Below are 113445 nucleotides of genomic sequence, written 5' to 3'. Positions count from 1 at the left end.
CCGTACGGACAGCCGGCGCAAGACGCCGGAGGCGTGGTGTCTCCGCCGCCTCCGCCGGCTCCGCCGCCTCCGCCGCCACAGGCCGAGGGGGTGCGCGCCCCTTCGAGGGCACGGAGCGCAGACGCTGCACCTGGTAGGAGGGCCGGCCCGTCAAGAGCACAAAAAGCTCCCGCAGAACAACGAAAGGGCCAGAATGCGGGCAACTCTTAGCCGACTAGTAGCGCTTACACTCGCGCCCCTAATAATGCACTGTTGAGCGGTTGAAGCGGTTGAGAGTTGCCTGACATTAGCATCAAACCGTTACTTACTCCATCGTGGTAATTCGTCTCGATATGAACGTTTTGAACGAATTTTTGCGCGCGCGTCATCGAATTATGTTCTGGAATTTTATATATTTCATGTTTCATGTGTTCTGCAAGCAACCCACCGGTTATCCGAATGACAACTTGTGCGTTTGATGTTCGCGTGCTTAGCGATTTGTGCGGCCAACTGGATGCCGACCTGTTAGAAAATATACTAATAGTTCCGCTACCAAGCTCGTGTATATACTCTTAAGCTTTAGATATCTATAGCACAATTAACGTACAGCGAACAGTCAGCATTCAGTCCGTGCATCACGCCGGAGAAAGTAGATTATGCGTTAAAGAATGAACCAGATGCGTTTATATTCTGCTTCGAACGGGCCCAATGGTAGTAACAGTGGCCAGAAAGCTTCCTTATGCCTGTTTGCTGAATTGCTCATCCAATCTTGGTCTTAACTTAAATTAAGTACTAATTAAAAACTCCAGAATACAAGGTGTACTGTGTTCCTTTGAATCCTGTGATACCTGTGAGACTGTGCCGTTGAGCGAACAGGATCATGTCCTTACACACCCGCATGAAGCAGCGCAAATTCGGGTCGGTATGTACAGGCGCACAGCCGCATAGCGGCGCCATGTTTGCGGTGCACGTAGCAGACGAACTCCTGCTCCGCATGTTTTCTTCGCGTGTCGCATTCAGACTGCCACTTTGAATCCGCGTGCATCGGAGAATCGGCCGGCAGACGCCGAGTAATGGAGCTGCACGCAACTACGTCGTAAACGAACACCACTTCTATTGGGCAGCTGCGTTTGTTAGCGGTCCTCAAGTTGGTCGAGAAACGGGAGCAGCAACGAAAGTTGGTCGCGGGTTTGGTTGCTCTCGATTCTGCGATCTAAGCTCAGATAGTGGTCAGTGACAACAGCGCTTCTGTGAAACCAGAGCGAGCAGTATGTGGCTCGGGAATATTCACGCAGAAGAGATCGGTGGCCCGGTCACTGGACAGTTGCAGCCCGTCCTTGCATAACTGTGGACAGCGTAACTACGCACAGACCTTGATTTCCGAGCTCTAATACGTGCGTCACCATGACATATGTGCCTCAGATTTTAATCTTAGGGTGACCTACGAACCTTTTGTTCGAAATGCATCCGAAAAAAGCGCAGGACGGCCACCAATTGAAATTAGCTTAAAAGTTGAATCTTTAAATTTTTTGGATATCCGCTCCGTTTTCCGGTGGAGTCATGGCCACCCAGGTTTGCCTTTTAATCGTGAACGATGTGAAATCTGTGCTTGCATCAGGGTGATACTGCAAGCTCGCGAGCTCCAGCGGCCACCTTGATCCTTAACAAAACAGCAATTTCCGGTCCATGTGCGGTGCTGTCAGAAGCCGACATGAAAAAGAGACACGACATTGACGAAGCGCGGAAAGTGTCAGCTATCAGGCACTCGCGTGTCGAACTTTTAACACGGCTCACAGTGCAAAAGTGAACAACTACCTAGCCCAGTTTGCTGCCTTATGAGTGGCCATCGTGACAATATACTTCCAGCTCTGTGAAAAAAGAAAGACTGCTCCAATTTGGTTACTCCCCGCTTACCCAAGGCCACACAACGCTGTGTTTACCACTTACACAACGCCAAAATGCTTTCTATCGCGGCGTAACCTGGTATTCACGACGGCCACGACCATGGTGAATGATATTTGTCTAACAAGAGTAATAAAAAGTCCCTTCGGTGACAGGGCCTTAGGTAGTGCCGCTCCTTTTCTGGGCTTCACAGAATAAGCCCCAGGGGTGGGCCCATGGGTTGGCAGCAGCGGTTGTGTTGATGTCTCGTTCTCCAGTTCGTGACCCCAGAACGTCGCAGTTAGCAGCGTGGTCTGGCACTAGTAGAATGCATCCACATCCCCATTTATATGGTGCGCCTTGGCGGTTGCCACTCAGAGAGCAGCTCTGCGGCATGGTAGTAGGCGTAAATATCTCTTTAAGACATAGGACCTTCACCGCCATCGATAAATATTTATGCCAGCCGAACGCCTCTCCCCGTATCGTGCAGTTCCTACTTCGTCATCGCTGGCTCTTCTCAAGTGCGGCATGTGCGTGTGGTTGGCTTCGGTGGCAGCTGAGGGGTTGAGGAATCACTACTCTATAGACCTTCCCCCTCTGTGACAAGCTTGCCCAGCGCCTCTTAATTTGGAATTTGGTGACCGCATCTCTTACTAAACTCCGCTCTTCTGGTAGCAGAAATCACTCATCTGCTTTCATATGTGAAGCTATCACACAGAGCTGAACGTCAGCCTCATCAACCCGCCTACAGAATTTCACGACGCTGGCCTGAGATAATGATTCCTCTCTCACTCTGTTCCTTCACTGTGGTTAATATTTTATTTTGCGTTTGCAAAGCAGTACCGAAAAGGCGACTTTCAGCGAAGCATAGGACGTCTTCGGAGGTCGTCTGCGTGAAACTCTTCCCACAGCAAAGGGCTGGGGAAGGTCAACGAGCGGGTACTCCTGCGCCTGCTCACCAACACGATGTTGTGCCCGGCAATTCTACAGCATTTCGATCCTAAATTCGACGGGCGGTGCTCACACTGTGGGGAGGTGTCTGACACCTACCACATGGTGTGGGCCTGCCAGCAGAACCCATCCCTACCCCCTATCCCGAACCCCACCCGAGAGGACTGGGAGGCGACCCTGTCCGGTTGCTGCACCCTCGAGGCCCAAAGGGCCTTAACGCAGCGCGCCCGGGCTGCGGCAAACGCCAATGGTGTGCCTGACTAGGCATCCCACCTAGTGGTTGTAAGGGCGTGACCCTTCAGGTCACGACCCCCAACACCTCTCTCTATGATTAATAAATGTTTTCACCACCACCACCACCACCACCACCTCAGGGGGCCTTGCGGGATGCCCTTTGTGAACGATTGCTTGAATTTGCCCCATTCTGTCCTCGTAATCCGTATTTTGTATTTGTCTTCCCTTCAGAGCTGGCGCATGATAGGCCGATAAATGAACAGGGGGGTTATGTTTTAACCCGCAGTTTCGTTCATCGTGAAATATTCTGAGAATCAAAATCGCAGTGGGACCACTGCCGGCTTGCCTGGTGGGTTCTTTCCATCGTCTATGCTCTTCCACTGTCGACGGACTAATCGACCTTTTTCTTCGGTATACTTCACAGCACCTCGCCTTTATTCTGGCAGCGGAAGGCGGGCGTACCGTTTCCGTGAAAATGAAAACAATTTGTGCTTTTGAGCTCGTATCGAGTTTATTATATTCAGCATTATTCGAAGTACTACGTTAGTTCGTTTTTGGCACTATAGATGACGTTCTGAGGGCGTTCTGTTGTCCGGGTCGTGACGCTGTATGTATCGATATCGGCTGTATCGGTATTTCCCTTCCGGGCAGGGTGATCACTTCTTCTTGCGTAGATACTCCTTGCTTTTCCAAAGCTGCATGTACAGCAAGAGGAGCATCACGGCAAAGGTGAGCAGCAGGAGCAGCAGGAACGTGGGTGAAAGTGAGTCGAGGCAGGCGATGAGGCTGCTCCTAAGTGTTCTACGTCTTGCAGGTGGACGGTCGGGTGATTCTGCAAAGAGCCAAGAAGAAAGGATGACTTTTTGAGGTTATTCCATACCTCCTAGCACGCGTCATCTCCGCTCGCACAGGTGGCAAGGTCGTGTTGTTCAACTGCGAAGCCAAGAAGTCCTCTCAGTGCAGTGTATCTGACAATACTCAAACACGCATCCACGTCAGGCATACCACAAAAAGAACGCAAGCAAGAATTTTGTAGACAGTGTAGCCAATAAACATTACTGCAAGGGCCATGATGGTCGGATCGAGCTATAAAATAGCGCAAAACAGCGTGGCGATGTCTATCATTCCGGGTTCTCAGCACACCAGTTTGCTGTTGAGCGATGTTAATGTTATGGGGAACACTATTTTGAACCTTGTATAAAGTTAGCGACCATATAAGTGCCAAATGCTTGCAAAAGCTATTGAATGACCAGTAAATGTAGCGCAGCGGTGGTTTTATATTCACCTCTCGGTTTCAGCTTTTGCTGATCTGAAAATGACACACTTGCTTATGCAACGTCATCGTTCTGCGCGTTCTACAGCGTAACCTTGCCTCGCACAAGTATTTCTAATAATTCGGCTTAGTTTCCTCGGTTCCGAATACCGGTAGAGGGGTGCACGCTTGTTCGTCTCATTCTGGCTCGCAGGTACGAATTAAGATTTGTACTATCTGCAAGAAATGAAACGCGAACAGGGGTGCACGCTTGTTCGTCTCATTCTGGCTCGCAGGTAAGAACTTAAGATTTGTACTATCTGCAAGAAATGAAACGCGAACAAGAGAGTTGAGACACGAACAGGAAAATAAGGTCTTAGCCAGGGGAAGGCTCAATACTTGCTCAGGTTATTATAACTTTGAAGGCGCAAAGATTCTGCTCCAGAAGTTTTAACCTTGCCAATCATTTCCCCTCCAGGAAATTATATGCTGGTGTTTTTGTGTTGCCACCTCAGATTTCTCCGCGTTTCATTCGTTGTTGATAGTACCTGCTCTACCCACATTCGAGAAGATATCCTGTAGAGGCTTTGGTGCTTTAAAGATATATTGTAGCTGTCGTATAGTACAGACACAACATTGCAACCAGCTCGCAGAAGAATGTATGCAATAGAAAACTCCATTCACTATGGCGTATCAAGCGCGGCACCCAACCAGTCTCGGCCTTACGGAATCTGAGGGTAGGAAGACTGCTGGCTGTCACGATGACGACACAGGGGTAAGGGAATTAGCCTTACAGTGGCCTGTCATCCGCAGAAGAGCCTTATTTTCGAGGACACTTCATTGGCAATAATAATAAAGGCCATAAAGAAGCCCAGGAAGAGAACACTGCAGAATATTACACTGAATTTAGTTTTAAATTGCATTTCTCATTTTATCACGTACCTCATTTTTCTTATCTACTCCCACTAGCGCATTATATACATAATGTGCAGGTGTGTTCTGGGAAGATTGATATCGCAGCAGTCTCATCACGGTTGTATGATATAGCCAGGCGGCACATTAGCAGTGTGCTCATAGCGACGCCGCAGCTAAGCTTCCTCACATATATAGAAGTGCCAATGCATGTCAGTGCACGCTAAAGAATCCCAGGGGGTCGAAATTATCCGGAGCCCTCCAATACGGAGTCCCTCATAGCCCGAGTCTCTTTAGGACGCTAAACCCCGGTAACAAACAAACAAACAAACAAACAAACAAACAAACAAACAAACAAACAAACAAACAAACAAACAAACAAACAAACAAACAAACAAACAAACAAACAAACAAACAAACAAACAAACAAACAAACAAACAAACAAACAAACAAACAAAACACACAAAAAACAAAGTCCCCCTACGGCTCTTTGCAGGCGAATGCAGGGGATTCGCAGGGTCTAAATACAGGGGAATATACCGAGGAGTCCGAAGAATAGGTAAGATTAAAAGAACACGTGAACGGAGCCTACAGCTGGGAATTGCAATGCGGCGTATGGCTCAATTTGCTGACAATATACCCTCAATGACAACAACCGTGCGTCTGCGTGGTAACTTAATATTATCCGCGTGACCCTAAATAACAAATGTGGTCTCGCCTTGCTCTCCCACAGCAGCATGTTCGCGTGACTCCGCTTCTCCCGTGGGCCGCGCAGTGTTGCCGTTGAGCCGGCTGCCGCGCAAGGCACCGCTTTCGGCCGAGGAGGGCAGAGCGGCCGACCCGTCGACCAGCATCGCGGATGAAGCGTAGGACGACGGCTCGAACTCCCCGGAGCCCATTTCGACGGAGCACGGCTCCTGCTCTTCAGGGAGGACAGAGCGGTTAGCGTCCATGTGACGCTCCGAGATTGGCGGCTTGGACCAGGGTCACTGCCTCTCACTGCGACGACCTGTGGCCGAAGGTCGCCATTTAAGACAGTCATAAGACTGCTGCCATTGAGTTAGTAAAAACGACTGCTGGCTCACGTGCTGACCAGGGGGCGTTTATGAGAACGGAGGTCTTGCTTCCATCACCACGAAACTACAGCCGCAGCAGCACTACCGATCAACTGTGCTGTGTTTTCTTCTGCGTCTTCTTTCAAAACAGCACTTGGAGTAAAATTTTTTTTCTCGTAAGTAAGACTCGTGCGTGACTTTTGGACCAATAGATCTGGACAGCGAGGTGCGATAGAAGAGGTATGCGCTAGGAGTAAAAGTTTGAAGCCACAGTAATGGTGAATTTTTTTTTATATATCGAGACCGTTGCCGTACCCCGAAAATCCGGCAGCAGATGTTAGCTGCTATGAATCCTTCTGTCGTGCCTCAAGCTCTGAGCTTATTGAGCCACTTTCATAAACTGGTAGCAAGTAGCGATCTGTGGTAATAGGAGAGCCCGCACTGATGATATGCTCTACTAAAAGAAAGGGTTGCTAAAAGACGCTCTTTTTGGTGATCGCGATGGAAGAAGTGCAGGAATCGAATTTTTTTTTCTACGAACCAAGTCTCTAATGTTGTGACTTGCCTCCCGGGATCTGAAGGCGCGCCTTTGCCACTTTGGCCTATGACCAGATAAACGCCTGTGCTAACGGCTGCCTCGTCTCATCTGCTGGTGCTGCTCATCATCATGATCATCATCATCAACAGCAGCAACAGCACCACCACCATCATCACAACCATCACCATCGTCATCAATTCACTAGTTTTGCTTGACGCTTTCCACCTTATCTGGCATTCCTTTCGTTGAAAATAAAATTGTTGTGATAATGGGTGACATTAAGTCTTCTAGATGACAGCAACAGTAATGTCATTGAATATACTAACTGTTTCCGTACGTTTGGATGCGAATCACTTCCATCTATTCTCACTCGTGTACCCGGAGGTTCATGCACACTAATCGATTAAGCCCTCTCCAACTTCGTTCCAATAGAAGATTCCGGCACCCTAGAGGTGAAAATCGCACATCAGTATCGAGCGTGGCCATTCATTCCTAAAGGCACCAGCTAAAGAAGAATTTGTCATGAGCATAGGTAACCTAGAATGGACTCATCTGACAACATTGACTGACTCTTCTGTTGCTCTTCATTATTTCACATGCGCAATAAGAAAGTGTTTAGACCAATACCCCAGAACTAAGAAATGCCAGACGTACTCAGCTCCTCGTAATCCCTGGGTTACGACTAGCCTATTAAATTTGATGAGGAAAAAAGAAAACCTTTATAAAAAAACTAAAGAACCCTTTTAATCTTCGTCATAAAACACGGTATTCTATTTCCTGCAAGTTCTGAATAAACTGCTAAAATAAGGCAAAAGAAAGTATTATGAAAATATAGACTTAATAAAGCTGGTAACAATATGAAATGAAAATGGAAATCTTTCAACTCGCTTTTGAAAACATTCCATTGACAGCTCATTTTTGAACACGTTACATGAGCCACTGCGGGTGGTGCAGCGGAAAACGGACGCAAGACGAAGAAGAAGTAGCGAAAAATCACGAGCATGACTTTGGCAGGTGGTCCCCAGAGGCAGATGGGCCACCTAGGTCGCGTGACCTTGTGGCGTCATCATAACCTGCCTACCGAGCAGTGAGCAAAGTGCCCAACGTGGCAGGTGGCAGTTATTGATTGGTTGCTCGATAAGACCAACCAGTGCCACACAAGGCCCACCACTGGGAGAACTGCCCTGCCCTCGCAGGGCAGTGACTCATTTGCTTAACCGCTGCCCCACTCAGCCACGGTCGACCTTTAAGCAGATCAACACATATCTTAAAAGCACCATCTTAAGATGTTAGTTGATCTTCAAGCCTGTAGGCCATTTCTGTTTCCAAAACATTGATGCAAGGGGGATCCCTCAGAAGTGTCAGGATTGTTAGTAACCGAAGCAGTTTTTTTTTATACTCTGTTCCTTTGATGCCGTAACCAGACATGTAGCTTTGGCCGTCTGCACCTTGCTCGCCTAACAGGTTTTGTTGTCCAATCGTATAAATGAAGTCACGTCAGAAACAGCGACAGCAAATGCTTAAAGAGAAATCAGAACGACGAAAGCAGCATTTTTGTTATGTATTTTAATTACATCCAACCAGCCATCGCGCAACTCTTCAGACAGCACGCATGGAGTGCTTGATCCAAGGCAAGTGCGCGCTGACCCTGTCCCAAAAGGCATCGCTGCCGGAGCCACACAGGCCGCTGGTGCTCATACTGATGACTACCGCGTTGGCGACTCCTTGAACGCTCCAAGCGGTGCCGTTCTTCGTGCAGACGAGCGGGCCTCCACTGTCGCCCTGCGAAATGACGTTTTCAGCGGCTGAGGATAACTTGTGTCATTGCTTCGTGTCAAACACCGGCATCACACTTCCTTCCTTATTGAATATTAACCCTAAACAATTCTGGAACATTGTAAGGAGTGCCAATGATCGTAAGACCACCCTAGTTAAAGCATAATACTTTTGCACTCTCCCATAGTTGAGTTAAGTTGTTGTACGCTGCTACAGGTGGAATTAACTAATCCTACACTCACTCAATACCAGCTTTTCCTCCATGCTCTCTCCGGATGGACCCCGTTGTAGAAAAGTTGAGGAAAGTTTTTTTCGTGCAACTGACTGTGCTGAATGTCCAATCGAAGTAGTAATGCATTTGTTATATTTAAAGGTCAACCGTTTTCGCCGGTTCAGCCCATCGCCCCCATGAGACCTGCGCTTATAAAAAAAGCTGTCAGTCAGCTTCCGCTGAATTTAACTACCAACATCGTCTGTGGCAGCGATCATGGTGCAACTTCCTGTGAAGCTCGTCTATGCGCCTGTTGCGTTTGGTGCCACGTCTGTCAGCTACCGTGATCGTCTCTTGCATGTGGCAATGATAGGTGTTTTCATAATCTGACTTTCTGGGTTGGTTACTTAATGGCACTTTGCCTAATATAACCAGACGCTGGTAGCTAAAAACTGTAACGGTTGCTATGACATACGGGTGATTGGCGTCCTGAATCACATTTATGATTAAACTGGTTCCTGAAATTATTCTTCTCTGTAGTACACACCACACCGTGGTTAATTCGAGCCCCCTTAATTCAGAAAACTGGATAATTCAAACACCCCATCGTGTCTCGTCGTCGATACTGCCTATGGCATGAAATTCTCGCTAATATGGAGGAATTCGTCCGCGCCTCGGTTAATTCGGACATGGCCCCGGAGGTGAGGTGTGATGAGTGAGCGACTCAGAAGTCTATATAGCTCCAGTGCCGCTGGCAACCTAAACATAAAGCCGTCGTACTCCTCGCTATTATAATATGTCGATAACGCACACCGGAGTGTTTTTTTTTTGTTTTGTGGTGCTCTTTGGCATTTTTTTTTCTCGTTTCGTTTTGCGTGCATTGCGGACCGCGCTGACACCGTTCCTCGTGTTACCGCGGAGACTGCATCCGTTTTACGTTACGTCGTGTGCATGTATGCCCGGTGAGCTTTTTATCGCAAGTTGCGCGCGGGGGTATGTGCGTGTGCGTGCGTGCGCGCGCGCTGTATGTGAGTGTGTTGGTTCATCCGGTGGCTTGCTCGCACTACGCCATTTGCCAGACGCGCGAAAAATGGTTAATTTTCCACACGAAGCAACCAACAATGATATATTTCGTCAAGAAATAAATTTATATTGATTTGGGACACGTTGTCACTATTTTGTTCGGTCCCCTCCGACATTCGGCATTCGATTAATTCTGTCATTTGCTCCGACCAAATGAAAAATGATTTAACGGGGTTTTATATTATAGGAAGGGACTTTGGGAGCCAAAAGTACGAACAGATGTATGGTTGCCAGGAAGAACTCATAAATATCAGCTTTTACCACAAAGTTATATGATGGCATGTGAACTTCACAACTCTGCTGAAATGACATAAAAACATTTTTTTCTACAATTTCTGTCTACCTGTATGTGCGCCTTGACGAAAGCCCAGAATTTGATTTGATCTGATACACAGCGTCACGTCAGTGGATTATCACAATATCCAATAAACTTTCGCTTACGTGGCAAACGCCATTCTCGCCGTTCCGGTCGCCGGCGCAGAAAGTGTAGCGTTCCATGAGATCGAAGTAGTAAATGTCGCTGTCCCTCTTGCATATGGGGAAGGACATCTCGACCATCTCGGCTTGCTTGAGTCTTTCAAAACTTCCGCTTCCTGCACAGAAGATAGCAGAAGAGTGCGCATAAGCAGCCTGCAAATCATCTGAACACTGTTCACTCAATGTGCGATTTATGTGTGAGTCAGCATTAGCAGGGTATGTGCGAGCGGAAATGGCGAGCGCCACCAGTCATCAGCCGTGGCAGGTGCTCCGCGTACTACGGGTGGGTAGGTGGCAACCTGCCCACCAGGATACGAGCGAGCTCACTATGGACTTAGTGTACAACCTCGGATAGAACGAACCTTATTATGCCACTTAAGGTATAACGACCATTCATGTGTTAGCCTCGGATATGACGAACTCTAGTATGCCACCTCGGATATAACGAGCTTTCATGTGTTAACCTCGGATATACCGAACCTCAGCATGTCACCTCGGATATAACGAAATTTCGTGTGTTAACCTTGGATATAACGGACCTAAGTATGTGTCCTCGGAAATACTAAACGTTTATGTGTCAATCTCGAATATAACGAATTTCCATGTGTTACCTCGGATATAACGGACCTAATTATGCAACCTCGGATACGTGTCTGTACCCCGGATGTAACGAACTTAGCGCCTTGACCTTGGATTTAACGAACGCTTCGCTGTTAGCTCATTCGTACGATCCACCCAGGATCGCCTAAAAGTTTATTTAACTCAGTTTTGTGGGACGCCATTATTTCGCAACTTAAGCGATGCTAATTCATCAGACTTAGTACCCTGAATGATAGTAAAGGACTAGTACCAGAAACGGGAAACGCAACGTCATCCTCCTCATTATCATCAGCCAGACTACGCCCACTGCAGGGCAAAAGGCCTCTCCCATGTCTTTCCTATTAACCGTGCCCATTGGCAGTTGCGCCCACCATACACCCGCAACTTCTTAATCTCATCCACCTACCTAACTTTCTGCCGTCCCCCGCTACGCATGCCTTCTATTGGAATCCACTCCGTTACACTTAAAGACCAGCGGTCATCTTGCCTTCAAGGAAAAAAACAAACTCCACCGAAAGCAGAAGACACCGAGCGTTGTTTAGTAGCACCAAACGAGGCGCGCCAGGGTGTGGTTGACGGCAGCGGAAATTTGAAATCTTAACTTCCGTGACGTCACACCAAGCTTCTCTGCACTCCTCTAGTGCTTTTAGGAAAAGCTTAAAATTCAATCGTTGATTACGTCATTGTTTTAAATGCTAGCGCAAAAACACTTGGCAATGCTTTACATACAGCCTGAATAGATTTGAATATTTAAATAGGGCGGAATTCTCAAAAAGTGGCGCAGTTGCCCTTTAAGTCGCGTGGAGCCGTCTGCATAACTCAGCATGCAACCTCTCACCTCTGGTCAGTCCCCATCCAGTCGCGAAGCAACGTCCATGCTTAATCAGGTCATCGTCTTTCTGAGGCAGGCAGATGGGCCGAACTTTATCCGTGAAGTTCACCGGCATGTCGAGCTTCACCAGGGCAATATCGAAGTTCTTTTGCATTGCCGAATAGTTCTGGAGATGGGAAACGGGTGAAATATTAGCCATTTTCCAGCTCATTCCTATGTTTTTAAATGCGAAGGCATTCACTTCGGCGCTTCCCAGCACTTGCGGGGCAGGCAATAGCTCGTGTGAGTAGTGCGGTCTAAACATTGCTCAACTCCTTAAACAACAGCTGGCAAAATTCCACGTAATCGAAAGTGCTTGCACAACCCATGCATCCGTCTTCGGGGATTTCATCACGCCAATCTACGTCAATGCCACTATGTAGAGAGCTATAGCATAGCGGAGGAGTATCTGTTCTCGCTTCGGCGAGCGCGGCTTCGGCCGCTTCTTTTTGAGCAGCGTCCGCTCCGGCGGACGCAGTTGTTGCTGCGACGCGCGTCTTTTCTTTCCTTTTTCTCTTTCCTTTGATCTTTTAACTCTCCTCTATCTGCACGTGGCAGCGGTGGTGGCTTGGCTCGAGCCAGTAGCAGGCCCGTGCAATTTCCTCTTCATCCTTCTCTCAGTCACAACAACAACAACATCCGCGATTCGCTACCGAGATCCGCTTCCGCGAGGTGCCACTGCGCGTGCGCAGAACGCCATGGGGGGCGCCAGATGTCGCCACGTTCCCGTCAGCTGTGTCGGTGTACCTATTGAATGCGTTGTGGTCTCTGACTTATTGAGTTGTGTTAGAGATATGCACTAATGTGTACATGAGTAATTATAAGTATGCGAATTAGAAAGGTAAATAGGCAAAATTGATTGATTGATTGATTGATTGATTATTGATTGATTGATTGATTGATTGATTGGTTGATTGATTCATTGATTGATTGAAATTCAACGACTATCGCGTTCAACTCTCAAAGGTGAAGCTTAAGCATCCCCGAAGTTTGTTTTTTTTTTTAAGCGACCGTGACGTACAGTCATGAACGAGCTGATCTGAAGCGATGAATCGATGAGCAAAACATATCTCGTGGTTGCGGGGTGCAGCCACAAGACCACTGAAGAGAAAAAAGATAAGCACCATCGCAAGAGGAGTAAATACAGACTTTTTTTCGAGTAAGGAGACCCTGTGGGCATGAGCCTGCGAAGGCACATATGCCAGTCCAAGCATTAGAAGCAAAACGTAATTAAAATATTTGGCGACCGTGCTAACGACTCCAGGATCGATCGTAAGAATGCGAAAATTCACAAAAAAAGGACGCAATATCATGTGTAACATCTCCGGCATTCTGTCACTTGCCTAAGGTCAAATATTCTGATCCGGATACACTTGTGCACTCTAGTGCCGGTGTGTTTATCTCGTTCAAGGTTCACGTTCTGTTAGCTGCAAGGCGCCTGTGATAGTTTTTGCACAATGCTCCACCGTTTAGGCTTAACTTGAACACTATTATACTTTACCCTTCAAGACACGGCAAATAAATTTCGCTACTAGGCGAATCTACTAGGCCACATTGACAGGTAAATCAGACTGTTCGTATACGGAACGGTGACGGTATTAGGAAGATGGAAACACATTCACAATGCCTGTTCGTTTCTTGTTTATATAAACCTTTCAAGCGACTGACGATTCACTTGGCAGAAAAAAAGGCAAAAACGAAAAAGATTTTAGCTTCTTACTTACACGGGGTATTAGAAGTGCTTCGGCTTCACGGGTAACGATGTCACTGATGTTTATGAGGCTGTGCGCGCCAATCGTGACAACAACGTCTTTTGCGGCCCGGCTGCAAAATAAATATTTAATAAGAATTTCGGTGCCGTTCAACTTCTTCGCAGTGCTGTACCAGAACGGTCAGCAACTATTTGTATCTGTGGCTGTCTTGCAACAAATTGGTGCCTAAATTGAGGCCTAAAGGAGGAGAGTATTTTGCATAACTAAGCGAAGCCTGCAACAGCACTCGGTCACCCGAAACTGAGCAAAAAACACATGTTCGTGCAACCCATCTTTATTTTTTTTTTTACGGCACGCAGAAGGCAGGCAGATGAGACACTTGACTACACAAAACAAAACGAACTAGAAATGAGGAACAGCCTCACTCCGCTAGCCAACCTTTCGACACGAGGACTTGCGCAGACGGAGACTAGTCCTCTTGTCGAAACGTCGGCTAGTGCACTGAGGCTTTCTCTTGATCCCTGTTTGTTTTATTTTGTGTCATACTTCTCTTTAGTTAGCATTGTTATGCCATATTTTCCAGAAATATTCCTGAAAAGTCGTTCGCGTAAAACTTGTTGGAGCAGGGCTTGATAAGGCCTAGTCCCTACACCCCTTTGCAAACAGAAGTTGAACTCAGTAGTTTGGAGAAAATCGTTTTTCCTTGTATCTCGTAGGGACCAGTAGTGTTCTGGTCTCTGCCACTACCATTCTAGCCTCTGTTTCAATGATATCCTCATCTTTGTTTCTCAGTTCTGTCATCCCTTTGGCATGTACACCCTCAAGTCCTGTACCTCAATGTACAAACCCTCTACGTACTTCTCCAAGCAGTGGGCGGCGGTGAGCACCCACTGGGGAGCGATGAGCGATCCTCCGCAGTAGTGTCCCATCACCTCGTAGCCGGGGTGCCCAAGGCTGACCTGCCAGGGCCACGAGTTTGGGGCCGTCTCCTGTCCTCCGACCAACCGGTCCTCCGGTTCCGTCACCGGAAGGTGCACCGGCGTGCCACAAGGCACCTTCGCGATGTTCTTCAGCACCTTAGCAACTGCGAATGCATTCACGCACGTCAACGCCACCGCCGCAGAACAGAGCTTGCATGCACATTAACTTGCAATGCTAGTCAGGCCACTTTCCTAAGAATATGCATCCTGCTAACCACGAGGGTAGAAGGAAAGCTGGGGCAATAGCTCTACACAGAATGTACAGCCAAAATGAACAAACGATACATGTAGATGCCGTAGAATATCCACAGAAATAAGCGTTCGCACTAGCGGCAGCGGACACGCAAGGCAGGCTCACAGTCTCCGGCTCTACTAAAATGAGATCCTCAGAAACGGCAGAAGAGGCGGCAGAAGAAAATTCTACAAAATTTTTCGTACAAGAAAAAGTTGTTCTAAAGTGCAAAGCTGCTTCGATCTATTTAGTAGAATTATTCACGACTCTGTGGCCTGAACTTTAGCCAGGCGCACATATTGCGGTCAGTGCTTACCATCATCGGGGCACATCTTTTCGTCCGAGCCGTCCACGCAGTTGATGACGCCGTCGCACATTTCCCGGATGGGAATGCACTGTCTGTTCTTGCACTGGTGCTCGCCTTTGGCGCACAGCTCTGCACACAGCGTTTTAGAAATGAGGACATCAACACCGCCAGCAAAACCTTGGGCGCCTTCTTAACCACAATGCTAAAGAAAATGCAAGAGCACTTAGGTTGCCTGCCATGGTGTCTACAATGACTGTCAAATGTTCTTGCGATTTTCCCGCCAAAACTCCGATTGGAACCGGCTTCATTTCCCTTAATGATATGCATGAGTCATCATCTCCCGCAATGTTTGAGCACCTTTAAATGGATTATCTTGTGGGATTATACTAATCCGACTCACTAATCAATCTTAATCCATTTTTTTGAAGTGGGCCTGCTTACTAAATTTTGAGGGCCTTTTCGAACTTTGAGGGGATTGGTCAACTTCAAAATTTCGGGGGTCCTCAGGTTTTGAAATTTGCTGGTGCCCTATGATTCGTCCTCTGGTGGTCACCTGGTGTAGATGACATCCTGATTCTCTCAATCGAATTCATACACTGTGGGGACTCCTATACCCCTCCTGGCGCAGTGGTGCAGCGGTTAAGAGATGCGCCACTGCACCGGCAGGTGGTTGTTTCAAACACAGCCACCGGTGAGGCTGTCGCGAGCCCGTCTAGCCTCGAACCAGTTGACGGGTCAGAGTGCTTTGGCGACCCTGGCGTGTAATATCTTCGATGCCTACCGCTGCGTCGCAATAAAGTTCTGCCTGTTTTTTTTTCGCCAAATTACTGGCAGAAGTACGAAAAAAGACGAAAAAGTCAACGTGTTTAGTTTGGGAGTGATCTGAAACAGAAGCTGTGCGTATATGCCTGAAGTTCTTTCACTATTTGTTTGCTTTTAGGCAAGTACAATTCCTGAGCAGAAAAGGGAACGAAGTGAGGGATTTGTTTTGACATGAACAAGAAGGAAGCCGAAAGTCACCGAAACCAAGGAAAGCTTAGAGGAATGCAGCTTTCTTTAATTTGTGGTCTTGGTCACCGTTCGCTCACGAAAGCCATAACGTGCTAAGTTAAGCAGGTGCCCGTTAGCAATCGTCCTGCCTCTCCCGGTGTGTCATCGAGCAGCACAGAGGGCAGTACGCTTTTAAGCGCACTAGACACACTGGAATCCACTGACTCTAAAGCGCGCACCTTCGGCCGCCTCGGACTCTCAAGTGCGGCTGAATTCGCGCCGCTTCTAGCGCGCTGCAGGATGGACGTTTCTTGCCGGCTATGTATCGACCCGACAGCTGCTGTGCGACGGTTTGCCTCTCATGGATGAAGCTCTAAAGTGGAAGTATTAAAAAGAAATAAATTTGTCTCGAGTGAAAGGTTTTTACAGAAAGCATACCTTTATACTCGGTTGCTTCGCTAAGTGAACAATGATCATTACTTCAGGAGCAATCGAAAAAAAAAAAATGTCTGGGGAACAGATTGAAGAAAATGCGCTTAAAGAGCCTTTTTTTTTCTTGAACATATTTTTTTGGAAATGTACCAATGGCTCAAAGCTATCGGTCTGTGTTCCATAAGCTCGGCCTAATTTACTCGGCAAAAGATTAATAGAGGCACGCAAGCACTGATTTCATGCAGTGATGGGAAGTGCTTCACTGGGGTCTTCATGCAGCATGACTTGGGCTTAAAAACGAAGTTTTTTCGATGAGAAAAGTTAACAAAGGCACTCATTAAAAAGTTATGATGGCAGAAAGACGCAAAAAATTGAACGTCAAGGTTCATAAAACGTTTATAATGCCAGTTTCATGCAAGCAATTGACGCAAAACGCCACCAAGAATCTGTAATGTCGGTCAGATGCAAAACTTAACAGATGCTGCCCTTGTGATTAATATCGAATGCCTCATCATGATTATATCATAACAATATCAGAAATTCAATACCCACTTTTGTAAGAGATTAGAATGAAGTGGAATCTAAACAGGATCGTTGTATTATGCGGAAACAGCAAGAGTTCGCACTACGGCGGCCACGAACACGTCACTGCCGCTGCTGCGAGGACTGACCGTTATTGGTGGAAGCCTGGAAGCGGATCCTGAACCCTCTCCCCGACAGCATGGAGTCGCTTATGAAGACTTATGGCACTCTTGACGTTGCGAGAGACCCACGGTCGGGGCCGGTGCCAGCCGCAGACGTTGTACACTCGGACACTGGTCTCCACTTGAGTCTCCCAAACCTCTAGGCGGTCCGCTTTGCAATGGTGGATTGCGTCCAGATCCACTTCTTCGAAATACAGCTTTATGTACTGGAAAACGCAACGGCGGGGCTGATTGTGCTCGTCAGATATGTTCGGGGTGAGTTTTATTAATTTTTTTTTTTCTGCTGCAACTTCGGGGCGACCTTTTACACCTGCAGTCGCACTGCCGTATTTACTTGAACTTCACACAGTTTTTTTACGCATAGTAAAAGCTGAAAGTCCTTCTTGCGTTGCAATCGAATAAATGTCATTTAAAATGTACTATTCTTTTTTCGTTAGGCGTCAAATAATTAGGCTATAATACTCGCTTTACCTCCAAATAAAAAAAAAAAATACCGAGGACACTTTGGAAATTCTACAGTGTGCTTGGCGAAAGCCTTGTGGTCAACCCACTGCCGCTTCCCCGAAACGCTTGGCGCGGAATCACTGTGGCCGCTTCGGAGCCATGCGTCTCACTCACTCGACTGCAACGAGACATCTGGCGAAGGAGCGCCGGTGCAGCGGCCACCGCGGACGAGCGCGCGCTCGTTCTACCGCTACTGTGTGACGTCACGGTTGATATTTTATTTATTTATTTATTTAGGGCATACTGCAGGCCCAGTGAAGGGCCCTGGCAGGAGGGGCACAATAAACACAATACAAAAAGCACAAAACAAAGTACAAGGCAAGTCAAAAACATCAATGAACGGCCTGTTCAATGGCATCAATGTCAACTGTAGATGATGATGGTAACTGATTCCGCTCGGTAATGGTGCGGGGAAAAAAAGAAAATTTGAATATGTTAGTTCTGGCAAAGTAAGGTTTTAACGATTCAGTGTGCCTGTTTCTTGTTGACCTGGACGTTATCGGTTGGAGATACAAATCGGGAGCCATTGACAGTTTGTTATTTTTCAATAGAAAGAGAAACCTTAACCTTAGTATTCTACGCCGAGTTTCAAGGGACTGTATATTATGTTGAAGCAACAGAGCAGATGGTGAGTCAGTGGTGCGATATTTAGAAAATATAAACCGAACTGCTTTGCGCTGAATTCTTTCAAGGGCATTAATGTTAGTCTTTGTGTGAGGATCCCAAACAGTGCATGCATACTCAAGTTTTGGTCTAATCATAGTGTAATATGCCAATTCCTTAACGTTAGGGGGAGCTTGTTTTAACTTGTGCCTAAGAAAACAGAGATTGCGAAACAAAGAAGAGCATACGGTTTCAATATGTTTATTCCAACTAAGATTACTCGTTAGTGTTATTCCTAGGTACTTGTATTCTTTGACTTCTGAAATGTGCCGAGTGGGAAGATTATATGAAAAAGAATGACTGTTTCTTTTATTAGTGATCCGCATAAATACTGTCTTGTCAGCGTTTAGTTCCATCCCCCATTTAACGCACCATTCACTAACATTCTGTAGGTTATGATTAAGTAAAATCTGGTCGCCTTGAACTTTAACTTCATTAAACAAAACGCAATCGTCGGCAAACAACCGAATTTGAACAGGATGAGAGATGATGTCGGTAATGTCATTAATATATATAAGAAACAGTAATATGGCCCAAGGACACTGCCTTGCGGGACACCTGAAGTGACTGGAAGTTTGTTAGAACAATGACCATCTATACTAACATATTGAAATCGGTTAGATAATTAAGCCGCAACCCAATTAACAATAAAAGATAACAACAATAACAATAACAATGCACAGCTGTACCCTCCACCTGCGCGCCAGTTGCTAAGGAGGGGAGGAGGTTGCGCCGCTGCGCGGAGGAGAGGCCACAGTTGGCACGATTCCAGCGCACGGACGGACACCGCGAGCATGAGCCATTAAAGGCTTTCGCCTTGATAATGTAGCAATGTTTCAGCCTAGCATCCCTCTCTGTAGTAGACATTCTGCCTACCATTAAAGCTAAAGGTTTGTCCGGCTTAGACTCTAACCATATAAGTTACGCCCCTAAAAAGCCGATTCAAGTGCCTTTGTCTTAGGTACAGTTTCGTCGCGCGTAGTCGTACTTTGAAATTTCTGAGCACGTGAAGACTAGGAACGGTGAATGAGAACCGATCACTATTGATAACCTTTAGGCAACTGGAATTTAAAATATTCAGACAGACAAGAACTGTATTGTTTGAACTGAACTGCACTTGTTAGCGTTAATTGGTGCATAAACACCTGCATGTAAATCTATTCATGTGTGCATAAAATTAAATTGTGAGATATAGACGGCGTTTGTCCGACATTTTGATTACACATATCATATAAAAATTAATTAATAAACCTTATCATCAACATGATCATATTAAATGACATTAAATATTGCTTTGCGCCGTGGCTTTTAGCTCCGCCATTCGCCTTTTCTATGCATCAAAGGTACAGTCTGTCAAAAGTTTATGGCCGACGAAGTTTTGCTCCTTGGCCACGCCATGCGGTTCTTGCAAATTTCTTGCTAGTAAGAAGAACCGTGGTCCTCACTCTTAGAATGTTAGGGCTCCCAGGGATGATACAAGAGCCTCACTACACGGCTTAGAAGGATGCCTGCTTATTCTCTAAACTTTTTACAAAGGCTGTGCATCTTCTTTCTCTTCACTTTTTTGTGTGCACATCACACTAAGCGCAACAAATTGGGATTTCATACTTAAACGACAAAAGAGAATTACCCGAAACTAAAACAAAATCGAACCCATACTAAGCCGACCTTGAAAAGGGCAAGCCAAGCCGTGTCCATCTGAAATAACGCATCTCAGCTCGGACGGTGAAAGTAGCGCGTGCAAGAAATGTACCGTACCTTGTTCGGTTCCGCAAACACCAACTCCACGCTTCCGTTAAAATCGTCAGGGTAGTTCGTCTTGTTGGTGAATCCAGGGCTGACCACGTAGCCCTCGGTGGCATCCTTAATAACCAAGCTGGTCCCATCTTGCACCGTGAACACGTTGCTATGCTGCGCAGACAGGCCTGGAAAAAGAAAACGTCTATTTCCAGGACAAAAATAAACCAACAGACACGTACAGCTTGACTAGAGCAACGCGTCTAGACATTTGTAATTAAAATCTTTCATGTACTGCGTAAGCCGTGCTTTAGTACTGTTATATTTTTATTGGTTATTAACCCACTCAACCTACTTGTGGTGCAACATTCCAGGTCTTCGCCTTGCTTTGTCGACCAGATTTCTGAGCTCTCGCGAGAGTGGGTGTCTATCGCAGCTCAGTAAGTTCCAACCTTTGTCGTCTCATGTGCCCGCAAACCAAATGTTGTAAGTTTGTATGTCAGCTTCATCTCTTCTTCCAGGTTATTTTGGCTTTGGCGGATGCCTACGACGCTTCTTCGCTATACCTACCAAAGTACAGCGACGGTACAGCGATGGCAGTACAGGGTGGTACAGCAAATGCTTTTCTTTGCTGTTCCTCATGTAGGCTTCCTCGTACCTCATCGCTGCTGCCTCTTGCAAAGCCGTCTGTGCTGGCGCTCCTCAGAGCTACTCATTAGCTCATCTAGGGTTAGCAAAGCTAACGGGACCTACGAAAACATTCCACGGTGGTAGCGAGTCATAACGTCAATGCGTCGGACGACCACACCCCGGAGCACTGCGGCAGTAACAATAGCAGATGTTGCAGCAAAAAGTCATTTCGAAAACACCGCGTGGTTTTCGCTCATCCCGGCAAGTGGCGCAGGCTGTGAGGGTCGAGAGCACACCGCCAGCTTTTCCACGGTTGTTTGCTTTAGGACAACGCAGTAAGCCTACAGACGTTGACATGCTATTCAAGAGGCTAACTCCTGCAGTCAATGTACTCAGCCCGCTACAACACGTGTTCCCGCAATATTATCTCAACGCATCAGCTGCTTGCACGAACGACACTCGCTGGGATGTCGACGAGAGGCTGTCCCATTTATGCAAGCAGGTGTGGATATAGCTCAGCTACTGGAGGCCAACATTGTTCCAAAAGGGACCAGAAACTATACGAGCTACAGCTCCGCAAAGGTTCCGCTGAGACAATTTTAGTGCATTAGTATATCATAGTCTTCGTTCGGCGGAGAAGCCGTGATTTGTTTGTGTGCTTGCGTGCGTGCGTGTGTGTGTGCACATCCGGGTGCCCACCGGCAAAAATGCATCTCCCACCCACGAGGCTACACCCAGCACCTACCCGCTCACCTCCGTTCCCCACCCGCCTACACCGTCCAAAAGCCCACGAGTCACCGGAACGAAAAGATGACGGCAAAATCAAATACGAAGATGTAATCGAGGCGGTCATTGTAAAATACATACAACGTAAAAGTGAAACGCAAAACAAGTACTGCTAACGAATATTTGCGCATCACATTGTATGATCGCCCGTCAGTTTGTCAGCGGTTTGGTCCCTAAATGGCTAACGTGGTAGCTCTACTACACGCTTGTGCATTCACAACTTCATTACTGTTTACTGATCTGGGGATCAAAGAGGAAAGCTAATCTTGTGAGGCTGGTAACGTCACACAAGAGAGCGATACGATACATCCGCGAAGGCTCTGTGGAAATGGCCCTCGACTGCTGACCTGAAAGCAGGGGGTTCGATCCTGGCCGCGGCAGTGAAATTTCGGTGGGGGCGAAATTTTAGAGGGCTGTGTACTGTTCGATGTCAGTGCATGTTAAAGTACCCTAGATGGTAGAAATTTCCGGAGCCTTTCACTCCAGCGTCCCTCATAGCCTTAGTCGCTTTGGGACGTTAAACCCCCATTAACCATAAACGATAAAACTGAGGTATTCACTCTGCAGTTAAAATGTGCATACGTTCAACAGTTCAGAGCGCTCGGCAAGAAGTTCTTTGACTCACCAATGACGCAGTGGGCGAGAACTACAAGGAGCTTCATCATTGCTGGTGGAATGAGGCCCGAAGCGTGCGCCAGCTGTCTTCGTATTTAACGTCCATTTCGACCGCATGTCGTAAAGGACACGACAAAAACTATCAGCGCAATATGACGCATATGACGTCGATCATTTCCAGATCCCCTCGCCACACAAACCTAAGAGGTAGAAATAAGATAGCGAGCCTGACATCGCCAACCGGGAGCGATAGATTAGCTTCTGCAATGGTGAAATGTGTTCGGTATGCCCTAATTTCTGAACAGGGTGATGTGTCCACGGAACGATGACTTCATGAGCGCCCCGTTGAGAAGAAGATTGGGTGCGATCTGCACCAGCGATTCTGGTGGTTTATGCCCGATGTGCACTAACGCAACCCGCTTCAAGATGCTCGGACAGCCTGCAGGGTGTGGTGCGCCTATCTGCTCCAAGGTAGGCGGCTTCAGCTGGCTGCTGTTGCGGTGTAACTTTAATAAGAGAGCGGGCGAATCACGTCGATATCGCTGCCACATCTCAGTCCAGAAAGAGGAACACCTATACCAGGCCGACGTAGTCTCTGTTTGCCGCTAAATGTACGTATAAAAAGATAAAATGTTTTACTCGCATTTCACAGCTGCGGGAATTTGGCAAACGAAAGCTGCCAAGTAACTTTTACAATTTAAGATGCGTTTGTCCATTGTCTTGTCGGCACAGGGCTATAATCTGACGTTGAATCAAATAAGTGCAGAGCAGCAGACGCCATTTTACTTGTTTCCGCGAAATAGCCTTCATTGACCTCAATCAGACAGCAGCATGAGTACGTGAGTACTAAAGGCAGATATCGAGGGCATTGTTCTTCTTCAGAATATTGGTGAGTCAGACCAGCACGCATTCGTTTGAGGGCCTTGTTTGATTCATTGTCTAAGGCACTACTTTTAGACTCTCCAGAGTTAGCCCATTTCAACCTCACTGCAGCTCCGATTGATGATTACTGCCTTTATCTACACATTGTTCGCTGCACGTCGAGTCACGTGTTCTGGACGTTACGAAAGCACAGTATCGCCCTAGTGCCTTGTTTCTGCCCCAACTTTGTCCTCGCCAACGCATGCAGCCAACATTTCGCTGTCACTACCGCCACATAGCGCAGAGCGCGAATATTAGTTTGATAGCAGTACAAGTTGGTGAAGAAGGCGGTGTGCAATGCACAGCGCGAGATTGTATCGCAGTTTAACACGAGGCATGTTCGGCTGCGGGTACCTTCAACGGGGTGGGTATGCGAAATCGAAGGCGCCAATATCAACTTACGCACCTCTTCCAAAGAGGGGGCGTCAGTGTAGTTGCCATCCAGAAAACGAAGTTATCTTCTAACGAGGAGACGGAATATACTCTCAATCCGTTTTTGAATAAACATAATTGTCAGCCACTCGAAAGGCCTCTGCGGAGGATGTTTGCTTTTCCTCAAAACAGATTGAATATATCCCACCCCTCGTGTAGCACAGATGGCGAGGGGCGCCTTGTATGCTGCGACCTTGATATTTTAAGTGAAGAGTGGCGGGTGACTTGTGTGCATGCGCCTGTTAATCAACGAGAAAGAAGGGTTTTCTTTATGTCGTTGGGTAACTTTCTGCGCACGGATCGCAAAATCATATTGCTTGGTGATTTCGATCGTGTCTGCAATGATGAGGTGCGATCAGAGCTACGTGTGCGTAAGGACCCTAGTTTTGCTATTTTAACAGATTTGCTCTGCGAACACAACCTTGTTGAAATTGGGCGACAGAAATGCGATATGATTCATTTCACGCATTTGCAATCGTCCTCATACGCTTGGCTAGACAGGAAATATTTTTCTTCTGGACTGTTACCTAATGTACACGGCTACTGGGTACGGCCGATTTTCTTTAGTGATCATTGCATGGTGTCTGCTCAGATAAGAAGATGCAGCCGTCGCATTCTCTAGCCTCGGTGGGAGTTCTGGAAGCTCAATAACGCTCTCCTGAAAGATGAAATATATCAGAGTGCTGTCACTTCTTGATTAAAAAATGCATGAGCCCTTGGGGATCTTTTGGTCTTTCAAAAGTGGGATCTATTCAAGCAGGAGGCCAAAGATTTGGCAATCGAAGCGTTAGCACGAATCGCATTTCTGAAGCATCATCACCTACGTGAGCTTGGACAAACCTTATGGGACCTGCATGAGCTAGAAAGCATTAATCAGGGAGCTTATGTTGATGACAAACAGCACTAAAGCCCAGTCGCAGCAGTTTACCCCAGAAAAATATCAGGGGGTCTTAAATAGATCTCGGACGCGTACGCTCCTTGAAGAGCAACGATCTGGACGGGAACTAAGTGATGAAAGGCAGGCTGTCTTTGCAAAGAAGGTATTAGAGATTCAGTACAATGACTTATAGTGACACCCCGGGGATTCTCGGTGTTTTTTATGACTGTTATACGTGTCTTTTTGGAAGCGGTTGTAGCCAGACTCGTGGGTCAGACTTCAGTCGCTTCTATGATGCGTTTCCTCGACTTGTCCAAGAGTAACAAAGTATGTTCAAGGGTCCTGTTTGTTTGGACGAAGTGAAATTGGCTATTTCCGCTCTGCAGGGGCAGAAGTCTCCTGGCACGGATGGCTTCAGCAGCGAATTCTACAAAATGATTTCGCCTTGCTTGGCGCCTGTCTTGTTGGAAGTCTTCAGAGTTGCTTACGATGCTGGCCTTTTGTCTCCCACTTTTTATGCTGGCCATATGATACTCATTCCGAAAAGCACAGATCAGAGCCAGTTGAGGACTATCGAAGGGTACCGTCCAATTTCATTATGTAATGTAGACTATAAAATATTTACAAAAATCCTTCTTTCCCACTTGCAGATTGTGGTGCTGGATTTAATTAGCTCAAATCAAGCATGTGACATTCGAGGCCGCGGTATTTTCTTGGTTGCAATGCTCGTCTATGCGTTGCAAGTGATGCACTGTGCGAGTAGGAAGGTACAAGCGCTGAACGGACTATTCCCGACCTTCATTTGGCGCTCTCAACGGGACAATTTGTTTCTTTCTCTCGAGTCCGGAGTAGTTGGCCTTCTTCACTTGTTGGTTCACAAACTTGCTTCATGGTTTGTCTTCTTCAAACCTGCAAACCACCCATTTCTGCTAGCTGTGCTTAGAAGGCGACAAAGAGTTCGCTTGCCTTATCTGTTTGCTTCGACTGGTCATGGCCGAGAGGGCTTTGTGGGGTTTCCTGAAGGTGGTTGCTGATACCTTTCATTTCCTGACTCTTCGCTTCTCGTTGCAATATTTATTTTACTTCTGAAGGAGGCAGATGACAAAAATACTAATAGAATCTCTATTCCCTGTGCCAGTATAGCGGTAGCTTTACTTTGGTTTTATGCATTCGTGTGTATTTAAGCGAGTTCAGCGAATGTATATTCAACCTGCTTCAAAATTCTTCTTTCTTATACTCTACACTTCGGTTCTACCCGTCAAGGTCTGGCTTCGCACTAAGGAGGCTTTTATGCCATAGTCGGTGAACTGTCGCCTGTGTGCCCAACCAGTGACGATCTACCGCTCCTTTGTGTGGTGCCGTGATGCAGTGTTTTTCTTGGATGTACTACAGCGGACATTCAAAAAGGATACTGAGATCTCACCTTACAGTATACGGTTGTTGCCTGTCCTGAAAGACTGCGGGATTCCGTGTGATCTGTTATTGCTGATTGGACTTTTTAGCCGGTGGAAGAGCCGCATGATGGATCAACACGCAGAACCACCTCGTTCATATAAGTCTCGGTTCAGTGAACAGTGCACCTTGGTGCGAGGGGGTCTATGCTGTGCAGGACCGGCCGCCTGAATGGTTGGCGCTTCTTGACGCATGTGTATGCCTCCCGCAATTTTGATGTGCTGACGGAGTGCAGTGTACGAAGACATGAGAATGCGTGTCTGCATCGCGGAATAGTATGTGTGCACCAAAAACACTTGGTAGCTGAGCAGGTTTTATTTCCTGCAATAAAGAAAAAAAAAAGCTGCGATGATAGCCTAGTGCTCTCACGCAGTTGCCAGAGAAACTCATCAGTTCGCGCCGCCGCCAGTTCGAATCCTAGTCGCGGATATTTATTTTATTTTTATTTATTTCTTTAACTTGTCACAAACTTATTTATTTATTTATTTCAGTACCCTCAGGGCCCGAGGGCATTACAGAGGGGAATGGGGTACAATATACAAAATGACAAAAGAACAGCAGTCACAAGTAACACAAAATGTGAACAAAATATGGCTCGCGCAAATCAGTAGGTTACAGCAAATACAATCAAACAAATTAACAGTCATTTAACACGAAATTATGAGCAAAGAATAAAAGTAAGCATACCACGCAAACAAAAAAAAGCACGAGGAAGTTGTTGAAAATGGCAGGAAAACACTGATGCACACATTCTGTTATGCCCTTTAACAGAATTTGTGAAGGGGGAAAAAAAAAGAACACCAGGTCTGTTCGAACTACCACATAAGCTGAAAAGAATAAATGGCAGGGCGCAAGAATTACATGTACTGTTACCATCAAGTTAGTTAAAGCTGATTTAAACACAGAATGGTCACTTATTTTGACGACCGATCGGGGAAGGTGATTCCATTGTGCCGATGTGGTGGGGATGAATGAGTTGTAAAATTGGTTTGTTTGGCATGAAAGAACACCAACTTTATGACGATGATCGATCCGAGCTGAAACGTAGCAAGGTGGCGTTATAAATTTTCTCTTAAGGATGGAGTTATCATAGTAAATCTTACGGAATAGACAAAGGCGGGATATATTTCTACGTTGCGACAGTAGTTTGAGTGATAAGCTTGATTTCATGGCACTGACGCTAGAGTTACGGTGATAATTCGAGAGAATGAAACTCACGAACATCGCAGTATCTTGCCCGGGGTTCACCCATCGGAATATTGCTTTCGCTCTAATATGCACTGTCACTCCCCATGTCGGGCAGGCTCGGTCAATAGAGACCGCAGCGTCCTTGGCTGGACTACTTATTGTTAAATATTGTCATTGTGAATAAAGCGTCGTTATTATTATTATTCCGTGCAGAAGGCACGGAAATCCGCATAGGTAAATACAAAGTCCCGTGCAATAAGAAATGAGACGCAGGCAGAGTGCAACTATCTTAACTGGAGCTGAAGCAGGATTAGCATCAGTGGGAGCGTGTTCTGTCGCCGACCTACTGCTGCAAGGCGCTCCTAGCAACGGGCTTCGTCATTCTGTAGACGCCTATTCTTTAGCTCCGATCATTGTTCGCCTATGACGGAAGAGAGAAAAAGAAGGAGATAGAAATGCATATGTAGAGCAAAAGAAGGGTTTTGCCACTTGACAGCATTGAACGGAATCTTTCTTATCTTTGCTTTCCGATGCGTGAACAGAGAGCTAACCCAAATATACCTTCGGAGATTGCAGAGTGCCGACAGCCTACACAGATAACTCGGTACTCATCCATTTCTCACTGAGGGAGGGGTCCATGGCTTTGGGTTGTTCGGGGTTTAATCTATCTCACTGAAGCAATGGCGCCGCGTGTCCCTTCCCCTACTATCCGTTCCAGGGAACGACTCATCGCGCTGACGACTCAGATGGCGATGTCGCGCGTCGCGGACATAAAAAAATAGTATAATGAAATCTAATGCACTTATGAACAATTTAGGAAGGGAATGGAAGTTTACGATAATCAACGAAAGATTTTAGGTGGTAAGTGAATACATCTATTCAGGGCAGGTAGTGACCACAGATGTGGACCACGAGAGTGAAATAACTAGGCGCATTAAAACGGTATAGATTGCATTTAGCCGGTACTCTTTTACCTGTCAGCATTACAAGCAACGTTGCTGTTACATGTATCTGCCAGTTCTTTGGCCACATACACATTGTGGTCACTGTCATCGTACCTTTACTGGTACACGCACAACCATACGATGAGTACATCTTAATCGAGTTCCTCTAAATACGTGTCCTCTGCGTCTCCGTCCATGTCAGTGGCCCAGATGTCACCAACATCTTCTACCCAATCCGGATACAACCTGCTTGTATTACTAATTCCCGGTTAAGCGAGAAAGGGCGCGACCAGAGCCGTAGTCAAGCCACCTTTTGACGTCATTGCTCCCTCTACCAATCAGGAACTTTGGTGGCTAACGCAAGACATCGCATGATCTGAAGTGCCTCGGTGGTAGGTCGCACTTGAATTGAATTGAATTAATTTAATTGCCACCTGCCGCGATGGGCAGGTTGTGACGACGTCACAAGGTCACGCGATCTTGTGACGTCATTGACTTCTTGGCCAACTAGTCATGATATTGCGGTGACAACCCTCCTTCGACCAACCAGGCAATTCCGTGACAGGCGGCGCCGGGTTTTTCTGCTAATGTGGACTCGAAAGTTATCGTATTAACAAAGGTGCACAGCGGAATAAGAGAGGAGAGAGGAGTTTTTTTTTTTTTGGTATGTATTTTCCTCGCAAACGCCAGCCGACGCGCCTCTATTTAAAGAGCGCGCATGGAGTGCTTGATCCAAGACAGGTGCGCGCTGACCCTGTTCCAGAAGGAGTCGCTGCCGAAGCCACACAGGGTGTAGAGGCCGGTCGTCTTGAGGATGGAGTTGGCGACACCTTGCACGCTCCATGCGGTGCCGTCCTTCGAGCAAAACAGCGGACCGCCGCTGTCCCCCTGCGAAAGAAAGTTATCAGCGCTTTGAAAGAAAAAAAAAACTCATCACAACTTCGTGCTTAATACTGGCATTAAGGCGTAATATAACCTTGACAGGTGCTGCTCCAGGAAACTAGAAGACAAGACTGGTTTCCACAGTTAGTCGAAATTTCCGTAGGCTTTCACTACGGCGCCCCTCATAGCCTGAGTTGCTTGGGACATTGATTATGGGTTATGATGGGTTATGGGGGTTTTTGACATCCCAATGCAACTCAGGCTATGAAGGGCGCCGTAGTGAAGGGCTCCGGAAATTTCGACCACATGGGGTTCTTTAACGTGCAGTGACACCGCGCAGTACACGGGCCTCCAACATTTCGCCTCCATCGAAATTCGACCGCAGCGGCCGGGATCTAACTCGCGTCCTTCGGGTCAGCAGCCGAGCGCCATGACTCAGCGGCCAATCACTACAGAATTATTAGCATCCCCTGCGACAGCGATATAATATTCTGTAACTTCCAGTGAAAGTGACCTATGCGTTTCCTGTGTTTGCCGCGCGTGTCAGCTGGCATCGTTTACTTGTGACATGTGACGATGCTAAAATTTTCATAGCCTGATTTCTTTGCCTTTTTTTTCAGCTTACCAAACACAATGAAACATTGGTCACTAAAAACTATAACTGGTCCTACAGCGAACGGCAGATTTGCGGCCCCGTCCAGGATTGGGTTCTAACTGTATCCTGCATAATTTTATTTCATGGTATGTAGGAAGTCTGTGAGCGAAAAGTACGCAAAGAGATATATTTGCCAAGAATAATTCATAACATTTCACGTCCGCTCATAAACTTGGCTTATGGGCTGTGAACTTCACAATCGAACTGAAATGAAATCAGATAATATTATTAGAATTTCTGTCTACCTGTGTATGCATGCAGCTTGACGAAGGTCCAATGCTTCGTTTGATTTTATTTACGGTGACGTGTAAGTAGATAGTCCAAATATCCTCTCATATTTCACTTACGTGGCAAATGCCGTGTTGGCCTCGTTGATCACCGGCGCAGAAAGTGTCGCTTTCTACGAGGTCCTTGAATGACAGGCTGGTGGCGTTCTTGCATTCCTCGAAATTCATCTCGATCATCTCGGCTTGCTTCAGACTTCCGAAGCTTCCGCTTCCTGCACAGATGAGAGCAGAGTCGGGTGCCATTGCAGTCTGCAAAGCCTTCGAACACCAATCTCTCTACGTGCGGTTTCCTGAGCCCGCCTTTGTGGAGCACCATGATTTCATAACCTCAGCCTTGATGATTCATCGCTTTGATTGCTTTGGCACCCCTTATAACCGCTCAAACGGCAAACGAGAAAGGGAACATGAGAGCACCCCCCCCCCCCCCCCCCCCCCCCCCCCCCGGCACCAGATGGGAGCGGGTTCCGGCGCTGAAAAGGGTTGACTTGATCTTAATGGAAGTGGCCTTTGTCATGCAGATGGTGATGATAACCACGCTCTTGTACACATTGCTGTGGACTCATCGCGACTTTTCGGAGTTTCCATCGCCTCCCATAGCTTGGCGGAAACTAGGAAAATAGTACCAACATAACCACGCTTATCAATGGTTGCAGCACGATCATAGTTTGTTTATTTAATTCAGACACAGGGCATAACCCTTTTCCGAAACCATGTTGATTCTCATTACGCAGACTATTACTCTCAACAAATGTTGGGATATGTTTCATAGTAATGTGTTCCATTGCACGCAGTCGAAGTGAGGGAAATGGGACGATAGGTAGATAGCATTGCAACGTCTCTCAATTTAAAAATAGGAATGATCTTGGCGCCTTCGCATTCTCTAGGCACTTTACCGCATCGCATAGATTTTCTATATATGAGTAATAAATACTGGGACAGCCACTCCGCTCATCTTCTGAAAGAAAAAAAAATGGTTTGTATTTTATCTAGTCCACTTCATTTTTCTCGCATATGTTTATAACAATGGTAGGATACCTGCTTAAGTATGGTGAAATCACCAAGCGCATGGGCGCTACATGGCGCTTGATGGCCATTGTTAGTCATATCATCGATGTCCACGGTAAAGCCTGGTTGAAAATTATGATTAAACTTATTCGTCTCTCTTATAGCAACGCTTGGGGCAAGTTGATGTTTTTACGTGATCGTGGATTTAAAAGTTTCCCCAATTTAAACGCCACTGTTTAGATGAAATTCTCCAAATTAATATGTAAATTTCCTTGCTTGGCTTTCTTAATTGTTATTTGCAGAGTGCTAGACAGTTATCTAATGACAGCGTAACTAGCGAAAGGAAGATACTTTTAAAATTTTCTTAGTTTTGAGATTTCGAGTACAGGTGGAAAATTTCTTGCGAAATCTATGTCCTCGCCTTGCGTATTCCTTTATTTTTTGTGGGCAAGTAAACCGTCATGCAATGTTCGAAAGGAGTCATAAATGTTGCCATTAAGTCACCTAAATAAATTAAAGGATCAAAAAAGCTACTATTAAACTTTGAGTAAGGTCGGTCCAAAAAAATTCACACATCATCGCCTTAACCACAGGCATGTATATCTGCATTTTTTTTTGTAACGCATGTCGCTGTTGGCAGACGGATGCAATATATTGTGCCTTTTTGGTCGGATATGCCGTCAGCTTCTTCGTAGGAAAGATTGTCAACGGGCGTTCTATCGCTCACAAATGTCAAGGCAAGTAAAATGCCACCACTGAGAGTAACACGTTTGGATGAATGACCCGTAGGAACCGGTGCCTGATATCTCTGTTATTTCCTCTTTCCAAAGGCCTATACATCAGGCGAGATCTCCGCCTTCGAAATGTTCGAAAAGTAGCCCCGTGACTAAGCCTGTTTCAAACTGTTTGATATGTCAGAGCTATAGATGTCATCTACAGGTGCTGTCAACGGAGGTAAACCTCACGGCACGAATCACAGTACGCAATATGCTCACGGTACGGAATCACGTTACTTGCTAATGACTAACTCATTAAGGATGACCTCTTCCTTGATCAGGAACTAGATCCGCGCTGCACCATGGTACGGCTAAAAGTCCGCTACAGCGCTGACTATCGATTGAAGCACCTCCACTCTCGGAATGCATCCACTCACCTCTGGTCTGTCCCCAGCCAGTCGCGAAGCACTGGCCGTGTTTAATCAGGTCGTCGCCTCTCCGAGGGAGGCAGATGGGCCGAACTTTGTCCGTGAAGTTGACCGGCATGTCGAGCTTTATCAGAGCAAGGTCGTAGTTCTTATTGAAACGAGAGAACCACTGGAAATGAGGAATAGTGGAGAACGATAAGTGATGCGTTCTAGCTGGGTTCTATGTTTTTAAAGAGAAGGCATTTCTTTCGCTGCTTGTGAATCGCGCGATTAGAGTTTCAAATACACAGCTGAATATTGCTCAGCTCGTTACACAACCTTCCGCAAAAGGCCAAGTAACCGAAAATGTCTTTGTTGTTTATTTATTTAGAATAACAAGGTTTGGATACAAGGACAAAAGGCAGAGGAACTCTACTGTCGAAGCTTAGTATACCCGATACACTGTTTAGGGCATGCGACAAGAGAAAGAAAGCGTAGTACATTATGTTTACTTGCTGACTGCACTGACATATGGAATGTAAACCAAGGAAGAACTAACATACTTGTGCAATAGCAAAATGCATGAGCATAATTATAATGCGAACTATTAATGATGAAGGTAGGACAATTCGAAACATTAATGTTGGTTAAGATGTTAAGCTTAGCGATAGCGCTTGCTGCCGCCCACGCTAATTCGAGAATCATCATCACGGACTCCCGAAAAGCATGTGATCATTACCTGGCAAGGGAGATCTCCCCATTAGCTGCTTGCATTCTAAGACGGACTGCCACTGATCCAACACCGAAAAGAATCATTGGGCTCCTGGCCACAGGGCTTACGAGGTAATGAGGCCGCTGACGCGGCTGCCCGAGCGCTTATTCACCGGGCTCCTCATCCCAGCTCTTCTGGCTCGGAGACTAACCAGCCGCTGCTGCGATTCAGGGAAATATTAACACATTATAGCAACAACCACAGCCTTTTTCCGGCCCCTGCAAAGGGGCTGAGTAAGACGGAGGAGCGAACTTTAAGGCGCCTGCAGACAGGTACTCTACTCTATCCTGCAATCATAAAACATTAGGTGCGGCTTAGCTCTGGTTAAGCCTGAGTGATTGCGAGAGCAATAGCTCCCTGGCTGCGCTTGGCTCTGCTGGTGGTTTGGCATGGCTTCGCCTTTTCTGCAACTAAAAGATTTTCTCTGGACACAACATGGTTTCTATTGTTTGTTTATTCCAATGAACACGCTTTGGTGGTCCGTAAAGTAGTGACTCTTGGTCTGAACACTGGTAATTACATAGTCGTCCGAATGTCTATACATCACCAAGTCTAGACTGCTACCCCATTGGCATACGTCTTTCTTCTTTTAGCAAGCCGTTCTTCTCTCCGGTCCGGTGGCTCTTCTACACGGCGCTTTCTTCTGTGGTAATTATATCTCTCTGCACTACTCATAGACGATTCTTCGGCATTCAGAGAGTCCATGAAACTACTCTCGCTCACTGAACTTGTAGAACGCCGCCGGGCTCGCCATTCTGCGGCATAGGCGCGTTGCTTAGCCAACCGCTCTTGCCTTTCTTCATCTGTCTCCTCGGCACGGCGCCGGCGTTTGCGCGCAGCACGTCGCTCCAGCGGCGCCTCCAGCGCCCTCACGCGGCGGGCCGAGGAGGCCGTCACGTGGTAGCCGCCGCGCCGAGCGAAGGAACGACTACGCCCGAAGAGACGAGTTGGGGCCCCTGCTATCCTCTGGTCGTGACGTCACGCTGTCACGTGGTCGTGCGCCGCAGCTGCGCCGGAGCGAAGGAACGACGTCCACCGACGGCAGAAAAGTGCTAGCAATATTGCTTTCGCAATAAAAAGTGCCGTTGTTGAGGCTTCCGGATTAGTTTTGACCACTGAATATTCTTTACCGCGCACTGACAACGGACACTACACAGGCGTCTCGCATTTGAGATCCGTCGAAACGTGGCCGCCGCGGCAGGGACCTTATGAATGCAGCGACGTTGAACACGCTGCCGAGAACTGTAATAACAGAGGCGACTGAACGTATAATGGCTTTGAAATTCCTCCTCCATGCGGAAAGCAACTGCCGCCACCCGCACGACCAGCGCCGAAGCAGAGCAGTTCGCGCCAGCACGCGCTACACGCAAGGCTGAGGTCTTCGCCTCGGCCGCAGGGTGCCGCCACCGCTGCGTCGACCGTCCTGTCGACGCAACCGCAATAAATGCGGTAGAGGCCGCGCTGTCGCCTGAGACCCGCGTGATGACTCCATCGAGTTAACATAACCAAGCCTGACTCGGCTCGATGCTGCTAACGCTGGTCTCCACACACCAAACTCGACGAAGGCATCCGAACGCGCTCTCGCTGGCTATGAAAAGCTAAGAAAAGTGGCTCATGGCAAAGACTAAAACTCAAGCGCGGCTTCCACCATCTATGAGATGACCTGAAATGGGCTAAGCCTGTTCGACATTGCATTTCAGGCTTACATCTGCTCTCAAAGACAAGATAGACTGCGAATTTTTTGCTCACGCCCCACCATGTCAGTTTAGCTTGCGCGTCACACTGAAATTCCTCGTTCAGGACAATGGTTATGTTTTGCTATCTGTCACGCCGCATTCATAATTTATCCAAGCACTTCGTGCACAGAGTGACCGCGGTATTAAGAAGTTGGTAACTTTCTCGAACTGCGTTTAATTTTGAAAGTAATGCTTTTTAATTAACAGGCGATTAACTTGGCAAAGGTATAGAAAATGAGAAGCTTGTTATCATATATATATATATATATATATATATATATATATATATATATATATATATATATAAGGAAAGTGAACAGACACCGAAATCAAGGAAAGCATAGAAGAATGCCTCTTTCTTTCTTGCAATTTGTGATCTTGATCATTGGAAAATTAATGGTGTAATTGTTCGGATGCAACCGGTGGCATGTGGTTTTTTTCTTATATTTTGTAATCAATTATGTTTCAGCCATAAAATAATAACACCAGTAATATTTCATTGATCAACGCCACAAATTAACAAAAAAAAAGGTTGAAACACTCCCCTATGCTTTTCTTTGCTTCGGTGAATATCCGCTTCCTTTATATGTATGACATGAACTGTGCAGGAAACAGGCAGAAACGAAATAGCTGTTGCCTTCCTACTTACCTCGTGTGTTACAAGTGCTTCAGCTCGACGTGTCACGACGTCACTGACGTTTAGGAGGCTGTGCACTCCAAAACTCACGACAATGTCTTTCGGGCTGCGGCTGCAACAGAAATGTTTGAGCAACATTTGAGTGCACGTCTGCTAATTTAGAGTTCTGTAATTGAAAAGACAGCAACGACCTGCACGGGCTTTACTTGAGGATGGATGCCCCTTTTCACAAGGAGCAGTTTGGGCTTTCAGGATAATAGCAGGAGAGTTTTCACTTTGCAACACAGCTGCCCGCGAAGCCTGCTACAAATTTTGGTCGTAGGAAATGCAATTCATTTGCATTCATTTGGTCGTAGGAAATGCAATTCATTTGCAGAACCATATCCTTAATGTTATTGCTCTGATTATTTGCTTTCTCAGCAGTATCCCGGATGGGTGCCAGGGCTAAAAACTGTTGTAACAACTTATCCGAGGAACCCCATCATTTTGCTGAGGGTAGCTGAACTCAGTAATTCATTAGCTTTAGAATGAAAGTGAACAGACAGTTTGAACAGGAGAAGGATATTTATTGTTACTCAAGCAGTGAAGTTGAAAATATCGTATGCACATTGTCCGTTCGAAGGAAAAATAGTTTAAGGGAAGCAAAAAGTTCTTTTTCATTCAGACTTGTTGAGTAATCATTGGTTTGATCCGCGTAATGTGTTCATGTTGCAGCTGTCTGTACAGTGACAGTTTTCCAGTATTATCTTGTTTGTATCAATAACATTCTCGCCTCTTTCTCACTCAATCCTGTCGTCTCTTTGGTGCACACATTCTCAAGCACTGTACTAAAGGCACGTCTACTCACTTCCTCAAGCAGTGGGCGGCGGTGAGCACCCACTGGGGAGCGATGAGTGATCCTCCGCAGAAGTGTCCCATCACCTCGTATTCGGCGGAGCTGATGCTGACCTGCCAGGGCCACGAGTATGGGGCCGCCTCCTGGCCTCCGACCAACCGGTCTTCCGGCTCCGTCACGGGATGGTGCACCGGTGTGCCACACGGCACCTTCGCGATATTCTTCAGCGCCCTGGAAACTGCACATGAGGCCCTGTGTCAACGCCGCTGCTGCCCGTGCTCTAAATAGCAACTTTCTAAGGTGCGTATGCCATATGTTAAAGGCGTCTTATGCACGATACCTTTAAAAGTGCGTCCTTATAATGCATATCCAACAGTTCGGACAAAAGCATTTTTGAACTAGAAAAATGTATGAACGCAAATGTTTCAGATATTGTAAAAGTTCACTATAATATTAAACAATATATCCGCAGATCTGCCGTCGGCAGGCTTCCTTTCTTTTTTTTTTATTAACGTTTTTGCCATCGTCAAAAGCGTTGCCCATTGGTTTTCTAAGGCAGCCTTAACTGCTCAATACGAGCGATGGAAACACTACAAAAGAAAGATTTTGCTACCCGTCAGAAGAATTTATCATTATCATCAAAATTTTCATATCAGTGACTTACAATTTTCCAGTATTCAAAAATTTAGTCCAAGAATGTTGAACATGGAATCTGGATTAACCGTTTAGAGCTATAGAGTATACGGCTTTTCCTGTTAATTCACTGTATTAAAGTGAAACATCGACTTCCTTCGGTCTATGCTTTGAAGGCCAGTCATCCAATCAGCCCAAGACTAACAGGCGAAGATTGCGAGTGTAAACCATACCGGCACCATGAATTCAGGTTTCACCTGTACCAAGCCTTGCCTAGTGAGCTCCGTCTAATTAGGTTACTTAAGTTTATGCAAATTATTCGTTTTCCAGCCGAGAATACATCGTTACAGGGGTGTCAGGAGTAAAAGAAGGACTTAAACAAATTGAGTAGAAAACCGACTGAAGTTCTACAAAATTATTGCGCCGTACAAAAATAAGCCTATTCCAAACGGACAACGCTTCTGTGCTGTGTAATTGGTTCGGAAAATATGACGAAGTTTGGCCAATGATAAAATTTCTGGTCAGTGCTTACCACCATCATCGCAGACCATTTCGTCTGATCCGTCCGCGCAATTGATGACACCGTCGCACTTTTGCCGGATGGGAAGGCACTGCCGGTTCTTGCACGGGAACTCGTTGCTGGCGCACAGCTCTGCAGATGTCATTACAGTAATGAGCACATCAAGTATGGCACCAATAACACGACACTTGCGCGAGGGACAAACAACACGACCTCACTGCTCGACAGAAGGGAGAACTGAGATCAAAAATATCCGCGGTTGGTTTGACAGATATCTCAAACAGATGCAGTCTGCGTTGCTGCCTAAAGTTCCTGCAGTACTTTTTTTTATATTTAGCTGACTATAGTAGTAGTAGTAGTAGAAGACCTTTATTTGGCCAAAAAATTTACAGGCCGAGCATGTCGACCGCCTGGGCGGCGACCAGAAGTCCTCCCCTTCAGCGCCAAGCCGGTCGAGCCAGGTGGTGATGGATAAAGAAGGTGGGGGTAGGAACCCGACTGCTGAGCAGCCGGGCAATTGAAGAGGCAATGGGCCAGGTCCGCATAGATACAGGGGCAGTTGGGGCAGGAAGGGTCCCATCGATAGCGATAGAGAAAGAGGCGAGACGGGGTGATGACTGCATTCATTTGTATATGCCGAAGAAGGCGAGCCTCCGGCACTGTGAGTGGTGGATGAGGGGGAGGGTAAAGGCGTTTGTCGAGGCGGAGCTCGAGGTAGACCTCTTTTATGGTGCGGCGAAGGGTGAGTCTCCCACCGTCCTCCGAGGGCTTGGGCCAGGGGATCAAAGGTGCCCGGAAAAGTGCGTCGCGGGCGAGCTGATGGGCCAGCTCATTGCCGTCAATCCTTGAATGGCCAGGGGCCCAGCGGAGGAAAACGATGGAAGGCTGCAGTTCGGAGACCGCTCCTTCGACCTCCTGTTAAAGAGAAGGGGTTAGGGTGCAGAAACGCACCCTAACCTGAATATAGTCTGAATAGACTGTGTACTCATGAAGAGAGAGAACGAGGGCAAATGACAGGTGGCCATGCGCAATGGCGAGAACCTCGAGGGACAATGCATCCGGAGGACGTAGAAACGGCCCGCTGATGTGAGTTTCAGAAGCGCGGAGGTCTGACTATATATTTCTTACTCAGTTCAGCACGTGCTCATCAGCAGTCGGCCTGTCACTTCAGGCGTGTCGCCAAGCAGAACAGTGACTGGCGGTGCCCCTCAAGTGAGGCTTAATTCGCGCCGCTGCTGCCGCTGCTGCATCGCAGCCATTGCCCTGCGCTAGTACCGTGTTGTAGCGGTCAGTCCGGTGGTGTTTAACAATCGGTTTGGCTTTGATTCTGTACATGTTAATGAAAGTCCGGCGTTTCAGCGACGATGGCTTCAGCATCACGAAGCTCATCGAGAGCATATGTCTAAACCTAGAGTGGTGAAGTGTGCGGGGAACGCGATCGATTCGAAGACCGCGGGCGGAAAAAGACATGGGATGGAATCTAAACCGAATCGATTTGTTATGCCGACCCGGCATGAGTACTGCCACGAACACCACATAACCGCTGCTGGAGGAACTGACCGTTGTTGGTGGAGGCTTGGAAGCGGATCCTGAACCCTCTCCCCGCCAGCATGGAGTCGGTCTTGAAGACGATCTTGGCGCGTTTGCCGCCACGGGAGACCCACGGTCGTGGCCGGTGCGAGCCGCACACAGTGAAGACCCGGACACTGGTCCCCACCACAGTCTCCTGCACCTGCAGACTGTCTCCGGCGCAGTAGTAGATTGCGTCCAGGTCCATGTATTCAAAGTACAGCTTTATGTACTGGAAAATGGAATGGGAAAACGAGTCTGCATGCGTGAAAACGACTGGTGCCAGATTTATCGACGCTGTTGGGAATGCAGCCGCGAAACGCTGTCTTCCGTGTTTAGTTGCGCTAGCTTATTTACTGAGATATAAAAGGAGTTTTCTTGCTCAAGAAGTGACAAGTCATCCGTACTATTACAATTCAATGAATATCGTTGAATTACATCATTTAATATGTTTCAATAATCACACGAATTTTTTACTGACAATAGATGCGAAAAGTCATTCCTTTTGTCATAACTCACTGCTTACCATTGAATAACAAATTATATACTTTTTTTTTAGTTTTGCGGTGATAAAAGTGGTCTTTGTGTTATTATCGTGGTCGCGTTTGAACCGAATAAATACTTTAAAATCGCTTGGAAAAGAAATTTCCTAAAGAAAAATAACTGTCAGGAACCAAACAAAGAACTTAAAAGTGTGACGGGAAGCACACTGCCTGGTACATTTGCTTTGTGAATAGCATGTTTAGCACACTGGTATGTTTTGCGATGGCGCTTCGGAAATATCCCTGCACAGCCAGGCAGAGGTTGTAAAGAACATAATGTGCACCGCATTCATAATAAGTTCAACCTGTCTTCTTAAAGAGTAAAAACTCCAAATTTTGTTTGCGTATTTTCTTCTGTGTAATGGTGCTTAAGACATTGCTATACTTGGATCACCGTGTGGTATTAGCCTATGACCCATAAATAATCTATGATTTTTTTCTTCCATCATTTTCGGTTTCAACAGCCGAGTGCTGACTAAGTCGTCAAAGGTCACTATAGGTCATGCTAGGCACGAATAAACCTGCAATAGTATCGCTGTTTCTTCCCTCTTTGTAATTATCGCTCTCGAGGGAGACTGGCTTTAGCTTTGTAGTGAATTAAAACGGCGTATGAGCAATTCTGTTCTTTTTCACGCTTCACGTGACCTATACGGTCCATTCGACGTCATAGCTATCGTTTGGCTGTTCAAAGCCAAACCGAAACAGGGGCGAGGGAAAGTTCGATTGCGAATTAGTTAGAGGCCGTAGGCAAATAAATGCCTTGCGGCTGTCTATGTGTATTAATGTCTTAGGCATCATTATACATAAGAAAACAAGCAACCAACAATTTGGCGTTCACACTCCATTAGTTGCTTACGTATGTAAAGCTGTACAGACGCCCACAGACTTAACACGAATGACGGAATGCGTGACCTGGACTGCCGTCAGCGACATGAAGCGATAGTCATCGGGTGCGAGATAATGCTCCCGAAATGTTTGCGGTGTCTGACGATAGGAGGTGCTAACCGCGGCAGCTTAGCGGGCAATTCCTGGTTGCTGCGATAAGAAAACTGTTAAGAGCGTTGCCGGGGCCGTGGAGGCTGAATCGGCGAGCAAAAAGCGCGTAAACGCCCCCATGACGAGCGCGCTGTCCAGGCGGCAATCAGGCACAAGCGGAAAAGCAGTAAAAGCGAGCTGCGCACCAGCTGTCGTCAACCACCGCAAACATACCTAGAGCATTGTCTCGCACCAATGACTATCGCTTTGTGGCGCTGACGGCAGTCCAGGCCACGCTTTCCGTCATTCGTATTAAGTCTGTGGGCGTATGTGCTTCACAAGTTAAAGTCAAGCGGAGGAGAGCTTGAAATAACCTGCTTTCAATTGCGCAATGAAAGAAGCATGTGCATGAAACAGCCGTACCCTGTTTGGTCTCGCAGGCCAGAACTCAACGGTGCCGTAAAAATTGTTGGGGTAGCTCGTCCCGTTGGTGAATCCAGGGCTGACCACGTAGCCCTCCTTGGCATCCTTGATAACTGAATTGATCTTGTTTTTCAGCGTGAACACGTTGTGTTGCTGCGCCAAGAGGCCTGCAAAAAAGATCACGCTGTCTCCAAAAGAAGGTCCGACCCAGAGACGAAGACCATTTAACTCCAATAATGAGTCAGTTATTGTGCGTGGTATGAATGAATGAAAGGTATGAATGAATGGTACGACACGTGTCATACATATGACATACATATGACACGTATGATACGACAAACGTTTGACTTTAAAGGGATATGGTTGCGTCGTTCAAAAATGGAAGAAGGAACACCTGCAGAAAGTCGTTATGAAGCGCTCAGTGATGATACAGTTCATGAAAAAGTGCTAATCGTACAAATTTTCGGCAAAGACGTAATGCCTGAAGACCTGCGGGTTTAATGTTTTTATGCTGGTACGACGTAAATAATCTTTGTAAATAAAACAAACTCCGCGGTAATGCAATGTTGCGATAGCGATCTAGAATAATAGTGATTCAAGTCTAATCGAATTTACTGAACTGCCAAAATGCAATACTTTTGCCATATTCGTCAATCCATTTACCCCCCCGCCCCCCTTTTTTCTGCACCTGCACCTGCGCACGCTGAGCGCCAAGTTCCCAAATGATGTGCGGAAATGCAGGGAATTTATTGATGACTATCTCAAGATCTATCGCACATTGGCAGTTCAGTAAATTCCATTAGTCTCACATCGATACAGACCAACACTGCGATTTCAACAGCCACGTAACCATCAGCGTCATTTATTTTGAAAGTTGTGAAGATTATAAACAATCACCCGGTATAGTCCCCTTTTTTGGGGAGATTGGTAAGTTAATTGCTCTTTACACCTGAGAACACTTTCTAAATTCTCTAGGCAAGATTTTTTCTCTTGCCTATTTCATTTATATTGCTCGCATTTGCTGTCGCTTCTTGCCCAATATAGACGCGTTCCCTCGTAGGTTTCAATATCTGGCTACCTATCCCAAACTCTTGTTCTCCTTCCTGAACATTGCTTTGATTCGTGTCGTATTAAATATTTAGTCTCACGTTTCTGCTTCGAGTGTTCAAATGTTCACTCCTTTGAGTGTTCACGCCTCAAACCCACCTCTAAGCGACTTAGCAAGGATTAGGAAATTTTATTTTTCTGAGGTGTTCTTCATTAACTTTTCTCCACCAGGTCTACCCAACGCAACTGCGAGGGGCATCTACTGTTTGACAAGTTTAAACTTCGTCAGTAGAAGTAGTGAGAAAATTGAAAGGGTGGCGAATCTGCCCCGAAACTTCATGACTGGTGAGCTGGTTTTTTCGGCGCCCTAAAACACTGCGACCCATCTTGTATTAACACTGAGGTACGTATTCAGCGTTTACGATTTGCATATCATCAACAGTTTGCGCTGTCAGAGGACTCGGCAAGAAGTTCTTGCACTTACCAATGACGCAATGGGCGAGAACTATGAGGAGTTTCATCATTCCGCAACCGACGAGGCCAGAAGCGTGCACCAACTGTCCTCGCAATTAGCTTCCAATTTGATCGCTGCTCGTAAAAGACGTGTCAAGAGCTATTGGCGCAAGATGGCGCAGATAACGCAAGTATTTCCTATTATCATTTCTACAAAAGCCTAAATGGTAGAAATAAGATAGCGAACCAGATATCGGCAAAAGGCAAATAACGATAAGTTCTGCAAACGGATAATGCGATTGGTATGCCCTAGTTTGGGGACACGGCGGGGTAATGCACGGAGCCCACCGATTCAACCAGCTCTAAGATACTCAGATAGCCTGCTGTGAATGGTGCGGCGGTCTGTTCTAAGCTTGGCGCCTTCAGCAGTCCCCATGAGTGGTTTAGCCGCCATTCCTGAGCCAACTAACGGCGCTTAGACATGGTTGCCACGTGACACTGCTCCAGAAAAAGGAACGCCAATGCATGCACAATGCAGTCTCTGCTGCACTGAGCATAATAGATAAATGATTACACGCATTGCACCGCATACGACAAGAACGATCGCCACCCTGTGATTGGTTTTTACAATTCAAGGCGTGTCGCTCAATTGTCTAGCGAGCAACGGTCTTTTGTTCTAATTTCTGAGAAACGAACTGCGCAGTTCGCAAACGCATTCGTTACTTGATTGGGTAAAGTAACATTTATTGTTCTCAATCAGATTCTAGCATCAGTACTTAGACAGGCAGATAAGAAGAGCATTGTTCGTCCCGACAAGCTTAGAAGGTCAGCAGAGCACTATGTTTTGCCGAGCTAGTAGCGTGTTTCACCAGGCATCGGGTCCAGGAACACCGCCGCTGTGCCGATGGAGGAAGGAACGTGGGCCGGAGACGGGGAGTAGAAGAAACAAGGGAAAAACTATATTCACATATTTACAACATTACTTACAAACATCAATTAACAGAGTAAAATCTGAGAAGAGACTCAGGGAATCGCTGCTCGATGAACGTGTCAAGCGCTTTAAATAGCCTGTCCCGTTTTCTTCCCGCCTTTTTCGTCCAATCGTAGGGACTTCGTCGTGGACGCCTCCTTTGAATGGAGCCAAAGACACTGATTGGCTGGCTTTGCCATCTTGTCGAAATCGGGTACTCATTAACGGCGCTCCCCTCTCCAGCGTTTTTCTCGGCTGAGTCGCTTGGACAAAATCTCCCGAAGGTGTCCTTTCCTCAGGTCACCTCCTCACCCACAATTGGATGCGCAGTTAACCAAACTCAGCCGTCAGCTGATGACCCTTCAGGAAGGCGGCCAGGGGCCCATGCATTTGTTGAAGAAGACGCCCGAAGACGAACACTGGCAGAGGCGCCACCCGCGCCGTCGACAAAAGGGCGAAGCGCGGATGATTGACAGCCGCTCGTCTCGGTGCGTGGCGGCAGGCGTTGAGTGCTGCCTCCCTGGCGGTGGTACATACATGGTCGCAGGGTGACTACTGCTGAATTGGGTGCTGCCTAAGGAAAACGCCTTAAAGGGAAACTGCATAGGTTTTAGAAATCAACGAGCTTAAGAGGATCGAATGTGTGAAACTTGCAGGTAAAGCATGCGAAGTCTTTTTGGGCTAGCTATCGAAATAGTGAAGTAATCGCCTATTAAAATTCGGACGCCCTTCAAGCTTCTCCGCAGCTCACAACGCCAAGTGGGAGGGCGCCTGATGACGTCATCGAAGGTGTCTGTACATTTCCAACGCAAAAACGCCTGCTTTGAAGGAAAAAACCCACGTTACCGAAGGAAAACCCTGCCGAAAGTTGTTTGGAAGCGTCTAACGAGTCAGGGCAGGGTGTGGCTGACGACAGCGGTAATTTGGAATCATACCTTCCGTGACGTCACGCTGAATTTCCCTGCACTCCTCCGGTGCATTCAGGAGAAGCGCAAAATTCAATTGTCGATTACGTCACTAATCTAAACGCTAGTGCAAAAACACTTGGCATGCTTTACCTAAAGCCTATATAGATTTGAATCCTTGAATATCGCGTAATTCTCAAAAAAGTGCTGCAGTTGCCCTTTAAGTCGGGAAAACGGGGTAGCAGTGACGCCGCAGTGGAAGAAAGGAGTCTCTAGACTCATTTCCTTGCTGCTCATTTTCCTTTTTTCCCCTTTGTTCCCCTCCCCAAGTGTAGGGTAGCCAACTGGGCATCGCCTGGTTAACCTCCCTGCCTTTTCGTCCTTTCTCTCTCTCTCTCTCTCTCTCTGTAGACTCAAAGTCTCCGTCAGTCGTGTCGGGCGCCACTGTTCTTTTCAGGCGTCGCTCGGGAGCACAGAGGGGAGTGGGGGGCAGAGTCACAACAGCACGCAGTCGCTGGTGACCCTCTTTGGCTCGTTGACAAAATCGCCGCTTCGAAACTCTGCAGAGTTAGCTCAAGTTGATTCTTTAACCTGATAAAAAGTCCGCCTGATGATTACTGCCCTTATCTGGAGACCGTACGCTGCTCGTCTGCTCACACATTTTCAAAGTTCTTACGGTGATGAGGGGCGTCGGCGCTGCTTGTGGTCTGCATGCAGGTACAGTCTTTGTCAAAAGTAACCAGGCTGCATGGTTTGCTTCTAGCTTGTATAGTGGAGCCCTTGTGGCTTTCCTAAATATGAAAAGGTGTTGGAAGGTAAGAAGATCCCCAGCCTTTACATTTAACGGACATTTCAGCTTCAGGAAAGCTGTAAGGGCTCCACTCTACGAGCTAGAAGCAAACCATGCAGCCTGGTTACTTTTGACAAAGACGGTACGTTAAATAAATGCTATGCATTTGCAGCATGTTATACTCGCGGAGTCTGAAGTCGAGAAATTTTCTATTGCGGATTAACACAGTACCTGTAGCGGACTTAAAGCTGTTGAGGTGCTTAGGTTAGGGTAGCGCTCGTGGTGTTCGTCTTTTGTGTCCTCGTCTTTTGCTGCGCTACAGTGTATTGGAACTATGTACCAATAAGCCCAAAAAGCAACGCTGCTGAACTATACTAGACTGCCGTCGGGTGATCTGCGAATATATTGATTTCTGTGGTGAAATCTTACTTTATATATGAAAAAAAAATGCGTTCATAAATAGTTTCCCACTCAAAAATGTTTTTGTCCAGAATTGCTGGGTATAGCACAAAGCTTCACGCAGGTCCACATTGTGTGCGAATGTATCATAGAAGTCGGGAGAGAAGTAGTATCATAGAAGTCATAGAAGTCATAGAAGTATCATAGAAGTCGGCCCTTGAGGCCAGCATGCAGAAAAACGGTATTGAGCTCAATATTACCGGTCGCCGGAAGAGTTTCCAGCCACAAGCATGACGAGACGTTGCCAGTCAGAACAAGTCGTTTCTACTCCATCCGACTACGGAGTGACATGGGGGCATACCTGGATGCATTTGTTTTTTTTTTGTTTTTTGCAAACAGAACCTGGACCAACGGAAAGTTTAGCAAAACGTTGAGTTGGTTTGGTTGGGTTGGTTTATGGGGTTTAACGTCCCAAAGCAACTCAGGCTATGAGCGACGCCGTGGTGAAGGGCTCCGGAAATTTCGACCACCTGGGGTTCTTTAGCGTGCACTGAAATCGCACAGTACACGGTCCTCTAGAATTTCCCCTCCATAGAAATTCGACCGCCGCGGCCGGGATCGAATCCGCGTCTTTAGGGTCAGCAGCCGAGCACCATAACCACTGAGCCACCGTGGTGGCAAAACGTTGAGATGGGCCAGTTGATATAGGCCCATTGTAAAACAGCGCAAAAGACAAGGGAAAGAAAAACGCAGAACAGCGCTTGTCCTGTGTCTCTCTTTCTCTGGTCCGTCGTCTTTTGCGGTGTCTTACAATGAAGAAAAGTTTAGCCTCTCCTCTATTTCAGCACCTCCTCAAATAGATTATTCGAGCTTTAAATTTTTCGGGAATCGTGGTTGTCTCTCCTAGAACGGGTATTAATTTTGGCTCTTTCGACTGGCTCCCTTCGTTTAGCTTTGAGTGCTCTTAGAAGCAAGTTATCGGCAAGCAGTTAAGAATCCGCTGATTTTGACGGTGTGAAACATAGCATAGAACTTAAATTCCGCGGGAAAATTATCTCCTTTATGTTTTTGCAAAAAGTACAACATCTGAATTCGACGTGCTAAAGGCCACTGTATGCTACGAGGCTCGGTAACGTAGACAATAAACATAGTCATAGGGGGGGGGGGGGGGGGGGGGGAGGACTGGCCTAATCGATTAATGTTCCTGTTCAAGATCAGCGTAAAATAATAACAAAAACACGCATCGCAGAGTGGAATGGGACGAGCATTGACTATCGAATGAAGATCTTTTCTTAATAGCAACGAGAAATCTTGAGAACGTTAGTACCTGAAAACGTACTTCCAAAATCAAGGCTATCATCAACAGGAAAGCATAAGAGTACTGTTTTACGATATTAGTTGACCTACATGAAGATAAATAGGCCATTTCTGCTTAAAACATAGTGACTGGCTAGTTGGTTCTGCATACTGGAAAATTGCAGCGCAGCAGTAACAAGGACGAGACGAGAAGGACGCAAACACAAGCGCTGACTAACAACTGTGTTTTATTGCTCTGAGCCAGCCTATATAAGAACTAGGTACAAAACAACAATACAGAAACCAACACATCACCTCACGCATTCGTGGCACGATTATCGGAATTGTCTCCCGTTCCTCCAATCTTTCGTCCTATCATTGGCGTTCAGATATGACATTTCTTTTTCACTAAGGCGAACAGAGGGGTTGCTGACACACTTATCTGCGCATTTTGATATCGCCAGAGCTTCTGCTATCAACCTCGTGGTGGTGTCCCGACATTTGCGAAGAATAACAGTTCTTTCAAGGGCAGGGGTGCAGCCCTCGCACTGGCTACAGTGTAAGGCGAGTTCCCCTGAGTCCGGGTCCCTTAGGTTCCTTTTGTGCTCTTGTAGCCTTGTGTTCAGGCATCTCCCTGCTTGGCCTATATAGACGTTGCCGCACGACAGGGGAATTGAATATATCACATCTTTTTCGCAATCGACGAGACGAGGACGGTGCCTCGTCACGCAGTCGGGCTCACGTTCGGTGTCAGAATTTACTCCTTTGCTCAACTGATGCAGTTTCTTCGGGGACGAGGAGAAAATATCAACCCCCGCTCTGTTTCCTATCCTTTTCAGTTTGTATGATACCGCATGTAGGTATGGTATCACAGCTGCCTTTGTTCGACGTTCATTTGTGGTGGGCCCATTTCGCGATTGTTTCAGTATGCCCTCTGCAACAGCAATTAGGAGATGCGCTGGATATCCGGTTTGCTCAAGACGACGCACTTGGCTTCGAAAGGCTTCTTCTTTACGGTGCCCACATGTCTTCTCAATAGCGCTTACAAAGCACGACTTCACAATGGCCCTCTTCACAATCTTTGAGTGCGCTGAGGCATACGGGAGGTCTGGTTTGTTACCCCTCGGCTCACAGGCCCAGCAAACGTGTTCAGAGCCAAAGTGCAGTCCTAAATCTAAGAACCTAATGTGGCCGTTGGCTGGCCACTCATGGGTCACCTCCAACGGTCGAAGACACTCTGAAAACATTGTCAAAACTTCGGGCACTCGCGTATTCGCACAACCGTTTTCGTCATTCAAGATTACGAGAAAATAGTCTACAAACCTAAACACTTCGTCTATTCCAAACTCAGCGCATCGGTCCCGTATCTTGCGGTCCCGAACAGCAAGGCATATATCGATTAGTACGGGCGCGACACAAGAACCAATGCAAATCCCGTTTCTTTGAGAGACAATGTGGTCTTCGAACTGTGCAAAGGTGGAATTCATGTAAGTGTCCAGCAGCTCCAAGAAGCTGCTGACGGCCACGCCTGAAGCATTTTGAAATCTAACGGCACCATGGGCCTCGATACAATCTCTGACATCGCTTAACAGGTCGTCATGCGGGAGGGAATAGTACAATTCTTTTATGTCCACAGATATGGCAGTAAAACTACTGCCATTTCTGCTTGTAATACGGGCAAGTGAGAAACATGACAAAACTATTAAAGCCTGCAATGGTTTTGTTATAGCCTGCTGCTTGATGTTGGACAAGCAAAAAAGACATCTGGCTTTGAGAGCCCTCAACTTGCTCACCCAAAACGATGACTTACGCAATCGTATAAATGCAATATTGGCATAAATTGCGACAAAACATGGTAAAAGCAAAACAACAGAGAGGAGAGGAGCTTTTTTGTTATGTATTTTCCTTCCATCCAGCCAGCCGACGCGCCTCTCTTCAGACAGCGCGCATGGAGTGTTTGATCCAGGGCAAGTGCGCGCTGACCCTGTTCCAGAAGGAGTCGCTGCCGACACCGCAAAGGGTGTAGAGGCCGGTGGTCTTGAGGATGGAGTTGGCGACTCCTTGCACGCTCCATGCGGTGCCGTCCTCCGAGCAAAACAATGGGCCACCGCTGTCCCCCTGCGGAAGAAAGTTGTCAGCGCTCTGACAATTTAATCGCAACTTCGTGCTCAACACCGGCACTAAGGCGCATTATAACCTTCGCGGCTGCTGCGCCGTGAAACTAGAAGGCAAGACAGGCGTTCTAAAACTGTGCACCTCGAAACACTAGTCCTGGATTCCATGCTTGTTTACGTGGTCGGAAGATGATCAGGCTAATGTACAGGGTGATTTTTTTTTAACGTTTACAGATTTTTTATTTCAGAAACTCTGAGAGACACGTCTTTGAAGTCTGTTCAGCTAGATTGTGCAAAAAAGGCGGACGTTATGTACATCATACTGATCAATAATTATACGGCTAATGATTATAAATTAACTAATGACCTTTTTCTTTTTTGATTTTAGCGGATAAGATTATATCGCGGTATTGATGGTCGTCAACGTGGAAGGTGCACCCTGTTTTTAAAATTTCTTCATCGGCAATGTGGCTTTGACAGTGTGATAATGCTGATTTTTTACCTTCTATATTTCGAACCACATTGCCAATGAAGAAAGTTTAAAAACGAGGCTTACCTTCGATGTTGACAGCCATCAATTTCGAAATATAACCTCGCCCCTAAAAACAATATTGGAAAAGTTTATAAGATATTTCAGTTAAGTTTAATTAATAATCCACATGAGATAAATAATTCCCGCCTTGCTGTACAATTCAGCTCTACAAACCGCACCAATGAATTTCTCACAGTTTCTAAGATATAAATCTCTAAATGTTAACAAAATCACTGCATATGCTTTCTCTCATTATTCGTGCTTTAATTTTTTCTGCCATTGTGTAATCGTAACCTTTCAGTTCGTCCGTCAGTTGCGTTTGCTTTTGTTCTATTGCTTTGCCTGAAGCGTTTGCAGGAAATGTGTTCGTTATGTAAGCAGCGTATACGGCTATCAATGTATACACGTCGTTGCGCGACCTCCAGTGGCACACACTTTCCAGGAGACTGACTTTGCTGACTTATGTGGCCTCAGTAGTCATGAATTCCTTATTTAAAGTAAAATATCTTCGCCCGTTAAGCTCATCGCACCCACGATGCTTGCGATTGTGAAAATTGGCTGTCACTCAGTGGCCGCTCACTACAGAATTGCCAGCATCCCCTGTGACAGCGATATAATAAGCTGCACCTTCCAGTGAAAGCAATGTGTGCGTTTCCTGTGCTTGGCTCCGCGCGTGTCAGCTAGCGTTGTTTACTTCTGACATGTGGCGATGATGAGCATTTTCATAGTCTGACTTTTCTGCCTGTTTTACATGGGACTTACCAAATATAATGAAACATTGGTCATTAAAAATTATAACTGGTGGTTAAGAAGAACTTCTTGTTGGGCGAGTTGGTGCATACTGTTGTAGGTACGAATTGCGCACATTTGCGCTCTTTCAGTCTCCCTCGTGTTTTCCTGTGTGTGTCTTTTGTGCGCAGTTCGTACCTATAACTGGTGCTACAGCGTACGGCAGATTTGCGTCCCCGTTCAGGTTAACTGGATCCTGCGTAATTTTATTACGCGCTATGTAGGAAGCTTGTGAGCGAAAAGTTCGAAAAGAGATATACTTGCCAAGAATAATTCATAACATTTCCCTTCCATTCACAAAGCTGGTTTATGTGCTGGGAACTTCACAACTGAACTGAATAAAATCAGACAAAATTTTTGAAATTTTGTCTACCTGTGTGTGCACGCACATTGACGAAGGTCCAATGTTTTATATGATTTTATTTATTTTTAGCTTATTTTATTTTTCATTTGATTACGACGACGTGTGAGTGGATAATCGCGATATCCCCCTCATATTACACTTACGTGGCAAACGCCATGTTCCCCTCGTTGATCGCCAGCGCAGAAAGTGTCGCTTTCTACGAGGTCCTTGAATGACAGGCTGACAGCTTTCCTGCATTCCTCGAAATTCAACTCGATCATCTCGGCTTGCTTCAGATTTTCGAAGCTTCCGCTTCCTGCACAGATGAGAGCAGAGGCGGGCGCCACTGCAGTCTGCAAAGCATCCGAACACCGTTCACTCTACGCGCGGTTTACTGAGCCCGCCTTTGTGATGGAACACCATAATTTCGTAACCTCAGCCTTAATGATTCATCGCTTTTGATTGCTTTGGCACCCCTTATAAGCGCTCAAACGGCAAACGAGAAAGGGGAGATGAGAGCACCTACCCCCCCCCCCCCCCCCCCACCACCCCCCTCTTACGTAAGTGGGTACCGCAACTGTTGCAGGAACGGGTACACTGGAGGAGAATTCAAGTGGACTTTGTGATGCAAAGGGTGCAGTTTGTCTGGAGATGACGATGGTGATAGCCGCACTCTTGTACACATTCGTGTGGACTCGTCGTGACTTTTTGTAGTTTCCATCGCTTCCCATCGCTCGGAGAACACTAGAAAAATATTATCAATTTGACCACGCTTATCAATGGTTGCAGCACGATGATGATTTGTTTCTAACGGCTGAGTCACTCTGGAGAACCCTTTTCTGAAACCATGTTGATTCTCAATGCGCAGACTATTACGCTGAACCAATGTTAGAATATGTTTCATAATAATGTGCTCAAATTGCAGGAAGTCGAAGTGAGGGAAATGGGACGACAGTTAGATGGCACTGTAACATCTCTCACTCTTAAAATAGGGATGGCCTAGGCACCTTCGCATTCTCTATGCACTTTACCGCGTTCCATAGATTTTCTATATATATGTATTAAATACTTGGACGCCCACTCCGCACATCTTCTGAAAGAAAAAAAAACGGTTTGTATTTTATCGGGCCCACTACATTTTTCTGGCATACGTTTATATAACAGTGATGGAATACCCGCTTCAGTATTATGAAATCACCAAGCTCATGGCTGCTACTTGGCGCCTGATGGCGGATTTTAGTCATATCGTCGTTGTCTGCGGTAAAGCCTGAGCGGAAATAATTATTAAATTTATTCATCACTCTTATAGCAACACTTGGGGCAAGCTGACGCTTTTACGCGATCATGGATTTAAATATTGCCAGAATTTAAGCACCACTGTTCTGACGAAATTCTGCAAATTAATATATAAATTTCCTTGCTTGGCTTTCTTAATTGTTATTTTCAGAGTGCTACAGAGTTATCTAATGACAGCGTAACTAGACAAAGGAAGACTCTCTTAAAATTTTCTTAGGCATGAGATTTCGAGCTAGAGGTAGATAATTTCTTGCGAAGTCTATGTCCTCGCCTTGCGTATTGCTTTATATTTTGTGGGCAAATAAACCCTCATCCAATGCTCAAAAGCAATCGCAAATGTTGCCCATAAGTCACCTAGAGAAATTAAAGGATAAAAAAAGCTACTATTAGACTTTGAGTAAGATCCGTCCAAAAAATCAAGTATTCGCACATCACCGCCTTAACCTCAGGCATGTATCAGCAGTTTTTTTTTAAACGCATGTCGCTGGTGACACACGGATGCAATATATAGTGCCTTTTTGGTGGGCACTATAGGCACTATTGGTCGGCACGTCAGCTTCTTCGTAGGAAAGTTATTGTCAGTGGGCATTCTATGGCTTACAAATGTCAAGGCAAGTAAAATGCTACTACTGAGGGTAACACGTTTGGATGAATGATCCGTAGGAACCGGTACTTGATATCTTTGTTATTTCCTCTTTCAAAAGGCCTATACATCAGGCGAGATCTTCGCCTTCGAAATGTTCAAAAAGTAACCCAGTGACTAAGCCTCTTTCAAACTGTTTGATAACTCAGAGCTGTAGATATCATCTACAGGTGCTGTCAGTGGAGGTAAACTTCACGGCATTGAATTACAGTGTGGAATATGTTCCCGGTAGGGAATCGCATTACTTGCTAATGACTAACTCATCAAGGCTGACCTCTTCCTTGATTGGGAACGAGATCCGCGCTGCACCATGGTACGCCTAAAGATCCGCTACAGCGCCGACTATCGATTGAAGCACCTCCACTCCCGGCATGCATCCACTCACCTCTGGTCTGTCCCCAGCCAGTCGCGAAGCACTGGCCGTGTTTAATCAAGTCGTCGCCTTTTCGAGGGAGGCAGATGGGTCGAACTTTGTCCGTGATGTTGACCGGCATGTCGAGCTTTATCAGGGCAAGGTCGTAGTTCTTATTGTGAGAGAACCGCTGGAAATCAGGAATAGTAGAGAACGATAAGCGATGCGTTCTAGCTGGATTCTATGTTTTTAAAGTGAAGCCATTTCTTTCGATGCTTGTGAATCGCGCGATTAGAGTTTCAAATACACAGCTGAATATTGCTCAGCTCATAACACAACATTCTGCAAAAGGTCAAGTAACCGAAAATGCCTTTGTGTCCTTCGTCCATGCGGAAAGCAGCTGCAGCGACCCGCACGACCAGCGCCGGCCATGCGCATGCAGCTTGCGAGGCAACTACCTAAACCGCAGAAGCAGCCACAGCGCGCTCCGCATTCTCCGCTGAAGTGGCAAAACTGAAAACAACCAGGACAAACACACGATAGTTTGTTTGGCCTGTTTGGATAGTTTGTTTGGGTGCCGGGACATACCGACATTACGGGAAATCAGGAGGCGGATAGGATAGCTCAAAGGTACGCAACAAACCGAGCATCCAACAGTCCCGACCCCGCTGAGGAACCCGAGCCGGTAGCCCAAAGCTATACAGAGATTCTAAACTACTACAGAGGGATGAGACGAAAATGCCCGCCCCCACACAAACAACTAAATAGAGAAGACGCCGTAGCATGGCGACAGTTACAAACGGGACCATTCTCGTGTCTAAACATGCTAAGTAACGAATCTACCCCACGCAGTAGAAGAGCGAGTGCCTGTAGTGTGGAGACAAACCAACCCTATACCCTACCACATAGGCTTGCCAGAAAATAGACGAGCTAGCCGTAATAGAAAACCCGATTGCGGAACAGTGGGAGAGGGTGCTATCCAGCGGCATCCTGAAAGTCCAGCAAGGACTAGTAAGGCGTGCACGCAAGGAAGCTACCCTCAGCGGAGCCCTGGACTAGGGGAACCGACCCTGAAGAGAAGATGGAAGACTCTGTAGCGCCCGGCGACGCTATAAAGCGCAGGCGCTGAGATCGGCGTTCCCGCGACAAAAGAAAATAGAGAACGACAGCGCGTGCTCGGAGCGCACGCCCGGCACGCGCAGTCCGGAACTAGAAGCCTGCCGCGCTGGTCGTCTCTCCCTGGTGCTCCGCTGCGACCCCGCAAAACCTTCAACAGTGGTGACTTGGCGAACCGTGCCTTCTATCGCAGCGGCGTTCCAGCATGGCGTACTGGCAGCACCCAAGTTTCGACCCGCCGCTCCCGGCGTTCCGGCCTGCAGGCGTCGGCGGGTGGTTCGCCCAACTGGAGGCTGCGATGTACCTGAACGGCATCACCATCCAGCCGTTCAAACACGAAGTCCTTTGTGACATCCTCCCGGCCGACCTCCTGCGTCGGCTCACCTACTCTGCTTTCGGCGGCCGGCCATACGATGAGCTGCGTACGGCCGTCTTGGCGTACTTCGGCGCCTACTACGTTCCGCCGCCGCTCTACGACGCAGCGGACCCGTTTTCGCCGCCGCCAGCCTCTGGCCCTGCACCGGCCTCGCTCGCGCCCACGCAGCCTTCATCAGAACCCGGCCCGCCTCATCAGCCCCTCGCCGCATCGCCGCCCCTCCCGTCCAGCGTCTCCAGCCCGGCTGTCTCTCTCGACGCCACACCAGGTGGGATCCGCACGAGCTCCGCCTCGCGTCCTTCTCCCACTACTATCGTACCCGCGTCTCTGGCTCTGCCTCTTTGCGCTTCAGTGGCGTTGTCGCCAGAGCCTCCTGCAGCCAAGGACGCGTCTCTGCGGCAGCAGCCGTGCCGAGGCTTCCGGCATCTCCATCTACCTCGTCACTACCGCCAACAGCTCTGCAGGCCTCTGCTGTGAGGTTGAAGCCGCCACCGCAGCATATGCCACATACCAGCCCCACTACCCTGGCGACCACACCGCCTGCCCCAGAGGCCCCACCCCAAACCCTCAGTACGGTCAACCGCTTCTCGGATTCTGACCCTGGCAGCTCGACACCGCCGCTGCAAGCGTCTGCTTTGGTGCCTGACTTGAGCCACCTTCGGCACCGAATGGTCGAGCTACCCACACCGAGTAGTGCAGCAACTGTCCAACCACCAGCTGTGCCTGTTGCTGTCAGCCAGCCATCTGATGTCGCAGTCTCAGCTGCACGGCCTGTCACTGCAACAACCTTTTTGCAGCCACCTACAGCCGACCATGCTCACACGCGCATCATCCCTGGCCAACCGCTCCAGACTGTCGATCCCGCTTCACCCAAGCACCTGACAATGAGCTCCGCAACTTCCTCCACCATCGTCACGGCTCTCACCGTTGTGTCAACAGTCACACCTGTGCCAAATACTGTTACAGCTGCTGCTGTCGCAGCACAGCTGCATTCAGTCCATGGAGCTGTTTCGCCCGCTCCTGTGCTTGTGATCGTGTACTCGGCGCGTCAGATTCCCATCGGCATCCGCTGCAACGTTCCGACACTGATGACACTTGTGCCAGCGGGCAGCACTACAGTCGGTGCCGGCCCAATCATGGCCTCCCCTGCCCCGATGTCCATTGTCAGCTGGACACCCTGCATCATTCGCCCATTGCGCAGCAGCCAGGCTCGTCCACCTGAGCCGGCGCACTCCACCCGACTGCTCTTCCCGGCCTCTGACCTGAACTTACCGGACCTTGTAGCGACCCCGTGGGGACACTGTTACTCTAGCTGCCTGCTTGCCTGCCGTGGCTACTCCATCTCTGCCCCGTCGGCACGTACATGCCGACGTTCCGTCTAGGCGGGGGGCCCTGTAGCGCCCGGCGACGCTATAAAGCGCAGGCGCTGAGATCGGCGTTCCCGCGACAAAAGAAAATAAAGAACGACAGCGCGTGCTCGGAGCGCACGCCCGGCACGCGCAGTCCGGAACTAGAAGCCTGCCACGCTGGTCGTTTCTGTCTGGTGCTCCGCTGCGACCCCGCAAATCCTCAACAACTCCATCGGAAGCCGCAAAAAAAAAATACTGTAAAATAAAGAAAAGAAACGTTTTCCGCCACCACCACCGGCCATGCGCCGAAGCAGAGCAGCTTGAGCCAGCACGCGCCACACCCAACGCTGGGGACCTCGCTTCGGCCGCATGGTGCCGCCACAGCTCCGTCGACCGTCCTGTCGACGCAACCGCAATAAATGCGGTAGAGGTGGCGCTATCGCCCGAGACCCTCGTGCTGACTGTGCTCGACGCTGCTCACGCTGGTCTCCACATACCAAAAGCGACGAAGGTATCCGAACGCGCTCTCGCTGGCTATGAAAAGCTAAGTGGCTGATGGCAAAGACTAAAACTTAAGCGTGGCTTCCACCATCTATGAACTGACCTGAAATGGGCTAAGCCTGTTCAACATTGCATTTCAGCCTTACATCTGCTCTCGAAGACGAGATAGACTGTGAATTTTTTTTGGCCACGCACGCTCCACCATGTAAGTTTAGCTTGAGCGTGACACTGAAATTACTCGTTCAGGACAAAGGTTATGTTTTGCTTATCTATCACGCCGCATTCATAATTTATCCAAGCACTTTGTGCACAGAGTGACCTCGGTATTAAGAAGTTGGTAACTTTTTCTCAAACTGCGTTTAATTTTGAAGGCGATACTTTTGAGAAAGGTAGGTAAATTGAGAGGCTTATTATCACTCGCATGTAAAAAAAGCGAACAGTCACTGAAATCAAGGAAAGCATAGGGGAATGTTATCTTTCTTTTTTACAATTTGTGATCTTGATCATTAGAAAATTAATTGTGTAATTGATCGGATGGAACCGGCGGCGTGTGGTTATTTTTTCTTCTACTTTGTAATCAGTTATATTTTAACCATAAAATACTGACACCAGTAATATTCCATTGATCAACGCCACAAATATTAACAAAAAAAAGATTAAAACACTCCCCTATGCTTTTCGTTGCTTCGGTGAATATCCGCATCCTTTATATGTATGACATGAACTGTGCAGGAAACAGGCAGAAACGAAATAGTTGTTGCCTTCCTACTTACCTCGTGTGTTACAAGTGCTTCAGCTCGACGTGTGACGACGTCACTGACGTTTAGGAGGCTGTGCACTCCAAAACTCACGACAATGTCTTTCGGGCTGCGGCTGCAACAGAAATGTTTGGGCAACATTTGAGTGCACGTCTGCTCATTTAGAGTTCTGTAATGGAAAAGACAGCAACGACCAATGCCAGTTGTCGCTGAAGATGGCCTCCCCTTTAAGCAATCGGGGCATTCAGGCTGAAAGGTGGAGAGTTTTCACTTTTGCAGCATAACTGCCTGCGAAACTTGCTACAATTTTCGACCGTAAGAAACTAACCAAAATACCAATTTGCAAAACAGTATCCTCAATGTTATTGCTCAGACTATTTACTTTCTCAGCTGCATCCCGGATGGGTGCCAGGGCTAGAAACTGTTGGAACAACTTATCCGAGGAACCCCATCATTTTGCTGAGGGTAGCTCAACTTAGTAATTCAGTTAGTTTTAATATGAAACAGAAAGTTTCAACATGTGAAGGAATTCTATTGTTACTCATGCAGTGCAGTTGAAAATATCTTGCGCATATTATCCGTTCAAGGAAAAATGCTATGAGGGAAGCAAAAAGTGCTTTTTCATTCAGACTTGTTGAGTAATCATTGATTTGATCCGCGTAATGCGTTTCCGTTCATGTTGCCGCTGCCTGTATAGCGACAGTTTTCCAGTATTATCTTGTTTCTATCAATAACATCCTCGCCTCTTTCTCACTCAATCCTGTCGTCTCGTTGATGCACACTCCCTCAAGTCCTGTACCACAATGCACAAAGCCTCTACTCACTTCCTCAAGCAGTGGGCGGCGGTGAGTACCCACTGGGGAGCAATGATCGATCCTCCGCAGAAGTGTCCCATCACCTCGTATTCGGCGGAGCTGATGCTGACCTGCCAGGGCCACGAGTATGGGGCCGCCTCCTGGCCTCCGACCAACCGGTCTTCCGGCTCCGTCACGGGATGGTGCACCGGTGTGCCACACGGCACCTTCGCGATATTCTTCAGCGCCCTGGAGACTGCACATGAGGGCCTGTGTCAACGCCGCCGCTGCCCGTGCTCTAAATAGCAACTACGGCCTTCTAAGGTGCGTACGCCATATGTTAAAGGCGTCTTATGCACGATACCATTAAAAGTGCGTCCTTATAATGCATATCCAACAGTTCGGACAGAAGCATTTTTGAACTAGAAAAATTTATGAACAGAAATGTTTCATATATTGCAAACGTTCACAATGATATTAATCAATATATCCGCAGATCTGCCGTCGGCAGGCTTCCATTTTTTTTTGCTATGAACGTTTTTGCTGTCGTCAAAAGCGTTGATCATTGGTTTTCTATGGCAGTCTTAACTGCTCAATACGAGCGATAGAAACACTGCAAAAGAAAGATTTTGCTACCCGTCAGAAGAATTTATCATTATCTTCAAAATTTTCATATCAGTGACTTTCAATTTTCCAGTATTCAAAATTTTAGTCCAAGAATGTTGAACATGGAATCTGGATTGACCGGATAGGGCTATAAGGTATAACGGCTTTTCCTGTTCATTCACTGTATTAAAATGAAACATCGACTTCCTTCGGTCTATGCTTTGAAGGCCAGTCATCCAATCAGCCAAAGATTAACAGGCGAAGATTGCGAGTGTAAACCATGCCGGCACTATGAATTCAGGTCTCACAAGTACCAAGCCTTGCCTAGTGAGCTCTGTCTAATTAGGTTATTTAAGTTTGCGCAAATTATTCATTTTTAAGCCCAGAATACATCGCGACAGAGGGGTCAGGAGTAAAAGAAGGGCTTAAACAAATTAAGTAGAAAACCGACTGAAGTTCTACAAAATTATTGCGCCGTACAAAAATAAGCCTATTCCAAACGGACAACGCTTCTGTGCTGTGTAATTGGTTCGTAAAATATGACGAAGTTTGGCCAACCATAAAATTTCTCGTCAGTGCTTACCACCATCAGCGCAAAGCATTTCGTCCGATCCGTCCGCGCAGTTGATGACGCCGTCGCACATTTGACGGATGGGAATGCACTGTCGGTTCTTGCACGGGAACTCGTTCCTGGCGCACAACTCTGCACGTCACATTACAGTAATGAGCACATCAACCCCGGCACCAATAGTACGGCGCTTGCACGAAGGACAAACCCCACGACCTCACTGCTTGACAAAACTCCGGCAGAAGGGAGAATAGAGATCAAAATATCCGCGGTTTCTTTGACAGAGATCTCTAACAGATGCAGTCTGCGTCGCTACCTTTAGTTTCTGCAGTACGTTTTTGTTTTTAGCTGACTATATATTTCTTACTCAGTTCAGCACGTGCTCATCAGCAGTCGGCCTGTCACTTCAGGCGTGTCGCCAAGCAGAACAGTGACCGGCGGTGCCTCTCAAGTGAGGCTTAATTTGCGCCGCTGCTGCCACTGCTGCCTCGCAGCCATTGCCCTGCGTTAGTACCGTGTTGTAGCGGTCAGTCCGGTGGTGTTTAGCATTCGGTTTGCCTTTGATTCTGTACAGGTTAATGAAAGTCCGGCGTTTCAGCGACGATGGCTTCAGCATCACAAAGCCCATCGAGTGTATATGCCTAAACCTGGAATTTTTAAGTGTGCGGGGAACCCGATCGAATCGAAGACCGCAAGCGGAAAAAGACGACATGGGTTGGAATCCAAACCGAATCGACTTGTGCCGACGCGGCGTGAGTTCTGCCACGAACACCACATCACCGCTGCTGGAGGAACTGACCGTTGTCGGTGGAGGCTTGGAAGCGGATCCTGAACCCTCTCCCCGTCAGCATGGAGTCGCTCCAGAAGACGATCTTGGCGCTTTTGCCGCCGCGGGAGACCCACGGTCGTGGCCGGTGCGAGCCGCACACTGTGAACACCCGTACGCTGGTCCCCACCACAGTCTCCTGCACCTGCAGACTGTCTCCGGCGCAGTAGTAGATTGCGTCCAGGTCCATGTATTCGAAGTACAGCTTTATGTACTGGAAAATGGAATGGGAACAAGAGTCTGCGTGCGTGAAAACAACTGGTGCCAGATTTATCGACACTGTCGGGAATGCAGCCGCGAAGCGCTGTCTTCCGTGTTTAGTTGCGCTAGCTTGTTTACTGAGATATAAAAGGAGTTTTCTTGCTCAAGAATTGAGAATTGGTTTGGTTTATTTGAGTTTAACGTCCGAAAGCGACTCGGGCTATGAGAGACGCTGTAGTGAAGGTCTCCGGAAATTTCGACCACCTGGGGTTCTTTAATGTGCACTGACATCGCACAGTACACGGGCCTCTAGAATTTCGCCCTCATCGAAATTCGGCCGCCGCAGCCGGGATCGAACCTTCGTCTTTCGGGCCAGCAGCGGAGCGCCGTAACCACTGAGCCACCGCGGCGGGACAAGAAGTGAGAAGCCATCCCTCCTACTATAATTGAATGAATATCGTTGAATTAAATCATTTAATATGTTTCAGTAATCACATAAATTTTTCACTGATAATAGATGCGAAAAGTCATTCCTCTTGTCATAACTCACTGCTTGCCATTGAATAACACATTATATATTTTTTTAATTTTGCGGCGATAAAATCGGTCTCTGTGTTCTTGTCGTAGTCGCGTTTTAATCGAATAAATGCTTTAAAATCACTTGGAAAACAGATTTCCTAAGGAAAAACAACTGTCAGGAACCAAAGAAAGAAGAGTATAAACACCAAATTTTGTTTGCGTATTTTCTTCTGTGCAATGGTGCTTAAGACATTGCTATACGTGGATCACCATGTGGTATTAGCCTACGACCCATAAATAATTTATTTTTTTTTCTTCCATCATTTTTGGTTTCAATACCTGAGGGCTGACTAAGTCGTCAAAGGTCACTATAGGTCATGCTAGGCACGAATAAACCTGCAATAGTATCGATGTTTCTTCCCCCTTTGTAATTATCGCTCTTGAGGGAGGCTGGCTTTAGCCTTGTAGTGAAATAAAATGGCGTATGAGCTATTATGTCCCAGTTTTTTTACGCTTCACGTGACCTACACGGTCCTTCGACGTCATAGCTATCGCTTGGCTGTTCAAAGCCAAACCAAAACAGGGGTGAGAGAAAGTTCGATTGCCAGTTATTCTGCGGTCGTAGGCAAATGCCGCGCGGTTATCCATGTATAGTAATGTCTTACGCATCATTTTCAATGAGACATCGAGGAACCAACTGTTGTGTCGGTATCTGGGGCGCGACACGTGCGTGTACCGCTGTGTGATAAGATATATCTGTCTGTTCTGCGCATGTGCCGGGCTGCTGAGTATATGTATATATGCGTGTCATGTGCTGTACTCGGGGGGAGTTTTCTTTCGAGCTGCCAGTATGCAGCACTGTGAATAAAGCCGTGTCGTCAAGCCTGCGCCTGCTTACTGGGAATGCAACAAATTGGCGACGAGGATGGGATCCAACCCGAACTGAGAATGGCATTCGCAGTCGGCAAGCTACCGGAGTTTGATCCTGACAGCGGCAACTTGGACGTCTTCATCGAGCGCTTCGAGTTGTACTTCACAGGGAATGGAGTGGCCGAGGAGAAGAAACTGCATCTGTTCCTCAGCGCCATAGGAGAAAAAGCGTATGTGACGCTCCGAAGCCTGCTTCTTCCAAAGACGCCCAGCAACTCAACTTACAAGGAAGTCGTGTCGGCTCTGCAGAAGCACTACACTCCGAAGCGGTCTGTGGTGAGCGAAAGATATGATTTTAATCGAAGGAAGCAAGGACCTCAAGAATGTGTCGCGGAATTTGTGGTGAAGCTCAAGCAAGCGGCAGCCTCATGCGACTTCGGCAGCTTCCTGGAACAAGCCCTTCGGGACCGCCTGATTGCTGGTCTACACTCGGAGGCGATACGTTGCCGGCTGTTGGCCATGACCGACACCGAGCTCACCTGGGACCGTGTTTGCAGCGTCGCTACGGCCATGGAAATGGCAGCGAGAGACACAGTGGCAATGATGTCGGAAACCAGTGGGGAGCACGCGTCAAGCGGCAGTGATGTCCTCTGGCAGAGCAAGTCGTCGACGGCGTACAGCTGTCACGCCTCCGACCAACCAAAAAGAAAGGATACGACTCAAAGGACTAAATCGAATTGTCATCGATGCGGTGGGCGGCACGCACCTGTAAGTTGTCCGTTCTTGAACAGTGTTTGTTTCAAATGTCAAAAGAAAGGCCATGTTGCTAAAATGTGCAAAACTAGAGTTGTGCATCAACTAGAGCAGGAATCGTCGGACAGTGAACTTCTGACCCTTTGCCACACCGACAACCGTGCGGCCAGTCCTGCCATTGTAGTCAGTGTGCAGTTAAATGGGGAAAACGTACCCATGGAGTTGGACACAGGAGCAGCGGTTTCCGTAATGTCGGAGGCAGAGTGCGCGAAGCACTTTCCAAACACCGGGCTCAGGCCAGCAGACGTCGAACTGGTTACGTACAATGGCACGCCTATTGATATCAAGGGGATAATTGATGTTGTAGTGAAGTACTACGATCATAGTGTTGGTTCAACAGCGCAAACACACACAGACCAAGAAGGAGACAAGACACACACAGCGCTGAACTTACAACTGATTTTTTATTAGGAAGAAGCATGTCATAATATACACACACGACAACACACATGAAAACAGCGCACATGCGCAATGTCAACAATCTCATATTACTAAAAAAGGTAAAAACCACTTTAAAAGCACGTGTGTATCCACAAAAGCACTAACCACTGTGTAGCATTATCATTATCAAACCTAGCTAAGCATTGTTTCACATGCAAATGCACGCCGTTTTTTGGTGATACTGACGTGTTGTTTCGTCATTCTGACCAGCGCACTAGAGAAATTGCTGAAGCCTTTCACATTAACAGGAAAGATAAAGGGTGCGTGAGTGCGCCATCTCTAACATTATCTGTAAGGGAAATGAAAATGCTACACAGTGGTTAGTGCTTTTGTGGATACACACGTGCTTTTAAAGTGGTTTTTACCTTTTTTAGTAATATGAGATTGTTGACATTGCGCATGTGCGCTGTTTTCATGTGTGTTGTCGTGTGTGTATATTATGACATGCTTCTTCCTAATAAAAAATCAGTTGTAAGTTCAGCGCTGTGTGTGTCTTGTCTCCTTCTTGGTCTGTGTGTGTTTGCGCTGTTGAACCAACACTATGAATCGACACCAACTAGCCCAATCTGCAGTTCTACTACGATCAGTGTTTTCACTTGCCTCTAGTAATTGTTAAAGAGATGAAAGGCGCCAGAATGCCTACGTTGTTTGGCAGGAACTGGCTGAGTAAAATCAAAATTCGGTGGAATGAAGTGATGCATGTGCAGCCACTGACGAAAGAAATGCCCTTGATGACCTTGACCGAGAAATACCGCGAAGTGTTCGAGCCTGGCTACGGTTCGATAAAAGGGTTCAAGACGAGCATTGTAGTTAAGGAAAATGCGTCCCCTGTATTTGGTAAGGCGCGATCAGTGCCGTATGCGCTGCGAGAACGGGTTGAGCAGGAATTGGCTAATTTGGAAAAAGCTGGAGTCATATATAAGGTGCGCCACAGTGCTTGGGCGACACCACTGGTGATTGTTCCAAAGGAAAATGGTGAGGAGCTTCGGCTGTGCGGTGATTACCGAGTCACGGTAAATCCTGCAATTGAGGTTGACCAGTACCCGCTCCCTCTACCAGAGGACATTTTTACAATGTTACAAGGCGGGTCCGTTTTTTCAGTTTTAGATTTGTCGAAGGCGTACTTGCAGCTGGAATTAGACGAGCGAGCGCAAGAACTGCTCACCGTCAATACACACCTCGGCCTTTACCGGTTCCGACGCTTGCCATACGGCGTAGCCTGCGCGCCAGGAGTGTTTCAAGCCGTTATGGACACAGTCCTACACGGGCTGACTGGCACAGCCTGCTACTTAGATGACATTGTCATCGCGGGAAAAGATCAAAAGCAGTGTCATGACCGATTGGAGCAGGTGCTCATACGCCTAAGAGAACATGGCATAAGGGTCAACACTGCGAAATGTAAGCTGTTCCAGCAACGAATACGATATCTGGGCCATGAAATCGACAGAGATGGATTACATCCCACAGCTGATAAAGTAGCAGCCATAAAGAACGCACCAAAACCTGGAAACGTGACCCAGCTAAAGGCTTTTTTGGGCTTGATCAATTTTTATTCAAAATTTTTGCCTAATCTGGCTACAGTTCTCGAACCCCTGCATAACTTGTTGCGCAAAGAAACTGCATGGCACTGGTCGCGTCAATGTGATACTGCCTTTAAGACTTCTAAAGAGATGCTGACTAGCGAGCATGTTCTGGAGTTGTACGATGTCAAAAAAGAAATACAACTAACATGTGACGCATCCGAATATGGTCTTGGTGCTGTACTGTCGCACGTCGTGGACGGGAAAGATAAACCAATTGCATTTGCATCCCGGTCACTGTCACCTGCAGAGCGCAAATATGGCCAAATTGAAAAAGAAGCTTTGAGCATTGTTTTTGGTGTGAAACGGTTTCATAACTACCTTTATGGTAGAACATTTAAGGTGTTGACAGACCACCAACCACTAACCGTACTCTTCGACCCGAAAAGAAAAAGCAGTGCTGTGGCAACTGCTAGGGTGCACCGTTGGTTTGTGTTCCTCGCAAACTACAGCTATAAGATAGCGCACAAGCCCGGTACGGAAATTGCCCAAGCCGATGCCTTATCTAGACTTCCTTTGCCAGAAACGTCAGAGCACACTGAAAACATTTTTTATTTTTCTACACTTGACGAGCTTCCTTTGACGGCAAAAGACATTGAACGCGAAACAACGCGCAATACGCTGCTAACTGCGGTTCGCGACATGATATGGCATGGTTGGCCAAAATCTGTTTCTCAGGAACTGCAGCCTTTCTGGGCTCGACGTTTCGAACTTTCTATTGAAGCGGGCTGCATTATTTGGACAGAGTAATCATTCCGGAGTGTTTGCGCAGTGTTGTACTAAACTTGCTGCACGAGCAGCACCTTGGAATCACGAAGATGAAAATGGTCGTAAGGTCAATGGTGTGGTGGCCAGGTATCGACGAAGCATTAGAACGAACGGTGCGAACTTGCCACATTTGTCAAAGTGTTCAACCTGCAGCACAATCAGCGCCTTTGGCTCCCTGGAAAGTGTGCGAGCACCCTTGGGAAAGGGTTCATCTCGATTTTGCGGAGAAGGAAGGAAAAATGTTCCTTTTAGCAGTTGATGCCTATAGCAAGTGGTTGGAAGTGAAGGTGTGTACAACGACGACGGCAGCTAAAACCGTTGAAGTTGTAAGATCCATGTTTGCGGCTCATGGTCTACCTGCTGAAGTTGTAACTGATAATGGGCCGCAATTCCGTGCCGCTGAGTTTGAAAACTTCCTGAAAGCAAATGGAGTAAAGCACACTTGCACCCCTCCGTACCACCCACAGTCGAATGGGTCGGCGGAACGGGCTGTACAGACTACCAAGACAGCACTGTTCAAGCAGTTGCTGGAGGACAGAGAAAAGGGAACTACAAGAACCTTGCAGCACAGAATATACAACTTCCTATTTTGTTATCGAACAACGCCGCACACCTTCACCGGAAGGACACCGGCTGAATTGTTTTTAAGAAGACAGTTACGAACCAGATTTTCCTTGTTGAGACCAAAACTGTCCAGTGCAATGACAGAGAAAAGCGAAAGGGTGAAACAGGCTGCAGATAAGCGAAGAGCGAAGCCGCGATTCTTTGCGACTGGTGACCGGGTGCTAGTGCGCTCTGTGCGTGGTGATTCGGTGAACTGGCGTCCTGGCAAAATTGTGCGTGTAAAGTCTCCCACTACGTATTTGGTTGTCATTGGAAACAAAGTGCGTTTTGTGCATGCTGATCATTTGCGACATTCCGTTCTTGATGATGAAAAAACAACTGCAAATGAAATATGCCTGCCACACGCATCAGAGGTCGCCTCTCCTCCGATGCCTTCAGCGCAGCCTCAGGTGGCACCCAGTCCACTGGGCCGGTTGCCATCTGAAAATGAACCCATTTCATTAAGAAGGAGCAATCGGGAAAGGCGACCTCCTGAGCGTTGGGGCTATGACCGTTTTTGACCTAGTAGGGGAGGAGGTGTTGTGTCGGTATCTGGGGCGCGACACGTGCGTGTACCGCTGTGTGATAAGATATATCTGTCTGTTCTGCGCATGTGCCGGGCTGCTGAGTATATGTATATATGCGTGTCATGTGCTGTACTCGGGGGGAGTTTTCTTTCGAGCTGCCAGTATGCAGCACTGTGAATAAAGCCGTGTCGTCAAGCCTGCGCCTGCTTACTGGGAATGCAACACCAACGAATCGGTGTCCGTACCCTATTAGCTGTAAAAAGTTTCCTTCTGCGTATGTAAAGTCATAATTCCCAAGTTAAATTCAATCGGAAACGGGCTTAAAATAACTGCCTTAACTTGCTCAATAAAATAAGCATCTTCTATGAAACAGCCATACCCTGTTTGGTTTCGCAGGAAAGAACTCAACGCTGCCGTAAAAATTGTTGGGGTAACTCGTCCCGTTCATGAATCCAGGACTGACCACGTAGCCCTCAGTGACATCTTTGATGGCTAAGTTGATCCTGTTTTTCAACGTGAACACATTGTGTTGCTGCGCCGAGAGGCCTGCAAAAAAAAAAAAAGCATGCCTTCTCCAGAAGAAGGGCCGACCCAAAGACGCAGACAATTTAACGGCAACAATGAATTTGATCGCAATAATAAGTCAGTTATGCGTGGTATGAATGCGCGTAGCTGAACGTACATGACAAACGCTTAACCTTGCGTTGTTCAAAAATGGAAAAAAAATAAAAAAAAGAAAGTCGATATGAAGCGCTTAGTAATAACATAGTTCATGAAAAAGGGTTTACCGTGCAATTTTTGGGCAAAGACGTAATTATGACTTATGACGTAATTATGGTATGATGTGAATAGTCTCAGTAAATAAAACGAACTGCTTGGTGCTGCAATGTTACAATAGCACACTAGAATACTATAGTGATTAAAGTCTAATCGAATTTACTGAGCTGCCATTATGCAATACGTCTTTCTATATTAATCAATCAATTCCTCGCCATATCTGCACCTGCACCTGCGTACGCTGAGCGCCAAGTATCCAAATGAGGTGCGAAAATGCAGGGAATTTATTAATGCATATCTCAAGACCTATAGCATATTGGTAGTTCAGTAAATTCTGTTAGTCTGACATCAATACAGACCAGTTTTGCGATGTCAGCAATCACTGCGGAGTCATTAATTTTCAAAGTTGTGAAGATTAAAAACAATCGCCCGGTATAGTCTCCTTTTTAGGGATATTGGTAGGTTGCTCTTTACACCTGAGAACACTTGCCAAACTCTCTACACAAGGTTATTTTTTTCTTTTGCCTATTTCATTCCTATTGCGCGCATCTGCTGTCGTTTCTTGCCTAATACAGACGCGTTTCCTTGCATTTTTCAATACCTGGCCACCTATCGTAAACTCTTGTTCTCCTTCCTGACTGCTGAACATTGCTTTGATTCGTGTCGTATTAAATATTTAGTATCACTGTTCGGCTTTGAGTGTTCAAATGTTCACGCCTTTGAGTGTTCCCCCCCAAACCCACCTCTAAGTGACTTAGCAAGGATTAGGAAATTTGATTTTTCTGAGGTATTCTTCATTAACTTTTTTCCACCAGGTCTACCCTACGCAACTGCGAGTGGCATCTACTGTTTGACAAGTTTAAACTTCGTCAGTAGAAGTAGCGAGAAAATTGATAGGATGGCGAATCTGCCCCGGAACTTCATGACTAGTGAGCTGGTTTTTTCGGTGCCCTAAAATACTGCGACGCATCTTATATATTAACGCTGAGGTACAGTCTTTGTCAAAAGTAACCAGGCTGCATGGTTTGCTTCTAGCTCGTACAGTGGAGCCCTTACAGCTTTCCTGAAGCTTAAATAGCGGTTAAAGGTAAGGAATGGGGGTCTTCTTACCTTCCAACACCTTTTGATCTTTAGGAAAGCCACAAGGGCTCCACTATACAAGCAAACCATGCAGCCTGGCTACTTTTGACAAAGACGGTACGTATTCAGCGTTTACGATTTGCATACCTTCAACACTTTGCGCTGTCGGAGGACTCGGCAAGAAGTTCTTGCACTCACCAATGATTTAATGGGCGAGAACTATGAGGAGTTTCATCATTCCGCAACCGACGAGGCCAGAAGCGTGCACCAACTGTCCTCGCAATTAGCTTCCAATTTGATCGCTGGTCGTAAAAGACAGGTCAAGAGCTATTGACGCAAGATGGCGCAGATAATGCAAGTATTTCTTGTTATCACTGCAACTAAAGCCTAAATGGTAGAAATAAGATAGCGAACCAGATATCGGCAAAAGGCAAATAACGATAAGCTTCTGCAAACGGATAATGCGATTGGTATGCCCTAGTTTGGGGACAGGGTGGGGTAATGCCCGGAGCCCACGGATTCAACCAGCTCTAAGATACTCGGATAGCGTGCTGGCAGTGGTGCGGCTGTCTCTTCTATGCTTGGCGTCTTCAGCTGTCCGCATGAGCGGCATAGCCGCCATTCCTGAGCCAACTAACGGCGCTTAGACGTGGTTGTCACTTGGCACTCCAGAAAGATAAACACCAATGCATGCACAATGCAGTCTCTGCTGCACTGAGCATAATAAATAAACGATTACTCGCATTTCACCGCATACGACAAGAACGATCGCCACCCTGTGATTGGTTTTTACAATTCAAGGCGTGTCGCTCAATTGTCTAGCGAGCAACGGTCTTTTGTTCTAATTTCTGAGAAACGAACTGCGCAGTTCGCAAACGCATTCGTTACTTGATTGGGTAAAGTAACATTTATTGTTCTCAATCAGATTCCAGTATCAGTACTTAGACAGGCAGATAAGAAGAGCATTGTTCGTCCCGACAAGCTTAGAGGGTCAGCTGAGCACGCAGTCGCTTCAGGTCCTCTTTGGCTCGTTGGTAGAATCGCCGCTTCGAAACTCCGCAGAGTTTGCTCCAGTTGATTCTTTAACCTGATAAAAAGTCCGCCTTATGGTTACTGACCTTATCTGGAGGCTGTACGCTGCTCGCCGGCTCACGCATTTCCAAAGTTGTCACAGTGAAGAATCAGCGCTGCTTCTGGTCTGCACGGAGGTACGTTAAATAAATGATAGGCCATGGTGACATGTTATACTCGCGGAGTCTGAAGGCGAGAAATTTTTTATTGTGGAATCACACAGGACCTGGAGCGGGTTTGAGACATTTAGGGCGTTCGCCCCTACTACCAAGCGATTAATTTTTGCAAAGAAAAATCACGCCGGGCTATGTTTTATAGCGAAAAAGTCAAGTAAATACGCGGTTAAAATTGTACTTCTCCTAAACCTGCGAGTCCGTACGGTTGCATGCATTCGGAAGCAGACTCAGGGGTTTCTGCTGCCCAGCAGAATCACAGAGGGCGCTTTTTAGCGCCCCGTTAGCAGCGCAGGAGTTTTATTGCCCGATCAAGTTCAACTTTCTCGGCAAAAATTCTGAAATTTGGAAAATTGTAAGATACTATTATGGAGATATTAAAGGTAATGGTCCATTCTGTTGATAGGTAGTAAAATTTTCCTTGGGTGATCTGCGGATATATTGATTTCTAGTGTGAATTGTTACTTTATATGAAAAAAAATGCGTTCATAAATGGTTTCCCACTCAACAATGTTTTTGTCCAGAATTGGTGGGTATAGCACAAAGCTTCACGCAGGTCCACATTGTGTGCGAATGTATCATAAAGTCGGGATAGAGGTATACGGTCAGCCCTTGAGGTCAGCATGCAGAAAATTCAGGGGGCGCTTTGGCTCTCTAAAGTGCTGCAAGGCGAAAGCGTTTCCTGGCCACTGTTTGTTTTTATTTACTTTCTTATTTTTCATATTTTGTTTATTTTTTTGCTCCTTTTCTGAACTTTATTATTTTTTATTCTATTTTAACACCTTATTTTCATTTTGTTTTTATTTTTGTTTATTTTATTATTTTCTATTTGTATTTTTATTTTCTTGACTTTACTTTTATTTTATTTATGAAGCTCATGCATTCACTACATGCGCCTTTATTCATGCTGGAACCTTGAGCCTTTTAAGCAATGACGCCGAAAGGCGGACGAATTGCCGACGCGTCTGTCGACACGGCTGCCGACGCGTCTGCTAACGACAGTATGAGGCATTAAAGGCTTTCGCCTTAAAAACGGTATCAAGCACAGAGTTATAGCATACCGTTACCGTGTTTACGTTATCGTTTACCGTGTTACCGGACGCCGGACTTTCCGTTTAGCGCTGCATGCGTACGCTAGAAGACGTTTTAGCATACTGTTGCTCCCGTAACAAGTTACCGCAAGGCGAAAACGAATGGTGATGATGGCAAATTCCCCAGCATTAATTACAAACAAAAGCGTGACATTTTCTGTCGACAACTGCTGCTTACAACGATGAGACATTAAAGGCTTCCGCCTTAAAAATATGCATGCATTGCAAGCATTTATTTGCAATGAGATGCTACATGCTCTTTAATCATCTTTTTCTCTGCTTATAAAGACGTGCACACTACTTTTCTGCTAACGGCTGGTTCAGCGGCTTTAAAGTAGCCTGACCAGTAGACAAGTTTACTACACAGAACGCACTAAGCTTGCGTACGGTGCGCTTACTGCATTGCGAATGCTGTAAAAAACGGAGCTACTACACTTTCTGTTTGCCGCGCGCAGCGTCACTTCTTTGGATGTTTGAATGCATGATTTGGATCAAATTGGATGTAAATATAGTGGTGCCATCTGGTGACAGTAAGTCAAAGCGTTGAACTTGGGCTGGAGAAACTTTTCTTTTTCTGAAATTGGTGGTGATATGACAGGAATTACCAGAATGTTTTGTTTTCAAGGAAGAAAACTATGAAAATAGAGTAAAATATTACAGCTGGCACAAAAACTACAGCGTTGTCATTGCTACTTTGGCTACATACGCGGATAGTTAGGCTTAACTGCTCGAAAATCGCTGCATTATCTCAACAACATGGGTTAGTTGTCACTTAGACTTCGGCGTATGAGTGAGAGCATGCGAATTAAGCGCGAATGCTTTCATTTAGAGCGAGAAAAAGCGCCGAAGAATGCGGCGGCGATGCTGTATTTGGTACGAATCGGTCGCGCAGGGCGCCGCCATGTTTGTTTACGAGCGAACGCTAACTCTCTCCGCAACGCTAAAAGAGATTCCGTGAAGTGTTAGCGGCCCGGTAATGGGCGCGCATGCGCAGATGTCGCTAGCCGAGCCCGGTAAACGGTGACGTAAACACTGTAACGATATGCTATAAGTCTCTAATATTGCCGGTCGTCTGAAGAGTTTCCAGCAACAAGTATGACGAGACATGGCCGCTCAGAACAGCTTTTTCTTATTCCACCTGGCTACGGAGTGACACATGTGGCATGCCTGGACGCATCGGTTAATAGGCACTAAGCGAGATTGGGTGACCGTGGTGTGAAATTGTCCGTAATTGTCCCCGTTTTTTTGTTTGTTTTTTTACAAACACAACCTGGACCAAGGGACCCAAGCAACCACAGATATCCGTCGGACGTACGAGCTAGATCCGAACGTCCTTTGCCGAGATCGGACGTCCATCGGACGTACGAACACAATCCGATTTCGGATATCCGTATTCGTACATCCGCCGGACGTACGGACAGTGTCCACTTTTGTATATCCGCATGAGAGACGAGGTGTACGTCCGAAGGATGTACGGCCGAGTATTTTCCCAGGCCATGAGTATGGACGTTTTTTATTTCACAGAATATTCGCGTCTTTCGTGTATGTATACTGTTTTATTTGCATCAGTTGGAGGGTTTGACGCGAAGATGTTTGTAAATTGGTGCGATTCCACTCCTACCTGCAGTGCAAGAGCCTCCAACGAGCTAAATTTATCTAAGAGGAGAAGCAGGTGTTGCAGAATTTTGCAAGAACTCAATGCCTAGTTTCATAATTATAAAACTTCTCCAAATTAGTGGAGTTCTGCGACATGTCCTCTGTTTTGCTAGCTAAACTTGTCATTAAAACCATTCGTAAGAATCAAAACTCCCGTTCATTCTGCTATCACCATCATCATAGATGTCACTTCGTGGTCAGTCCAATCCAATCCATCAGTACGGCTCCGTAGCGCTGTTGTTTTGCCGCGTATTGTTGTCGCGCAGAGCTTTATAGCTCTGTTATTATAATGTGTGGCTTTGTTCGGTCTGTGGACGAAAGTAGTATGTAACTTAAGCAATTCGAAAGATACGGAAAGCGCCTGAAGCTCTTCTGGAACACCGGAATCCCGTACTGCGTCGACCTTGGTGTAAAGAAGGCTTAGTGCACATGTGATTGCCTACGAAGGTATGTATCCAGTACACTTCTTGGAACTTTGCTTCTAGGACAATGCAGCATGCTCATATAACATTCGTTCACAGGACAATGGGAGCAGTAAGCGCGAGTAGCTGGCTTCCCCAAGTGTGTGTGCTGTTCTCACACTTTCGGGAGCCTACATCACACAGCTGCGGGAGCCCTCAACTAATTCCCACTCCTATTCAAAGTTGCGGGACGGAGTATTTTCGCATCTTGTTAAGGCATCGCTAGGTTCACTCTGCCTATATAAAGAGTGACAACGCGCGAAAGGCAGACCATAGGAAGCACGTGTAGTTCGCAGTGGTTCGCAACGGAAGCTTTGCGGCTTTATGCACAGTCGCGTACAGTGCTGCGCAGGTTAGTGCCCTAAGGCCCATGAGAATAAAGAACAGATACATTGTCAAATATGGTGTGGAAAAGTGAGAGCTGTTATTGCCTTGTACTTATTGAGGTGTTTGTTAAAGTGCATTGTCTGTTATACTTGCAGCATTAAACACTTCTATTAATTGGTTATAATGTTTTTACTTGGGCTGCTGCATTGTGCCATTTGTTTCACGTGACTAATGTTTGCCGCGTTCATTTTATTTCATAAATCCTGTGGGTGGGAAGATTACGGATGTGTGTCCAAGCTTGCCAAATCTGAAGAGTCACATTTAAGAAATTTTCCGAATATAACCCATTGCTCTGCTGATGTATCATCAACCACAATAAAATATGCGTGCTATGCATCAAATTGTTTTTGGTTTTATTGCATCGAGCGGAGTGAAAAAAGCACGCATGCACCATATATGCGAATATTCGAGAAAGATCCGCCAATGGACGTACTCAACTGGACGTCCGTCGGCGGGCGAACCGTATACCTTTGGCCACCTTTCGGACGGCCGATGGACGTCTACCGGCTGTTTGCGGATGTTCAGCGGACGTACTGAACATCCGAAACAGACCTCTGTCGGCCGTCCGAAGGATATCGGTGGTTGCTTGGGGAAAGTTTAGCAAAACGTCGAGTTAGGCCAGTTGGTATAGGGTTCATTGTAAAACAGCGCAAAAGACGAGGGACCAGGGAAAGAAAGACACAGAACAGCGCTTGTCCTGTGTCTCTCTTTCCCTGGTCCCTCGTCTTTTGCGTTGTTTTAGGAAAGTTTAGCCTCTGCTAAACTTCCTAAAGGAAAGGAAAGTTTAGCCTCTGCTCTATTTCTGCATCTCCTCAAATGAGAAGATTCGACCTTAAAAATTTTCGGGAATCGCGGTTGTGTCTCCTATAACGGGTATTAATTTGGGCTCTTTCTTCTGACTCCCATCGTTTAGCTTTGAGTGCTCTTAGAAGCAAGTTATCAGCGCCCAGTTAAGAATCCGCTGATTCTGACGGTGCGAAACATCGCATGGAACTTAAATTCCGCGAGAAAATTATCTCAGTTATGTTTTTGCAAAGAGTACAACTTCTGAATTCGACGTGCTTAAGGCCGTTGTATGCCTCGAGGCTCGGTGGTGTAGGCGATAAACATAGTCATAGAGAGGGGGGGGGGGGGGACTGGCCTAAACGATTAATGTTCCGGTTCAAGATCAGCGCATCGCAGAGTGGACGCGGGACGAGCGCTGACTATCGAATTAAGATCTTTTTTTAATAGCAACGAGAAATCTTGAGAACGTTAATGCCTGAAAGCGCACTTCCCAAATCAAAGCTATCATCAACAGGGAAACATAAGAGTACAGTTTTACGATATTAGTTGACCTGCCTGAAGATAAATAGGTCATTTCTGCTTGTAATACGGGGAAGTCAGGAACGTGACAAGACTATTAAAACCTGCAATGGTCTTTCTTATACCCTGCTGCTTGATGTTGGACAAGCAAAAAGACATCTAGCTTTGAGAGTCTTCAACTTGCTCACCCAAAACGATGACTTACTCAATCGTATAAATGCAATATTGTCATAAATTGCGACAAAAAATGGTAGAAGCAAAACAACAGAGACGAGAGGAGATTTTTTGTTATGTATTTTCATTCCATCCAGCCAGCCGACGCGCCTCTCTTTAAAGAGCGCGCATGGAGTGCTTGATCCAAGGCAGGTGCGCGCTGACCCTGTTCCAGAAGGAGTCGCTGCCGACGCCACATAGGGTGTACAGGCCGGTCGTCTTGAGGATGGAGTTGGCGACTCCTTGCAGTCGCCATACGGTGCCGTCCTCCGAGCAAAACAATGGGCCGCCGCTGTCCCCCTGTGAAAGCAACTTGTCAGTGCTCCGAAAAAATAACTCTCCTCGCAATTTCGGGCCTAATACTGCCATAACCTTTACAGCTGTTACACCATGAAGCCCGAAGACAACACCGGCGTTCGAAAACTACATCTCGACGCAGTCGTCCTATTTAAAAGTACCATGGATGTTTGCGTGGTTAAAGTGCGAAAAGTTGTGTAAGATATGCTTACTTCGTGCCAGTATTTTTGCATTATTATATTTTGTTTGCCATTATGTAACTATCATAATCAGAGCCATCCGTCACCTGGGTGTTTTTTTTTTTCCATTCGTTTGCCTCTGAGCATTAAATGTCTTCGTTGTGTAACTAACTACCTCAATGTAAGACACCTCCTTGAGCGACCTTCGATGGCACACAATTTTCTAGAGAAGGATCTCCTAAAACGGAAACGGTACGTAATGACAAGTTCGTTTGCTTCTACGAGCATAAACGTTTAGGTATTCTTCCACACAGCTAACTGTGCTGTGGTGTGCGACCTCAGTAATCACTCATTCGCAACGTAAAATGCTTTTGCCCTTTGAGCTTCTCGCACCCACGACTCCTGCGACTACGAAAATAGCTGTCACTCAGCGGCTGCTCAATAAAGAAATGTCAGCACCTTCTGTGGCAGCGACTGCATAGTGAAACTTCCGGTGAAACTGATCCATGCGCTTCCTGTATTTACGTTTGTCAGCTGGTTTCGTCGACTCTTGGCATGCGGCAATGGTAGGTATTTTCATAGCCTGACGTTTTTGCCTTGATTTTTTAGTAATACTTTGCCTTATATACTTGCATGTTGTTAATTATAAACTATATTTGTTGCTGCAGAGTACGGGGAGATCTGTGTCCTGTCCAGCTTTGGGTTGAAACTTTATACTGTAAAATTATTTCGTGGTATGTATGGAGTCTGTGATCGGAAGGTGTTAAAAAAGGCGTGATTGCCAAGAAATATTAATTAAATTACAATTTAACAAAGTTGGCTCATGTTTGAACTTCACAAGCGTACTAAGGTTAAATCACATGAGATTATTTATTTTCAATTTTCGTCTACCTGCTTATACAGATTCAAAAAGATGGAGAATATGATTTGATTTACAGCTACAAAGATCTCAAGGGGTAATCACAACATTCCCTCAACTTTCACTTACGTGGCAAGCGCCGTATTCGCCTCGTCGATCACCGGCGCAGAATGTGTCGGTTTCTACGAGCTCCCTGAATAGCAGGGCGCTGACTTTCCGGCATTCCTGGAAAGGCAACTCGATCATCTCAACTTGCTTCAGACTTGCGAAACTTCCTGTTCCTGCATAGAAGAAAGCAGAGAAGCGCGCACTTGCAATCTGCAAAGCATCCGAACACCTTTCGCCATATACGCATGGTTTACTTGGGTCGCTTTTGTGGAGAACCACTATTTCACAACCTCTGCTTTTGAGTGCCTTGACACCTTTATAAGCGCACAAACGGCAAAAGAAGCTGCGTACACCAGAGAGCCAGGTGGACGGATAAGATTAGTACGTGAGCTGGTCGCAGCTGGCGCAGGAAAGGGTTGATTGGAGGTGAATGGAAGTGGCGTTTGTCATGCAGAGAGCGTAGTTGGGATGATGATGATGGTGATGGTGATGGCCGCACTCTTGTATGCAGTGCTGTGGACTCATGGCGGCTCCAGCCTTTCCGCGGTTTGCATTTCTTTCGTTTTTTTTCCTCTCGTTGTTTGCGGTAGGATTTCTTACTGTTTTCTCACTGTTTAACTCCTTGACGGAGTAAATTCATCTCCTTCAAAAAATGTAAGCACAGGCCCTATGCATTATATTCTTTTATTGCAGCCCAGAAACTCTGGACTACACAGTTACCTTTTGTTCAGTCAGTGCTTTTCTTTAAGCGAGGAACTTCTGGCTAAAAGAAAGTAACTTAGTAGTGGTTACGCCCCCTGAGTACCGCATGATAAGCGCTTGCATGGTCCACTTTGTTTTCTTGCAGTTGTTGCATTTGTTTTGAATGTTGCTGTCACGCGGAGTTACTTTTGTTTTCCAGTCTTTTCTCGTTAGTCCCATCACAATATTCGTCAGGCATGAAGCAGGGCGCTTTTCTTTTCTGCTGTGTTAGAGGTACTGTCGTTTTCCGGCGAAAAATCCTCGGATGTCTGTCTCTGTCATTCTCTGCACGCGCGTGTGTATCTGTACAAGTGTGCGTGCGTTAGTTTGCGTGTGTTTATTGAGGGGAGGGGCGAGATGACTCCGTCCAATCGGGGTACCTCCCGGGTACCCTCCGGGCCCGAAAGGTGCCCCTTCCTGAAAGAACCTGCGATGGGCACACCTCCGGGCACCCATAGGTAAGAAAGCACCTCTAACCTATACCCGCCACCAGCCGCCTCCAACCACCTTCACCCCTCCAGAGACCACCAACCGTCCTGTAGAAGCTCACGCAGCAGCGGAAGGAAAAAGCTGGTTTGTTGGTTGTTTTATGGGGTTTAACGTCCCAAAGCGACTGAGGCTATGAGAGACGCCGTAGTGGAGGGCTCCGGAAGTTTCGACCACCTGGGGTTCTTTAACGTGCACTGACATCGCACAGTACACGGGCATCTAGAATTTCTCCTCCAAAGCAATTCAACCGCTGCGGCCGAGATCGAACTGGCGTCTTTCGGGTCAGCAGCCGAACACCATAACCACTGAGCCACCGCGGCGGCCAAAGAAAAAAAAAGAAACGGGAAAATAAAAAATTCCAAGACGAAATGGGCAGGCAATCAATTAAACAGTGAAATGTACGACCAATACTGGTAACACTGATTTGTCGCTTCACATCGTGTGATCGCCTGTGCATTCGTTTGGCGTTTATGATATGATGCAGCTGCATTATATACAGTTATGAGCCATGGTGCAGCCGCTGGCTGCTCAGCACAACTGCGACGCCTGCTCTTTCGAGGTGCACAGTGTGCCACGCCTTCCATTCATCGCAGTAAGTTTTGATGAAGCCATTTTAAGGCATTAGGCGGCGTGTTCTTCGACCACGCGTACAAATTGCCGTCCTGACTGGGCCGGCAGCACCTTGCGATGTACCACTGCGTTTCTTTTTCATTATTTTTAAGCATGAAATGCTTTTAGCTCCCGTTGTCGGCAGTGTGGTGACGTCACGCCAAGACCGAGAGCCAACATCCGGGCACTGAATTCCACACATCCGGGAGCTGAAACGAGAGCATCCGGGCACCGTATGGGATTTAACGAGACTCTCTAAGAGAGAGGGCCGCTTAGAGCAAGAGGGAAGCTCCAGGGCGAGAAGGGCTTTGGGTGGATAAACTGCTTCCGCGTCGTCCCGAAGGATGACGCCGCGGTCCCACACTCACGCATGTAAAAGACCGGCCGCTGGGCCTTCAGCTCATGACGTTTCCCCCTTTGGCAAGCAGATGTATACACGCTCGCGGAGTATTCGAACGCGCTGCATATACATTCTATTCTTGTCAGGCCTGCGTCTCGTGTCCGCGTACGCTTCTGCATCGTCCTGCATTTCAATGCCGCCACCGTCAAAGCTGCTTAAGCCGAGCAATGGAGCCTGACAGAAACCGGATACAGCTGACGAGGCAGGGCGGAAGAGATTCCTCAGACACTCACAGGAAACGATTGCGTCCACGTGGACCAGTGCACGGTATGTGTGGTGTGGTGTGTTTAACACTAGTGAAGACACAAAACTACGCAGGAAACAGGACACAGAAAAGAAGCAGACAGGACGATCGTCCTGTCTGCTTCTTTTCTGTGTCCTGTTTCCTGCGTAGTTTTGTGTCTTCAGTATGTCTTACCAACTAGCCTCTCATCACACACTTCTAGTTTAACACTAGACCCATTTCAAGATTTTGACTAGTACCATCTACAACCAATGTGTTATGCCCGTAAACATTTCATGCTTACTCTACTCTCGGTTACGGGAGAGGCAGAGATTTTTTAGTTTCTGCACATTCCGTTCCTTTTTTTTTGGCATAAGTTCACGAAACCCACTCAAATCTATTAAAGTGTATTGCTTGATCATGACTGACTCGTCCCGGATGACCCGTTACTTGCTAAGGACCTACCTGTGCACAGCCCCAGGCTACGGGTACAAACCTCCTACAGCGTCTTCAGTAGTGTGAAGTGGTTCCCAATTAATGCTCAGCATGCGTCCGCTCACCTCTGGTCTGTCCCCATCCAGCCGCGAAGCACTGGCCGTGTTTAATCAGGTCGTCGCCTATCCGAGGCAGGCAGATGGGCCGAACTTTGTCCGTGAAGTTGACCGGCATGTCGAGCTTTATCAGAGCAAGGTCGTAGTTTTTGTTGAAGTCCGAGTAACTCTGGAAGTCAGGAACAGCGGCGGACGATAAGCCATATACCCTGCCTCATTCCTACGCTTCCAAATGGGAAGGCAGTTCTTTCAATGTTTGCCTTCTTTCGGAGGCATCCGAAAGTGCGTGCGAATAGCGCGTTTACAGTTAAGAAGATACAGCCGAATATTGCTCATCTAGTTATACGACATCCAATAAAAGGCCAATGCATCGAAAATATTTGCATGACCAATGCGGTTTCTTTGGTGATGTGACCGTGTCAGTTTGAACAAGTGTAACAATGTTATTGCAGCTATCATCACGCATGAAGCGGAATCTTGCACTTTATATTTGCAAATCAAAGCAAGGGGTTGAAAATCAATGCAAGGCATGCCCACAAATGACAGTATAGACAATCCGGCTTTTAGCATACGCTGTAAGAAAAAAACCGGCCCAGGGGGGAGTAAAGACAACTTTAGTCTTAAAAACGGCTCGTTAGTCCCTAAGTTTGCACACGACACTCCTCTTGCCACAAATGAGCGCCGTGCGCAAACTAAACGGACTAACTGCCGAGAAAGAGACTACGGGGGGCGAATCGCAGCATAGCAGCACGCGAAAGTCGCATGAGAATACCCCGACTGCAATAGTACTCGATTTTTGAAGCGCAGGGCGTGGTCTAAGGCCAGTGAGAGCGCCGCCGCTGCCTGTGACAAGGCGGGTGGACTCTTTTGCGTGAGAAAAAGTCTTCGTGCAACCGAAACGGTTGGCAGCTGTGCGAGAGCATAAACAAATTCTACGAGCTTCAGTACGTGTCGAATGTGAGTTGTAAAGGTTAGGGTTGAGCAAGTACACGCAGTTTCATATCGTTGCCGTTGTTTACGAGCTTATGTGATGCCGTGTAAGTATCGGCGACACTTGGCGAATCGATGAGTGGCAAGCAGTCAATTTCCTATCACCGCTGTCCGCCAGTAACAAAAAACAAAGTGAACCATAGCATTCTATATTTGTGTTGAACAGGCTGTAATGTGCAGCTGCCAGTTGCATATACGCAAAAAAAAAGAAACGAAAAGAAAACAACTGTTGTAGTTGTGAAGTACCGGCTGTAATGTATATACAGTTCAGCACCTTTTTTTTTGCCAAAACGCGATTTAGACCGTTGTGCGTGCGCATTAAAGCTTACCGCAGGCTGTTTCAAAAGGATATGACACCAAAATTACCATACTGCGCTTAAACAGCAATATGTTTGATAACAATCTGAGCGGTGAATACAGACAGAGCGGTATTGTGTGTGTTTCGCATATAAGGCTTTTATTTTCTGCCGTGGACCGTCCGCTGTGGTGGCCTAGTCATATATCCGCGCTCGGCTCATAATCCAAACGTTGTCGGTTCGCATCCTCGTGTTTTCATGTATGTTTATTTCTGTTTCCTTTATCGTTGTTATGTGTGTCAAGTTCTGTCAGAAACTATCCCGCTCTAAATTACGCTGGAAATCACGCGTCGCGTCGTTTGCATTTTTTCATTAACCGGCTGCTCCCGAAGACTAACCGTTGCACCCTTTCCAAGAAGACCAACAGTTACACCCTTTGCAGTTAGTCCCGAAAAGGACGAATGCCAGTGGCAGGTCAGTTAGTCCCCAAAAAGACTAACTCTCACCCCCTGTTATCCCCTTTTTTCCTAAGAGTGTAGCGCGTCAGCCACCGCTACCGTGCAACGCCAGTGCACATGCGGAAGCCACACAAAGGGGACAAACAAAAATGCTCGCAGTTCTCGTGGTTTCGCCAAGTGGTAAAGATCGGCACAAAGAGTGTACATGCATGTAAGCGCTGTTTCTTTTCAGGTAAAATTTCCCTTCGTTTATAACGCCTGTAGAAAACTGCGTTCAGTTTTTGCAGGTAAGGTTTTTTTTTTAAAAAGTAGCCGGTGATTAATTTGTTAGGAAAAACGCAAAAAAACTTCATCGCTTTTAGCTTCTTACTTACACTGTGAGCTAGAAGTACTTCGGCTCTTCGTGTGATGACGTCGCTGACGTTCATGAGGTTGTGCGCACCAAAAGTCACTAGAACGTCTTTTGGGCTGCGGCTGCAAAAGACATTTCCAAGCAGAATTTTAGGGCACATCTACCAATTTTGAGCGCTGAGACAGAACTGGACGCAATGACATGTGGCGGCGTTCGCTTAGAGCGGATGCCCTCGGGATGTGCAAGGGAATGAGGGCTTCCGGCTGATACCAAGAGAGTCTTAATTTTGCACCGCAAGCGCCTGCGGAAATTTCTAATGCTCGGTTGATGGTAACAGCAAAATACGCTTAATTTGGCGTATCTCATGCTTAATGGTACTATTATTGTTCTTTGCTTTCCAAGCAGTATCCCGGAAGGATGTCATGGCCAAAAACTGCTGAAGCAACTTATCCGAGGAACCCCAATCACTTTGCCGAGGGGAGCACAATTTATTGTATTGCTAAGAAAACTTGAAAGCGACCTATTGTTAAGAAAATTTGAAATCTATGAAATCCGAAGACTTTCGCTCCGGCTCCTGAAATCGAACCTCCCCTCACGAGCCGAAATAGCAGCAATTAACGAGCACAAATCAATACCTGCGCTTATCAAAACTGGTGTTCCGCAAGGCAGTGTCCTTGGCCCCATACTTGACCCCATACTGTAAATGGGACAGTTCTGTTCCCGTTCATGCTGTAGCTGCCTGTACGACCGTTCTCCGCTAGTATCTACTTTGTAATCAGTACCATTCTCATCTCTCTCTCGTTAAAACTTGTTTTCGGACACCCTCAAGTCGTGTACCTCAAGACAGAAACGTCTACTCACTCCTTCACGCAGTGCGCGGCGGTCAACACCCACTGGGGATCGATGAGCGATCCTCCGCAGAAGTGCCCCATCACCTCGTACTCGGGACGGCTGATGCTGACTTGCCAGGGCCACGAGTTGGGCGCCACCTCCTGTCCTCCGACCACCCGGTCCTCAGATTCCGTTACAGGATGGTGCACCGGCGTGCCACATGGCACCTTCGCGATATTCTTCAGCGCCTTAGTAACTGCGAATGCATTCACGTACGTCAACGCCACCGCTGCCACGCGGAGCTAGCACGCACTCTCAAAGGCAACTGCGGCCTTCCAAGAGCGGATACCAAATATTCGAGTCATGCTATGCACGATACCTTCAGGGCTTTCTATGAGTTCACTGTAGTGGGATTAAACGTCGGCAATTTTCTTCAGTCTATGCTTTCAACACCAACCGCCCAACCTGCAGGGTGCGCACCAAGACGAACACTAACGGGTGAAGCTTGTGCGAGGAAACTATGCCGGTATCATAAAGGCCGTAAGAACAGCAAGCGTACCTAGTGAGCTTAGTGGAATTAGGTTATTTCAGTTCATCGCTGAACACATGATTAGAGGAGTCAGGACTAAAAGAAGGGCTTAAACGAAACGAGTAGGCAACGGTCGAAACTTTTTCCAAAGTGTGGCGCCGAACAAAAATTTTTCCAAACGGACAATGCGCCTATGATCTGTAAATCCTTCGGAAACTGTATGACCTGAAGGTTGAGCAAGCACACATTTTCCGGTCGGTGCTTACCGCCATCTTTGCACGTCTTTTCGTCCGATCCGTCCGCGCAGTTGATGACGCCGTCGCACATTTGCAGGAGGGGAATGCACTGCCGATTCTTGCACGGGAACTCGTGGATGTCGCACAACTCTGCACGCAACATTACAGTATTGAGCACACCAACACCGACCGCAAAAGCGTGACGTTCGCGCGAGGGAGAAATTACACTACCTCACATAGCTGCACCCTTTGCTGGCCAAAGCGCCGGCACAAGAGAAAACTGTGGTAAAAAGTATCTGCGGTGGTTTTGTCAGTGCCTGTCGGTATGGAGCTTTACACCAGTTGTGCATTCAAAGGAGAAAAGGGAACTGAAAAATTAATCTCTTAGCATTTCACTCAACTCTAACATTTTATTTTTGGGCCAGGCAGCTCGGGAGATCTATTGTGCAAGAAAAATATTGACGTGACCGCACTGAAACTTTTGGCTATCAATTTGGTGCCACTAGTTGCGACAGTACACTCCGCAATCTTGCCAAAACTTCGCGTGACAGCAGGTTCGGTATAACGATTGCATTTTGGCTCCACTCATTTCTTAAGTTTTATTTTTGCTGTTTGTTTAAGTGACGCTACACCTCGCGTTCTGTCTTTACCAGTCGTTCAAATCCAGTGATAATGGGAGAGGGAGACCGTTTGAGACTACCATAGAAAGTGAAAAAAAAAATTGAACTGTACTCGCGAAACACTGAGTGCAGCAGTAAAACTTAGTGTTGCTCTTTGTTAAGCATGTTTTCGAATTTAAATTTCATTTCATCATTTCCAACAACGCAGATGTGTGTCGTGTCATTTTTGTTCCCGTGTCGTCGCCTTTGGTCGAGTTCAAGTTCATTGGTTAATCCATACAATAAAATGTATGCAGTAAAAAATGTTACAGGAAGAGATCCCGAAGCACGAGACTGCCAGGCAGACTTCTTTGACCAAAGTACGAGATGTAAAATCACGAACAATGGGAGGAGTCTGTCATGCTTTAGTAAAAATACAAAAATTGCGCTCTGATATGTATGAAAAAAGCTATGGTAACATAAAAGGGTAAGAATCATTTAGATAATTTTCCCTGTGTGAGAATAAATTTATAATAAAGAGAAAATAACTCAATGAATAAAGAATATCCAGGTTTGAGCATTTTAGCAACAGAACAAGTCTATGAACTATATTTTGGCGCGACCATGAATGAGTGAACAGTGAAGAATTGCTTAAGGTGAAGAATTGCTTAAGGTGAAGAATTTCAAAATATCCCTGTAAATAGGGTAGCAAATTTACCGTAATTAGTCCTAACTTTAGCTAAGAGAAGATTATTGCGCTCTTTAAACCAGGTGGGATTCGCTTCAAGCTATTCAACTTCAAAAGAACGTTGGTTGTGATTGCTGTAGAAATGCATTCCAACCGATTGCGCTTGCGAATGGCTAGAAGTTACACAGGTGCCAGGCGCGCACTAGAAATGCCAGTAAATGCTTATTTCCTTAAGTTTGTTAATGCCATTATTTTCAGAGTTGGTGCCACACGCGCAGATTTAATGTCATCATACGTACGACCTTGTGGCCGTAACGGCTGCAAAGCAGTAAAAAAAGTTACATGATTATAAACGATTCTCATGAGAACAAAATCTTGAACAAATTGCCCAAATGTAATTTAAACAACATTTTGCCCAAACTGTCCTTGTTTTAGGTTAAGCCGAAAAACTAATCTTAAACTCACGTGTCAGCCAGTGTCGTGCACAAGCCGAAAGTAGCTGTCAGAAGTGCCTGTCAAAATGACGTCATTCGCACCGAAAATGTACTAGAGGTGCCTCATACAACTGAAAGTTATCCGCAAGCCATTTTCTACGTGATAGAAAGTTGGTACTAACGAATTTGCATGCTTTCTTGCGCGTGGAATGGTGTCAAGAGTACGCTTTTCTCCGGCGAATTTGTTGTTACAAACTAAGTGTCGAATGCCAATAAGGCTAATGCCATTCAATTTTGGCGTCTGAAACCACGCCAATGCTAATATAACTTTAGGCAGTGAGCCCTTACTGACATTAAATTTGCCTGTGTGGCACCGGTATTAAGCCGACTTTATTTCATTCCGTTCCTTGCGGGAAGAACGCGCGTGTGCTTACTACTTTATGTCGCTTATTATGCTCTTCTATAGATCCTTCTAAGCTCACCTGGGCAACGTGGATGACCTGTCCTCCTACCGAGTGTTCTCTGATCTCGCCTGATGAGAAACTTCTAATATGGTCTACACTAAAAACAAACATGCCATGGAATCGAAGCCGAATCGACATAATATTGTTACGCGGCGGCCAGCCGAAGTATGAGACGTGGTGAACCATGGCTATGAGATGATTTAATGGCCGCTGGCCTAGCGCGGGCGCTCCGTCCCGCGCCACTGCCAGCTTCGTCTTCGTCACACTACCCGGGGCCTCCGAGCGATCGTCCCGATCGGTGACGAACAGACGGCGAAATGGCGATGGTCTTGAGTGAAGGATCGAACAGGATGTAGAAGATGGTGCAGTGCTGGCCGCCACGATGAGAAAGATGAGAGAATGAGTCCCGGTCCACGAAGCATCCGGGCCGGAGGGTGCCAGGAGCTGACGGCCGAGGTCTCTGGATGCACCGAACGGCAGAGGCAGGGGGACGGTGTCTTCACGTTTGGGTCAGTGGGTTCTTGGGTCGGTGGGGTCTTGGGTCTGTCGGGTCTTGGGTTCGTCGGGTCTTGGGTCGTCGTGTCGTGTGGTCCGGGCGGGGGACGGGGCTGGGGTGAGCGGCGAGGTCTGTTCAGGTCGGGCGGGCTGGGGCACGGCCGTGCGGCGCTGACCAGGTACTCACGGCCGACGTCCACGGCAGGCCCAGGACGCCGAAGCTCCGTGACCAGGATGGCGATGAAGGGACCCCAGCACCTCACACCAAATGTTACGCGGCGGCCAGCCGAAGTATGAGACGTGGTGAACCATGGCTATGAGATGATTTAATGGCCGCTGGCCTAGCGCGGGCGCTCCGTCCCGCGCCACTGCCAGCTTCGTCTTCGTCACAATATAACGACCCAGCGTAAGTGCACATTGCCGCTTGCTGGGCGCACTGACCATTGTCGGTGGAGGCTTGGAAGCGGATCCTAAACCCTCTCCCCGCTAGCATGGAGTCGGTCCTGAAGACGATCTTGGCGCTTTTGCCGCCGCTGGAGACCCACGGTCGCGGCCGGTGCGAGCCGCACACGGTGAACGCCTGGACGCTGGACACCACCAGCGTCTCCCACACCTCCAGACTGTCTCCGGCGCAGTAGTTGATTGCGTCCAGGTCCATGTATTCGAAGTACAGCTTTATGTACTGGAAAATGGAATGGGAAGACAAGCGTGTATGCGGCAAACATCTGATGCAAGATTTTTTTACGCTTCTGGGATTGCACCCGCGAAGCGACCTCTTGCGTCTGTAGTCGCGCTACCGTATTTATTTGACTGTAACACGAGCTTTCTTTGCTGATAATAAAAGTGAGATGAGCTATAATTGAACATTGTTGATTCGGTTTCGGTTGGGTTTATGGGGTTTAACGTCCCAAAGCGACTCAGGCTATAAGGGTTGCTGTAGTGAAGGGCTCCAGCAATTTCAACTACCGGGGGTTCTTTACGGGCACTGACATCGCGCAGTACACATTGAATAACGTCGTTGAATGTCACTGAATAATTACACGAGTTTTTTTTTTTTTTTTACTAAAAATAAATGGGAAAAGTCATCCCTCTCTTCATACTTGAATAAATATTATTGAGTAAGAAATTATATTTTTATATTTAAAAGCAGTCTTCGCCTATTTATCGTGGCCGCGTTTCATGGTAAGACCCTTTGGACAGAACTGTCTGGAACCAATGAAAGAGCTTGATTGCTGTCAACTTTCTTTGGCGGGATTCAAGTAAACCTAGACACGGAAAGGTCAAGCGCGGTCGGGCCTAAAATAACGCGTCTAGCTTGCTCAATGAAGGAACCATCTCTCCCGTGAAACAGCCGTACCCTTTTTGGTTGCGCAGGCAGAAATTCAACGGCGCCGTAGAAATTGTTGGGGTAGCTCGTTCCATTGGTGAATCCAGGACTGACCACGTAGCCCTCAGTGGCATCGTTGATAACTAAGTTGACCTTGCTTTTCAGCGTGAAGACGTTGTTCTGCTGCGCCGAGAGGCCTGCAAAAAGAGCACGCTGTCTCAAAGCAAGGGCAAACCAATTGATGCAAACTATTCAAGAAGAGTAATGCCGGTAGAAATTTTAATAAAGGTCTTCCAGGGACTTTTCAAATCATCATCATCATACCTTTTTTTTTAAAGGTCCCATTAACTACATAATGGGTAGGGAGGCGAATACAGGGGTGTCAAGCGGCCGTATATAAGCATATGAAAAGGGAAGTAATTAGTAGAAGAAAAATATTAACAATTTTAACAAAATCGGCAGCAACGTAAAATTATCAAGAGAAAACAAAAAAGAAATTATGGAACACTACGTAGCAGTACGTAAAAATCAAAAGTTATTCTATAGTACTGTTATCTCGAGCTATTAATCCACTGAACCGACTGTTGCTCCATAGTTGGAAACTCTTGTCTAAGCTTTGGCATACTGCTTTTCAAAAAGCGTTCACGACAGTCGGTGCCACTGCCAACTTCGCCAGTTCCACCCCCTGCGTTGCCATGACCATGTACCAATGTCGTAAGTGAGTGTGTATGTAATTTTTATTTTTTATTCAAGCTTAATTTGGCTCTGGAAGGTCCTTGCGGCGTTGTTTCTTTTTTTTCTTTTTTTTTTTTTTGCTACGGCACTACCAAAGCACAGCCATACTACGACAATGGTACGAGGTGGTATTATTTTACTATGAGTTTCTTTGTTTTTTCCTGTGTAAGCCAACACCTGTCGGTCTACGGCTGCCGGCACAGTGCGTGTTCCTGGCCAATTCATAAAGCGCTTCTTATAGCTAGCTTATAGATAGCTTCTTACAAGAATGTCATTCCCTGGAATTAAACGACACGCAGTGCGTATGTACGGTCCCTTTGATGCAAGCTCGTGCTGATTTAGCTCAGCTTTCTGGAGGCCAGTAGGAAACCGAATCGACTGGAGGATCGTACGAGCCGCAACATTACAGAGGTGTATCTGTAACACTTCTTTTAAGTGATCAGAAAACCCACACAGTCGTTGAGTGGGTGTATTGACAAATGCTGCGCCTTAGCGTGCAGTAGAGAGCGTAGAATTTCGCTTTAGTGTTTTTTTTTGTTTGTTTCCAGCAGCCATTTTTCATCGCCCCCGTTGTCCTCGAACGACAAACTTGCGTATATTTGGCAACAACGGCTGTTCGCTGTCTCTAGCAACTGGTACGGGCCGCACTTTCAGGAACTCCAAAAAAACTAGGTGCCCTGTAGAAGCGCTGTACGATGGCCCCAGTGGCATTGCCGTGCCTTGCACCATGCTGTACGATGACAGCAGAACGGCCACGGCGAGATCTCTTTGTCACCCGGATAGTAGAAACTTAGAAAGGAAGAATAAAGTGAAATGGTGAAATAAGTTCATGTGGCTGCAGGCAATCATTTACTATTCTAATTATCACCGACCTCGTCGTCATCACTGTCACCGTCATCCCAAATGCGTCCGCAATAGGACAAAGAGCTCCTTCGCTGACCTCCAATTAACCCTGTCCTGCACTAGCTGCTCCCGCCCCATTCCCTAAAATTCCCTAATCTCATCCGCCCACCTAACTTGCTCTTGCACCCTGATACGTTTACTCCCTCTTGTAGGAGGAGGAGGAAAGGCAGGGAGGTTAACCAGAAGAATAATACCGGTTAAACTCCGTTAAACTAAGGGATCGTCGGTTACGCGTTCTCTTCATTATAGTGTGCCCTGCGCACGCCAATTTCCTGTTCTTGATATTTGCACACGATATCTTTAAGTCCCGTTTGTTCCCAAATCCGCTCTACTATCTTCCCGTCTTTTAAAGTGAACCCAACTCATTTTTCTTTCCAAAGCTTTCTCCGCTGTTTCCAATTTAAACCCAACTCATTTTTCTTTCCAAAGCTGTCTCCGCTGTTTTCAATTTATTTTCAAGCAATTTCGCCAGCCTTGAAGATTCTTCCCCGCTTGTGGTGGCGACGGCACTGATTGCCCGCTTGTGGCGGCAACGGCACAACTATTCTAACGGATGACTCTTTTTAATCTTTACAGCTTTAAAAAGGCGGCGATGGTCTCAACAGACACAGTCTAATGAAACAGCGTTCACAGACGGTTAAACGACTAATACACCTTGTTTTGGTAATGAACTTTTAATCTTTCACTTTCTGTTGCAAGTTGCAGTCGAACCATCGAATCGAATCGAAGTTGCAATCAAAATACAGAACTTTCCTTTAAAATTTCACCAGCGCTGCGACTAGGAACAAGAAACAGAGAAGGAAGACAAGGACAAGCGCCTGCTGTCCTATGCTTTCTGGACAGACGGGAAGATGCATAAATGAGAGGTTAGGAGAGCATAGTTACGACGTGGAAAACAAAAGAGGTGGGCACTTGAGTATCCATTGTCTGAAGTGCAAATGGAAAAGAAAGAAAAGCAAGGATGGCTGCCATCCCAATTTTCACAGGTGTAAGGTACTTTTTAAAAGTAGATGTAAAATAACGAGAGAGATTGTGGAGGCTCTTGAGATAGCACGAGCGGGCGATGATTGCGTAAGCGCTCCGTCAATTTTGTTGTTGGATAAAGAGATGTCCTATCTTACATCGGGCATGCCGGTTGTCTGAAAGAACGTGCCAGCTATCACTCGTTGGTAATGTTCTTGTAAGCATGCGCAGGTGATTACCATGAGTATAAAGTTGTTTTTCGCATGAAATAAAATCAGTTGAAAGTAAGCGCTTTGTATGTTTTTCCTTTTCTGTCGTCCTTGTCCTTTTGAGCGCTTTTACTGTCAAGACCCAAGGCAATGCCATCAGCAAATTTAATTTTACTGATGTGCTGTTCATTAATCCTTATCCCCCAGCTGCATCCAATGCTATAATTGTTATTACTGTGGACATTGTTAAACTTCGGTAGTGGGAGTAATAAGGATGCTTTGAAAGGACTCCGAACATCCCCAAGACCTTCTCGACTGGCGAGCGGATTTTTTCTGGTGCCCTGAAAGGCCGCGACACATCTTTTATTAAAACTTAGGTACGGATTACGCATTTGAGATCTGCCTATCTTTAGCAGTTTGCGTTGTGGAAGGACTGGGCTAGAAGTTTTTAGACTCACCAATGACGCAGTGGGCGAGAACTATAAGGAGCTTCATCGTTCTGGAACCGATGAGACCCGAAGTTTGCGCTAGCTGTACTTGTATTTAGCCTCTACTGCGATCGCACCTCGTAAAAGACAGGTCCAGGACTATCGGAGCAAACTGATGCGATTGACGTAGAGTATTTCCGAACCGCCTCGCCACGCAGACGTAAGACGTATAAATAAGATAATAAGCCTGATATCAACAACGGAGAACAAAAGGAACGATAAGCTTCTGCAAACGGAAAATGCGTACGGTATGCACTGAATTGAGTGCAGGGTAGTAGGTTAGACATCGAACGATGACTTCACGAGGGCCCTACTGAGAAGAAGACCGGATGTGACGTCATGCTTTTCACAAGTATCTGCGCCAGTGCGGCTGGAGGTTTATGCCCGTAGCTCACCAACGCAACCAGCTGCAAGGTACTCGCATAGCCTGCTCGGTTTTGTGCACCGATCTGTTTCAAGGCTGGAGGTTTCAGCTGGCTGCATGCTTCTGCGATTTATTCTTAAAACCTGAACCGACAGACCACCTTGAGGCATGGTTCCCTCGTGTCACTGCAGAAAATGAAACACTCCCACCAGACACGATGTAGTTCGTGTTTGCTTTGCAAAGTAAGGGAAAATAAAACTTGTTACTCGTATTTCACCTCTGCGGGCATATGACGAACACAAATTGTGAGGTGATTTTTGCAATTCTATGGATACTGTTTAATTCTCTAGTCAGCAAATGCCCATACTCTGACCTTCTGAGCAACGAACTGCAAAGCAAAAAATAATCTATTATACCCGTGGGCGTCAAATGTCATTCATTGCCCTCAGTCATACTGCGGCATGAGCACTTAGAGAGGCAGATAAGGAGTCCTTTGTTCTCCAGTATGCTTAGAGGATCAGGCGAGCAAGCAATCTCTTGGGGGCCTTGTTGGCTAGCAGTCAAAATCTCTGCTTCGAAACTATAGTGTTAGATCCGGTTCTGCCCCCTTAGGACTCCTACGCTGGATTACTGCCCTTCAGATTGTTGACCGCACCTCTGCTCATGCGCCCTCACCGATATGAAGCCCACACTGATAGATGGCGTAAGCGCTGCTTTTGGTCCGCCAAGAGTAGCCAGGCAACGGGGTTCTGAAGCGAAAGCTTCACTATGCTAGTTGCGGAGCATTTCGCCGGGTCGGGCGCAAGCCACATCTGCGCATGCGCGGTTTCTATGGCAACCGGTTGCGCCGAGCCGAGCGCGCAGCCGCGCTCGCTTGTCAGCGTGATCGTGAGCGTGCACTCGCTTGTCAGATACGCAGTAGATGAAGGGGCGAATTGCAAGCGTACGTACTCAGTACGGCGTCAGCGAAGGCTACGAGAAGCTACGTCGACGGGTTCCGAACTCGTGGTATGGTAGAAGGCTGGCCGAAAACGCGAGAAGGAAGCAAGGAAAGCCAAGCGTGCGACTGAGACAAGAAGCGTGTAATCGACGACAACGAGCCGCGAACGAAGCCCCCGCCTCTACGTCTGCTCAACAACAGCCCATGGAAACCGAGTCAGAGAGACGGACTAACCTCGTGATTCGTCTCAGTGAATTTGGGACTGCAACGAGGCGGTTTCACCGGAAATTCACGGGCAACCCGTTTGGCAGCGTGTGAGAAGCTTTAGCGCACACACTAGGTTTAACCAAGCTAAACCATAAGCAATTTTTTTTCTTTCTCGGTGTTATATAGTGGAGATCTTATACGGCACCCGTAAAGACAAAAAGGTCTCGAAAGATGAGGACAAGGGTTCTCTTTACCTTACAGAGATTTAGAGCTTAAGGGATGCCAAAAGTGCACCTCTAACACGGCCAAGAGACAAACTCTTTTGCATGGGCACTTTGGCAAAGACGGTACGTACGTTTCAACGCGACAGAGTTAAGGAGCCCGTGTCGCAGAAAGTCCGGCGCCGCCGCCGTCGTCGGCGCCGTTGAGCGTGAACGAAAAATCTCCAGAGAAGCAACCGAGGAGGCAGGTGGGCCACCTAGGTCACGTGACCTTGCGGCGTCACCAAACCTGCCCACCGGATTGTGATCAAACTGTCCAACGTGGCATGCGGCAGTTAAATTAATGATTGACATTGAAATTAATGATTAATGATTAATGGCGCATCGCTTGACAGCTGCACCACTGCACTAGGAGTGGTGTGAGGAGTCCTAGGAATATATGAATGTAAAATAGGGAATGACCAATTCTGCATATATGGGCATTAACCCATTACGCTATCGCGTCATATCTTTAAGGCTGAGTTTAAGTGTCCCCTCCAATTTTAATAAATGCCAGGTCTAGATGACAGCGATACACGCGTGATCGACAGTATATAGTAGTAATAAACTGTGTTGCCCAAACGAGAAGGCGAGAGTTCGTCTTAGGCGAACGGCGTCCTTAGACCAGGAGGCCGCGAGTCCCGGCCGTTTGTCACACCGTGCCCACTAGCAAGAGCTAGACCTCAGGTTCGGGGCTGTCTAGCCGGGCTTCCCACTGCTCCTCGGATGGTTGTTGCGAGGGGGGTACCTCGGTGCTGTCGCACACCTACACCATGCGGCGAGAAATTGTATATTGCAGAAGCTCACTGGACCTGGGGCGGTTATAATGCTGGTAGAGCTGTCGCCCCCCCCCCCCCCCCCTCCCTACCTCCCTCCTCCCAATCAAGAGAGAAATTTTATGCAGGAAAATTATAGTGAATCCCAATATTATTCGAGGAAAAATTCCAAGGAATACATGGTTCGAATGTGAAGTTGAAATGTAGGAAGCGCAATGTACTTATTACACTTCACTTGCACGCGTTGCCCAGGCCCTGCATGTATGTTTTCTGTTCAGTGAGCGTTTCACACGAACTGCGACTGAATCCTGCAAACACTGCGAAAGTAAAGCTGAATGCACTCAACGACAAGCGATGAGAGCGTAACAGAATGAGAACAGGAATAGGGGGTGGAGGGGGGATAGCGAGCGCGCAGTGGCGGAAGTCATCGCTTGGCTAACGCCTGGGCGTTTTTGCAGGTTAGTTGGATCATGACGTTTAAGAGAGGGAGACAGCGCAACGGACAAGGAAATCAGCGCCTGTGTAGTGGTGTGACGTCCTTTTATTCTGCGCTTTTTCCCTCTCCTAAACTTGATGTGCAGGGTAAGGCAGCTCTCACTTGGTCACGCTCTTCCATAACGCCCCGATATGTTGCATCGATCGTTTAGGAACAAAGGTCCGAAAGGCTAGAACAGAAAACCAACGGGAAAGACAAGATCTCAAAGGAGAAGCTAACGCATAAAAACTACGAAGTCCTGCAGAATAAGAAAGGATGGAGACAAAGTTTAACCATCATAACTGTTGTTACTAGAAGCGTGTCCTGACGCCGACCTGCTCGCGGCGCGGTGCTCTTAGCAACTGCCTCTGTTATCCTATTGGCAGACAGCTTGCCGATAACAGACAATGATAACTGGGTGTTCATCTTTTTCCAACTACGGAAGAGGTTCATGGCATTGTGGTCTTGGAGTTTTATCTATAGCGCAATGAAACAATGGTGTGTTCCGCCCTTCCTTTCTTCCAGAGAACAACTTATCGCGCTGACGGTGATATGCCTTACTGCATCGCTATCTATTGCACTGCTTGCGGCTTTGAAACGGAGATCGCTATCGCTGTGACGCTGCATGGCGTGACGATAGCGATTGTACGCCGTCGCTCTTACGAGCGCGGCACTATATCGCATGGAAATAACCGTGCGTGTTATAAAACTCCACAATCCTTCGCAGATTTGAAGATCGCTTGGGCGCAATGAAGGTCCTTATGCTTTTCAGCCATGCTGCAATAGGTAAGTTCGGGAGACTTCTCCACTCAATGTATTAAAATGTCGAATGGGCCTCACAACATTCGTGAAGATTTCCTGCGCCGTTGCAGAGAATGGATATCGTATTACTTCAGTGTATTTTATATTGCTTGTTTATCACAGCGCACCGTCCCATCTGAATGGAAAGCCGCCCGTGTTTCAATCAGCTTTAAGGCCAATTATCGACCAATACGTGTCTTTGACCTCGACCAGCTGTGAAATATTAAAGCATGTAATCTACCGTTCGTTGACTGAGTTCTTTGAAGCGAACCTTTCCTTATCTTTTTAAAATGACTTTAGGCCTCGTTCATCCCCTGTCTCGCAGCTTTATACCTCTCGTCATGACTTTTTCCTTGCAGCTAACAAAAAACAACTAATGGATGCAACGCAATATTTTTCAACCTCAAAAAAAAACTGTTGATAATGTTTTTCTTCATTAAATTCATGAGCTGTCGGAATCACTCCTTACTTCACTGATGTTATAAGAGCACACCTGGAACAGAGATATCAATACGCACGTTAACAACCAGTGTTCAGATACACTTCCTCTCTCATTGTATTGAATGTATAGTATTCTTGAATATATGTTATTACGGATTGTATTTAATATATATTATTCTAATCAAAATCAATTATCTTGAGTGCATTATCTTTGTTTTCTGCGCATACACGTTTTAATAATACTGAAAAAAAGAATTCAAGAATATCAAACACGCAATGATGCATTACAATGCTCATTACTTTACTGAAACAAATTAAACACTCCATCCTATTATTGCCTAGAGTAAAAATTGATTCTCTGGCTCCTTTTGACTACGTTGACGGCTGTCCGGGAGCAAAACACTTATCAGCGATAAAATTTGATTCAAAAATCTTCGCGCCAGTCGATTCAAACTGGTGACGCCCTTACCGAAAAAGACAATTTGCCACCGTTTTGAAGTGAATGTCAGTGTAGCGTAGCCTCTGGGATCCGCGCAGAATATTCAGAGTCGACTCACGCATTATAGTTGCGAAATCGTCCGGTGATGGCGACACCTGTATCTCATTTTTTTGGGCATTGCTAGACCATAAAGCCTCTATTTTCGCTGCGAGTGGCGTCTTCGTGATTAGAACGCGATACTCTATCCATGCCGGCCAACTTCTATTTGTCCTCACCGTTCTTTCAAAATGGAGCTTACGCTGCAGAACTAACGCGTTTTATTCAAAAAACGTCGTAAAATACAAATATATCCTCGGGCGGAAAGCAAGTCAGAACAAGAGTATTCCTAACTGTTCTACTTGGCAGACAGATATCCTTTAAAGCCGGTTTATAAGTATGTGTACTTTGCTAGTCCATTTAACTAGAAGCCTGAATCATGCTAGTTGTGTACTGTAGCTAAGAGTAGATTCATGAACTCTTTCGCTTTGTTCATAAGCGTTGTCAGCGTTTCCTTCGGGCCTTATTGTGCGTTGTAATGTGGTGGTCCAGTCTTAGGGGGAACAAGCGAACGCGTGGACACGCTCAACGAAGCGCCAGTGCGGCAAATGCGGCCGTGTACCGAAGCAAATCGGCCTAGCGAAAAGGGACCTGGAGGCGGCGCTTTCGCATCTCCTTCCACTTAATTCGAGGCGTGGCCACGTCGGGCGCACACGTGCTGCAAAGAGCGCAGCCACACGGTCGCTTGTTCCCCCTAAGACTGAATGGCTCTGTACTTCAACACCTCCGGTGCTTTACCTACAGACCCACCTCGGACCCGCCGCGGTGGCTCATTGGTTACGGCGCTCGGCTGCTGGCCCGAAATATACGGGTTTGATCCCGGCCGCGGCGGCTGAATTTCGATGCAGGCGAAATTCCATAGGCCCGTTTACTGTGCGATATCAGTGCACGTTAAAGAATCCCAGGTGGTCGAAATTTCCGGAGCTCTTCACTGCGGCGTCCCTCATAGCCTGAGTCGCTTTGGGACGTTAAACCCCAACAAACCAAACCAAACCAGACCCACCTGTAGAATGTCAAAAGTATGTGCGCTTTATAATTAAAAAAAAAATCACCACTCCGGTATCGACTAAAAAGGTGTACTTCTTTTAACAAACCGAGTGGCCGACCATTATTTCCTCGCTTTTTGCTCGAAAATGCGGCTCAATGAGTCGACACGGTTTTGTGCCCCTGCGTTAGACAGTGCAAATCAGTAGAATAGTGTGTAGCCCGGAAAAACACGCAAAACACACGCCGTTGCACACAGCTTGAAGTTCACGCACGGCTATGCAAATATTAGCGCCGTTATCGTGCGTTTAGGCAGACTGGGCGACCTGAACGCGCGTCTTCGCAAGCACGGAAAAGGTATGACCAGCAATGGGCATTCCCAGTGAGCGACTCCTCGTCAAGCGTGAAAGTGGGAGCCTTTCTCTGATCGCACTCAAGTTCACTACGCGAGTAAATATCAGTCTACCCGGGATGTTGTAGGAACATTTTACAGCGGAAAGGAACGTCCCAAATGTGTCAGCTATAGTCCACGACAGCCTTGCCTAATGTAGGGCTCACTTTCTTAGACGCCTTTATGAATGTCTGGTCAAAGCGTGTTTAAATTGTTTTGTCTAAATTGCACCAGTGTTTTTATCTCGCACGAGGCTTACGTTCTAAACCACGTTCATTCAGTTTCAGCGTGGTTGGCGTCAGCAAGCGTTGTGTACACACCAAAGAATGGACAGGGCTTGACCTATCGCAATGTCACCGAGGGATACGTGGTCAGCCCCGGGTTCACCAACGGCTCGAGCTACCCTCAGGATTTTTACGGCAGCGTGACGCTCATTGCCTGGGCACCGAACAACGTAAGAGCTGGTTTAAAACCTTCGCGAGATTGGTTTGGACAAAAATTTGAGGGGACACTTAGGCTCGGTCCAAATAGTCCCTTCAGCTGCCTAGAGTCCTCTTAGAAAGTCACTTCGAGGACATCGACTCTGTTTTTTTTTTATGCATATATGGACGTGTTAATTTTATTTATTTATTTTTTTTCCAGTTGGTATTCAGTATGCGGTACGAGGTGGTTGCATACAGACCCTGAACACAAGGGAAAGCTGTTCGAGTCCTTCCTCAGTCATTTTGCTTTTTCAGCGCAATCGCTTGTCTTCCTTTAGAGGCAGTGCAGCTAATTGGCCCAATATTGGAAACGTATTTGCAGAAGCTGGCCCTAGAAAGGACCAGAGTGAAGCCATCCATTTGCAATATTGGACCGACTGCCTGTGCTGCTTGGGAGTGCGTAATAGAGGTGCAACGACATCACGACCCTGTAGACGAATGAGGAATTGTGCTGTGACATCATCACTGTGGTACTGTACTGTCATTGTGGGGTGTTTGAATTATCCGCACGAGTTCATGTGGTTGTGACGTCAATATGCTCTAACACGTACCTCGACCAACCCTTCCTACTTTATTCAGAGTCTGATGTATACACTGTATAAAAATCTTCCCAAATCTGAGAAAAAAAAAAAAAAAACTACTGAATGACTTCAGTAAACACTGGACAGCCGGCAGTGCCCCCATAGAATGGCAATCCTATATTTATTTATTTACTCAGAGAGTACTGCACGCCGATAGCCCCGGCGAGAGCGGCTTACGGATACTACATGCAGTGTTAAAAAAAAGCATGAAAACATAAACGTACAAAATGCGCCAGCACATGTGCTGCACCCAAACGAATTTGCAGAACACCAGGCATTACTGGTGTGAGTATGAAATCAAGCCATCACTCGAGAAATACAGTAATGGTCACACCGAGAGACGGGAATTATCCAGACTATACTCAATTCCAGCATCTCCAGTGGCTAATAATAATACCAATAACGGTTTTATTGCCAATTTTTGTTTTACATTTCTAAATTACAGCTCTGTCAAAGCCAGAAATGGTTTAAGAGACTACGGCTGGGAAAATAGTCAGAACACAGAGAAAACCAGCGGGAAAAACATCATTCAAAAGCTGACTTTTAAGACAACATAAAAAAAGTATCAGAAAAAATTTTACAGATGAATTTGCTAATTGAATTTAATAATAGTAATAATAATAATAATAATAATAATAATAATAATAATAATAATAATGATGATGATGATGATGATGATGATGATGATGATGATGATATTAATGGTTCACAAACCTGGCGCTGGTGCACTTGATTCACCGTGGCAGTATTCCGACTAGGCAGGGGGCACCCGTCTGCGCGTTGCTCACAAGGCGAACGCAGGTCTCCACTCCACTCCAGCGACCTCTGGCGCGCTGTTCACACCCTTCCGTTCCTCGTTCCCAGTACATAAAGCTGTACTTCGAAGACGTCGACCTGGACGTGAGCAGCTACTGCAGTGGCGACAGCCTGGAGGTATGGGAAGGCCGGTACGTGGCCAACCGGATGGCGTTCACCGTCTGCGGCTCGCACCTCCCGCGTCCGTGGGTCTCTGCTGACAACACCGTGAAGATCAAGTTCACCAGCGACCTGATGCACGAGGGAAGAGGCTTCAAAATACGCTACAAGGCCACCCGCGTCAGCGGTGAGTGGGCCTGTCGGCCGAACAACCACAGTCAACACCGAAGTGCAAATGAATCTGCAAAGTTACCTTTGGTTGTAATGACACGTACACTGGACAGACGCTTTCGGGTTCTTTAGAAACGTCCTCTGAAAAGAAGCTGCAAACACGAAAAGTTCTCATCAGGGTATGATTTCAAGGTAGTAGTCGGCTGGTCTCTGTTACCATTCGTAGCGTAACGACGAAACAGCAGCAAAAAGGCAGAAAGCATAGCCGTGCGTTCTTTTCGATTGGACCGTGTTTAGCTTGTGTGCGTTATGTATTGCGAAACTATTCTTGTCTTTTATTTCTTTGACAATGGTGGGGATGATTAATAAATAATTACAAATAAAAGGTCCCCGTGAGTGTCATTTAAGTACAGCGGGCTTAAACCAATTCTAGATAAAAAAAGGTGATAGGTAAAAAAAAATTTCGCGTACCTGCAAATGTAAAACATAATAATAATAAAGTAACTGTACATAATGGGAGATAAGGACAGTTTAGGAGGATGGGACTAAAAGGGAATAGTTGAGAAGTAAAACTTGGGGATGTCTTCTTCACCACATTCTTAAAGAATAAAATGCGATAGCACTTATGATTTATTGGAGTTTAACGTCCAAAAGCGACTGAGGCTATGAGAGACGCCGGAGTGAAGGGCTCCGGAAATTTCGACCACCTGGGGTTCTTTAACGTGCACTGACATCGCACAGTACACGGGCCTCTAGAATTTCGCCTCCATCGAAATGCGACCGCCCCGGCCGGGATCGAAACCGTGCCTTTCGGGACAGCAGCCGAGCGCCATAACCACTGAGCCACCGCAGCGATGCCAGCTACGCTGTGTACAACGACTGTCTAACATTCTTCTTGCGATGTTCCCACCAAAACTACGGTTGGGACAGGTTTCATTGCTCTTATATAGTACGCATGAGTCCTCACACCTTCTAGAACGTTCAAGCGCCTTACACTGGGTCATCATTTGGAATTATACTAATCAGATCCACTAATCTACTTTAACCCATTTTCTGGGGTGGTCCTACTTTCGAAATTTAGGGGGTCTTTTAGAATTTTTCTTAGTGGGCCAACTTACAAGTTTTTTCGGGTCCTCAGATTTTCAAATTTGGCAGTGCCCTATGAATGGTCCACTGGCGGTCACGTGGTGTTGATTGCGTCACGACCTCGCATTCATAGGTCGCGGGAAGTCCTCACACCATTACTGGCGCAGTAGTGCAGCTGTTGAGCGATGCGCCACAGCCCTGGCTTGTGGCTGTGTCAAACACTGCCACCTGCCGGGACTTCTGAGACCCAGGTTGTTCTTCCCGAGCTCCCGTAAGGCTCATGAGCAGTTCCACGATTGGGAGGTGGCAACTGCACTGAGTTTCCATGCCCCGTGCACGGGTCGCACGTAGTATCACAATCCGGCAGGCAGATTGTGATGACGTCACGAAGTCACGTGACATTTCTCGATCGACCGATAACCTAAATGCTATCGCAATGATATGAAGTAGGAAATAATAATTATTTTCTTGCTGGGGCTGGCTATTTAAGTAAATTGTTGAAACGAAAACTTCACTACGGGACCTCAGGCTTCAATCGCTGACCGCGTAAATTTGGCCTTCCGCTGATCAGTTAGAGGTCAAACCATGAGAAAGAGAAAAAAGAAATTGAATCAATATCTATGACTGGGAGTCGAACCCGCGTCTTCGCGAATAGATCTCCTTCAAGGGCCTCTCAGCGAGAGATTCGATAGAATTTCTTGAGCATCGTGTTAGAACCATCATATAATCCGCAGAGCATCAGTGATTGCCTCATCTTGCTTTTTCAGTTCGTCGCGAGTTCTCCTGCGGTTGACATTGGCGCTGCCATCAATATTTCGCAGAAAATGAGACTCCTTGTTCGTAACCTCTGTCAGAGCCATCTGTGCTTGTTTCCATGTGGCGACACAGCGGCCGTCCTTTTAACATTCAGTATCTCGAATCCGCTTTGGTATTATCAACTCATTAGGTAGAGACAAATCCAGCTTCTAGTCACGCGGAATTAGCATTAATGATTATCTTACTGACAAACGTGACCTATCTGACCATGCGCCTTTGCAAGGCTCTCAGCAACAGACAGGTTGCTTGTCGCGGCATCAACATGAGTAATGTTGATGTTCCGCTTACTTGAATGTGTAACTTCCGGTCTTTGTGTGTAACTTCCGGTCACATTCCTCCCTTCCCACTGCCTACCGCAGGACTGTGCAACAGGACTGAGTTCGAGTGTAAGAACCGCCAGTGCGTCCCCATTTCAAAGGAGTGCAACGGGGTCATGGACTGCGCGGACGCGTCAGACGAGAAGTACTGCTCCACTGGTGGTAAGTAGAAAGGGGAAAAGAGTGTTCATAGAAGGAAATTCAAAGAAACAGGAAAGTTTTGCAGCCAAAGGATTCTTATCTTACGCATTCAAAATGCAGTGTTGCTTTCTTGAGTGAAAAAAAAAAAAACGGCGATGTGGTCCGTCATAAAATTGGTCCTTCGGAAATTCTCCGGAAATTTATTGATTTCAGCAGGCATCACAACGCGACATTTCATCATCCACGCAGCTGTCAGGGTGCGGACGAAAAATGCTAACGTGCCTTGTGGCACGCCTGTGCACCGTCCCATGACGGAACCGGAGGACCGGGTGGTCGGAGGACAGGAGGCCGTACCAAACTCCTGGCCCTGGCAAGTCAGCCTCAGCCGTCCCGATTTCGAGGTGATGGGACACTTCTGCGGAGGATCGCTCATCGCTCCACAGTGGGTGTTGACCGCGGCCCACTGCTTGAGGGGGTGAGTGAGGCCTTCTGTGTCTTGTGGCAAATAAAACAAAATAATTAAAATATAAAGTGAAATAAAATGAGACCAAAACAGACTAAACAAAAAAATAGATCAGAACTCGACTTTGAATGAGCGTGCTGAAATATGGGGAGAGATAAAGCATTATGTGATGACGAAGAAGAAAAAGAACAGAGACAGTGTCTGCGAAGTGATATACAAAGAGGATCCCAAGTCACTGAAGGGACATATTAACACTACTACGTCATAGCCTTAAAGTGGAACTTAAGTTTCCCACATTTTTTTTTAATCTGTCAAAAAGGTAGCAAGCGGGTAAAAGCCACACTTTTGGCATATATTTAGAACTTTCTCCAGTTTCACTTCTAAGATACTTTGAAAGCGTTCATTCTTTTATTTAAGTATACGTCGTTTGCAAATTAATAGTGCCATTAACATGAAATCAAAAATATATGTTCGGAATACATTTTCAGCGCATCCTTTTTTTTTTTTTTGCTGGGATACAAGAGAATCACTTCGCTAGTCCCTAATAGTCATGTGACTACGCTCCTCTGAGCAGTTTGGGCGTCAGAGGACGGCCTAACGAATGTCTGCAGAAATGTTAAGTGACGATCATTAGACGGTCAAGTTGCTTGAGTATTGGAACCCCTCTGGTTCACAGCCCAGTCAGTTGATGAACATATTGAAATTACCACGCTGTTTACGGGTCGTTTACGTACATAGCCAGCTGTTTGAATGCAGAGGCTGCGCACTATGAGGATTCAGCTCCTGCCACCTTTTGTGTGCTTCTTACCAAAAATGCTGTGCTGCTAAGACGGTCTTTGTTTTTCAACATGTAAGAATAATTCCAATATAGTAGATCAGAACTCTTCCGCTTTCCTGTTTTTTTAAGCAGTAATTACAGCTGAGTAGAACACCATACCTTAGCTACACTGAAAATATCTGATTGGACTGATAACACTAAGCAAGCACACAAGTAACCAGGAACTGTTACTTAGTGCCTTAGAACCAGCTCATTTAAAATATAACAGTGGGGTGAGCGAGAATGATTGTGGGAAGGTCTTGCCTCCCATAAAGTCGCCCTAACATGGGTGACCATGGTGGCGTTCTGCGTCGCTCCTCTGTCTGCTATAACGGTACTTTGTCTCGCAGGAAAAAACCGAAAGACGTGCTCGTAGTTCTCGGCATGCACAGTCGCCTGAATATCAGCGATGTGATCACCCGTGGCGTGCGCATTGCAGTGTCCCACCCAGTGAGTATATAGCGATAGGATTATCGAAGGGTGCTACTACGTCAACTTTTTTGTCCTGAACTGAATGTATTTCCGGCTCGAAAAATCACCGATGTTGAACATTCGATATTATTTGATGCAGTAGGTGCCGTTGAGAACTAGAATGGCTCGGGGGCATTCGTCACCGTCAATTTTTGCCAGCACAAATGCCTTTAAGTATAGTTCCTCTTCCCGAAACTGTGTCCGAGTGAAAAGCTTTGCCCCGAAATCTGTTCTTCACTAAATTTCAATGTTGTGTAACGAATAGCGTCTATTTGTCCTTCTTGTGTTTGATACTTATACTTGCTTGCTATCAGTGTATTAATCCCTGAGTACTAAGCCCCGGCCTCCATGGAACAAAAAAAGACCTTAATATTTGAGAAGTAAATAAAAATAAATAACATTTTTTGTCTGTGAGGATCATGTTGTTATCGAAACTGGCTCTTTCGGGAGTTACGACGTCATTAAACTTCTGGAACTTTATACCAAGGCCACTCCTGAAAGGAAAAAAAAAAAATGGTAGTTACTTGAGTACATTTAAAGGCCTCGGCACATGGATTAAAGAACTTTTACGCGTTAACACAAAACATACAGGAATAAGCACAACACTTTTTATGTTCCAGTTGTTTCTTTATGTACTAGTCACATCAAATCATTATAAACAAGGACCATTCTCACTTGAATGACCCTCACCGCAGTGGCTCACAGGCTTTGGCGTTCTGCTGTTGATCCCAGTGTCGCGGGTTGTGTCCTAGGCGTGGCGGGGTTCGATCCATAATATTTCCATGAAGGTGAAATAAGTGAACGCCAGAGTCTGTGGAATGTCAGTCAACTTTAAATAACCCCAAATGCTCTAAATTAATCCGCAGCCCTTCACTACGATGTCCGTCGTAGCCCATATGTCGCTTTGGGACGTGAGGACTATCAAATACCATACCATACCATACCATACCATACTAAACCATACCATACCATCGTTTTCATACCTGGCAGCGTCTGGAAACGCATAGCCGCCACAGGTTGCTGCAGCGAATCTTCGTGCGTGGTTGTGCATGTGTGCGTGCTTGCGTGCTTGCGTGCGTGTGTGTGTGTGTGTGTGTGTGCGTGTGTGTGTGTGCGTGCGTGTGTGTGTGCGCGCGTGTGTGTGTGTGCGCGTGCGTGTGTGTGTGTGTGTGTGCTTGCGTGCGTGCGTGTGTGTGTGTGTGCGCGCGTGTGTGTGTGTGTGCGTGCGTGCGTGTGTGTGTGTGTGTGTGCGTGCGCGTGTGTGTGTGTGTGTGTGTGTGTGTGTGTGTGTGTGTGTGTGTGTGTGTGTGTGTGTGTGTGTGTGTGTGTGTGTGTGTGTGTGTGTGTGTGTGTGTGCGCGCGCGTGCGCGTGTGCGCGTGTGCGCGGGAAATGGGGGGTAGAGTGTGTGCGTGCAGTCCTGAGCGCGCTAGGAAGTAAAATATTGATATCATGGTAAAAATATTTTTAAACGACTTCACAGGCTCTCACTACTCATTGTGAGCGAGTATGCATCACACACAACAGGATTATTGATTCCTTGATGATTACTTTGAAATCAAATTAAAAATTTTCTACTTTTGCAAAATGGTACCTTTCGTTAGGCTTTGGATTTGTAAATATTGCGCTTCTTTTGTGTCCTGATACGAATGCTCTTGAAGATGTAATTAAGGTCTTCACAAAGCCCGCTAATGTCGTATTTATATTGTAGTGTGCTTCAAGTCATGCAGGCGACAGCTTCTTTAATTCCTGATGACATAAACAAACGAAGCTCTTCATTTCTTGCAGGACTATAAGAAGTCTCGCCGCAATTACGACTTGGCGCTGCTGAAGCTGGATGCACCAGTCGACTACACTGACAGCGTTCGGCCCGTCTGCCTGCCAACGGCGAAGAAGGGCGGCCTGCTGGCGAGTGGGCGATGCTTCGCCACCGGATGGGGGCAGACCAGAGGTGGGCGTGGTTGTGCGCGCAGGCACGCAATGGACTTCGCAGACCTGCTGCGCATACGCACATATACGATGGTGTACAATCATCAGAGTATAAAACAGCCGCTGTAGTATACACACTATAATGCACCCAGTAATAGAACCTGATCGCAGCAGGAAATATGAGGAGAAGCTCAGACGATTTTGGAGAATTCCATGAGATTCAGGTATTCGAATTTATGAAGCTTGTAACAGAGCCTGCTAAGCTTTTCTGCGGTAGCCTCTAAAATGGTGACGTAATCGGAGAACAAAGCCGCGACGATGAGCACGCTTCTCCTCAAAGCTCTAGTGAAGGGCAGAGAAGCTTGTAGTTAGATATCAGATTTCTGCTCTTTTTCGCCGCCGACACCCTGGAGTGCGTGGTAGAACGCCGCCAAACAACGCTCCTCGGTGTTTATTCTTCAATGACGCGGGTTGTCTTCCTTCGAGCAAGCGTTTTTGCGTTAGAAATGTACCACCGCCGAAAATGGCGTCACCATGCCCCCCCCCCCCCCCCTAACCGCCGTTGTGGTTGGGGGGGTGGGGGGGGGGGGGGGGCTGAACACTATCGTGGTTTTATTGGACGACTGCGGCATCATCATACTATTTGTCCTAGCTCGGAAAAAAGTTGGCATGGTTTACTTGCAAGTTTCACACATTGGCCCGCTTTGAGCTCGTCAAACTCTAAATCCACTCTGGCTGCCTTTTAAGAAAAAGCTTTTTATACACGTTACACGCATGTCGAATTATATACAGTCCACTTTTGGAGCGAGCAGCTTGAACGGTCAGAGTCGAAAAGCGTTTTTGTATTTTGACCGTCAGTGACCACATACGAACAGAAATTGAACCTCGGACAGAAATCTCTTTCTATTGTGAATTGTATGAACGCGACGTTTTCTCTCCAACAGTTTCCTAAATTGTGGCTGCAAAAAGGGAAATAGGTTAAGGGTGCGCAGGGATAAAGTTTAAAGGGCATGTTCATAGAGAACGTGCGCACAGACACGGCGTGTTCCACGCTATTGACCTCGGTTGTTCTCTCTCGGTGCATGAAGAAAGGCATATAAGGCCGTTCGCATATCAATATAGTGCCTCATTAATTCCATATGAATGTTTTATTCTTACAGCACTGAAAGGCCTCACTTCATGATACCGCATACGAAGTATACTACATAGTATGTGGAGGCGCAGGTTTCATTATTGTATATCGACTATCTAGTGCCACAATGACATTTACGAAACCTGCGCTGGTTGCGCTTTGTGCAGGAAGTGGAAGTTTTGACGGACTTAAGCAAGCCGAGATGGTCGAGTTGCCTTTCAAGAAATGTCTGCTCATGAAGACGGTTTCCGCTGATGCAGACGAGCAACATGCTTTCTGCGCCGGCGACCAGAACGGAGAGAACGGGATTTGCAGCGTAAGTGTCGTTCGCGACTACGAGACAACTTTCAGCAGGTTGCTGTAATGACATAGTCGGCGAGATTGGTAACCATAGTTGAGTGGATGCCTTTGCTAGTCTGCAGCGTGAAACAACACGGCGTAGCAAAGGAAGCAGGGGACGAGCTGATGGTCCAGTAAGGCTTAATTTATTTAATAGAAACAAGAAGCCAAGAAAAGCCTCGCCAGCGCGCCCATTTTCCTCACAACAACTGTCATCAACGAAACATCACTTTGTATGAACAACGTGTCGTTGAAACATCACAAAGAAAAAGAGAGTACAGGACAGCACACAGAAAAAGCGAGTACAGGACGGGCGCCTTTTCTGTGTTCTGCATCAACGCTGCTTTCTTCGTTCTAACAGTATGTCTGGTTCCCGCCAGTATACTTCGTTAACAAAGCATCAGCATACCACTTAACGTGTTAGTTGGTCTGCTTGACGATATATAAGCCATTGTGGCTTCTAGGGTACTGTTGGTGCAAGGGGGATTGCATGCATTACTTAAGTCTGAAGATTATTGGTATCTTAAAAAGCAACCAGGATTTCTCTTTATGGTACTGCTTGTTGCCATAACGAGACCTGATTATTGGGAGGGCAGTCACACTCTTCAATACATGGAAAATCTCATCACTGTGATCTCTTTAATTATTCTCACTCAATATTACGTTAATGCATGTACCAGTTCGAGCGGCAAAATGCGGTCTACAGGAAAAATGGAACTGTAAACCCTTGCGTCACTACGCAACAGAGCTCTAGCAACAGAGCTCCAACAGAGCTCTAACAAAAACAAAAGCAAAAAAAAAACTGAGAGCGCAGTTAAAGTGCCGAATTACGAATAAAACAAGAAACTCGCGCGTTAGCTTGTATTGAGGGAAGGAGGAATTCCAGAATAAAAGGTTATAGTTTAGGGAGCTGAGGGGAAACGGCGGGGAGGTTGGGGGAGAAGAGAGGGGGTTACGTGTGAACTGTTTGCGAGACTCTGCGGCAGTCAGGACTGTCTGCGGCAGCTATCTGGCTGGATTTACATAGATTTTGGTGAGGGGAGGAGATCTGTTTACCTGTGGACAACCTACGCCGTCAAACCGGGGTAAGATCTATCAACAGCCAACGCTGTAAACATGAGTTCGGACGACTCAGCTCTGAATTCCACACAAGTATTTATGTTGACGAAAAGAATTATTTCCTCACGCCCTTACAACAGATGGAAACAGTACAACCAAAGCCTCTTTGCAGCTGCTGAAATATCACCTCTGCACGATGTGTGACAATGCAGGGCGACAGCGGTGGTCCACTGTTCTGCTCGAAAAACGGCACCTCGTGGACAATACAGGGTGTCGCAAACAGCGCTGTGATGGCCACAGAGGTCGGCGCCATCTGCGGTGGCGGCAGCGATTCCTTCTGGAACAGGGTCGCCGCCCACGTGCCCTGGATCAGGCGCACCATGCACGCCCTCTAGGCCCATAGGACGCCTGCGGAGTACACGAATCGAAATAAACCCTTTTTCGCATTCCCGTGGCTTTTCAGCTGCTATGCGGCATCACCTGCCGTCATTCTCGTGAGCTGTGCTTCTCGTCACTGTATAACTTTCGACAAAAGTTTGGTTAGAGTCCTACGGGATTCCCATCTAAGTAGGGGTGTGGGATTATTTAGAACTTTCGAAATGCGAATAAAGTATCCTTCTACTCGATTTGCTGACCGAATCAAATAGTGCCGCTGAAACAGAATTCGCGCCAGTTGCGATTTTCCCCAGCGGCGGTTGAGCCCGGCGGCGGGGACTCCGTCCTAAGCATCCCCACGCGCGACCCCCCCCCCCCCCCCTCACGCACACACTTCTGTCTGGTCTCCGACGGTGAGAAAGCAGTTGTCTGGCCAGTGACCTCCTGTACGCGGAATTCCGGCTCGAGCGTCTGCGGGGCCAGCCGGGGCTCGGCGCGGGACGTTTCGGCGCGATAGTTTACGTTTCGTCGCCGCCTCTGATTCGTCGGTCCCGGGCCCCGGGCTGTCTGGAGATGGTGAGGGAGAGGGGGGGCACACTACGGGGGGACTGTGGAATGTGGCGGAGAGCAGTCGAGGTGGAGATCTTGGATGTGGCGGTGTGCTAGCTAACCGCGCGTGTGTGTGAAGTGTCAGCCGAGAGGTGGTCGGCTCGTCGCGAAGTGTCTGGGCAACGAGTAACGACTCCGGGGACCCGACATCGACAGCCCGACGCCTATCTCGGACCGGACCTCAACCACCCGAACAGCTAAGCCCCCGCCACTCCCACATTTACGAACTATACCCTAAATTCGTTCCTTTAAAAGTGCCTTGCATTTGTATTTCCTCTCGCCTGTCATATTTGATACTGTGTGTCAAGCTAAAGTTTGTTCCGTCTGTCCTGTGTCTATGTTGTGCTATTCCTGATGAATTGGTGAAAGTGTTGTTCTCTTTGTTAATTAAATTCTATCCACTCTCATTCCCGACTCCTGTGTCGTGCCTCCGGTCAGCGGCTGGCCAGGCGTGGACCTATCGCCGGTTAGCCACTCGGTCCTGCTTAAGATCTGGCACCTGGGTGGAGGTGTTTGTCTCTCCTCCCCTAGAATTGGTAACAGAGAGTGTGGAGCCCATTGGCGGCGTGCTTCCCACTTCGTGACAAACTGGCGTCCGCGACAGGACCCTGTGCTAACCTCGTCTGGCTCTGACCGCGAGACAACGACACAGCCGTATAAGCGCATTTTGATTTTGATTGCCGGTGTGAGACACGATGGCAGAAGCCGAACGTTTAGCCGCACTCGGTAAAGAGTTGGGTTTGGAGGGAGCAGAGCTTCACGAGTTCCTGAGGGAAGAGAGAGCAGCGGAACGCGAGCGGCGTAAGCTGGAAGACCAGCGGGAGAAAGAGCGAGATGCTCGGGAGAAGGAGCGAGATGCGCGGGAGAAGGAGCGCTCTGAGCGAAAGCTCCAGGAAATTGAGAAAGAGATGGCACTCCTTCAATTAAGGGCGAGTGCCAATATTAGCGGCAGTTCGGTCAGCGAACCGAGCTCGTCGACGATGGCAACCCGAGTACTCAGAGTTCGTCCGCACAAGTTGATGGCCCCATTTAACGAAAAAGGTGATGACCTGGACGCGTATCTGACGCGGTTTGAGCGGGTGGCGGAAGCCCAGCAGTGGCCACGGGAGGAGTGGGCCACTGCGCTGAGCACTTGCCTCACGGGAGAAGCCCTGAATGTGTTTGGCCGAATGCCAGCTTCTGACTCGAATGACTATGTTAAAGTCAAGCATGCGCTCCTGCTCAGATTTCGGTTGACAGAAGAGGGATTCCGTCAGAAGTTTAGGAACGAAACGCCTAATGACCACGAGACTCCCTCGCAGTTTGTATCTCGACTGGGGAACTACTGGGGAAGATGGATAGAACTGTCGAAAACAGAGAAGTCATACGAGGGAGTGAAGGGGCTAATTTTAGCCGAACAGTTGTTAGAAAACTGTGCGCCTGCAATGGTCACGTTTATAAGAGAAAAGCGGACCACGGACCTCAAAGAATTGGTTCAGCGAGCAGATGAATATGTGATGGCACGAGGGACCATCAACTTCGGCCGAAGAGACTCCAAGAAGGAGAGTCTGGTCGCAGGCAAGATGGCCGAACAGCCGCGAGGCCCGGGGGTTCTTGCACGGTGCTACATCTGTTCGCGACCGGGGCACATTGCGGCCCAGTGCAGGGCGAACCGTGGCCCTCCAGTGCAAAAGAATCAGACGCCATCCAGCTCCAGGAACATGTCTGCATGTATCCAGGATGGCTATCTAGAATGAAGGATGGACAGCGCGTCCCGGTCGTGAATATGACTGCGTTGGCAAAGACGCCCGACTTGCCGGTCGTAGAAGGCCTGATCAGTGGAAGGAAGGGTCGAGTGCTGAGGGATACAGGTTGCAACATGGTGATCGTTAACCGCAGCTTCGTGAAGGAAGAAGAAATGACCGGCGGCCACCGGGTCGTCTATTTGGTAGACCGCTCCGCTAAGCTACTGCCCGAGGCCCGCATTCAGATCGACACCCCATACTACAAGGGGGAAGTTATAGCGGGTTGCATGGAGGAGCCCCTTTTCGACCTGGTTCTCGGAAACATTGAAGGAGTACGATGCCCAGAAGCACTAGATACCGAGTGGAAACCCGAGGACTCGGAAAGGGCAGAGGCTCCTCCAGGTCAGCGTCATGATCTATGCGACAAGGGCCCCGACCAAGTTACCATGCCCACGGCGGCGGTCACGACCCGCCAGCAGGCGGCCCGACAATCCAAAGAGGGATTCCGTAAGCTACGGGTGCCAACTACTCTCCCTGACGTCAGCCCCGACCAAATGAGGCAAGACCAACGGGACGACAGCAGTCTCCTGATTTGCTTCGAGGCGGACGAGCGGCGAAAGAGGACAAAGTGCAAGGGAGGCGGTTCGTTCAAATTCTGTCTTCATGATGGCCTGCTATACCGAGAGTACGTTCCGAACACCGGAGCGAAGACGACCCAGCTAGTAGTGCCCCAGAAGCACCGCGAGAAGGTTCTCCAGTTGGCACATGGGGGGCTGATGGCAGGGCACATCGGTCGGAAGAAAACAACGGATCGCATCCTCGCAGACTTCTTTTGGCCCGGATTACATGGGGACGTGGGCAGGTTTGTCGCATCGTGCGACATATGCCAGAAAACCGTGGCGCGCGGCACAGTGCGGAAGGTTCCCTTGGAGCGGGTACCTCTCGTTGACACCCCCTTCAGCAAAGTCGCGGTCGATATAATAGGACCCCTCAAGCCTACCACACGCCGAGGCAGCCGCTACATTCTGACGCTGGTAGATTACGCTACCCGATTTCCAGAGGCAGTAGCCCTACCAAGTATTGAGACAGAGCGGGTTGCCGAGGCACTTCTACACATATTTGCACGGGTTGGCGTTCCGGAAGAGATGCTCAGCGATCGAGGGTCCAACTTTACTTCCGAGTTAATGGCGGAGGTTGGGCGCCTTTTATCACTGCGGCTGAAAACGACGACTCCCTACCGCCCCATGGCGAATGGTCTGGTGGAGAAAATGAATGGCACCTTGAAGAAGATGCTGCGCCGGATGTGTGCTGAACAGCCCAAGGACTGGGACAGATTCATCGAACCTTTGCTATTTGCTTACCGGGAGGTGGCCCAGGAGAGCACGGGTTTCTCACCATTTGAGCTGCTTTATGGGCGGAATGTCCGAGGGCCGTTCGCCATCTTACGAGAGCTGTGGACGGGCAGTAAGATTGAGGAAGAGGTGAAGACAGCTTACGAGTATGTCATCGACTTTAAAGAAAGGTTGGAGACGACGTGCCAAATCGCTCATGAAGCACTGAGCCAAGCAGGAGAACGTTACAAGGCATACTACGACAGCCGGGCCAAACCGCGGCAGCTGCATGAGGGAGACCAAGTGCTTCTGCTATTGCCCACTGAGCACAACAAACTAACCATGAGATGGAAGGGACCTTACCCGGTCGTTGGAAAGAAAAGCCGAGTGGATTACGTTGTCTACGTCGAAGGCACTACCAAGACATTTCATATCAACATGTTAAAGAAGTACAATGCCCGCGAGACGCGACCAAAACACTCAGTGCAGACCGTCTCCATGGTGGCTGCGGACGAGGAGTGCTCCGAGCTTATGTGGCCATTGGATGAAAAGGTGGGGCCCCAAGACGTCGCCGTGTCGGACCAACTGACCCCGCAACAGGTGAAGGAACTGCGACGTCTTGCGTTAACCTATCGGGATGTCTTCACGGAGAGGCCAGGCTTCACGACACGGGCTGAATGCTCTTTGCCGACGACGGCGAATAAGCCCATCTATGTGAAGCAATATCCACTACCTCATGCCGTCCAGCAAGCAATCGAGAAAGAGGTGTCCAGCATGATACAGATGGGAGTGATTGAAAAATCGCGGTCCCCGCACAACGCCCCGGTCGTTTTGGTTAAGAAACCGGACGGTGGCTACCGGTTTTGTGTGGATTTCCGGCGACTAAATAATGTGCTGGTAGCCGACGCGGAACCTATTCCTCGAGCGGACTGCCTAATCGCCGAAGTTGGGGCAAGAAAGTACTTTTCTAAAATGGACTTGTCGAAGGGATATTGGCAAGTGCCTCTTGAAGAGGAGTCAAAAGAAAAGACCGCCTTTTCAACACCAAGTGGACATTACCAGTTCAAGAACATGCCATTTGGCATCAAAACGGCACCGGCAGTATTCGCAAAACTAATGAGGAGAGTGCTGGAAGGAATTGACAATGTCTACCACTATTATGACGACATTATGACGACAGAAAGCTGGGAGGACCACGTGACGGCACTCAACCTTGTTCTAGAACGAATACGGGCAGCCGGGATGACGATCCATCCGAAGAAGTGTCACCTGTGTTTCGAGGAACTTTCTTTCCTCGGACACACCATCGGACGGGGAAGCCTGGGTCCAATGAAGGCCACTTTGGACAGGATCCGCGATGCTACGAGGCCGACGACCAAGCGCCAAGTTCGAGCGTTTTTGGGACTGTCGGGCTACTACCGGGAGTTCATACCAAACTACGCCACCGTGGCGACTCCCTTGACGGACCTGACTAAGAAGTTAATGCCTAACACCGTTAAGTGGGGGGACCGGGAGCAACACGCTTTCATGGAACTGAAACGGCTTCTCGCAGAGCCACCAATCCTACAGGTGGCTGATTTCCAAAAGGACTTCGTGCTTCGCACAGATGCCTCCGACCAGGGTCTTGGGGCAGTGCTCCTCCAGAGCAAGGAGGGGGTGCTGCACCCCGTAGCCTACGCAAGTAGGAAGCTACTACAGAGAGAGCGAGCCTACTCAGCAGTCGAGAAGGAAGGTCTCGCAATCGTTTGGGCAATCAAGCGATTTAATTTTTTTTTTTTGTATGGGCGAAAGTTCACCCTCCAAACCGATCACCAACCACTCAAGTACATCCGTGAGGCGCAGTTCATGAACTCGCGACTGCTTCGTTGGGCTCTCATGCTGCAAGAGTATGACTTCACGGTAGAGAACATACATGGAAAAGATAATGTTGGTGCTGACTACCTCAGCCGGGTTTCAGAGCCCAGCGCTCGCCAACAAGTACATGCTGATATCTAAGGATCAAGATGTTTTCGCTTTAATTTGTGTATGGAGTCAGTTTTTCGATGTGCGTCTACATATGACTTGTGCGCGCCTGTATTCCGCAGTATTATCTCAGTGTGTCTATGCTTGTATTTCTCAGTATTATTTCAGCGTGTCTGTGCTATGATTACAGTGGAATGTTCTCGTGTCGCATACGGCGAAGCATGCGCGACTCCTGTTTTTGGAGTGTGGAATGTTATCAGCAATAACATTCTTGACGCGGGGGTGGTGAAACAGAATTCGCGCCAGTTGCGATTTTCCCCAGCGGCGGTTAAGCCCCCGGCGGCGGGGACTCCGTCCTAAGCATCCCCACGCTCGACCCCCCCCCCCCCCCCCCCCCCCCCCTCACGCACACACTTCTGTCTGGTCTCCGACGGTGAGAAAGCAGTTGTCTGGCCAGTGACCTCCTGTACGCGGAATTCCGGCTCGAGCGTCTGCGGGGCCAGCCGGGGCTCGGCGCGGGACGTTTCGGCGCGATAGTTTACGTTTCGTCGCCGCCTCTGATTCGTCGGTCCCGGGCCCCGGGCTGTCTGGAGATGGTGAGGGAGAGGGGGGGCACACTACGGGGGGACTGTGGAATGTGGCGGAGAGCAGTCGAGGTGGAGATCTTGGATGTGGCGGTGTGCTAGCTAACCGCGCGTGTGTGTGAAGTGTCAGCCGAGAGGTGGTCGGCTCGTCGCGAAGTGTCTGGGCAACGAGTAACGACTCCGGGGACCCGACATCGACAGCCCGACGCCTGTCTCGGACCGGACCTCAACCACCCGAACAGCTAAGCCCCCGCCACTCCCACATTTACGAACTATACCCTAAATTCGTTCCTTTAAAAGTGCCTTGCATTTGTATTTCCTCTCGCCTGTCATATTTGATACTGTGTGTCAAGCTAAAGTTTGTTCCGTCTGTCCTGTGTCTATGCTGTGCTATTCCTGATGAATTGGTGAAAGTGTTGTTCTCTTTGTTAATTAAATTCTATCCACTCTCATTCCCGACTCCTGTGTCGTGCCTTCGGTCAGCGGCTGGCCAGGCGTGGACCTATCGCCGGTTAGCCACTCGGTCCTGCTTAAGATCTGGCACCTGGGTGGAGGTGTTTGTCTCTCCTCCCCTAGAATTGGTAACAGAGAGTGTGGAGCCCATTGGTGGCGTGCTTCCCACTTCGTGACAGCCGC

General features: G+C 47.3%; 6 protein-coding genes and 1 pseudogene across 8 annotated transcripts; 3 read left to right on the top strand and 4 right to left on the bottom strand.

Moving 5' to 3' along the window:
- Positions 1-8402: 8402 nt before the first annotated feature.
- LOC149364849 (chymotrypsinogen A-like) lies at positions 8403-22163 on the bottom strand (annotated as a pseudogene).
- Positions 22164-28596: 6433 nt separating this feature from the next.
- Positions 28597-42172, bottom strand: LOC149364848 (chymotrypsinogen A-like). The gene is made up of 10 exons (XM_089574777.1): positions 42053-42172; positions 40522-40688; positions 38573-38813; positions 37028-37144; positions 36950-36953; positions 35872-36090; positions 35037-35136; positions 31910-32069; positions 29812-29963; positions 28597-28815 (listed from the first exon to the last, which is right to left on the bottom strand). Exons 1-10 carry the CDS (start codon positions 42090-42092, stop codon positions 28633-28635), a joined length of 1383 nt encoding a protein of 460 aa, XP_089430903.1. The 5' UTR covers positions 42093-42172; the 3' UTR covers positions 28597-28632.
- Positions 42173-48262: 6090 nt separating this feature from the next.
- On the bottom strand, positions 48263-68666 carry LOC149364846 (chymotrypsinogen B-like). Of its 3 annotated transcripts, none has more exons than XM_089574776.1 (9): positions 68642-68666; positions 66046-66212; positions 59318-59558; positions 58534-58653; positions 57375-57600; positions 56566-56665; positions 52484-52640; positions 50324-50475; positions 48263-48499 (listed from the first exon to the last, which is right to left on the bottom strand). In XM_089574776.1, the coding sequence occupies exons 2-9, from the start codon at positions 66112-66114 to the stop codon at positions 48317-48319; spliced, it is 1248 nt and encodes a 415-aa protein (XP_089430902.1). In that variant the 5' UTR covers positions 66115-66212; positions 68642-68666; the 3' UTR covers positions 48263-48316. The 3 variants fall into 3 exon arrangements, with proteins under 3 accessions (XP_089430902.1, XP_089430901.1, XP_089430900.1); XM_089574775.1 differs by lacking the exon at positions 68642-68666 and adding an exon at positions 67671-68137; XM_089574774.1 differs by lacking the exon at positions 68642-68666 and adding an exon at positions 67722-68137.
- Positions 60967-65584, top strand: LOC149364847 (uncharacterized). The gene is made up of 2 exons (XM_089567520.1): positions 60967-62007; positions 65512-65584. The coding sequence occupies exons 1-2, from the start codon at positions 60968-60970 to the stop codon at positions 65582-65584; spliced, it is 1113 nt and encodes a 370-aa protein (XP_089423646.1). The 5' UTR covers position 60967.
- Positions 68667-73944: 5278 nt separating the features above from the next.
- LOC149364845 (chymotrypsinogen A-like) lies at positions 73945-89461 on the bottom strand. The gene is made up of 9 exons (XM_089574773.1): positions 89304-89461; positions 86066-86232; positions 85150-85390; positions 82059-82178; positions 81294-81519; positions 80455-80554; positions 78346-78505; positions 75345-75496; positions 73945-74180 (listed from the first exon to the last, which is right to left on the bottom strand). Exons 1-9 carry the CDS (start codon positions 89338-89340, stop codon positions 73998-74000), a joined length of 1386 nt encoding a protein of 461 aa, XP_089430899.1. The 5' UTR covers positions 89341-89461; the 3' UTR covers positions 73945-73997.
- A 3542-nt stretch (positions 89462-93003) lies between these two features.
- On the top strand, positions 93004-106621 carry LOC149364844 (chymotrypsinogen A-like). The gene is made up of 9 exons (XM_089570212.1): positions 93004-93141; positions 95789-95961; positions 97435-97672; positions 99918-100037; positions 100266-100491; positions 101647-101746; positions 103554-103716; positions 104994-105142; positions 106437-106621. The coding sequence occupies exons 1-9, from the start codon at positions 93105-93107 to the stop codon at positions 106617-106619; spliced, it is 1389 nt and encodes a 462-aa protein (XP_089426338.1). The 5' UTR covers positions 93004-93104; the 3' UTR covers positions 106620-106621.
- A 2352-nt stretch (positions 106622-108973) lies between these two features.
- On the top strand, positions 108974-112258 carry LOC149364843 (uncharacterized). Its single transcript, XM_089568763.1, has one exon. It carries the CDS (start codon positions 108974-108976, stop codon positions 112256-112258), a length of 3285 nt encoding a protein of 1094 aa, XP_089424889.1.
- Positions 112259-113445: the final 1187 nt, after the last annotated feature.

Source organism: Amblyomma mixtum, chromosome 2 (assembly GCF_055824585.1).
Source record: "Amblyomma mixtum isolate Tamu chromosome 2, ASM5582458v1, whole genome shotgun sequence".
Classification (NCBI taxonomy): Eukaryota; Metazoa; Arthropoda; class Arachnida; order Ixodida; family Ixodidae; genus Amblyomma; species Amblyomma mixtum.
The sequence above is the reverse complement of the archived record's forward strand: the minus strand, read 5'-3'. Positions and strand labels throughout refer to the sequence as shown.

What these genes read in the sequence shown, in the direction of transcription:
- LOC149364848 (XM_089574777.1), bottom strand. Translation starts at nt 42,092, where the DNA reads ATGATGAAACTCCTCATAGTTCTCGCCCATTGCGTCATTG. An exon ending in TCTCGCCCATTGCGTCATTG is followed by an intron (nt 40,689 to 42,052) that starts GTAAGTGCAAGA and finishes TCTTTTTTGCAG; the next exon opens with GCCTCTTGGCGCAGCAACAC. An exon ending in GCCGCCCACTGCTTGAGGAA is followed by an intron (nt 35,137 to 35,871) that starts GTGAGTAGACGT and finishes TTTCTGTTGCAG; the next exon opens with CCGCAGCCCGAAAGACATTG.
- LOC149364847 (XM_089567520.1), top strand. Translation starts at nt 60,968, where the DNA reads ATGCAACAAATTGGCGACGAGGATGGGATCCAACCCGAACTGAGAATG. An exon ending in GCAGACGTCGAACTGGTTAC is followed by an intron (nt 62,008 to 65,511) that starts GTACAATGGCAC and finishes CACACGCATCAG; the next exon opens with AGGTCGCCTCTCCTCCGATG.
- LOC149364846 (XM_089574776.1), bottom strand. Translation starts at nt 66,114, where the DNA reads ATGAACGGGACGAGTTACCCCAACAATTTTTACGGCAGCGTTGAGTTC. An exon ending in GCCGCCCACTGCTTGAGGAA is followed by an intron (nt 56,666 to 57,374) that starts GTGAGTAGAGGC and finishes TTTCTGTTGCAG; the next exon opens with CCGCAGCCCGAAAGACATTG. An exon ending in AAGCACTTGTAACACACGAG is followed by an intron (nt 52,641 to 56,565) that starts GTAAGTAGGAAG and finishes CCTGATTTCCAG; the next exon opens with CGGTTCTCTCACAATAAGAA.
- LOC149364845 (XM_089574773.1), bottom strand. Translation starts at nt 89,340, where the DNA reads ATGAAGCTCCTTATAGTTCTCGCCCACTGCGTCATTG. An exon ending in GCCGCGCACTGCGTGAAGGA is followed by an intron (nt 80,555 to 81,293) that starts GTGAGTAGACGT and finishes TGTCTTTTGCAG; the next exon opens with CCGCAGCCCAAAAGACGTTC. An exon ending in TGGATGGGGACAGACCAGAG is followed by an intron (nt 75,497 to 78,345) that starts GTGAGCGGACGC and finishes TCTTCTATGCAG; the next exon opens with GAACAGGAAGTTTCGCAAGT.
- LOC149364844 (XM_089570212.1), top strand. Translation starts at nt 93,105, where the DNA reads ATGAAGGTCCTTATGCTTTTCAGCCATGCTGCAATAG. An exon ending in TTTCAGCCATGCTGCAATAG is followed by an intron (nt 93,142 to 95,788) that starts GTAAGTTCGGGA and finishes ACGTTCATTCAG; the next exon opens with TTTCAGCGTGGTTGGCGTCA. An exon ending in GCATTGCAGTGTCCCACCCA is followed by an intron (nt 101,747 to 103,553) that starts GTGAGTATATAG and finishes CATTTCTTGCAG; the next exon opens with GACTATAAGAAGTCTCGCCG.
- LOC149364843 (XM_089568763.1), top strand. Translation starts at nt 108,974, where the DNA reads ATGACTGCGTTGGCAAAGACGCCCGACTTGCCGGTCGTAGAAGGCCTG.